The 144,179-nt window shown below is 37.1% G+C and overlaps 2 protein-coding genes across 4 annotated transcripts; both read left to right on the plus strand.

Moving 5' to 3' along the window:
* Positions 1–26,900: 26,900 nt before the first annotated feature.
* Positions 26,901–27,619, plus strand: LOC127813321 (uncharacterized). The gene has a single exon (XM_052354243.1). The coding sequence runs from the start codon at positions 26,951–26,953 to the stop codon at positions 27,416–27,418; it is 468 nt and encodes a 155-aa protein (XP_052210203.1). The 5' UTR covers positions 26,901–26,950; the 3' UTR covers positions 27,419–27,619.
* Positions 27,620–37,898: 10,279 nt separating this feature from the next.
* LOC127813463 (embryogenesis-associated protein EMB8) lies at positions 37,899–83,184 on the plus strand. Of its 3 annotated transcripts, none has more exons than XM_052354423.1 (9): positions 37,899–38,313; positions 38,457–38,585; positions 64,111–64,242; positions 79,482–79,624; positions 79,716–79,813; positions 79,896–79,990; positions 80,543–80,596; positions 81,604–81,798; positions 82,717–83,184. In XM_052354423.1, the coding sequence occupies exons 1-9, from the start codon at positions 37,963–37,965 to the stop codon at positions 82,768–82,770; spliced, it is 1,251 nt and encodes a 416-aa protein (XP_052210383.1). In that variant the 5' UTR covers positions 37,899–37,962; the 3' UTR covers positions 82,771–83,184. The 3 variants fall into 3 exon arrangements, with proteins under 3 accessions (XP_052210383.1, XP_052210384.1, XP_052210385.1); XM_052354424.1 differs by having other exon boundaries at positions 82,800–83,184; XM_052354425.1 differs by lacking the exon at positions 82,717–83,184 and adding an exon at positions 82,410–82,672.
* The last annotated feature ends 60,995 nt before the right edge of the window (positions 83,185–144,179 follow it).

The following is a 144,179-nucleotide window of genomic DNA, read 5'->3' on the forward strand; positions in this document are numbered from 1 at the left end:
TTCAGTTATTCTTTCCACTTTATTACTTGTTGAGCTTTGTAGCTCATCTTGTACTCTTCACCATCCTAGGTCCTAGCGGGGGAGTACTAGATGTAGGGCCTAGCAGCAATGGTCAGTAGTGTGTATACGTGGAGCCGCTCAAGACAAAAGATGTCTGGGAGATTATTAGTTTATAGTGTTTGTCAGTTTAGTATTATTTTATATTTCAGTTAAGGGATTGTCCCTTAAACAGAGTTTATGGTTTTCAGATTATGTTGACTCAGAGTTTTATTTTAATTGATTGAGATATTCATTTATGGTACCAGATTTCAGTTTATCAGTTAGTTTTATTTTTATTCCCCGTAGCACCTCTTCTCGGGCAGTTTTAGGAGAAGAGGGTGTTACAACCTCGGAGGAAGGACAGGTTGTAGACTAGCCTGTAGCCCCAACAGCTTAAGATATGCCATTACTTTCACTTATATTTTCCATTCTCGTTATTTTTTCTATGCAATTGTGTGAGTGTGAGTGTTTTTATGTATGCAAATGTAATGAATAAAAATAGTGCAAGGTAGGTATACCTGGCATTTGAGCATTTTACCTTCAATATATGTGAAGTCTGTTGTGATTTTTCCACGAGGTACGTCTGTGACTACCTACATCACAATTTTGCAATAAAATTTTAGCCTTCTTGTCTAAGAAAGGACCAGTCTCTCTAGGACATAAGATCATAGAGAATAGATAATCACTTATAATGTGAACCTTTAATCTAAGATCGGTGGTTTTACCAGGGCCTTTTATTATAATTTTGTGAACCACAAGTTGATAGAAGTGCAAAAGTGCTTGGGGCTATAAATTGATTAAGTGTTTTAAGGAACACAAAGCTAGCCACTTGCTGTAATACCCGGTATTAAATAATAAGAGAATTTTTGAAGATATGGGTCAAAAATGATATTTAGCAAAGTTTCGGGCCTAAGTGCGATATTCAAAACTTAAACGAAAGAGGAATGACTAAGTTAAGATGAGCCAATTGACGAGAAATGGCACAATTAGACGATATTTGATAAAAATCAGGGATTTTCAAAGGTTTGAAGTCAAAAGCACGCAATTAGGAGAGTTCGGGCAAAAGTGCAGATTTTGCAAAATATCAGAGGGAGGTCGAATCGATGAATTTTTTAGAAATTCCAAAAGGAAATGGAAAATATAGAACTTGAGGGCCGTTGTGGAAGTGTTAGAAAGTCCAGGGGTATCTAAGAAAGGGAGGAAATTCAATTAAAAGAAGGTTGGGGGCTAAAATGCAATTTTTGCAAAGTTCTTGGTGTGAAACCGACCGGCCGCCTATGGCCGTCGGCGGTCACTTCTGGGGCATCGGGCAGGTCGCCCGGAGGCTCTAGGCTAGCCTCCAGACGATGATGGTCTCGTTGGGAGCTTCCATTGGCCGGAAAATGGTGTGATTTGATCGAAAATCATGGCCAAAAGATTTCCGATTTGGCCGGATCTTTTGGGGGCTTAGGCTCGCGATTTGGTGCTTCTTAATTGGTTTAGAAGCTAGATCTAGGGTTAAGGGGATAAGGGCAACCGATCTATGGTGGAAAATCAGGTCGAGAGAGGGTATAAATAGACGTCGAGAGGCCAAGGGTTTTCTTCAAAATCGAGAGAAATTTAGGGCATTCGGGCTTGAATCGAGGCACAAGGATAAGGGGCTTTTGTTCTTAGTGTTCTAAGGATCGATTCTAAAAATTTTGGGGGCGTTTGGTGTAGAAATGGAGGGGTTTTAGAAGCTTGGCCGGAAAAACGAACCGCCGCCGCCGCGACCTGCAACTTGCTTTTAAACCTACCTCCGGCCACTTTTTTCGACGAACAAGGGCACCATTGAGGTCGCCTTGAAGAGATCTACAAGCCCCTATAAGAATTTAGGGCATTGGACGTCGTCGGAATCAGGGAAGACGACCGGAGAAGAAAATTGTGCGGCGGCGCGTGGCCCCCACTCGCGGGACCTCTGGGTGGTGCGTGAGGGCGCGTGAGGTATGTTTTTTATGTGTTTTTAATTTCATAATTTAGGTAAAATTATTCTAGGAATTATCATGGAAAAATGTTTTGTGAAAATTGATGTTAGGTATTTTTAATGAATTTTCGAAGGTAGAAATGTTTGAAAATTAAATAAAAATAGAGAAAATTGTGGAAAAATAGAAATGTTGATTCCAAAGGTCTTAAATGGTCAAATAGGAATCAATTGGGTCATTGGAAGAAGAATTACACAATTTTTGAGGTGTGGCACGTTTTTCGAGGTGAAATCCAGACTTTTTCGAATTGAGGTGAGTGGTTTGATTTTAGCCTTATCTTGACTCGAAAGTGTTTTTAAGTGCTTTTGGTGAGTGCTTATGAGTAATTATACCCTCCTAGACTTAGCTTATTTTACAAGGCTTTTACTTACATTCGTTGTGTCGATATTCACTACATTGCATTAATTGTTTATTTTTAAAATATTGGTGCATGGCGTGTAAATTTTCATATCTTGTGGGGTCAAGTCTAATTGCATCGTTGGGTCCGTATGGGGCGGTATGGGGTCTACTTGAGATTGGGACAATGTTAATCCAGGTGAACGGGTGTCACACTGGGGCACTCGAGGGAATAATGTTAAACCAGGTGAACGGGTGTCACGACGGTGCACCCGAGGGATTAACGTTGGACCAGGTGAACGTGTGCCACAGTAGGACATTCGAGGGATTAAGCATGTCAGGGTGATATCTCGAGTTAGACGTGTCCTGCATGTTGTCATATAGTATGCCATGCTCGTATGTCTTTCATGCATTGTATAATTGTTTCATACCTTCACTTAGATGGTTTATCATCTAACATGGGTTATACCCCTGGAACATTCAACGTTCCAGTCAGGGACAACAGCGAGGTCGAGGACACGACCGATGAGCCAGTGGTGTTTGTTTGATAGTTGTTGTTGTTGTATTATTTTGGAAGCATTGATGTTATATATCGCTTGACGATGTTGTAATAATTTTGATGTTGTATTCATATGACGGTATGGGAACATTTTGGTGTGTAACACATGATAGGCCACGTCATTTTGATTAATTAAGTATTCCGCTGTGTTTATATTGTCTCGTTCGGTTAAGATTTGTTATTGTTAACTAAACGAGTAAAACTGGAACTCTCGGGGTATATATCTGCATGTGGAGATTGTTCTTAAGATCACCGCGGGTGCCGGCTGTAGTTTTACGACGAGTGTTTCATCTGCATGTGAAGATTGTGCTCACAGGCGCCGCGAGTAACAGGCTTGAAAAAAAAAACAAGAAACCCCGGGAATTTCCTTATAGTGACACGCCTGTATAGGGCGGGGTGTTACACTTGGAGTCACAACAGTAACGACCCGCATCCTTAATTTTGTGTTGTTAATCTGGGATTTTTTTTTCAATAACCTCTATAATCCAAGATCAAAATCCCCATACATATATGCATACATTTAGCATTCCAAACAATAAAATAAGGAAGGGTAAATTCGATACTCACGAAAGCAGGAATTGTAACTTGATAGATAATAAAATTTTCAATAAACCCAAATCGTACCATATTGTCTTCCAATAACCATAAATTGCATAGTCTGACAGATACATTAACATGGAAATAATATAGCAAGCTACAATATGGCCAAAACTCCCACATCTTGGCCTAACATTTGTACAAAATCAAAAATTATGACTCAATAACTTCGTTTCCTTTTTCGCTGCTCGCCTTACCAAGAACGTTGAATATTTCAGGGATAATGTCCATATTAGAAGATAAATATTCTAAGTAAGGGTTTAAAAATATTCTTTTTTAATGAATGAATGATGCAAAGACATGTACGAACCGACACCTTAGAACAGTTTCCGTTAGCATTCTAGCCCCAACATGGAATCCTAGGCAGTCATCTTGGCACGCACACATGGCACGAGATACCCTTATGGTCATTTCGACAACCACACTCGGCGAAATGCAGGTCAAACTACTAAGGTAACATCCCACCCCATCATTGACGACACAATTATCGATGTGCCAATAATTTCATGCCCAATGCATAAACACGTTTATCGAGATAACATAATGTTGTTTTACTTTTGTATACTTAGTTTTGATGATGAAAAATAATATTTTATTAAATCCCTAAGTCATGAATCAAAGTGCTGGTTTTCAATAAAAATCAATTTCAAGTGCTTTGTTAAAATGAAAACCAAAAAGATTTATGATTTTCTATATTAGTTGGAGATTTGCAAAGTCAAGTATTTAGTCTTAAAAGAATCTCCTAAAATGATTTTCAAATTAGCTTTGAAGTCGCTGGTCAACATAGAGCTAAAATTGTTCTAAGGCAAAAGACCAACTTGAACATAAATGTGTTTGATGAAAATCCAATCTTAAGTATGAAAAATCATTTATGTTAATCTCATACTTCAGAATAAGCTTTCATATTTTGAAGCGTGCATGAAAGGTTTTGGCTTGAAACTTAAACGTATGAAAAATCCTTTAGTTCATGCATCATGTCTTGAAACTCATTTTGATAAACGTTTCAATATTTTTCTAAGTTTGGAAGACGAGCACCTTATAAGGAGACATGTATGAAAATGTTTCCTTTTTAGAAAACTAACTCCCGATAATTCAATAACTAATAGTCATTAGTGATAAAATGATTTTTAACGAATTTTTCAAGAAATAGAAAGTATATATCTTAGAGGTGGTAAACTCGCAAAATCCTAAGTTCCTACTAGAACCCAAATTCTACTTTTTTATTCTTATGGATTTTGATTTTTTTTGGATATTTTTATTGAATTCAAATGGGGGGTACTTTCTTATTTACATTTATGTATTAAAGTAAATGGAAGGTAAAATATAAATTAAACAAAATGAGGACATTTACTTAAACTAAAGAAATGTAAATATGTTGTAATGTTTTCAAGCTTCATTCTGTTGAAAATCTTCCTCATCTGTCGACTGTGTGCTTCAATCTGTCGACTATGCATAAGGATAGTTGACTATGCTTGTTCAGTCTGTCAACTATATCTTGTACCTATCGACTATTTTTTGATCTGTCGACTATCATGTAAGGATAGTCGACTATGGCTTTTCATCTGTCGACTATTTTTGTTCATGAATTTCAAAATCCTCTTCATATTTTTACATCTGTCGACTATGTTTATGTGTCTGTCGACTATGAAAAATTTGTGTTATAAGATAGTCGACTATGCCTTCTTGTCTGTCGACTATGTCTTGTTTTACTTGTAAAAATAGTCAACTATGCATTTTCTTCTGTCGATTATATCATTTGCAGAAAGCTTCTAACGGCTAGTTTTTCAATCTCTAACGGTCACAAACGACTAGTTTCCTCTTCAATCTTTATGGATGCCTATATATATAACTCATGGATGATCAAGAAGAGGCCAATGGATGGGAACAAGTTGATCTAAAGAGTTCAAATCATTTTTACTCGAGCTTATAATATTTGCGCTTTCACTGTTGTATTTTCTCTCCAAGGCTTCGTTGTTTTATCATTGTAAATTTATTATTAAGCCTTGTTTTCATTGTGAGAGAACTTGTAACTAAGAGTGTTAACTCTTAGCTTCTCTCTTTCATTTGTATCGTTGTTATTTTCCTAGCTTGTGTAGCTGGAGGGCCCATTTGAGTGGGAGGTTGTAATTCCTAGTCTTGGATTAGAGGACCTACTCGGGTTGAGTAGGGGGTTGATAGTGGATGGTTTGAAAAATCCTTAGTGAGGAGTTAAGGTAGTGGATTAGGCTTAAGTTAAGCCAAACCACTATAAATCTTTGTGTTCTCTCTTGCTAATGTTTTTTTATTTGTTTATCATTGCTAGCATTTCATTATCCTCACTTGCATTGAATTTTTATTTTCAATCAAAAGAATTTCAAAGTTTTAAATCAAGTTTTTAAAATAACCAATTCACCCCCCCTCTGCTAGAACGGGTAGGTGCAATGGCACACACCAAGAGGGGGGTGAATTGGTTATTTTAAATAAAAACTTTTTGATACAGATTAAGGTTTTAGAGTTTTAAAATGTAAACCATAAAAATGACAAATGAACAAAGATAAATATGAGAACCGAGTGAGGAATAAATAAATGTTTGGAATGATAAATATATCAAAGAACACAAGCATAAGAAAACACAAGGATTTATAATGGTTCGGCTTAACCAAGCCTAATCCACTACCTTAGCTCCTCACTAAGGATTTTTCAAACCATCCACTAAAACCCCCTACTTAAACCAAGTAGGTCCTCTAGTCCAAGATTAGGAATTACAACCTCTTGCTTATACAAGCAAGCCCTCTAACACCTAGCTAGGAATTACAGCCACTTGCTTTAACGAGCAAGTCTTCTAGCACAAAGCTAGGAAAATAAGAGTGATACAAATGTAAATAAGATGCTAAGAGTTGGCACTCTTAGTTACAAGTTCTCTCACAATAAAAACAAGGCTTGAATGAATTAATACAAGTTAAAATCAAAGCCTTGAAGAGAGAAAAAATTGAAGCATAATCACTGTAAATACAAACGAGAGTAACAGTAAGCTCAAATTAATTCATTCCCGTCCATTAGCCTTCTTTTGATCATACATGACATGTATATATAAGTGTCCCACAAAGTTGAAGAGAAATATAGCCGTTTGGAGCCGTTGGGATTTGAAAAAATAGCCGTTGGAAGCTTTCTGCGAAACACATAGTCGACAGAGAAAATAGGTTAGTCGACTATTTTATCAAATAAAACTAGCCATATCATAGTCGACTATCTTATAACATAAAAATCTCATAGTCGATAGATCCTTTTACATAGTCGACAGATCAAAAATTACAAAGAAAATTTTGAAATTCATGAACAAACATAGTCGACAGATGAAATAGCATAGTCGACTATTCTTTCACAATAGTCGACAGACGCAAAAATAGTCGACAGATGCAAGATATAGTCGACAGACTAAACAAGCATAGTCGACTATCCTTATGCATAGTTGACAGCACTAAACAACATAGTCGACTATCTTCTTGGAAAATCTGAAAACTTAACAGATAACATGTAGAAGCACACTTGATTAATACAAAACATCACCACATATTTACATTTCAATGTCCTCATTTTGTTTAATTTATATTTTACCTTCCATTTACTTTAATACATAAATGTAAATAAGAAAGTACCCCCCATTTGAATTCAATAAAAATATCTAAAAAATCAAAATCCTTAAGAATAAAAAAGTAGAATTTGGATTTTAGTAGGAACTTAGGATTTTGCGATTTTACCACCTCCAAGATATACACTTTCTATTTCTTGAAAAAATCGTTAAAAATCATTTTATCACTAATGAATGTTAGCTATTGAATTACCGGGAGTTAGTTTTCTAAAAAGGAAACATTTTCATATATGTCTCCTTATAAGGTGCTAGTCTTCCAGACTTAGAAAGATATTGAAGCGTTATCAAAACGAGTTTCAAGACATGATGCATGAACTAAAAGATTTTTTCATACGATTAAGTTTCAAACCAAAACCTTTCATGCATGCTTCAAAATATGAAAGCTTATTCTGAAGAATGAGATTAACATAAATGATTTTTCATACTTAAGATTGAATTTTCATCAAACACATTTATGTTCAAGTTGGTCTTTTGCCTTAGAACAATTTTACCTCTATGTTGACCAATGACTTCAAAGCTAATTTGAAAATCATTTTAGGAGATTCTTTTAAGACTAAAAACTTGACTTTGCAAATCTCTAACTAAAATAGAAAATCATAAATCTTTTTGGTTTTCATTTTAACAATGCACTTGAAATTGATTTTTGTTGAAAACCACCATCTTGATTCATGACTTAGGGATTTAATAAAATATGTTTTTCATCATCAAAACTAAGCACAAGGGTAGAACATCACCCTCTTGGTGTGTGCCATAGCACCTTCTCGTTCCAACACATAGTATGCACAAGTATGATAGGATGCTCATAAATCACACATAATTTGGCAAATCCTCATAAATTCCATGCTTAATTAGACAAATTATTTCACGTATAATTTTCTAAGAAACCACTTACCATGATTCTAGCTTCTAAAGCCTTCTCAATATGCGTGCCCTAGCCCTCGAGACACGTGCCTAGGTATTTTTCTAACCAATATTTCAAGGAAAATTGATAAAAATTAATTTCTTAATTTTCTTGAATTATTCCAAAATTTTTCCCATTTTCCCTCTATTTTTCCCTATTTTTCCTTACGTCACGCGCCCCCACATACCTGCGTCCACTTGCCTCGAGCATGCGCTTCACAAGCTCGATTTGTCGATCCTCTTCTCCGGCCTTCTCCTCGCTACTAGCTACTGGTTCGTCTCCATTTTCTTTGTTTTTTCCTCCTCTTGCCCTCTTCCTTGTGATCATGATAGACTAACTCTTAGCTCAAAAATTCGGCCAAAACATTCTTAAATCAGTGGATTACTCCTTGGCTCTAGCGACCCACGATTTTTCAGCGGGGCTTCAAAACATCTTCAAAACACCATCAAACTCCCTCAAATTCTCCAAAAATTCACCCCCCACTTTGGAGATAAAAAGCCTCCTGACAAAACCCTCAAATTTTTCCCTCAACACTTGAATTACTCGACTTTAGTTTTTAATGAAACCCTCGACCAAAAACCCCTATTTATAGCATTTCCTATTGACTTTCCGGCCAATTTGGTTATTCCTTGCCCTAGGTCCCCTAGGCCATGATGGTCCTAACCTCTACCTGAAATGGTGATTTAACGTTGATGGCCGGCGACCACAGTGCCACCGTTGACTTTGTTGCAGTGTTCACATTGCATTTTGTGTTTCAGTCCTCCTTCTTTCATTCTTTAGCACTTTGGCCTTTTGCCCTCAAGTCCTCAAATTTCCAAAATTTACACATTCTCACAACTTTGAAGAATTTCATTATTGCCCCATAATTTTGAAAAATTACTCTTATGCCCAAGCACGAGATTTTTTTTTTCTTTTTTTTTTGGGGGGGGGTGGTATTACAACAGCCTATGCGTTTAGCCCCTTGTCCGTTGTAAGGCCTAGACTACCTACCTTTTGGGATTAGTGTAGCCGCCATAAACTGGCTTATTTGTTTGGATGGTGCATCGGGGGCTCGTACATGAACCATTATGGGTAGAGTAAAGCCTAGTGAGAGCCTTGCAGAGCAGTAGGAGGGTGTATAGCCAAGGTGAGGCTAAGTGAGCTTTAAGCTAAGCAAAGGGGTCATTTCGCATGTTTGGCTCTCCATTGTGGCGCGTTATATTTAGTGCATTTTTTCAAGTCAAATAGGAGTTTTGGCAACTGCGTGCCACATTTTGAGTTATAAAGTAGTTAGGATTATCATCTTTGCTAGGAGGGATCATGGCCTGTGGCTTGGTTCCCTAGGTAGGTCTTGGACTCAGGTTTAACCATTCTTATGGGAATCAGTGCAATCACCACAAACTTGGATTACTTGTTTAAAGAGTGCACCGCTCGTATACAAACCCGTTGTGCGGTAGAACAAAGCATGGTGGGAGCCTCTCGAGATAAGGAATGTAAAAAGGTCCCTCTAGGATAAGACTAAACGAGAGTAATCCAAAAAAGGAAGCAATACCAGACCTTTCATTTTCGGTGTGATACGGGGATGTTTTGAAGGATGGGAATGACCTTTCGAGGCTTTCTACTCATTTTTTCTTGATATTTACCATATGCAAGGAAAAATAGAAGCAAGTAACCCAAAAATGTAAAAGATAAGTATACATGTCATTATAATTAAGGAGAGGACAAAAAGTATCATTTAAGATGCATTGTGTTCCACGTCTTACTAAACATCTCTCTTTGCAGTGTTTGAAGCACAACAGTGTTTAGGCCCAACATCTTCTAGATGCGATAGGGGCCCTCCCAATTTGCTCGTAACTTTTCTTTTTCCCAGAGTGCATTAGTGATGGCAGACTTTTGAGAACTATGTCCCTATATTCTAAAGGCCTGTCTTAGATCTGAGGTTGTAGTAGCTTGCTACTATTTTGTGGTAGGTTGCTAGTCAAATGGAAGGCCCTATCTCTTAGTTCATTAATCAAGTCTAGGCTATTACACAATTACTCCAAATTGGTTTGTTCATTAAAGGACATCACTTACGAGGATTGAATATCCACTTCCACCAAGATGAGAGCTTCAAAACCATACACTAAGTTAAATGGTTTTTTTTTTTTTTTTTGTTGAAACGCGACTTGTAGTCCGATAAGACCAAAGGATTGTAGGGAGTTCTTCCACCCAAGCCCCTTTTCTTTTTCAAGTTGAGTCTTCAAGACATGAATGATGGTTGCATTGTTGGCTTCAACTTGACTGTTGGCTTGGGCATAGGCTACCAAGGCCATGCGAAGGTAGATTCCCCATTGTTAACTGAAGGCACGAAAGGATTTGAAATCAAACTGTGTACCATGGTCAATGTTAAGGATCTGGGGGATACCAAAGAGATAAATTATGTCTTTATAAACCATGGTCTCTACTTTCTTTTCAACGATAGTGGCTAGAGGCTCGACTTTGATCCATTTAGGGAAGTAGTTAGTAGCCACGAGCAAGAACTTGTGCTCAACTTAGGCAATTGGGAAGGGTCTAAGTATGTCTAATCCCTATTGAGCAAAAAGGATCGACTGGTGGATTTTCCATATCTCAGTCAGAAGAGTAATGAATAATGAGGTGTGTTGTTGGCACTTGTCGCAAGACCATACTTTAGTGGTAGTGTCTTGTTGTAATATAGGCCAGAAGAAACCTGGCCGCAAGACTTTGGCCGTTAAAGCTCTTACCTTGATGTCCGCTCTACAGTCACCTTTGTGTACTTCGATTAATGCTCACTATGCCTCTTGTAGACCTAAGCATTTCAAGAGTGGCATGGAATAGGCCCATTTGTATAATAAGTTACTGATGATGGTGAAGTGAGAGGCTTGAATTTTTAACAACCTAGCCTCAGAAGGTGAGATGGGAAATTCCCCTATGAGTAAGTGCTTAAAGATTGGACTTCTCCAGTCATTTATCTGTTATATGAGATTGGTGGCGACATCTATCTTATCCTCTTCTATGCTTGGCTTATGGAGGGCTTCCATGTGGATTGAGTCACCTTGCAATGTCTCTTGATGAGGCCAATTTTGACAGAGCATCGACTTGCTGGTTAAGCATGTGATTGATTTACACGAGCTGAAAATCCTTAAAGGTGTGAGCCAGACTTCTTACCCTTCGAAGGTACTGCATCAATATATGGTTTCAAGTTTCGTACATTCTTCAAAACTGCTGAATTATAAGCTGGGAGTTACTATAAGCCACAATTTTCTAAACCTCAAATTTTTTAGCGATGTTGGAGAACAACAATGAGGGCTTTGTACTCTGCAGTGTTTTTGGAGCTTGAAAAGGTGAACCTTAGGGAATACTCAAATGCTTAGCCTTCAATGGATATCAAGATGAAGTTGGCTCCACCCCCTTAAGTATTAAAAGCTCCATCGACAAATAGCATATGTTTAGGATAAGGTTATGTCATGAGATCAGTAGCATCGATGCACTTTATGATGAAGTTTGCCAATGCCTACCCTTTTATGGCCTTTTGAGGCTCAAAATAGATGTCATACTCACCTAGCTCGATGGCCCATTTTGTCAACCTCCCAGAGCACTCTGGCAGCTGAAGGACTTGGCATGAGGGCTAGTTTATGAGCACAATGATAGTATGAGATTGAAAATATGGTCTCAACTTCTTGGCCACTATTACAAGCATGAGGGCTACCTTTTTAGCATATGGATAGCGAACTTTAAAGCCCTAAAGGATTTTACTAACATAATACATAGGTCGATCTACCTATTCAACTTTCTAAGAGTATCGCACTAACTGCAACATTACTAACTCCTAGATACAAGTAAAGAGGTTCCCCTATCTCTGGCCTTAGCAACGGAATTTCTTTTAAGTAAGTCTTCAAGCCTTGGAATACTGCAATTTTCTACTTCAACCTAGAAGTCCAAGGACATCTTATAATATGTCTATTTTGATTGATAGGGTTCTTCCCAGGTTCCCTACTCTCTATCTAATGCCCAATATTTCCTTTCCTTTGTTGATGATTTTTCTAGAAAGGTTTGGGTTTATTTCCATAAACATAAAAGTGAAGATTTTGAAAAATTTAAGGAATGGAAAACCTTAGTTGAATATCAAACAAGAAAGAGAATTAAAGTTCTAAGAACTGATAACGGCTTAGAATTCTACAGCAATGAGTTTTCAAACTATTGCAAGCAGATAGGGATAGAAAGACATAGGACCTATAGTAAGACTCCTCAACAAAATGGTGTTGTTGAGAGAATGACTATGATTATCCTACATAAAGTTAGGTGCATGTTAAAAGAGTTCGGATTGTCCAAAAGATTTTGAGCTGAAGCAGTGGCAACTACTTGTTACCTCATAAATAGATCTCCTAGTATGGACAGGAAAACCACCTAAGCTAGATCATCTAAAGCCTTTTGGTTGTACAAGGTATGTCCACAAAAGAGAAGGAAAATTAGACTTGAGAGCTAAGAAAGCTTTATTTCTAGGATACGCAAAAGGTGTTAAAGGATATAAGCTTTGGTTGCTTGAGGAAACTAAGGTAATCATTAGTAGAGATGTGGTCTTCATTGAATTAGAATTCAATGTTCCTAATATGATGAATCATCCATACCTAAGAAAAATGATAATTTTCAATTTAAGGTGGAAACAAACAATCCCAATCCTTCTCAAGATGGAAATTGGGAAGAAGATTCAAACTTACAAAATTATCCTAGTAATGTTAATTCTGATTCACCTGAGCCTAATGAGGCTAATGACCCTGTTTTTCGAACTAATGTTATTGATACCAATTTTGTTTCTAATATACCTTCCACTTCAGACTCTCAAATCCCATTTGATGAGCAGAACAAGGGATTATGTCTGTAATACCCCACATTTTCGTGAGATTGCCACGTAATTTAAACGAGTTTAAAATATCAAAAAATATGCTTGAAATGGCAACAAGTGAACGAATCAGTAGTAGGGAGTGCCCTAGAGCTTACATACCTAAGAACAAAGGTATATCTTTGACAAGCGTCTCAAGGCGAGATTTATGACGCTGAAAGAAATCAAATCAGAGACAGTTTTCGGTTCAACTAAGTAGTAGGCTAAAAGACCGAATGATGGTAAGGGGCTTTCGAGAAATCGAGGGAACCCTGAGGAGGTTCTAATTTTGAAAATAAAACAACCCTAAGATAGTTTCGAGATGAAACAAAGGTCATGTGAGAGCATTGGGATGAAATCGTACTTATCAAGTAATTTTGGATTTTAAGTATCTCGATGAGAATTAATTTGATGTTTGAGGGTGTAATTGTAATTAGAGAATTATCTAAACGAAATAAAGATGAAATTAGGAGTTCATGTGGTAAAATATCAAAGTTAGAAAACTTGAAATACAGGCCAAAATGTCATTTGAAAGAAGTTTGGGGTATTAGCTTGGATTTCAAAAATTAAATCCATTCTAGCTTTAGATTTGAAAACCCATTAAATTATAGCTTTGAGTCTTTGGAGTCCATGGCTTAACTTGAGATAAGTGGCACAATGTGATTAGTTCAAAGAATCTATAAATAGAGACCATGGGTTGTTGTCAAAATCATTCAAGGGAGTTTGAGGGTTGAAGTTAAGGAGCTTCCTCTTGAAAGAGGAGTGGAAATTCTGCAAAAAGGCAGGAGGAAATCGGAAGAGAAGCGGGGGAGAACGAGCCTCACCGAAGTTACAGGTCTTCGTTGGAATTTGCCAAAATCAGTCAGAAAAAAAGTGAGGTGAGTCCATTTTTTTTGATAATCCTGTAGAGGGGGAAGAGAGGGTCGTGTAGGTTCAAACAAGGGTTGAATAAGAGTTAAAATGAGGAAGTTATAGCCGAAAAACCAAACTGAGGCGAAGTTGTCTGAAACTAGTGGGCCGTGCATGAGATACACGCACCGGAAAGTGGCTGCGCGTGAAGGCACATGGGCCACCTTCCCAGGGTGCGTGAAGGGGCGTGAGGGGCCTATTTTTCTTAAAATTTTTCAATTTTGTCCCTAATTTAATGCCCTTCAACCTTATGTAAAATATTTAAGGTTAGGTTTACCGAAATGTGTGTTTTCTGCAGAAACATAGGCCGTTTGCTGTGAAATTATATCTTTCAAGAGATAAACCTTCAAGGTGAGACTCCTATACTCCAAATCCTATTTTTTGTTCTCATATGAGAAACTTCTATTGCATGAAACATGTTTTGTGAATTTCCAATACGTAAACTCTTGTTATTCTCTTACGTGAAATCATGTTGCATATATGAATTGTATTTTTTTGAAAATATGTGCTGTTAGCTTTTTAACTATTGCATTTATAAAATTCGTGTGGCCATACTGTTGCACCTATTTGTTGTTGGCCGAGGGCAAAAGTCAGATATCCCCCGAGAGGCGTTATGCGTGCACCATCGAGAAAGCTCTCGTGGGAAAGACAGTGAGTCTAAGGTACAATGGGTGTGGTGTTTGCATGAGTTCTATGAGGTCGGGCCAAGGTGACATGGTTAGGGACCTCCCGAGAGGCGCTATACATGCCCCATTGAGAAAGCTCTCATTGGAGGAGGCTGACATATTCACGAGGCACTTCGGAGTAGTCCTCGTTATTTTCCTCATACGTTTTATACTTGTTAATGCATTGATATAAACTATTTTGAGTTTCTCACTAGAAGATTCATCTTCTAATTGGACTATGTCCCTGGAATATTCAAACGTTCTAGGTTCGATAAGCGGCTCTAAGGGAAATGAGGTAGCTGAAGAATAAGCTTAATTTGTTACCTGTAGCATGTTTAGTATATCTATGTTTATGTGCGAATCTATGTATGTTTTGGATATGTTTAAGACGATCAATTATCACTTGCGAGAGATAATGTCCATGTAATACATTTTGTAGACGTCTTGAATGATTTTTTTTATGATAAATAAAGCATTATGGTTGTGAATCATATCAGGTTTGATCTAACTTCCGCATTTGAAATTTTAGCACCTATCTTAGCTATTCGATTATTGGATTTGTTAGACTGAGAAGGTGATAATTAGGGTTTTTGAGAATTTGTGTGATGTATGTCAACGATATTGTTATGGAAAAAATTTTATTCCCGAAATCCTAAGTTATAACACGCTCGGAAAATTTGGGGTGTTACAATGTCCTATCCTGAGATAGTGTAAAGAGAGACATCAAACCTCCACTTAGGTTATGCCTATGCCGATGTTATTGCTTATGCTTTAAACATAAGAGACTCCATTAAATTAGATGCACCATCTAGCTTTGATGAAGCTTGTAGCAATAAAGACAGTGTGCAGTGGATTAAGGCAATGAATGAGGAGATGGAATCACTCCATAAAATAGGATATGGATTCTAGTTAAAAGACCTATTGATCAAAAGTTTATTGGTTGCAAATAGATTTATAAGAGAAAGGCCGGTATCCCAGGTGTAGAACCTGTTAGATTTAAAGCAAGAGTTGTTGCTAAGGGCTATTCTCAAATAGAGGGTATGGACTACCATGAGGTGTTTTCCCCAGTTGTGAAACATACATCTATAAGACTTGTGATGGCCATGGTAACCCTCTATGACCTTGACTTAGAACAACTAGATGTCAAGACAACTTTTCTCCATGGCAATCTTGAAGAGAGAATCTATATGGAGCAACCCATGGGATTTGTTAAAAAAGGAAATAAGCATAAAGTCTACTTGTTACAAAGGTCATTATATGGCCTTAAACAATCCCATAGACAATGGTATAAAAGATTTGATGAATTCATGCTTAAGAATAGTTACAATAGATGTAAATTCAACCATTGTGTGTACTTCAAACATCTTCAAGAAAATATGTATATATACTTGCTGATCTATGTAGATGATATGCTTATATCATGTAAACACAAAGAAGAAATCAATAAGTTGACTAGAGCCTTACAGTCAAAATTTAAAATGAAGCATCTAGGTGCAGCCAAGAGAATCCTAGGGATTGATATCTATAGAGATAGAAAGAGTGGATCTTTAACCCTGTCTTAATTTGGGTATGTTAGAAAGCTTGTAGGGTTATTTGTTATGTTAGATTGTTTACAACCCCTATTTCCCCTCATTTTAAGCTAAATGTTGTAAAGGGAGATTTACCTAAAGATGAGTTAAAATACATGAAAAAGGTTCCCTACTCTAATGTTGTAGGTAGCCTTATGTATGCCATGATAGGAACCAGGCCAGACATTGCATATGGTGTGAGTTTGCTTAGTAGGTTCATGAATAAACCATTTAAGGAGCATTGGAGTGCTGTCAAATGGATTCTTAGGTATCTCCAAGGATCAGTGAACAAAGGTTTAGTATATAGTTCAAATCCTAGAGAGTCAAGTTGCATAAAAGGTTACTATGATTTAGATTGTGCAGTAGATCTCAATAAAAGGAGATCATTAACTAGATATGCTTTTACTTTAGGTGGAAACCTAGTAAGCTGGAAGTCGAACCTCCAGCATATTGTGGCATTGTCCACAACTGAATCAGAGTATACTGCTCTGACTGAAGCTATTAAAGAAGCAATTTAGAGGTAGGGAATTACTTAAGAATTGGGTATGGCTGGTTTAGTTCCAAAAGTATATTGTGATTCGCAAAGTGCGATTCACTTATCTAAGAATAGTGCATTCCATGAAATAACTAAACATATAGATGTTCATTTGCATTTTGTTAGAGATGTCATAGCTAGGGAACAAGTTAAAGTTGAGAAAATCTCAACTGATATTAACCCAATTGATATGCTAACTAAGCTAATACCAGTGGCTAAGTTTGAGCAAGCTTTGTCTATGCTTAATGTACTTCCAACCTAGCTGTAAGTAGTAATGCAAGGCCCCAGTTAGATCCAAAGGATCCAAATTTTTTAGTCAAGGTGGAATTTTGTTAATATGTGACTTCAAAATATTTAAGCTGTTGACTGTTGTTGTGCCATGAAAAATTGGAGAAACAAAATAAAAAAAATTAATGAAAATATGAAGGCTCACGACTAGAAGATAGCCGACAGAACTAGACTTGCGGCAAGGTGATGGCCGCGGGGGCCAGCCTCACCGCAGCTTGCCGTGAGGCAGGGGTTGGCCAAGAGGCACAGCTCGTGGTAGCCTTGCCGCAAGCTGCCTCGTGGCAGGGTCTAGCCTGGCCACAAGGCCCAGCCTCGTAGCAGGGGCTAGCCCACCTCACTACAGCCTCGTGGCAAGCGCCCCCCTCTCGATGAAACTTAAGCCCCACTCAGCAATCGCCAAGTGTTTGCACCAGCCATCCTTGAGAATCGTGCCCTATAAATACCCAACTACAGGACATTGAAAGGGACTTCTGATTTTGGTAAAATCTTGGACACTTTGATTGCATTTTTCACTGTTTTTGTGAATAGTTTTTTGGATCCGGTACTGACTTAGGCATCGGAGGGTCATCACGGACAAGGATTCCTACAAGCCTTCTAACCCATTTCTAAGTATCAACATGGCTAAAACCTTGTGGAAAGACCTAGCGGCCAGGCCAAATCCTTGCGGCGAGATCTAGTGGCAAAAGCAAAACCTTGCAGTGGAACCTTGTGGCGAAAGCAAAAGCTTACAGCGGGACCTTGTGGCGAAGACAAATCCTTGCGATGAAACCTAACGGCTAAGGCAAATCCTTGCAGCAAGACCTAGCGGCAAAAGCAAATCCTTACGGCGAGACCTAGCGGCTAAGGAAAAATCTTGCGGTGAGATCTAGCGACGATAGCAAAACCTTACGGCAAGACCTTGTGGCGAAGTTAAAGCCTTGCGGCGAGACCTTGTGGCAAAGCCTTGTTGCGAAGGAGCTTATGGCAAAGACCTTGTGGCGAAAGAGCTTGTAGCAAAAGAACTTATGGCAAAACCTTGTGGAAAAGGAAGATCTTTATGGTAAAGGAGCTTGTGGCGAAATCCTTGTAGCTGGCATCCTTGCGGTGAACTCCCTTAAGGCAGCTTTTCTTACTGCAACCTAACTTCACCTGACACCAAGCTCGAGTGGACCCCATATCATGAATTTTAATTATTTTATTTTTTACAACAATTTGGCGTTGTCTGTGAGAAATGCAACAAAAATCCAATCTTAACACAGGATATCGAGAAGTACAAGATCAGTCGGTTTGGCGAACCTGCCTAACCATACCCAAATGAGCGCTCATACCAGGATGTGAGCCACAAGAAGCTCAGTCAAGTGCACCCTACAATACTAAAATTTTCAGAAGATCACCCAGACAACGAAGTGTGTTTAGGGAACTTTCCTATGCTCGAAGGCGACCAGAATAGGGAGCATTCAGAATAGGGAAAAGTACACATAGTTGGATTAAGAAGACATGCGACAGGGCATGGGAAACAAGTCCCACATGCAGCGCCCTCTAGTCAGGAACAACACTTCTTTGGGCAGTCTTCAATTCCAAATAGAAGCCTCGTGGTGAGTTCAGGGATAGCTCCATCCACAGTCCTGCTCTCAGAATATGAACAATTGCAGAAGGATTTTGAGGAGCTGAAACACCAGAATGATGAACTCAAGATAAATAATGAGGAGAATATGAGAAGACTATAAGAAATTACTTCTTTACTACATGAACTAATGCCGGACATTCACATTCCTCATGTTGGACAAACTGGTACGGGGGGAGAACACCGAAAACCCCAAGACAACCTTCTAAGGACCACATGGTAGGAGATAAGAACTGGAACTCTAGGGCCGAATAACCAAGTCCCCAAAATGAAAGACTCAAGAAGGAAACACGAGAGGAGGGCAAGGAAAGCTCCCATGTATGAAAAGATAACAAAAAACACTTACTCAAGAGCTCCTTATGTCCCACCACTTTGCAAAAGTGAAGCAGAAAAGGAAACACTCAGGGTGTCTGACATCAAACACCTCATAGAAGAGGTGTTAGAGCGAAAATAGGTAATGATAGTGCCAAAGGAAATGCCCCCGAAGGGGTTTCCTCTATCTGAGGAACTCCAAAGGCAACCAGTGCAACCAGGGTTCGAACTACCGCAGCTTTCGGTATACTCGGGAAAGGAGGACCCAGAGAAACACCTACAACACTTTGTTGTAGTGGTCGTGTTACATGGATGGAATGAGGTCACTAGGTATAGGGCTTTCCCGCTCTCCCTGGAAGGATAGGCTCAACAGTGGTTCACTGAATTACCAGCAGGACATATACGATCATTCGAACTGTTGAAGAAAGAATTCCTGGATGCATTCTCTGTCTATCCCCCAAAGAAGAAGAGTGTTATATATCTGATAAGCTTATAGCAGAAGCCTAATGAATCCCTAAAGCAATATCTCAGGCAATTTAGAGCCTCGACACAAGAAATAAGGGATCTCTCAATCGGATTGGCGGCGTCAGCCCTGCTTAACGAAATTACATACACCCCACTTAGAAGATCCCTAGCCTTCTCCTAACCAAATTCTATGACTGAATTATTTGACCAAGTAGAACAGTTTATCGTCCAAATGAAAATTTTAGATGCAGGGGAAGGTAATAGAAGAGGAAGGAAAACCCAGCCCGAATTGCGAAAGACCCTACAAAATTCAGAAGATGTTGGGCCCCAACATATGCATACTAGAGACGCTATAAGGCGAGGCAATAGGAAAAACTTGGAACACCGTGCACCTCAAGAGATACTTCCCAACTTCACCAATCATTAACTCCAGGGAAGTGGACGAAGTGAGAGATGCAGAGTCGAGCCTATCACCAAAAGTGTTACTCGATCCAGCTGAGGGCCGGAATTGTCTTTAATTTTCCATTGTAATAATATCCCCTATAAATAAAAGAATATACCCCCTGTATTCCCATGGAGTAGGCAAAACTATAAGTCAAACCACATAAAATTTCCATGGGCCCAGATTATCTGTATGTGTCATAGAACGTGATGCAGGTGTGACGGCTCAAGCACAGCCCGCTCCCAAAGGTCAAGTTGCCTAGTGGTAATCTGGTGCCGATGACTACAAGTTTTCCCGGGATCACCAGAACATCCGATGCCTATGCCTGTAGAGTCACCCAGATCCCTTGTTTGAGTTTGGTGCTATATCTTTTTGGCTAAACCTAACTCCTTGGTTGATCTGGCACCTAGGTCTCTCAATAAACTTGGATGTCTGGTAGGAATCCCGTATCGGACCACTGGCCAAACCCTGATTTCTTAAGGTAGACTGGCCCTAGGAAGATGGGAAAGAGGTGAAACGATCACATGACATCTCTAACAAGAGCCTGCTCCCGAAGGTCAAGTCGTTTAGTGGCAATCTAGTGCCAATGACCACGAACTGGCCCGAGATCACCAGAACATCCAATGCCTATGCCCGCAGACTCACCCAGATCCCTCGTTTGAGTTCGATGCTATGCATTTTTGGCTAGACCAAACTCATTGGTTGATCTGACGCCTAGTCTCCCAGTAAACTTGGATGTCTAGTAGGAATCCCGCACCGGACCACTGGCCAAACCCAGATCCCTTGAGGTAAACTGGCCCAAATAAAGTGTGAAAAGAGATGGAATGACCATATGACGATTATGACATGATTCCGCTTATTGGAGTTAAGTCACCCAGTTGCAATTTGGTGTCAATGATCACGAGTTGGCTCGTGATCACCAAAACATCCGATGCCTATGCTCGCAGACTCACCCAGATCTCTCATTTGAGTTCGGTGCTATGCCTTTTTGGCTAAACCCAACTCCTTGGTTGATCTGGCACCTAGGTCTCCCAGCAAATTCGGATGTCTGGTAGGAATTCTGCCCTGAACCGCTGGCAAAAGCCAGATTTCCTGAGGTAAACAAACCCCAAAAGACAGACGTGGAGGAGACAACAGCCAGTGCATTATGATCCGTCCCGGGATCACCGGATGCACCGAAGCCTATGCTCGCAGGTTCACCGGGATCCCTTGATTGAGTCTGGTGCTATGCTCCCGAGCTAGACCGGACTCCTAAGCTGATCCGGCACCTAGGCCTCTCGATAAACTCAATTGCCTGGCAGGAATCCCGCAGCGGATAGGTATTCTGACACATATGCCCGTAGGCTCACTTGGATTCCCTTGATTGAGTTTGGCGCTAGACCCCACTCCTTGGCTGATATTTTACTCTTCGATTTTGTCTAAAGACAAAACAAAAGAATAGGGGGCAATTGTTGTGCCATGAAAAATCGGAGAAAAGAATGAAATTTTTTTAATGAAAATATGAAGGCTTATAGCGGAAAGATAGCCGCGAGAACCAGCCTCGCGGTAAGGTGTTGGCCGTGAGGGCTAGCCTCGCGACAGCTTATCACGAGGGCAACCCTCACAACTGGGACTGGCCGTGAGGCCCAACTCGTGGCAGGGCCTGGCCTGGCCGCAAGGCTTAGCCTTGCTTCGAGCAGCCTCGCGGCATGGGCTAGCCCACCTCACGGCAAGCACCCCCTCTTGATGAAACTTAAGCCCCACTCAAAAATCGCCACGTGTCAGCAGCAACCATCGATCCTTGAGAATCGTACCCTATAAATACCCAGCTACAGGACATTGAAAGGAATTTCCGATTTTGGTAAAATCTTGGACACTTTAATTACTTTTTTCATTGTTTTCGTGAATAGTTTTCTGGATCCGGTACTAACTTAGGCATCAGAGGGTCGTTGTGGGTGAGGATTCCCGCAAACCTTCTAACCCATTTCTGAGTATCAATAAGGCCAAAACTTTGTGGCAAAACCTAGCGGTGAGGTCAAATCCTTACAGCGAGACCTTGTGGCAAAAGTGAATCCTTACGGCAAGACCTTATGGCCAAGGAAAATCCTTGCGACAAGACCTAACAGCCGAGGCAAATCCTTGCGGCAAAGGAAAAATCTTACGGTGAGACCTAGCGGTGAAGGCAAAACCTTACGATGAGATCTTGTGGTGAAGTTAAAGCCTTGCGGTAAGACCTTGTGGTGAAGACCAAACCTTATGGCGAAGCCTTGTGGCGAAGGAGCTTGTGGCAAAGACTTTATGGTGAAAAAGCTTGTGGCGAAACCTTGTGGCGAAGACCTTGTGGCAAAGGAAGATCTTTGTGACAAATTTGCTTGTGGCGAAATCCTTGCGACAAGCATCCTTGGGGTGAACTCCCTTGAGGCAGCTTCTATTACGACAACCTAACTTCACTCGACACCAAGCTCGAGTTGACCCCATATCATAAATTTTAATTGTTGTATTTTTGGCAACAACCGCTAAGTTTTAGAAATAACAGTTCGACCTTTCAACTTAAGTTTCACTTAATTACACATTGGCATAACAATTATCACCACCTTGCATTATATTCCCATATATAATCATAACAGATTAGGGTTTCACATAACCTCTCCTTATGCGTGATCTAAAATCTCTCTCTCTCTCCACAAAGAACAAAACGGATAAAATGTAAGTCGTCTCCGATCTCGAATCACTATAAGCGTAAATCATTGGGTTTTCTGTGAGAGATTGTAATGTAAGAGTGTTAAGGTGCTCGGGTTTTTGAATGATCATTGTACTCTGTTGTGATTTTATCCCTTTTGGTTTATGATGTGCGAGTGGCTGTAAGGGTTTTGTGGTGTATTGTGTATATCTTTGATCCGACCTTTCTAGTGGACTGACTAGGGGAAACCCCCCTTCCATGAGTAGGATTCTTTCGAATCCAAACAAGTACATCACTGTGTTCTGTTGTGATTGTTCAAGTGCGTTCTTCCCATTTTTTCTTTCTTTGATCTTATATTATTCTTACCATTCAAACAATCTATCGCTTTCCATTTTTTGTATTTTCATCTTACAAGTAAGGTTAGTTTAACAACAAATGATACCTTTAATGAGTTCATAAAACTTTGTAAAAAGTTCCAAAATGAAAAAGATCTAAAAATCTCAAACATTTGGAGTGATCATGGAAAAGAATTTGAGAATATTTCTTTCAAGTCTTTCTGTGATGAGCATGGTATATCACACAATTTTTCAACCCCAAGAACTCCTCAGCAAAATGGAGTTGTGGAAAGAAAGATAGATTCTTAGTTAAGATGGCTAGGACTATGTTGTGTGAAAATGTCTTACCTAGGTATTTTTGGGAAAAAGTAATGAATATTGCCTATCACATCATGAATATAAGGAAGAAAATCAAATATTGCATATTTTAGGGCTTTTGGCTATAAATGTTTTGTGCTAAATAATGGAAAAGCTAATTTAGCAAAATTTGATCCAAAAAGTGATGAAGCAATATTCTCAGGATATTCCACATTTAGTAAAGCTTATAGAGTCTATAACAAACGAACTTTAGTGAAAGAATCAATCCATGTAAATTTTAATGAGAACAATGAAAATTTATCTCAAACTCAATCAAATGATGATGAAAATGAATGGGAAATCTTATACCAGTCCATTAAAGAAATGAGTAAAATATTCAAAAAGAAGTAGAAGAACAAACCTTAAAAGATCCATCTTGTCATAGAGAAAAGTCATATGTTGATGAATCAAGAATATTAAGAGATATAGATCAAGGTGTTAAGACTAGATCACATCTTAGAAACCAATATGAATATGTAGCATTCCTATCAAACTTAGAGCCCAAAAATATAAATGAAGCAATAGATGATCGAAGTTGGATTATGGTTATGCAAGAAGAACTAAATCAATTTGAAAGAAACAAAGTGTGGACCTTAGTTCCAAAACCTAAAGGTAAGCATGCTATAATAACAAAATGGGTGTTTAGAAATAAAATGGATGAACAAGGCACCCTAATAAAAAACAAGGCTAAACTCGTAGCTCAAGCTTATAGTCAATAAGAAGGTATAAACTTTAATGAAACATATGCACCCATAGCTAGACTTGAGGCTGTAAGGTTGTTTCTAGCCTATGCTTGTAATAAAGGATTTAAGTTATATCAAATGGATATCAAAAGTGCAGTCCTAAATGGATATTTAAAAGGAAGAGGTTTAAGTAGACACTCATTCTAGAAAAGGTACATTTCTAATACTAGTGTAAATACTGCTCCCAGGCTTTTAGTATCTACAGTGTTTGACTTAAATATCGGAGTATTTGTACAGGAAACTTCCCACACCTTCTAACTATTTTCTTCCTTGCAGACTCAATGACCAGACGACGACGTTTCTCATCAAATAAATTTATTGTTGTATATTGACAACAACACCTTTCTTATATCATGTTAAGCATATTGGGACATGCATCATCTTTATGTGATGATTTCATATCATATTTTCCATTTATGTTGTAATTTCAACCATTATTTATGGATAATTGCATTTGATAACAAATCCATGCAAGGTGACCATGTACTAATTAATGATTAACTATGGATTCATTTATTACTTGTGTGGTATCATGGGGTTCATTATGAATAACTTGTGTGGCGTAACCTATCTAGTGGATCCCTAAAAAAAAATTGCATGCATGGCTTAGCTTGTCTAGTGGAATCCTTAACAAATTGTTTATGTAACGAAACTTGTGTGGTGGAATCCCTATGTCACACGATAACATTAATAACATGAAAGCATGGCATATTATCTTTCATACTTGCATACAAATTTGTTTTAGCTCTCAATTAGTGTTCATATAAACATGTCAACTAGTTAAACTATAGCAATAAAAGGCACATACACTATAAGAAATCCGAGATTTAGCGACGAATTTTTAGCAACTATGTACCATGAGACATTTAAATAGTTATAAATTTGTTATAGCTTTTTAAGTTAAATTTCTTTCTTATGTTGTAAAATTTCTATCTTAAATTTTAGTACTCATTCAAGTTATTGGAAAATAATGAATTTTATGTAAGGTAACTATACCTTAAATTTAGGTTCAATTTACGTCATCTTCCATGTTAAAACTTTGATTATTTGTCTTAACTTTATTTTTGAAGTTTTTATGTTGAGAGGGTAAAAGGGAAATTTAAGAAAACTTTTGGCTAAAAATATAATTACTAAAAAGTTTCCAAATTCCCAAATTACAAATACTACCCCTCGTGTTAGACTTTTCAATTTGCAATGGTCTTAATATATAGGATGAGTTAATTAAAATTTACCATTCTCGCGTGCACACCACATGTAATGGTATTACCATTTATTAATGGTATATAGTCATATATATAATCCTCCATTAAATAATGCTCCATTAAAGTGTTTGGCGCCCCTCAAGTTAGGTTTTCATTCAATTTTTTGATAAGGATCTCTTAATTTTCCTTATTTTGTATTTTTTTATTATCATTCAATTGTTAATTATGAATTTTCATTAGAATTATTAATTTTAATCTTAAAATGATAAATAATATAAGGGTAAGTGGCAAAGAACACCTCTTAGGTTTGGTAAAATTACAAAAAAAAAAAAAAAATCTAACATTTTAAAAATAGCAATAACAACCCTTAATATTAAATAAATAAAGGATAAAATGATCAATTTATCTTTTTTTCTCTTTCTTCTCGTCCCTTGTTAAAAAATAAAAAATTAAATTAAAATTAAAAAAATTAACCGAGCAGATGAAACCTACCAAGTTCGTCGCTGGAATCTGTGGTAAACCTAGATGAGTTCATCTCATGTCGGGTTCATCATTAGTGTGTGGTAAATAAAGCAAGAGAAAAGAAAAAGAAGAAAAATAAAAGTTTAATAGGATTTTAGATTTGAGTTCTGTCATACTTAGATCATATAGGGAGAAGAAGAGTAAGAAAAGTTCCAACAAAATTCAAAAAGAAAAGATAATGATAAAGAAAATAAGAAGAGTAACTCAATTTGGTTTGAAGTTGGATTGGGTATTGTTGGAACTCAAGAGGAAAAAAATAATGAGAAAGAGAGAAAGATAGAGAAACTTACCCCTTTAAGTTGTTATTACTATTGTTATCGTTGTCTCACCAACCATTTAAAGATAGAAAGAGAAGTAGATGAGAGATTAGAGAATAGAGATAGACGTAAATAAAAGATAAAAAAATATTTAAATATAAAGGTGTTTAATCATTAATTTTTTAATATTTATGAAGAGATTACAATATTACATTAAATCTTAGGAATGCTTTTTGTATTTTTTCAAATATAAAAAATAGTACCCTAAATCTGAAAAATAACGCCCGAAGTTTTCCTTATGGTCAAAATTTCCTAAAGAAAAAGCCTGGCTTTAGGAGTGCCAAACCACCCTCCATAAAGCCCCCCGTAGTTTAGGTTTCCATTGCAATGAAAGTCTATTCCAACCTTCCACCTACCTCTTAATAACAGTAAAGCAAAGCAACTATTATATATGAATAGAAGGGCCAATATTATATTGTACCACATGATTGATGTTGTTAATTAAGATAAGAAATGAATTATGGAAGAAGAGTCCCTCTCCAGTTTGTTTATGCATGCAAGTAAAGCAAAGCGACCATTCTTTTCTTCCATCCAAATCCAATATGAACCCATCTTAGGCCTTTGTTTGTTTCCCATAAGAAACGACATAGGTAGAGTGACTGTATAAGTGGGTCCCACGTATGTAAAAAGATAATATTTATTAAAAAAATATTATTGATACATCATTATATACACATTGAGCTATGCATGATGTACTAATGTCTAAAATGCCCACCCAAGGTGATGAGACGCAATGAGGTGAGAGATATTTATGTCATTTATGTGTCTTGTGTAGTCCAAGCTATACATAAATGATATACAAATAGCATGACCCATATTTATTTAGTTACTTATTTAAAATCTATATCCAAATCTAAATCTAAATCTACCAATTATACACTATTTTTTAACTTTTTATTTTTTTTTTATTTTTGTCAACAGCAATCACAATATAAATGAGCACCGCCATGAACAAGCAGTTGGGTGAACAAACCATTGACCAACAAGGCCATTCAGCTCAACTTCGACTCAACAACCACCTCTCTCTCTCTCTCTCTCTCTCTCTCTCTCTCTCTCTCTCTGCATATATATATATATATAAGCAAATTAAACCACACAATCCTGCAAAGAGAAATGGCGAGCAACAAGTCCAGGGGAGACGAACGCGCTGGAGCGGAGATCGTGCACGGAGCCGAAGAATGCTACCGGCACTCGCTGGAGCTCCTTCGGGAACTGGAGTTTCCGACGGGCGTTCTGCCGCTCAAAGACCTGGAAGAGTGCGGCCGAGTTCGCGAGACTGGGTTCGTGTGGATGAAGCAGAAGGCTCCTTACGAGCACTTCTTCGAGGGGACGAACACGAAGGTGAGCTATGCCCTGGAGGTGACTGGCTATGTGGAGAAGAGGAGGATGAAGAAGATGACCGGCGTGAAGAGCAGGCAGCTGATGCTGTGGGTGCCCATCGTGGAGATGAGCATCGAGGAGCAGACTGCCGGTAAGATTCACTTCAAGACGCCGATGGGAATCGGGAAGTCGTTTCCGATCACCGCTTTCATGACCCAGGAGGAAAAGCACAGGTACTTGGATCAGATGGCTGATGAATGAAAGAGAATAGAGAGAGAAGGAAGAGATCCGGGTGTCCCTTGAAGTATCTTTCAAAATTGGCCTTATAATTAAGAAAAAAAGAATGAGAGGGATCTTAAATTGCAGTTTGTTTCTGTTGTTCAGCTACTTATAATTAAGCTTCAAAGATTGTTCTTCATCCTACTTATGGTTTCTTTTAATTAATCCTACCCATTTGGATCATCGATATATGTACCTTTTGCATATTTAGCTAATTTTCTAGACTATATCAACAGTGTTACAAAAGGATAACTCTCGACCAAACACTCAAAGCGAAAGACATATAATATTCAATACTGAAAGCATGCAGATAATCAAGAATAAATCAAACACACAAACACCAAAGATTTACCGTGGTTCACCCGTTAATGAGGGCTACATCCACGTTGAGCTCCGGCAAAGAAAGCTCACTCCACTATCGGATCAAAACGATTACAACCTCGGTTTACACAGATTAACTCTCAACCCTCACTGTACAAAAGCGATTCTCACCTTTTAAATCGGTCTCATAACCACAGAAACTAAAGGTCAGAGGCCAAACCCTAGAGAGAAAACATATATAAACTATATATAGAGAGAGAAGAAAATACAGAAAATAAACAGATCAAACCAAGCAAGAGGAAGGTAATCGGAGGCTGTGCGCGCTGCTGATCTCGAGGCCACTGTAGAAGATATATAAAAGGATGCAACGGTGGCGATCGGGATGAATAAAGGCACAGCAGAGCATCAACGATCGGGCACACAGCAGGCAATGCGACAATGAAGTACGTCAAGCAAAACGGCACAGCTGGTTGCCGTTTCAGCCATCCACTCAGAGGTCCAAAACGCTACCGTTTTGTGCGGCTTTGAGGGTTGCTGAAAAGACCCTCCAGCCCCTATGCCAAACGCAGTGATATTGAAGCTTCATCAAAGTACAACAAACAGATATAGTTACGATGTCCAGAAAAATAAGAAAATTCACGTAGTAGAAAGTGTCAGCTTAATTAGCAGAGTCACATTGGAGGTCAAATGTTTGGTCAACTTACAGTTTGACTTTGAATGTCAGCTTATCACAAAAAAACTGAAACTCAAATGAATTTGTGCTCTCAAATTACTTAGAGGTGAGCAAAGCGAGAGAATTTAATCCAAGTAGAAGATGGGTATGAAGTATCTTCTAAACTAAGATAGAGATAATATTCATAAAAAAATAGTTCAAGTAGAAAAAGGTTTCGAAAAGTAACTATTAAGCCTTCATCTAGAGGCAATTCTTATAGAATAAGCCCTCAACACAAGGCAATTCCTATCATCTAGAAAATAGCTAAATCTAAGCCTAGAATGGAGAAACACAGAATATGCATTCTAGGTCATTTTGACATCATATATTCTAATATCCATAAGCCTAAAATGAGATTCCACACTTATTCGGCAATTTTAATATCCAAATCACTCTTGAACTCGAGAAATCAAGATAAACCAATTAATCTTTCGCAACATGGACAGGACCAACTAATTCTTATCACAATCCTTACCATGAAACTCAACTTAAAAGATATAAAAAACCTCAAAGGGTGAGCTAAGAGTACAACATTCTTCACTACTCTTTCAAGTCTATAAGCTATCTCCACAATTCTATGCTAACTTAAGTATTATAGTGATATCTTCCCAGTTAAGCCCTGTGGCAGTTGCGCTTATTTCATGTGTAGGAATCTCAAGGCTAGGTCAGCTCAAGACATGACCTGAATCTCATGAGGCATGTTACAAATTCAATTGATGACTGATTCCTATGTCATCAATTTGGTGCCATCTATGGGATTGAAGGTTTTACCTTGACTCAGTGAGATGGCAGAACTCCCAATTGATCATCCCATTGTAGTCGATAATACGTCTAATCTAGAAGCTCAACATGAAGAAAGACAACCATATGATCATCTTGCAACTACAAATCCCTTAGCTTTTCTCATACAGTTAAATGAGCTGAGAAGCCAAGTCCAAATCCTTGTCAATGATCAAGGAGGAGGAAGCAACACTAAGAACAGTATTAGCCCTAGACTAATTAAAGCATCCGTAGGGATGGTAACCTAAGAATTATATATACTGATAAGAGACCAAGACAATAGCAAAGAAGAAAAAATAATCATCCATGGCAACATGCCACCCTATCAATCCCCACCGCGTGACCAAAAAGATTAGCAAATGAACAACTGAGATCGTGAAATTCAAATAATTAAGACATTCCCTAACCAAAGTGACGAGCACAAAAGATCCCAAGATCATTGCCACTAAAAAAGTTGGTCACGATCCCAAAGTTGAAGCCTAAATGAGTGAGAATTTCATGATGTTATCTACAAGCTCAAATGAAATCTACAGGAAATGCGAGGATGCCAAAGTTGTTTGGTTTGCAATGATCCCCTTGTCTCACTAGGTATTTAGTCAACCTATGTCTAATTGTTTTGAATTTCCTTATATTAATAAGTTTTCAAGAATAGAGGTCCTTGGTGAACAAGTGTGTCTTTATCATGATGACATAGAAGGCAAGAGAGCCTTTAATATCATGCTCTGCTGAGGCTTTGCTTGAACTTTGTATAAAAGGACATGAGATTGGTAAGATACCCATGCTGAAGGGAGTATATATTAAGGCGTTCTCTTAGTTAGAGTGCCAATTTTTTGAAAAAGTCCAAGAAAATTAGCGACCCTCAAAAACTAGTTTGGTGCTTTTTCAAGTCAAACATAAGCCAAAGGAGATACTAAAGCAATACATGGAGAAATTTCAAATTGTTGCCTTCGAGGTCAACAAAGTAAATGATATATTATATATGTATTGTAACCATAACTAATGAGCTAAAGGAGACAAGTTGAGGCTTCTGCTCACTGAAGAATCCCGCAAAAACATCAAACAAGCTATATGTTTGTTATCAATGATATATTAATGCCAAAGAACAATGCTCCATATAAGAGCCCATATAGACAACAAAAAATCAAAGAAAATAGATGATAAGTCTCTTACTCAAAATATCCAGGATAATAGGAGAGAAAACCCCTCAAATTGGAGATGAAGGTGTCAACCCTCAGCGAGCATCTTTTATTGATACAAATGTTAGCTTAAGGTGAAGGTGAATTAAGCCTTTTTCACCCTTTTAAAATTTGAACTTAAATAAAAGGAATTGAAATAAGAATGTTGTAAAGAAAATAACAAGTGCACAACACAAGCTATAAAGTGGTTCAACCTCAATTACTTAGTCCACTACCTTGGTTCACAACCAAAGATTTTGCAAACGCACTTAGAGTGTATTCTATTACCTTGTAGTTTTTATAGATTCAACTACAAACATTTACAGTTAATTTTTTACAAATAGGTTCAGCTACAACCATTGTCTTTCAAGGATCATGCATAACCTATCACACTTGGCTTAGCCAAAACCAATACATTGCCTTTCAAATGATTAAGCATAATCTATTACAAGTTTCACAAATAATGTGAAATGATTTCTCAAGAGAGAATATATGAAACAGTGATTACAAGTATTCTTTTGAGTAAATGAGAGTTACAGGATATGAATGTAAAAGCACTCTCTTTGAGAATCTCACAAAAGATAGTATGTGTAAGCTCGTGAGAAGCAAGAAGTATTTGAAAGAAGATTGCTTGAAGCTCTAGAAGATCGTTTATGTATACGTGTGTAGTTCTTTTAACATTCTTCAGGTAGCTTCATCTCCTATTTATAAATTTCCTGCATTGAATGTTAGCTGACATGGCAAAATACAATTGGAATGTTTCAATTGTCTCACAATTTGTCACTTTTTGTCTTTACAAGCATTTAACAACATATATTAATTCATACAAAGACGGTCATGTTGTCTGAAATACATTAAATGAACTGAAAAGTTGAAACTAGCTAGCATTTAATGCATCCAATGACTATATTTTTCAAAGTCTAACACAAGTTACTTAACTAATGTATGAGCTTACTCAACTAAGATAGCGTCTTAATCTATTAGACTTTTCAAGTAATCGATTATATAGAGGGCTCACTTAAGAATGATCAATCCATTACTTGACTAACATAGAAGCCACAAAGACTTTGCATTACTCATTCAATTACAAGGCTAAGATTACTCGAATACCGACATTGGTTACTCTATTACATTTAGGTCTAGAGACTTAGTCAAAGACTAATCTATCTTTACTCAACTAACATAAATATTTACTTGATTAAAAAAAATACTTTAGTTGATTGAGAATTAGGCTTCACTTGAGTAAAACAGATGCTTAGTTTCATATAACTTTTGAGATACTCAATTTTTCAGAAAGCTTACTCGAGTGATGAAAAATATAAGGTTCCCAAATTTTCCTCTATTTTTTTTTTTAAAAAAAACAAACTCAAGTGAAACCAATCACATCTTTTTATTAAACAGCTGAAGCCAATATAAACATTTACATCACCATTCATAGACATTCATTGTAGAGCCTAACCGCCTATACATCTCAACATAAAGAGCAACAAAAATTTAAATTCAAAAGTTAAACTATTTTCTTTTGCCCTCGAAACAAACCCTCGAGAACCTTTTGGTCAAGATTGCTCTATACACATCACTATCCATCAAGGATCTAGCTACACTGGCTCACCCTCCATCAAACATTCCCTTTACTTGGAATGATGCAAAACAAATATGAACCACAATTCCCAACAAGTATAATATGAAACAATTGTGAACCAGTAGGGACCATAGCCACAAACCAATAAGAATCAAGGTAGAATAGGAAACTTGTAACATTTCATAAACCCATTTTATGCTTCACCATATCATATAAAATATAAACACGCATACATGCTCACATAACCACATCATATAAAACGTAGAGATGTATATGTGCCCATATACCAATACTCACATCGTGAATATAGAAGAGAAGTGACCCACAAGTAGGTGCACACATACGACACTGGGGCCATTCCAAACTTAGCTCAACCTAAGGCCTTAGCATACATACATCTTGCAGTCATTGGGGCCCATTCAATAGCTCAACCCTAGACCTTAACATACATACATCTTGCGGTCCTTGGGGCCTACTCCATAGCTCAACCCAAGACCTATGCTAACACATAACATACGGTCCTTAGGTCCCATTCAATAGCTCAACCCAAAGCCTTAACTTACAGGCATCATACGACCATTGGGGCCTATTCAAAATCTAGCTCCACCCAAGGCCTATGAAATACATATACCATACATAACTTCAAATTTACCTTTACGTTATGCTCATACATGATTTAATTCTAATTCGTTGCCATGCACTCCTAGCCTCCTCAACATATATATATATATATATATATGAATTCATGCATGATTATGTGCAACTCACAACTTCAACTCATGAATATATTAATTAATTACAACTCCAGTCATAACCCATATCATGTCTAACCTGACTATATAACAATGAGTAATAAACTAACATTATCTACTTAAGGACCGACGTCTTCCCACGCACTGGTTTTCTACTAGGCGCTTCATGAGTATACTTTGTGAACTTAGCCTGCCGCATGCACTAATCACCATGCAACATTTAAGCATTTCACAACATAATTATGGATATACTCATACCTAGTTAGGCACTTATAATCTTTCTAAACAAAATGATTGGTCCTATCGACCGATTGTGCAAAGTGTTTGAAATTGTCAATGGATTGCCAAAGATTTCTCGATCGTTCAAACAAGGCTTAAATTAACATGTGATATATACTTGGGTAAACTATCAACTAGTTACCATCATACTATCGATCATTTGTATCATTTATGCTTGATTTGTCAACCAATCTTAGATAATAGTCAACCATTTCTATTGATCTTTAAATAGATCTGGCGATCGTCGAATTCATTTCATGCCCTAATTCTTCTCTCTCTCGGTCGATTTCATTTCTTTGTTTCCTCTATTTCAAATCGACAAATTTCACCTCAAATTGATCTTTTTATTCATCCTCCATACCTTTCCATGACTAGAACAAAGAATCTGGACAAGGGAAAAGAACATGCAAATGTGAGTCATCCTCCTCCAACGCAACCCCAACCACAACTCTTGGCCAATACTTGCCAAAATGAAAAGTACCTTCATAGCTTCGATTCTCGAGAAGTTCTACACGGTTAGTATCTAGATTTGGATTATTTATAGTCTATTGGATTTCCCTATATAGATACATTCAAGGATTTTAATTGGTGGAATTTTATAAGTATTCATAGGGATATACTCGAGGATGTGTTTAAGGCTTTCTATTCAAATGCTAGTAATTTGTTCAATGGAAGGAAGTTAGATCAAAGGTTTAGGACTAACATTGGACAAACCTATTTTGAAGTAAATGTAAGTATGATTCATAATCGGTTTGGGATGCCCCAATAAGGGAAAACTATACATCATGGACACAAGATTATGTTGCAGCATGTCAAGAAGTATTTGAAGATACCTCCATTTCCATGCACATCACAGATATTACGAGAATGAGCCTAAACACTAGGTTGTTGCATTTGATTTGTTGACAAATGTTGATTCCTAGACATGGCAACTTTTCCCAAGTTACAAGGCAAGATTTGTGGTTAATGCAGTGTATCATGTTGAAAAAAAGACCTAATCTATGCCTACTCATAGTAAACCATATGATTGAATCATTTAGTGGAAACAATAGATATTTACCATACGATATGGCATTAAGTAAGTTATTGGATAAAGAGGTTGGGGGTTTGGGTGGAGCAAGAAAAGTATAGCTCAACCCCGCTCAACATGTAAATGGAAATACATTCATTAGAATGGGTTTTAAAGCTCAACAGGATGGCACGTGGGTCCAAGGAGAAAAAAGAAAGAAGAGGAAGATCGCCTCTACTTCTACCACTGATGAGCCTACCACAGATAAACCCACTGATGCACCTTCTTCCTCCATTCCTCCTTCATCATTTTCTCTTCCTCATGAGTCATCTCATTATTCTAAGGATTTGCTTTTTGGGCTTGCTTAGCTCAAGTTTGAATTCTCGAGCTTTCGGGAGAAAGTTCAAGAGGAGATATGAGATTTTCATTGCCAGCATGACAAGCTACTTAAGGTGATTCTTTCTCGTCCACCACCAATATCGTCGGGATCTCATCTATCGGCTCCTTCATCATTATCGCCTTCTTCTCTAGATTCTTAAATAGTTTTATGTATCTGACGTAGCGGAAGCCTTCTAATAACCTGTTAATTCACTCACGAATACTGGATTACAGGACTCAATCAATAACTCGTTGATTCTAAATAATACCGAATAAATTGAAGAGAATTAAGGAAAAATTTCAATAAAAATTTTATTGAAAATTTATCAATCGATCCAAAACCTCCTATAAACATAGAATTTATAGGCTATAATTTGGAAAACATCCCAAACCCTAAATCTCGAATCTTACCAAAAAAGGCAAGATTGAGATTTCATTACAGAATTAAAAATCAGCATGGAATAAGGAAAATCTCTCAAAACGGCATGTTAAAATTCATTTCCTAGTGAAAGTTATTAACGAATCAATGATTTCCTAAAATAAAAAAATTGCTAATTTCGAAGCCTAAACGAAGGAATTTGCCCGAAAAAGTATAGGCCTCACCAACAAAGCTGGTGATTTGGAATCATTAGCCTGATTCCCTTGAAGTTAGCCTTTAAAATCGCCCAAATCACACTTTTCATAAAATGCTAAAGCCATTTCATCCACATCAGTATCACACATGTTGGTTTTCATATTTCGTCGTTATGCTTGGTTATATGTATTTGTGAAACGTGGATGTATGGTTTCTACTTTTGGTTGGAAAACTAGAACTTGGATATATGATTTATCTTTATTGTACAATATATTTTACTATTATGTTGATCATCTAACACCTATGTCTCTTTGTTTAAATGTATGAATTGTGTGTTTATTAGAAAACTTATTGATTCCTTAATGATGTTGCTTATGTCATCTTAAGGGGGAGCTTGTGCAAAAGGAAGCTTGATGTAAGTATCTCTAAAACTCAACTCTTTTTCTAGTTGGTTTAAGGGGGAGTATTAAGCTTCATTTTTTTTTCAAGAACCAAGCTTTTTGATTTATGACAAAAAGGGGGAGATATAATTTGAAATTGATTTTCAATTGGAAATGGATTTTCTCATTATCAAAAAGGGAGAGAATGATATTTTATTCTTGGATTTTATTCTTGGGTGAGTGGATATTTTATTCTAATTAAGTTAAAGTAAATAGGTTTAAACAAAATTCAATTTCAATTACATTGTTAAAAGTGTATCAAATATCCACTCGCACACATATGTAGACTTGCAAAAATATTGTGTTTTAAACAAATCTCCTAAATGATTTTCAAAAGTTAGTTTTGAACCATTGGTAAAAAGGAACAAAAATTTTCAAAAGCAAAAGGCCATCTGTTGACTGATTCTAGTAACTTGTCGACCATTTAAGCATTTTTTACCAAACTGTCGACAGACTATATGTGATTGTCGACTGTTGTGGATTTTATGGTTCTAACTGTCGATCGTGCGCTTTAGGGCTATTGACCGACATAATGCTTACTCTTGATGGTTTGGAATTTGCCTTGCATTTGTTGACCAATCACCTTTGGACTATTGACCGGTATTTGAATTTAAGCTAACATGTTGATCGATTCCTTGACTCTATTGATTGTTTCTTTTATAAAAACCTTCAACGACTAGTTTAACCACTCACCCAAGACGTTTCTCCCACTACCAATGACTATATTTTTGAAATATCTCGTCAAACACTATAAATAGAAGACGGATGGGTGATTTATGACAACTAAGTAATCATATTACAAGCTCTCAAGTGCTTATTTATTTTGTGCTTCATTGTTCCACTCAATTTTGTCTCCAAGGCTTTGCATTCAATTTGTAAAACTTATTTTCAAGCCTTACATTCCTTTTGAGATATTTGTGTATTTAAGAGATTCATCTCTTAAAATTAATTTTCTGTAAAATCTCTTACATTGCTTAGCTTGTTACTAGAGGGTTTGTTTGTTTAAATAAGATGTTGTAATACATAGCTTGTTGTTAGATGGCCTATCCAGAGTGATAGGATAATTATAGTGGATTAGTTGAAAAATTCTTAATGAGGAGTTAAGGGAGTGGATTAGGCTTAGTTTAACTCGAATCACTATAAATTGTTTGTGTTCTTTTATTATTTTTGTTCTCAAATTATTTATTATGCAAAGCAAATTCTCACTTGTATTAAAATCTTATTTTTCATCAAAAAGAATTTCAAAATTCAATTAAATTTTTAAATAACTTAATTCACCCCCTCTTGAGTATTGATGATATTGTTATATGATTATATCACTTAATACCAGATGTCCCCCAAGTTTTGATCGATATAGTCCATCATTTGAAATTGCTCAAACCTTGATGGTAGGATTTGGGGATGCATGAACACAAATCACCTTTTCCAATCATTAATGTCTTTCAAGCCCTAGGTCCCATGAGAATAAAATGAGCAACATTGGGCTTCTTTTAACTATATAAGGTCTTTTTTTCTCACTACCCTTGACACTAGGGAGATTCACTTGAAGTTTGATCCCAACAACATTAAAGTGACCAAATCCTAGAGCCATTCCCTAGTAAAGAAAGCAAGAAAGGGATGAAGATGGGTAAAAATGAGTAAGGAGAAAGAAGGTTGTAGAGGATTAAGAGCACAATAGGGAGAAAGAAAGTTGCAGAGGATTAAGAGCACAATAGGCATACGCAAGGGAAGAGAAGGCGGAGAAATCCTCAACGCAATGGAGAAGGAAGCATATATAGACACAAGGAGGAAGAAAATGATATAGTTTCCAAGAAGAAATCATTACCAAAAAAAGATGGAATGTCCAAAAAGTAGTAATGATTAAAGACATAGCCTAGGCAAACAATGTTACATAAAAAATCTGAAAAGCCATGACACGTGCTGACTATGGAGAACATGTCCAAAATAAATTAGAGTCATGTTAAAGGTTAAATATCCTATTAACTTATAATTTGATTTTATAATTTATGAAAAATTTAAATTTTAAATCAATTATACTCTCGAATTACCTAAAAATAAAAAAAAATAAAAAAACTTAATCTAAGTAAAATATAGACATTAAAGTATCTAGGTAAAAGATGGTGTTGTTAGGACATGATGGTGTGATGACCGCTATCAATAAACTTATTCAATAAACTTGAAGGGTTTACTAGTTTTAGAAAATATTTTTTAATTTTATAATTAGACATGATATTTTATATTTCAAAAATAATAATATTTGTTTTTAAAAAGTATACAAATAATTTTTTAATATTTTTCAGTTCTTAATTACTATCAAGTTAAAAAAATTAAAAAAAATAATTTTTCTATTTTTAATTAATAATTTAATCATTTAATAAAAGATTAAATTAAAAAATTAGAAACTATTTTCTACGACACACTCCAAGAATTTTAAAAGTACCTTCAATCTGTGTGACTGTCTTTCGCATGTAGGCCACTCGTGTCGTCTGGACACCATTGCACCGTACAAAAAGTGCCCTTCCAAATGGCGGGAGCCTTCTTGGGCTCCGCGGCCACTCCTTCCGCCTCCTTGCGCCATTTCCGACTTCTCTCCGCTGCAATGCTCCGGCCCCACCCTTCCCTTGAAGTCCTCGGCGGCGCCAAGGACTCCTTCCTACCGGCGTTGAGGTCCCTCGACCGTCCCTACCGTCCATATCCTATCATTGCCTGGAACTGCCACGTCGAGACTATCTTCGCCGCGTTGTTCCGCTCCCTTCCAGACGTCCGGCTCAGGCGCGAGTGTCTCCGGACGAAAGACGGCGGCGCCGTCGCTCTTGATTGGGTCTCCGGCGACGATCGGCGACTCCCGTCGGACTCTCCTCTCCTCATTTTACTGGTCAGTCCTCCAAATTCCCCCCACTCCCCCTCTCTTCTAGTCTTTTGCACAATCGCAACTTTCTAGAAGATCGGAATTTGACGTTTAAACTGGGGCAATGCAAATGCAAATGCTAGTATAGTACTGAGATCAAGCAATTGCAGCCAGGGCTTACGGGAGGGAGCGATGATACATATGTGAGGCATATGCTTGTAAGGGCCAGAAACAATGGATGGAGGGTGGTTGTTTTCAATAGCCGTGGTTGCGGAGATAGCCCTGTCACTACTTCTCAGGTGCTTAGTTGTTAACTTTGTTTGTGGAAATTTAGAGGCTATTTGGCTTACCTTTTTTTTAAGATGGCTTTTAATCCTTTATACTTAAAAGCTGTGTAAAGTTTTAAAGCTGGCTAGTATTTAAGTTGATAATGTGTTTAAATAAATATGTTTTAAGATGTCATTTATATAATTATGTGTTTGATTTGAAAAACTTGATAAACTATCAGAACTTAACAAAAAGACTAAAATGGACATGCTAGTAAATAATATAAATAAAATTCATAAAAATATTATTTTTTTAATAAAATAAATTATAAATTGATATCCAAATGATAAAATGTTTACTATTACATGTTGATAAATTATATAAAATTATTTAAAAATATATTAATACAATGCTTTATGTTTAAATTTAGGTTTAATTCATAAAAATGTTAAATATATATGTTGAGACATTAATATATATATGTGTTAAATATATATATATATACACACACGCACACACAAAAGGGTAGGGGATGGAGGCGACAACAATGACGGTGATTGCAATGGGCTAAGGGCGACGATGCTGTGATAGAAGCTGGAGGAGGTGATGGAGGTGACAAAGGAGGCGACGACGATGGGGTTGGAGGCGGCGACTGAGATGGAGGAGATGTAGGTAGTGAGGGGAAGGAGATAGGATGGAGGTGGCAATGGAGGCGAGAGAGTTTGTAAGGGCAGAGAGAGTTGGGAATATTAGAGTTTTTAGAGTGCAAAATTGTAAAACACTTGGTCAACTAAAAAAGCTAATAACAATGTTTTGAGAAAAGATGGGGGGAGCTTTTCTAAAATGCTGTTAAAATAGCGTTTAAGGTTTGTAGTGTTTAAGCTCTTTAATTTTTAACAAACGTGTAACTAAATAATCTATACAGCGTTTAAGCTTCGCTGACTGCTTAGCCAAACACCCCCTTACCTTCATACATATAGATTTAATGTGGTTTGGAAAATTGCCAAAGTCCATAACCAAAGGAGGTACAAAATTCACTTTGTGAATAACGAGTTTACAAAAGAGAAAACATCGCACTCAACCCCATGACCTCAATACATCCAAACTCACAATCTCACTTGCACTCTAATTAATGTACCCCGCCACCATCTAATAATTAGATATGTGATTCTACTCATAGAAAGAACAAAATAAGTCTAAATAATAAGCTTTGGTACAAATCCTCTCTCTATCATATCTCGGGGTTTGGTTTTCTTAATGTGAATTCAAGGAAACCTCAATATAGTTGTCTTTAATCTGCGGAGATAGACCTTGTAATTTCTCCTCAGAGGCTAACTCAAAAGCGATCGTCTTCTATCATTGAACTTTTAGGCAGCTCCTTGACATAGCTTTTAGTGTTTTTATTTTTAGTTCTAGTCTTTAAGCTCTATCTTAGTTTTTTATTTTTTATTTACGGATTACGATAAATTTGGTTTGTCTTAGATTTTTAATAGTTTTCTTTTTCTTTCCCTTTTTTGGGGGGGTTAATGTGTTAACCAAATTTTCAAAAATCTATGAAAGGGTATTTTTATGGAACTTTTAATATAGATACACGGGAAATTGAGAAATTAACCATATAACATGATTTGGGAGATTAAGTGTTGGGTATCTTAGTCAATTAGGAATTAAATAAGTTTAACAAAAAAAACACTTAAAAATCAAAAAGAGAGAGAGAGAGAGGAGTATTTGATTCTAGAATTTACCCTAAAAACTGAGAGGAAGAAGGAAAAGCAAAAAATGAGAAAGATGGTGCATCAGTGTTACCCTAAAAACTAGGGGTCTTTATTTCCCTGAAACTGCTTCGGTGATAGTGACAAAACCTATTGTGTGTTCTAGTGTTTTGACACCTCTTGAACTTCACTATTGGTTGTGACATCCCTCATTTTCTACTTTGAAGAAAAGTTGTTTCCTCATTTTTAGAATCTATCTCAACTAGATTGTAAGTCATGTTAGTTTGCGGAACATTATCGTGTGTCTTATTTGCCTAGGGTTAATAATGGGTTGTGTCCCCCTTCAAGTTAGTACATTTTGATGTTTGGGGTCCTTGTCCAGTGACCTCTAAATGTGGTTGTCTGTATTTTGCCACCTTTGTTGATGACTATTCTCTTGTTACTTGGTTTAGAGTTTAAAGTTTAATGAAGAGGTGGTCAGAGTTTTGCTCTATATTCTGTGCCTTTTGTGCTGAGATCAAAACACAATTTAATGTTTTAGCATGCATTAGAGTACTTTTCTGAGCCTTTTAATTCCTACATGCCACATAATGGGATTCTTCATTAGCCTTTTTGACACACCACCTCAAAATGGTGTTGCGGAATGGAAAAATGGGCACTTGCTAGAGGTTGCTCGGGCCCTCCTATTTCAAATGAGGGTCCCTAAGCATGCTGCTTCAACAACTTGTTTCTTAATTACTCGAATGCCCTCATCTGTTCTTGTTGGTGATACCCCTTATTCTGTTTTTTCCTTCTTATCCCTCATTCTTGGTCGAACCACGTATTTTTGGTTGTACATGATTTGTTCATGATGTTTTCTCTCAAGTGTCCAAATTGGACCCTATGTCCTTCAGCTTGTCTTTTTGGGGTATTCTTGTTTTCAAAAAGGGTATAGGTGCTATTCTCTTACTCCGGATCTAGTCTTACCCTTCCCATTGCTCTTTCTAAAGGTAAGTGACAATGTTTTCACCCTATGGCTTCATTTGCCTCTTATGAACATTTATCTCCTACTTTGCATTGCTTCATTGATTCTTTGGATTCTGTTTCTATCCCTATAATCCTACTCGAGACTTTATCTCATCCTGGTTTACAAGATGCTATGGAAGAATAGATGTTAGCATTAGATGAAAATGGTACTTGAGACTTAGTACACCTACCAGTGACTAAGCACGCTATTGGTTATAAATGTGTGTTCTATGTCAAAGTTAACCCTAATGGATATGTGGCTCATCTTAAAGCCTATTTTGTTGCAAAAGGATATGCTTGGACATATGGAATTGATTATTCAAAGAGTATCTCTCCCATGGCTAAACTTGCTTCTGTCTGATTTTTTATCCTTCTTGTTGCTACTAATGATTGGCCTTTACAATAGTTAGATGTCAAAAACTGTAATACCCCAAGAGCCTAGAGAAGGGTAGTATATATTGAGGATAAGTAAGGAAGGAAACAACACCAACTGGATACCTTTTGGGCTAAATGTCGGCAAAAAACTCTCGGTTTCAGCGTGCTTGAGCTGGGGAAGTTTAAGGATGGGTGACCTCTGGGAAGTTCGCATATGCTCATAGCTCACCAGGGTAAGTTGTTCTGATCATTTCTATTGCTCGATGCGAGATGTTACAGGTGGTATCAGAGCCAACCCTTGGAGAAGGCGGTCCGATGAGAGTGGGGAGTGGCGCCGGGGCTCGAGGGCCTGTACAAGGAGTAGCTTCTAGGATGGCAGCCCCCAAATGGGAGAAGATCTTGGACTAGTTGTAAGGTCGCGTGACGAGAATGTCATGTGCTCAAGGGGGAGGGGGGAGAATGTAACACCTTAAGAGCCCAGATAAGGGTAGTATATATCGAGGATAGGTAAGGAAGGAAATAACACTAGGTGGATACATTTTGGATTGACTGTAGGCAAAGAACTCTCGAGTTAAGCTTGCTTGAGCTGTGGAAGCTCAAGGATGGATGACCCCCTGGGAAGTTCGCGTAGATCCATCAGGGTAAGTTGTTCCGGTTCTTCCTATCACTTGATGCGGGATGTTACAGGTGGTATCAGAGCGACCCGGGCCATGTACTAGCCAAAGGTTGGGGGTACTGGACTGGGAACCGTGTACTAGCCCATGGCTGGGGGTATTGGACTGGGAACACTGGACGAGGGAGAGCTGGGACCAGTTTTGAGGTTGCATGACGAGGATGTCATGTGCTCAAGGGGGGAGAATGTAATACCCCAAGAGCTCAGAGAAGGGTAATATATATCGAGGATAGTAAAGAAGGAAACAACACTAGTTGGATACCTTTTGGGATGAATGTAGGCAAAGAACTCCCGGGTTAAGCATGCTTGAGCTGGGGAATCTTAAGGATGGATGACCCTTGGGAAGTTCGTGTAGGCTCATCAGGGTAAGTTGTTCTGGTCCTTCCTATCGCTCGATGCAGGATGTTAAAAAAACACTAAACACTTTTCTTCTTGGTGCTTTGCAAAAGGAAGGGTATATGGAGCAATCACTTGGGTTTGTTACTCAGGAGGAGTATGCTAAGGTTTGTAGACTTCAAAAGTCTTTATATGGGTTAAAACAGAGTCCTTGTGCTTGGTTTGGGCAATTTAGTGAGGTAGTTGAAACATTTGGTATGAAGAAGAGTAATAGTGATTGCTCTGTTTTATCAACACTCTGGAGCTGGTCTTATCTTGTTGGTTGTGTACGTTGATGACATTGTTATTAATAGAAGTAACAATGCAAGTATCTCAGTTCTAAAATCTTATCTTCAAACAAATTTCTAAACAAAAGACATGGGTGTGCTAAAGTATTTCTTGTGGCATTGAGGTTACAAGGTATAAGAAAGGTATCTTTCTATCCCAAATAAAGTATATCCTTGATCTTTTGATGGAAATTGCGAAGTTGGGTGCTAAACCTTGTAATGCATTGATGACTACCAAATGCAACTTACAATAAAAGATGGATAGTTGTTTGCAGATCCTGAGATATACTGGAGATTGGTTGGAAAGTTGAATTTTCTTATAGTGACTCATCCTGACATTGCAATCCTGTTCATGTTTTGAGCCAGTTTATGTATTCTCCATAAGTACTCATTGTGTTGCTTTAGAGCAAATTCTGTGTTATCTTAAGGGAGCTCTAGGGCATGGTATATTATATAGCAATGATGAACATTCTTGTGTTGAATGTTTGTCAGATGCAGATTGGGTAGGTTCTAAAATGGATAGGAGATCTACTAAGAGGTATTGTGTTTTGTTGGAGGTAACTTGGTATCATGGAAGAGTAATGAGCAAAATGTAGTATCTCAATCTAGTGCAAAATCTGAGTATAGAGCCATGGCACAATCCACTTGTGAGCTTATGCTGATATATCAATTGATGAATGAGATTGGCCTTGTTAGTTCACTGCATAAGTTGCGGTGTCACAATGAAGCTGCTTTTCATATTGCTTCAAATCTGGTTTTCCATGAGAAGACTAGACATATAGAATTTGATTGTCATTTCATCTGGGAAAAATTAACAAAAGTTGATCTCCTCCAGTCATGTCAAAACTAGAGAGCAGTTAAGTGATATCTTCACAAAAGCTTTGAATGGTCTAGGATTGATTATATTTGTAACAAGTTGGGCATGATTAATATCTATGCTCCAGCTTGAGGTGAAGTGTTGTATATGTAGTAAGGGGGTGTTTGTTAATTAAGATATGGGGTGGAAAAGTCAAGATATGGGATGCATCCCAGACTTCTATCCTTTCCAACTTATTTGTTAAGCTTATCTGATTATTTTTGAAAAAATCATTAATGACCTCTTATCTTGATTTTTCAAGATATGCTAATCTCTTCCCCTCCTCAAGATAAACATATCTTGCTCTTTATAAATAAGAAAAAAATGGCATTTGTATCCTCTAGTGCTTTTTAAAAAATTTAGCAAATAGCTTGATAAAAATCTTGGAATGCTTCCCAACTTTATCTTGACCATTCCATATCTTGATCTGAAAACCATTCCGGACTTATCTTGATACTCCTTTATCTTGCTTATTTTAACAAACGTTCTCTAAGTGAATATATTTACTTAATTGTAGAGCTTGATTGTAGCTTGATAATAGGATCTAGATTGATCCTAAACTTGTATAGATTAGCTTGATTTTAGGTTCTAAATTGATCTTAGAGTTGTATGTACATTGACCTCTTATACTTCTGAATATATGGAAAAAAAGAACATTTTCTTCCTCATAATAAAGGGTTAAACGAGGAAAATGGAGTTGAATCATGTTTTTAATTACTTAAACTTGTGAATAGAGGTTTTGGGGTATAAGATCTTTGAAATTTATACTGATAATTCTGCAAAACAGGAACACAACGTTATGGGTATTGAAAGTTGCTGGCATCGTTTCAAGTTTAAGAAAAATTGGATGATCAAACTATAAGAAACTGAGAGCTGGTCTTCATTCATAACTTCTTAATGAAAAAGAAGACATGGGTTGAGTAGGCCATAGAATTTTTGTATAATACTCAAAAATAGCAAATTTACTTCAAATGAGTTTTTTCTTTAGATTGGTCTTCAAATGAGTTGTTTGAAGTTGTGGCAAAGTTTTATGCCAAACAAAAATGTTTCGAGGGCCAATGTGGGTGGGAGGTTGTACCAAAAGGTCCAACTAACAAAATGACTCTTTTCTAGGGCCCAAATGATTTTTGAAGAATGACCAAAAAAGTACAAAACATGTCTCAAACACCCTGGGGTAAGTGTGCAATTTAGAGAAAACAAAAATCATTTAAACGCTGACAAATAGCAAATTGTGGCCCTAAACCAGAAAATCTGGTTTGTTGAAGCGGCTGTTTCTAGCTGTCAATTTCCAGGGGCTTCTAGTCCTTTTAGAATGTGAGGAAAAATATGAAAAAAATATGATTTTGACTACTGAAAATATGTAGAAGACGTGCTAAATCCAGGGAATTCTAAAATCTGGAACTGGATGTCAAAATGCTGCTAGGGTAAGTTCTTTGCTGAAACTAGAAGTGTCCAGCAGCCACTTCCAAAGGCAGTTTTGTCCTTTCAATGAGACAACAAAAATACAGAAAAATGGGAAACATGTTACTTAAAATTATATAATATAATATGCCAAATTTTAAGAATTAAAAATTGTTTGAGGCCTGAACCACAAGGTTTACCATCTCATTTTCCTGATATCAAAGTGAATAAAATCTGTTGTTTGTCATTGGCCTACCTTTCCAGGTGTTTGAGGGGCTTAGAGACCTTGAAAAATTAAAAAAAAACGAAAAAGAAATATTCTTGGATGTTTTTGTTTATTTGTGACACCCTGTATTTTGATTTGAGGAAAAAAGGAGAAAGTAGGCAAGAGAAGCAGCCGAGAGTCGACAAACAGGTCAACTGAAGGGGTCGGCTGAAGGTAGGAATGATCTAAAGGAGGCATCGTTCGAGATATAGAAAAACTTACAGTAGAAAATGCCACAGCCAACAGACAATTGACTATTAGTATCCACTATGCACCTGCAGATTTTTTGAAGAACGACGAAGATAATACCAACTATGAGGACTAATTTGAGGGGTCAAAAGGAGGGGGATTTGCACCATTTTGAATATGTTGGCCACACTAAGGAGGTTATAAAAGTTCCAATTTTGTAAATTTTGGGATTTGGATAGGGATTGAGGAATTAAATGAAATAAGAGGATGACCTGAAATAACTGGATCTTTGGGACTAAGGCAGATTAAGCATGATCTACCTTTCTTAACCTCATATGGAGAACCCCAAACAATGCTAGAATGAGTGGGAGGCTTCTAGAAGAGTGTAGAAGTGCCAACTCAGCTGAAGCAGCTGCAAAATGGCTCAAGCAAGGATGATGAGTCAAGCAGCTGCTAGGTGGCAACACAAGGAGCAACTACCCACCTGGCTACTTCAACAGTTTCACTTGCTTGTAGAGCACTATAAATAGGCCCTCTTGCATGTTCCTTTCCCCCATCCTAGAAATATGTATTCCTGTCATGTTAACAACATTTTTCATGCATCATGCAACTAATGGGAACACCATAACATGTTTCTTACCTGACAACTTAGAACCAGTTGAAATTTATGAGAGGAAACTGTGCGAGGGAAGAAGGAAGGGTTGGGAAAACTCTCCTGAAGAAGTGAAGGGGAAGGAGCTGAGGAAAGAAGCATATGAAATACTTGACGAATGTGTTATAGTGGTCTTATTAGTTGTGTGTGGGGCATGAAAAATGTTGTTAACATGACAACACGCCATTTCATTACAACACGAACCTTGTATGCATGAGCTGTGATATGCTGGCATGTTTTATATGCAAAGGGTTCAAGGTCTTTTTGAAACTCATGTTGGCATGAATGTGGTTGCCTTGTGGAGGGTACCTTTAGTTGGGCTATGGAAGGCCAAGGGTGGAGGTATGCGACTTCAACCAAGGAGGTGCACTTGGGGAAAATTAGGTTTCCTAAATCAACACCATGACATGTTGCCTTTGCATTATCATATGTTGCATGCCTTAACATGTTCTTATTGAGTATACATGTACTCTGGCATATATACATATCGAACATTTTAGAGCATGTGAAGGGGCAATGGGAGAAGTGAGGAGCCTTCAAGGAAGATAAAGAGTACTGTAAAATGCATTTTGAAATCATGTATAAATCTCATTTTGAAGTCACCATCGTACTTATCTCTTTGATGACAATCTTTCTATATAACTTAGAAGCTTAATGTACAATGATAGTTAAAACAGTGCATCTATGTAACTCACGTATTGGCAGACCTGGATGATTTGTGCTATGGGAGTAAATTAGTCTAAGGTAGAGAATGAGTTGGAGAGAAGCTACTGTAGACTGAACAAGAGGAATAAGCTACAGCTGAATAAACAGTTGACTAGTGAGTTGCCTGTGAAGGGCTACATGTTGTTAGGGAGTCATCTGCTGAGAGGGGTAGTCAATTGTGAGACTGACTGAGACCTTGGTGCTGCTCAACAACTTTCTTGATCATTAGTTGTGGATATCTTACAGTCAACTATGGGGTTGACTGTCGTGCCTCATCCCCTTCCCGTCAGTTGCCATTCCCATGCCTTACCTGGCATGTACTAGTGTGGGACTTGGCATGGACCCTTGGATCAACTTGTGACACGAGGTCTGAGAAACACTTCCTCAGCTTGTGTTAGGTGTATTCTGTCTTTTTTTGAGGTGTAAAATTTACCTGACATTTAGTGTTCAGAACATCATTCCAAGTGAGTGTTTTCTCTCATTTCAGCCCCATGGAGTCTTCAACCAATGCCCACAGTTGACTTCTCTCTCAGTTGATCACTAATCCTCATTAATCCAAGTCTGACTTGGTTCCTTTGACTCATTCTTATTTAAATGCTCCAAATTAGTGGTCAAATTAAGTGTAAAATCAGTCAACATTTCATTAAAATGTTGACCACTTCAACAAACATTTCTGGCCACTGTTCTGCTTCAACTTCTCAATTTCTAACAAATTAACTGTCAAAAATGTCTGAAAAGATATTCAATCTTATTCCCCTTGAAGGGTTCCAATGAAAATATATACAAGATAGTCTATCACAATAGGCAGCTTCGAAATCTAGATTAGGCAGTTTCCTAATCTAGATTTGGAAATATATACAATTTAGGATACAACTAAAACAAAAAACATAATCATCTAGAAGATGTATGACACAACTATGGAAAATAGGATTAATCAAGCATAGCAAATATCAAATCATAGATATCTCGTGTAATTTCTAATGATTGTGAGTGAATGTCATGCATTCCAATCTTGCTTAGTAGTCTTTGACACAAAGCTCCCGGTAGACCTTTTGTCAAAACATCTGCCAATTGATCACGTGAAAATACAAATGGGGTGCAAATTAGTCCATTGTCCAATTTCTCTTTAATAAAATGCTTATTCACTTTAACATGCTTTGTTTGGTCATGTTGAATTGGATTGTGTGCAATGCTTATAGCTAATTTATTGTCATAGTAGAATCTCATAGGGGCTGCCCAATTGATCTTGAGATCATCCAATAGTATCTTAAGGCACAATAATTCACAGATCCCTAGGGCCATGATCTAAATTTTGCTTCAGCACTTGACCAAGCCCCTAGAAATGTGCAATATTCAGATGTAGACCTTCTATCCACCATAAACCTTGCATAATCAGCATCCGCATATGCTTCAAGAGACATGGTGTCTCCCTTTTTGAATAGGATACCTTTTTTGAGAGTCCCCTTTAAGTAGTGCAAGATCCTATATACTGCTTTTAGGTGAGTCTCCTTTGGATTGTGCTTGAATTGACTAACCACACTCATTGCATAAGCAATGTTTGGCTGAGTGTGTGCTAGGTAAATGAGTCTTCCTACTAATCTTTGGTAAGATCCTTTGTCTAGCACCTCATCTTCGGGGACCTCTTCTAACTGGTGATTAGGCTCAATTGGGGTGTCAATAGCCTTGCTTCCTAACATTCTTGTTTCAGTTAGTAAATCAAGTATGTATTTCTATTGTGAGATAAAAATCCCCTCAGAATGAGCCACTTTTATTCTCAAGAAATATTGTAATCTGACTAGCTCTTTGATTTCAAATTCTTTAACCAGACATTCTCTCAATGTTTCCATGCCCTTTATATCATCACTGGTGACAATAATGTCATCCACATATACCAATAATGCTGTCACTCCCTCTGTAGCTAATTGATGCACAAACAAAATATGATCTCCTTGACTTTGTTTGTGTCCCATACCAAGCATAACTTATGTAGAGCGGCCAAACCAAGCTCTTGGTGACTATTTCAGTCCATACAAAGCCTTCTTTGAGCTGCACACCACCCTTTCCTTAGTCTTTGGCCCAAACCGTGGTGGCAACTCCATGTAAATCTCTTCCTCTAGGTTACCATGCAAGAAAGCATTTTTACATCAAATTGTTGCAGTGGCTAGCCTAAATTAATAGCTAAGGACAATAACACCCTTACTATATTTAGTTTTGCAACTAGAACAAAAGTATCCAAATAGTCTACCCCATAAATCTGTGTATATCCTTTAGCTACCAACTATACTTTGAGGCTTCTCTTGTATCATACTTGAGGAGTCCTTAAAGGTGATAGAAGGGAGAGAGGAAGAGGGTAGATCAGGGAGGAACAAATCCCTATCCCTATCCCTATCCCTATCCCTATCCTTTGGTACTATAGTCTCCCCCTAAGGATATGTCTGAGCAAAGTAAGGTTTATCCTCAAGAAAGGTAACATCAGCTAAAATAAAACACTTCTTGGTAAGAGGATGATAGCACTTATAACCTTTTTGAGTAGAGGAATATCCAATAAACACACACTTGAGGGTAGGTGGATTAAGTTTGCCTCTATTAGGAGTATGGACATGAACAAAAGTGAGACAATTGAGCACTTTGGGTGTTAGATAGCTAGAGGCATGAAGTTCAGGGAAGGTCTTTGTGAGAAGTTGAATAGGACTTTGGGAATCAAGACTTATAGAGGGTAGCCTGTTAATAAGGAATGTGGTTGTTAAGGCTGTCTCTCCCCAATATTGTTTGGAAGCGTTATTGTGGAAGAGAAGAGCCCTAGTAACAACCAAGAGATGGCCATTTTTTCTCTCACCCACTTCATTTTGCTGAGGGGTATGAATGCAAGAAGATTTGAGGATTATGCTTCTCTGTTGAAAGAAAACAGATAAGGACTGATTGAAGTAATCTTTAGTATTATTAGCCTTGAACCTTTTTATTTCAACCCCAAATTGTGTTTCAATCATGTTGTAAAATATGGACAAAAATAGTGCCTACTTCAGATTTAGTTTTTAGTAAGTACAACTAGACCACCCAAGTGTAATCATCAACAAAAGAAATGAACCAACGTACCCCGGAGATGGTAGGAACAGTAGAAGGACCCCATATATCACTGTGAATTAGTATAAATGGAAGACGACTTCTTTTATTAGAAAGAGAAAATGATATTCTCTTGTGTTTTCCAAATTCACACACATCATAGTAGAATTCCCTAACATCTAGACCTTTGAATAAGGAAGGAAACAACACTTTAAGGACCATAAAAGAGGGATGACCAAGATGGAAGTGTTGAAGCCACAACTTATTTTATTGGACTGAGCAAGGAATGATATAGGGGATACTTTCTTCTTATTAGTCTGCTCGCTTGGTTCTTCAAGTTAGTAGAGTCCAACCCTTTCCCTAGCACGCCCAATCATCTTCTTCGTGTCCTGTTCCTGAAATTCACAGAAAGTTGGATAGAAAATGACACAACAATTAGCATCTGAGGTGAGTTTTTGAATAGAGACAAGGTTAGTAAATAGTTTAGGGACATGAAGAATATTCTTGAGGGTGAGATGTCTGTTTATTAGAACACCCCCTTGACCAACCACAGTGGTTGATGATCCATTAGCCATTGTTATTTTCCTAGAACTTGAACATGGTGTATAAGAAATGAATTGATGTGAGGAACATGCCATGTGGTTTGTGGCTCTAGAGTTGAAAATCTAGGTATTAGGATGAGATTTATCTAAAGCATGAAAGGTAAGAGAAGGAGAGATACCTGTGAGGGCTAGAGAGCAGGTACCTGTCTCAGCTTTCTTTTCTAGTGACCCCAACAAACTCTTGAGCTTTTCAATCTCTTCCTTGTTAACTTCCATTGTATCTATCTGATTTGGAACTTTCTGGTCAGTTTGTTGATGACCATTGGCCACAAAAACTTGTCCTTGGCCCTTTGGTTGTCCTTCATTGGGTGGCTTTCCATGGAGTTTCCAGCACATCTCTATGGTGTGCCTGGGCTTCTTGTAGTAGGAGCACCACAATGAGTCTTTGTCATCCTTTATGAATCTATCACTTTCTTTTCCTCTCTAGATCCCTTACCTTGATAAGAATCTTTCAAGGTTACAAGGGTAGAACTATTTGTAGGAGAACCATCAAGCATTACTCCTCTTCTTCCTTCCTTTGCATGCCTCATTTAGAGAAGGTAGATCCTCCTTGCCAAGGATTTACACTCTCACTGCATTAAACTCCATGTTTAGGCTTGCAAGAAAGTCATAAGTTCTTTCTTTTTGAACAAATGTCTTTTGTATAGCTGCATCTTCATTGCACTTCATTTGAATGCATTGGTAGTGGTCTAACTCCTGCCATAGGGTCTGCAATAGATTTTCATACTCAGTGATAGATCGAGAGCCTTGTTTGGTGGTTGCTACTTTGATCCTGATATCATAGATCTGAGTAGCATCATGCACTTTGGAGTAGGTGAGCTTCATGGCATCCCAAATCTCTTTGGTAGTCTTTAGGAATATGATTGTGTCACTAATCTTTGGCATCATGGAATTTCAAAGGCAGGACATGACTAAAGAATCCTTTTCATCTTAGGCCACATACATAGGATTACTCTCCTTTGGCTTGGTTTCAAGTAGGTGACTTAGCTTTCCTTACCCTTCAAAAATGTCCGGATCAATTGAGACCACTTCAAATAATTCTTTCCATTCAACTTGTAGGCCGCTTGAATGTTTTGTAGCTCTCCTCCTGAGATTACACCATTACTTCCAGCAAACAGGACCTCTGTTATATTATTGGAATCAGCTGAATCTGTCATGGTGTTGTGGGATTTTGACATCTATGTAAGAAGATTGAATATTGATGAAGGCCATGACAATCAGAACTCACAAAGACTGGTGATCGACGTCCTAAAGCTTTGATACTATGTCAAAAATGGCTGAAAAGATATTCAATCTTATTCCCCTTGAGGGGTTCAAATGAAAATATATAAAAGATGTCACAATGGGCAGCTTTCAAATCTAGATTAGGCAGTTTTCTAATCTTACATTTGGAAATATATACAATTTAGGATACAACTAAAACAAGAAGCATAATCTTCTAGAAGATGTATCACACAACTATGGAAAACAGGATTAATCAAGCATACCAAATATCAAATCCAAGATATCTCGTATAATTTCTAACATTAACCATTGGATTTGATCCATAAACCTTTGTACAACTGTAATGTTCTGACTTTCCAACTCAAAATCTCAGTTTTATGTGGTCTGAAACCTCATTTCTGTCACATGACAGACTTTGTAAACTATTAGGCTCATTGCCTTAGCCACTTTTGGCAAATTTGAACAAGATGCACGCAATCAATTTCCTAGAGTGCCTAAAGATTGCAATAATACATGCCACATGCGCCCTTACACATCATGCATCCTATCTTTGCGTAGACTGTAGGACTTGGGATCAGATTATCCTTAAGTTGCCTCTTAAATTAGCACATCTGGAAACAGTTAAATGCAAAACCTGAATGGTAGAGAACTGCCATCCTCTTCAAGATAATATACTTTCTTTTAAACTATGATAAATCAGTATGACCAGGAATATTTTGTGTTGACTAGCCATGAGATGTAACACATGTTAGACTGAGCACACTCTGGTATACTCCAAGGTTCCATTGGCTCAAAAATTGTGTTGAAGAATGGTTCATATTAGTTTTATAGTTGTGGAAAATAGTTGAGCATTGAGTGCATATTGTTGGTAATATGAGTATCCATTGCTCATAATTAGTAGATGGGAAATGCCCATGATTGTTACGAAATGGTTGGGAATTAAATGCTTGTGGGTAGATGTGCATTGGAACTTGGAAGACATAAGAAACCACTTTCGATTGCGTTGGTAAGTGAACATTTATGAAGATCTACATCAGGCTATTGCACCTTTGTGGTTTGCATAATTGGTTGTCGTTTAGATCTTGTACCATGTTCTTTCTTTCTTCTACCATATTTGCTCCATATGTGTTCGTATTTCTAATGTGCAACTATATGCAAAGGGAGATGGAGAAAATGATTTTCTCTATTTTCTATCTCAAATTGATACATGGATTCCCCTTTGGTTTTATAGAGGAAGAGGACAACATGAAATAAAAGGATAAGAAAGGAAAGAAGAATATGCCTAATATATACTCTATCAATAAAATATTTCTAACTCCCCCTCAAGATGGCTTGAAGATATCTTCCATGGCAAGGTTGCTCACTAATTTTTCAAACTGATTTTTGTGTAACCCCTTTGTAAGATCATCGGCGACTTGATCAACTGTTGGAATGTAAGGCATACAAATTACCCCTTTATCAATTTTCTCCGTAATAAAGTGCTTATCCACCTCTACATGCTTAGTCTTGTCATGGAGTATTAGATTATGGGCAATGGAAATCGCAGCTTTATAATTATAGTAGACCTTAGCCGGTAAGAGAGCGGAGACTCTTAAGTCCTCGAGTAGTCTTTTTATCCACATGACCTCACAAATTCCGTGGGTAACTGAATGGAATTTAGCTTCAGCACTACTTCTGGCCACAATGTTTTTTTTTTTCTCCTCTAAGTGACAAGATTACCTCCCACAAAGGTGCAGTAAGCCAATGTATATCTTTTATCAGTAACATTGCCTGTCCAGTCTACTTGCCCAGTTTGCGTCTCTATGCGAAGATGTCTACGTTTTCTGAAGAGCAAACCTTTTCCAAGAGTTCCTTTTAGGTACCTTAGAATTTTGTAGGTAGCTTCAAAATGCTGTGAACTTGGTGAGTGCATAAATTGGCTTACTACACTTACTGCAAATGCTATATCAGCTCAAGTGTGGGACAGATAGATGAGTCTACCCACAAACCTTTGATATTTCTCCCTTTCTACCACATCTTTGGTCTTGACAGGTTGTAGCTTCAAATTAGGTTCGATGGGAGTTTCATCTATCTTACTCTCGAGCATTCCTGTTTCATTGAATAAATCCAAGACATACTTACGTTGGTTGACAAAGATTCCCTCTTTAGATTTTGCAAACTCCATCCCAAGGAAATACTTTAGGGGTCCCAAGTCCTTGGTCTCAAACTCATGTGTTAGTTTCCTCTTTAATTCTTCAATCTCTCCCCTATCATCACCAGTCATTATTATATCATCCACAGAGACAATTAAAATAGCCCTCTTACCGTCACTAGAGTGTTTGAAGAACATTGTGTGGTTCGCTTGGCTCTAAGTATAACCATAGCTTTTTACCGCCTTTCCAAACCTCTTGGAGACTATTTCAGATCATACAATGATTTTTTAGACTGCATACCTTGTTGGTATTGAGGCTTTTCTCAAATCCAGGTGGGAGATCCATATACACTTCTTTCTCCAAATCGCCCTTTAGGAAGACATTCTTTACATCAAGTTGGTGTAGAGGCCAATCAAAATTCACCGCGAGAGAGAGGAGGACTCGAATAGAGTTTATCTTTGTCACAGGAGCAAAGGTCTCTTGATGGTTGATGCCATATGTTTGGGTGAACTCCTTGGCAACCAGTCTTGCCTTGTACCTCTCTATGTTTCCATCTGCCTTACATTTTATAGTGAAGGCCCATTTACAACCTTTAGTTGTCTTACCTCTTGGAAGCTCCACAATCTCCCGAGTCATGTTCTTTCCAAGAGCATTATCTCCTCCTTTACTGCTACACTATTACTCTAGGCTGCAGACTCTACTGGATTAATAGAACTAAAACCAAGTATGCAACTAAGTAGTCTCTTCAGAACTGGTAAGATGAGCCATTTTATTCTTTTACTTTAAGAGTCTTGAGGTTCTTTTCAAGGCCTGAACTCTTGCCTTTCATGATAGGAGTGTTAATGTGTTTATAATTCTGCCTTCAAGACAATGGGTTTTGAAAAGAAGCTTACATTGCCCAATTTCATCATATCTAAGTAGAGAATTGCCAACTATATGATGGGAACATATAGCTCCTAATTGTTTCCAGCTTACAAATTGTCATCCCTACCAAAAATATAATGAGGATGGTTTCCTTGGACTATTTAAAACATGCCTCTTTGTGTTTATAGATCATCATTATGCTATTAGGAATGTGGAGCAATAGAATCTTCCACTCCGTGTGTGTGCGTGCCATGTATGTGACATTTAATTCTCAAATGATAAGTGCAGTCCTAATATCTAAACAATGAAGTTTCAAATTCTAATGCAGGATAATAGTTAAGGTAAGGTTAATGGAGGCACATATTTATATGACTATTAAAACAAGTTTTCATCATAGGTTACACATTTCTCAAGGATTCATCCCTTTCACACAATATGAAGGGCTAGTCTTCGTGAGTTATTCACTTATGCACAGGGCTTATAGTACCCAAGTAGTCTTGTAATCTTGTGAATAATGAACTAAGCACTAGACAAGTTATATATTTATATTCTCAACTTCAACATGCATTATGTCAATCCACTAATCATTGTCTAGGGTTGACATACCCAAGTACTATGACATGCTTAATGCCATCTATTAGAGTAATCATGGATTTTCACTCAATCTTTTTTTTATTTTGGGCATGCTTCCACACAAATGAGAGAGTAGATCATCTATATCTAATGTAATCAAATTTGTTTATAGGCCTGTTGTTCTCATCTTCCCAGGAGGTCCAGAAATTTCTTCCACATTTTTAGCTGAGCTACAAGAGGAAACAACCTTGCATACAATTCCAAATCCCTTTGAGCTTTAAAAACTTGGATTACCTCATATCCACTGGTGATATCTTGAATAAAACCCATACCATGGGACTTAAATTCAGTTTTGCTTCCATCAAATAGCTTTTTAAAGTAGATACATCGCAAAGGTGGGGAGGAGCATATTACACATGATTTCGTCCTTCTAAGGTTTAACTTCCAACTATATGAGAAGTAATGTGTCCATAAGCTATAAATAAACAACCACAAATCACAGAAGTTCTTTGTCAACCAATAATCAACATGAAAGGCAGGAGCTCATATAGAGAGCATATGTTTAACAATAGGGAACAACCAAGAGTGCGCCTCTCTTAAAAGATATGTGGAGATTGTTAAGCGCCTTCATCTATCCATACAGAGTTGACAACAATTGATTTGTAATTTCTGCATGACCAATTTGGTATATGAATTATAAGAAATTATTAATGGTCTTACTATTATTTATTTTTTCTATTAGAGAAATTTTAGGATATTAAATATGTAACTTACCTTCTGCATCTTCAATCAGATGTGTCCCCTTTAATTAGGACTTAAGTTAGGTAATTAGACAGTTTTGTAGAGTTTGATTTTTGGCCAACTTTTGGCTTAATCTATGGCCATCTTTGTATATAAAGAGCATTATATTGTAAACAAGGATTCAATATGAAATCATCATTTTACATCATAACAGATCAGTAGTTGTTTGAGATCCAAATTCTTCTTTTGTTCTCTTGCTTTCTTCAACTACCTGTATTTTTTTTTTTTAACTCTCCAAAACATGGTTGAATCTACATCCTTGGCTAAGTGTGCATCTAGTGGAGTCAAAATTGATGACAACCAAATCTTACCTGATCCAACATCACAATTTTATCTCAACCCCTTTGATAACCTTTGAACTATTTTTGTTTCATGTTTGCTTACACAGGAAAATTATCCAACTTGGACAAGAGACATGACTAATGCTCTTCAAGCCAAGAATAAATATTGTATTGTGGATGGATCATTATCCAAGCCAATTGATTCTTCACCTAACCAGCATACATGGAGAAGTGTAATTCCATGTATATTCAATTCTCTGGTAGAATATTTACGTGATGTCCTGGTCTTGCCACGGGTGAATCTGTGAATGTCAACTCGATCATCCACACCTTGCGATTTGATCATGAAGGAAAAGCTATAATCTCCGAGGAGATTGCCCTAGGGCAGAAATAGGCTTTACCTTTTCCTTTGTTCTCCTCAAGGAAGCGGTTCCAAGTTAACTGAAGACACTGTAGCAGGGAGGGACCTAAAACCTCGAGTGAGGCTCACCTTCCTCTAGCCCATTTGGTAAGCGAGCCAAAGATGAGCTAGGCATGTTAGGAATAGTTGAGTGTTAGGGATTCTTGGGAAGTTTTAGAAAATTATTTTTGGGCAACATGAATCCGGTTTACCCCAAAACCCATAAGGTTGAGAAAAAAAATCAAGTTCAATGATCTCTTGTAAAATTTACGCTTTTTGCCCCTAAACTTCTTGAAAATTTTATTTTACCCCAAAGTTTAGGGAACTTGTTCTTATCACCCTGAAGGATTAGAAATATGTCCTCACTGTAGATTTTGGTGAATTGCCCTTTTTTCCCCTTAGTTTTTGTGAATTACCCTTTTTCCCCTTAGTTTTCCACAATGGCAATTTGGTAAATAGAGATTTACCTTTCATTTATTAAAATTAACTCTAGGCTAATTTTTCCTAATCATCTTGTGGTAATTTCTTATCCTCTTATCTGGCCTACCTCTTGGCATTAACCAAATGCCTTGCAACTAGTGTTAGATTTTAATTAATGTTAGTTACCATGCTCTAGCATGTTTACCTCATTTGGTTCCAATTTTTACCATCTCACTTATGGTAAAGATTCAATCCCTACTCTCCGAATCATTTTGTGGTCTTTGATTGTCTCAGGGTTACTTCTAACCTCAAATTATGTCACCCTGGACCAATCGGGCTTTCATTATGTCATTCCTTGGCATATTCCGAAAATTTTCTTTTAATTACCACTACCGTAATTAATTCTTGAACCAATCCCAAATCCCATCTAGGAGTGGTCAAATAACCTCTAATCAATACTGTTGGAAAGATTAAAAAATCTTGATTATCTTTATCTGAGAGACAGGTGATAAAGCTATTGGGAGTGTTTCAAATTAAAGTGATGGAAGATAAGATTATAAGGTAAGGTTGTTGAGAGTCTTTCAAATTAAGAGATAAGAAAAGGTTACGAGATAAGATGATAAAGTTCAGAAAAAAGGGGGATTAAACAGTTTGTTGAAGATAATTTCAGATTTAAGTTCAAATTTTATTATCTTTATTCAAATGTATTCATGTAGTTTAGGAGATATTTTTGAGGTCTTTGTGTATATATATACCACACTTGAGTTCAATAAAATTACGAGAAATCATTTCTGTTTAATTGAGTATTCTTTCTTCCTACTCAAGTACAACTTTCCATCACTAAGCTTGTTTTAATTTTGTTCATGGTATCGAGCCATCAATGGCTGGGACCAATCCTTTTACCAATTCCTCGTTGCCCTCCTCCCTAGAATGTACACCCTCTTCTATTCAAAACCCTGTCCAGCCATCATCTCTCGAAAACCATTCCTTCTAGATCACTCAACACAAATAAAATGGAACCAATTTCAGAGAATGGTTCTAGTTTGTCTTGCTTGTTCTTAAAGGTAAAGGAAAAGCAGGGTATGTCACTGGTGCAATTTCAATGCCAGATTCAGAAGCCCCAACTTATGGTGCTTGGAATCCAGAAAATTCCATTGTGATGGCATGGCTAATCAATTCCATAGAACATAAGATCGGGAGAACCTACCTGTTTTACAAGACAACCAAAGAAATATGGGAGGTTATGCAAGAGATATACTTAGATTTGGAAAATACATCGCAGTGTTTTGAAGTGCGGTAAAAAATCCGAGACACGCGACAAGGCCATATAATAGTCAGTGAATACTATAATTCATTGATTGGATTATGGTATGAGATGGATTTATTTTATGATATGGATTGGAACTATTAAAAAGATGGTGTAAAATTCACTCAAATGCTTGAGGAGTAGATCTTTGATTTCCTATTGGGATTAAATAAAGATCTGGATGAGGTAGGTGGCAGGTTACTAAGTTTTCTAGTATTTGTGAAGTTTTTGCAGAAATAAGAAGAGAAGAGAGTAGGAGAAGGGTAATGCCTACCAGTTTATCCACCACTAAGTCAGACACTTCCCTATCTACCTTAACTACTCATCAGAACAAAACACATGCTCCACACCAATGGAATCAGACGACTGGCAAGGAGCAACTATGGTGCAGTCACTGTAACAAGCTTAACCATACAAAGTAGATGTGCTGGAAACTACTTGAAAAACTAGCTAATTGGAAACCACGCAACCAGAGGGAGACAAATCGCAAACCTAACCCAGCCCTTGCCACTGAAACATCCAATGACAGAGAAAAATCTGGTAACTTGAGTCTATTTGCTGAACATATAAAATTTTTACAGACCTTATTGAGCAATCAGAATCTACTTAAGGAAACAAAAGCTGCATCTTCTTCATCCATGGCCATTGTTGCTCATAAAGGTAACACTAATATTTCATGTTTTATAGATATCTATATAGATGGAGGGTGGATTATTGATGCTACAACATCCGATCATATGACTGGATACCGAACTAATTTATTAACCTACAGAGTGTGATGATGATATTAAAATTGCAATGGTAGATGGCTCGGTATCAAAAGCAGCGGGTTGTGGTCTATTGATGTGGCAGGACTAAGATTAAACTTGGTTCTTCATGTTCCAAAATTAAACTGCAATCTTGTTTATGTTAGCAAGCTTTCAAGGGACTAGAAATGTGTAGTAACTTTTTTCCCTTCGCTTTTGTGTGTTTCAAGACCTATCTTCAGGACGGATGATTGGTTGTGCTAAGGAGAAAAACGATCTTTATAGTCTCAATAGTGCTGGTTCTACCTCTAATATTCAATTACCTGAAAATATTTCCTTTTCAGTTTCTTTACATTTAGAAATAATGCTTTGGCATAAATGCCTTGGTCATTCTAGTTTTGTTTATCTCAAATCGTTGTATCTAAAATTGTTTAGCAATAACAATCCTTCTCTATTTCAGTGTGAACACTGTATTTATGCTAAACAAACCAATAACAATTATCCTTCTCATTCATATCAAATGTCAAAATCTTTTCATCTTATACATAGTAACATTTGGGGTCTTTCTCGTTCTACCTCTCTAATAGGTTCTAAGTAGTTCATTGCTTTTATTGATGACCACACTCGTGTATGTTGGGTGTACGTTATGAAAGATAAATTTGAGGCAAACTCCATTGTCAAATAGTCATAAACATGTTGCCAATGTCTTTCAAGCCAACATCCAAATTTTGTGAATTGACAATGGGATAGAATACTTTACAAATGACCTAAAAAAATACCTTATTGATCAAGGTATATTTCATCAAAGTTCTTGCACCTACACACCCCAACAAAATAGAGTGGCAAAACAGAAAAATACACCTATTAGAAGTAGCCCGATCCCTTATGTTTGCTAGCCATGTTCTTAACTCATTTTGGGGGGAAGCTATTCTAAGAGCAACCTATCTCATCAACCGATCACCCTTAAAAACCGTTAACCTTCGTACTTCTCCCAGCTACTTACTTGATACTAGTGTTATTAAAGGCCCAAGGCGCACTAAGGCGCAAAGGGTCTTGGAGCTTGAGGCACAAGGCGCAAGGCGAGAGGCAGGCCTGGCAGGTGCAAGGCGCATGCTGACTAAGAAGAAAGAAAAATATACTTCTTAATTGAATAATAAGTCATAAAATAGATCCTAATCACATATCAACATTTATGTTATCAAAAAATTCAAGAATTCAACATATATTAAATAAATCACAACATAAACATACTTCATGATATAAACATACTTCAAGAAGAAGCAGCAGTAGGCATCAACAAATAAAAATTAAAAAAAAAAAAGAACTAAAGAAGAAGAAGAAGAAGAAGAAGAAGAGAAGATGTAGCAGCAGCGTAAGAAAGAAGAAGAAGAAGCAGAGGAAAAGAAGAAGAAGAAAAAGAAAAAGAAGCAGGCTAGCAGTAGCAGTAGCAGTAGCAACAGCGTAGTAAGAAGAAGAAGAAGAAGTTTAGTAGCAACGGAAGAAGAAGAAGAAGAAGTTTAGCAGCAGCGGAAGAAGAAGAAGAAGACGAAGTTTAGCAGCAGCGGAAGAAGAAGAAGAAGAAGAAGAAGAAGAAGAAGAAGAAGACGAAGTTTAGCAGCAGCGGAAGAAGAAGAAGAAGAAGAAGAAGAAGAAGAAGAAGAAGAATGTTTAAAAAATAAAACATGCTGAAAAATCAGTTGGGCCTAGGCGGCCTGGCTGGATCTCGCCTCGCCTGGGCATGGCAAGGCGAGATGGTTGCGCCTTGAGGGGACTTGTGCCTAGGCGCGCCTTTAACAACACTGCTTGATACATTCCCTCAAGTCTAGTTACTCAACTCTCTATCTCCAAGACTTTCCGATTGCACTGTATATGTCCACGATCAATAGCCTCGCCTGGGCATGGCAAGGCGAGATGGTTGCGCTTTGAGGGGACTTGCGCCTAGGCGCGCCTTTAACAACACTGCTTGATACATTCCCTCAAGTCTAGTTACTCAACTCTCTATCTCCAAGACTTTCCGATTGCACTGTATATGTCCACGATCAACAGCCTTAGAAGGGAAAATTTGATTCAAGGGCCATTAAATGTGTTTGTGGGATATTCTCCAACCACAAAAGGGTACCAATGCTTGTGGGATATCCTCCCTTAAACAAATTTTATATTTCATATGATGTTACCTTTTTTGAGGACCAAACCTTTTTTTCCCATAGTTCTCTTTAGGGGGAGAAAATGAGTGAAGATAACCATTGGGATACTTCCATCTCCCTTCCCATATCACTTCCATCTCACTCGCCCTACCTGAAGTCTCCTTCTCAAAGCCCAAGTTCAAAAGTTTCAGCACAAGAACAGGTATTGACTAAAGGGGGAGAACCTAGTATCATTAAACCAACCTTGGTTTATTCAAGGAGACCAAAAGATTCCCAAGCTATACAATTGTTTGAACTGAGGGCAAGTCTAGAACCCACAAATGAAGGTATGATAAGCGATGACGAAAACCTCCCAATTGTTCTCACGAAAGGAGTACAATCATGCACTCAATACCCTATATCAAATCACTTATCCTACACTAATTATCTAATCAATACACGACATTTGTTGCAAGTGTAGACAGTGTGGAGATTCCAAAGGATATTTAGAAATCCCTACAAGATCCTAAGTGAAAAGCTGTTGTAGATGAAGAAATGAGAGCACTGTTGGAAAATAAAAATTGGGAAGTAGTTGAATCGCCCCAAGAAAAGACAATTGTGGGCTGCAAATGTATATTTTCAATAAAATTCAAGCCTGATGGGGAGATTAAAAGATACAAAGCAAGATTAGTGGCTCAAGGATATGCCCAAACATATGGGATTGATTATGAAGAAACTTTCGAACTAGTGGCCAAGATGAATTCTATCAAGGTTCTTTTATCTCTTGCAGTCAACTTGGACTGGGAACTTTATCAAATGGACATAAAAAATGCATCTTAAATGGAATTTTGGAGGAATAAGTATTTATGAGGATGCCTCCTGGATTTGAAGAAGGAAACAACAAGGTATGCAAGCTCAAGAAATCACTCTATGGATTAAAACAACTCTTAGAGCATGGTTTATTAGATTCATCACTGCTTTAAAGGGCTTTGGATATATTTAGGGACAAGCTGAGCACACATTGTTCACAAAGCAGTTAGCAAGCGGAAAAAAGGCTATCCTAATTGTATATGTGGATAATACTGTGACATTTTGCAGTCAGCCTCATTGCAAAATGTCTACAACAACCTAGTGCTCTTGACATAATGGGGATCTAATTGGCACAGGCACTTCATAAAGATCCAAAAGTCTTTTTACATGGTCATTTATATTCTTCACATCTCATTGGCATGCAGTTTGCATTGCATGGTAAGGCCAATCAATATGGAAATTTTGAAAAAAGATTGTGCTTATAAGGGTTACTACATGAATTTCTGGCCAAATGGACTTCAAATGGTGGAAATACCATTGGGGACCATATTAAGTTTTCCGTGCAAAAACAGTGTGTTTAAAGCATGCATTTTGTGCAAAAACCATTCTAATGCTTTGGTACCAATGTTAGGAAATCATGTAAACTGGAGAACTTAAATCATGCCCATGATATTTTTACCCAAAGTATTTGAGAAGGCTTTATGTGTGTTTTTCCATATAACATGAATCACATCAAGTTCATGGTGGAGTATGATTACAAAAACCATATTGCTATCTGCAACTCAGGCATAATTTCATTACTTATAATATTTAAGAGAGAAAAATAAAGATTCCAAATTAATTTTGTGTCTATGATCATTATTTCTATGTGGAGTCTCCTTTTATATTTCATAAGTCTTTTTGTCATAGACAAACTAGGATGTTGTGATAGCCATCTGATTTAACCCTCATAACATAGACTTCATCCCTAGGTCATCTGATTGAGTCGGACCATAGGTGACCCACCACAATATCTTACATTTACCCTGAAATTCTAGTCTTGGAAGGAAAGCTCATTTTGAGTATTTTATATAGCACGGACAGTGTTTTTGGTGCAAAAACAGTGTGTTTTAAGCATGCATTTTATGCAAAAACCATCCTAATGCTTTGGTACCAATGTTAGGAAATCATGCAAAATGGAGAACTTAAATCATGCCTATGATATTTTTACCCAAGGTATTTGAGAATGCTTTATGTGTGTTTTTCCATGTGGCATGAATCGCATCAAGTTCTTGGTGGAATATGATTACAAGAACCATATTGCTATCTGCAACTCAGGCATAATTTCAATACTTATAATATGTTAGAGAGAAAAATAAAGATTCCACATTAATTTTGTGCCTATGATCATTATTTCTATGTGGAGTTTCCTTGTCATAGACCAACCAGGATGTTGTGATAGTCATCTGATTTAACCCTCATAACGTAGACTTCATCCCTAGGTCATCTGATTGAGTCGGACCATGGGTGACCCACCTCAATAACTTACATTTAGCCTAAAATTCTAGTCTTGGAAGGAAAGCTCATTTCGAGTACTTTATATAGCCTGAAGACCCCCTATACCTTGTTCCTAGTGGTTCTCATGGATTTCGTTTGTGTATAAATAACTATAACGCAATTTGAATTTTAGCAATCCATTTTTGCTAATGTTGTGTTTTATTTGATGACATTGGCTGATTTGCAGTTCTATTCCGCTTCATTTATAGAAGACCTGTGTGAAGTAGTGGCACATGTTGCCACTAGGTACCCAGATGCGAATTTATATGCTGTTGGTTGGTCTCTTGGAGCAAACATTCTTGTTAGATACTTGGGTGAGGTAGGATAACTAAATTCTGTAATCTCTCTGTGTGTGTGTGTGTGTGTGTGTATATATATATTCACTATCTTTCTGTTATACTTGGACTATTTGTTTCTTCTGTTTCCTTTTCTGAATTCCTGCATAATTCATATACTGTCAGTTAAACTAGTCAAATTGATCATCTTTGGAGTATATTGTGGAAATTGTCACATGCACAAAACCTCTAACTGTAGCATAGTAGAAGGAACAACATTTAGAAGATGTCCAGAATCTTTGAAATTATGTTGCTTTCTTACTTGAAGTCCACAACCAGTCATTTTTGGTTTTTTATTTTTCCTCCAAATTCTGAGCTTGTTGCACATCTTCAAGTTAGTCAAGCCTCTGAAAACAATTGGTATATTTCAGTAGCCTCCCAAAGCTTACTTTCATTTATCGTTTCTCAATATTTTCAGTGCTATGATTGATTCATTGCCTTGGTAGGTGGGTAAGTAGTTATGGGATGACATTAGAGACTGACTGTTGATCTTTTTGACTTAAGCTCTATTATGAAATATACTTATGACTATTTCAGTGAATGAATTAGATCTCACCGAGTACCAATAACTGTGAAGTTTTTAGTAAAACCAAAAAGAAAAATTTTCATCAAATTTGTTAGAATTGGATCACACACACAAAATCAAGAGAAATAGGACACAAATATTTAATGTGGTTCAACTTGAACATACCTGAGTCCTTGATCCCACAATAATGGGAGCTCCACTCATTATAGCTTTTGCATACAAAAAAAAAAAAAAAAAATACAAATTTTCCCAATCCTTACTACTCCAAATAACTAGTCAATCACTCTTAGTTGACTCTGGTTATCAAATTGTGGCATACACACCTTATCTATCTAACTTTGTTGTTGGAGCCTACCAACTCAAGCCTATCTCTTTCTGGTTTGAATTTGAGGTGTTATCATACAAAATTAACATTGCACTCAGCTTATTCTAACTCTAATCAATTTTTTTTTTTGGCTTAGTATAGAATAACACTAATCAATTTGTGCCCTATGGTTTACTATATACTATATTGGTGTCAGATGCTGAAATTATCTGATTCTCATGCATAAGGATAGAGGAGAACTATTTTTCTGTTTAGAGAAAATAAAGATTTTGTATTTATTTAATTAAATGCGATGTTTAAGTTAATTTTCTATAAAACAAGTGTTTTATACATTGTTTGATTGAAAGCTATTTGACCTTTGTTGGATGTATGCCTAGTTAGATGAGTCAAACAAAAAATCCCTATATGGTATGTGGTGCAAACACTAGGTTCATGCCACCATTAGCAGTTATACTATTGCCGGCATGGTTGGGTAATTGACCATTAAAGTTATTCTTATTATCTGGTCATATGTTATAATTTGGAATTATGGGTATTATTTAATTCTGGCTATTTATGATTTAAATTTAATAGGTTTTAGCCCATGGGCTGATAGAGTTCTGGTAGTAGACTGATGTTTTAATTTTAGTCTTCCCCATGGCGAATACTATGGCAGTTTTGGTGTTGAATATTGATGATGGGTGGTTTTGACACACATTCCCCTTTTCCCCCCTCCCTTGGCTCCAATTTCTTCCTCTCTTCCCTACCCAAGTCTCTTCAATTTCCTATGCATTAAATTTGGTATTTACCAAAGGCTCCTTCAGTTTTCACCAACAACAATGGTTGATAAGGTTAAACTTTCTATTAAAGAGCATCCAAAATCCTTACAAGCTTACTGGGCTACAAAAAGGTAATGATGTGAAGGTTATGAAGCAATGCCTAGTAGAATTTTCTATTGACAAAAAGTATCATGATGACACGACCCTTGGGGTATTATAGGGGTAAAGCTATAATTAGTTACATTGTTGGTTAGAAAATGTTGTTAGTTCTTATTAGAATTATTAGTATAATTAGATATATTGCATATTGTTGTATGTGTTTTTATTTATTTATTTATTGTAACTATGTGTAATTAGGTTAAGCTCATAGGTTAAGCCCGTAGGTTTTTCTCTCATAATTGTTTTCTCACATGGTATCAGAGCCACCGGTGAGAAAAACTCTAGCCATCGCTTCATATCTTTTTCCAACGACCTTCAAACCCTAGTTTTCTTTCTTCACTGTCACTGTTCACGCCAGAACATCACTGTCCAGCTATCGTTTGTTGGAACCGACCCCACCTTAGGGTTCGTCACCTTTAGGTCGAGTTGTCGCCGGAGCTCCCACATGCCCCCACGCCCAGCCGTCCGCCCCCACGCGCCGGCACGTGAAGGCGAGTCCGTCGGCCTTCTCCTGGCTTCTCTAGATCAGCTTGCCTTCCTTCCCTAGGCTTATTCCCGGTGTCAAATCCTTGCAATGTCTGACTTTAGTGATGCAATTTTTGTTGGTGCTGCTCTCGCAACCATCTGTTGCCTCTGCTACCTCTTAGTCCTTTACTGTCTCCAATCTCGAAAGAGTCAATATCACCACTGTCAAGTTGATAGGGTCTGTCAATTATCTCTCATCGGTAGCCTCTGTCAAAATGTGGTTCAAAGGGCAAGGCCAAGCCGATCATCTTACCACAAAGGCTGAAAGTGTGTCGGAAACCAATCGAGCTAGATGGGAACAAGTTGATGCCCAGTTATGAAGTCGTCTATGGCAGTCTATTGATCCATCCATCATGCAGCTCTTTCGTCCATTTGAAACTTGTGTTGACGTGTGGAAGGAAGCTGAAGAATGTTATTCGAATAACATTCAAAGTTTGTACACTGTGGTCTTTAATATCAAGAATCTGAAGCAAGAGTCATCCATGGAATCTTATTTTTGACAGGTTCGGGCTCTCATGCAAGAATTTGATGCTCTTCTTTCCATTACTACGACCAAGACCGAACAAGTTGCTCAAAGAGAGAAGTTTTTTATTGTTATTTATCTTTCCGGTCTAAAACCAGAATTTGATGCCATCAAGCATCAAATTTTGACCAACTCCATTACTCTTTTAAAAGGTTGCTGAACATGACCGGTACACATGGTATGTCCTCTTCTTCTCATGTTGTTGCTCCAGCCGAATTTTCAGCTCGTGTCTCAAGCTTCTCACTCAGGAGGAAATAGAGGTCGTAATAATAATCGGCCACGTCCACAGTGCACCTTTTGTAAGAAACTGGGTCATCTTGAGGACAAGTGTTGGAAGAAACATGGTCGGCCAGTTGCTCTGCTTGCATCATCTACCAGTGTAGCTCATGCATTCCAGAGTGATCCTAGTTCTGCGTAATCTGCACCGGGTTCACAATTAATACCTATGTCTGCAGTTGAGTATGATGTCTTTTTGAAGTTTCAGGCCACCCAGTAGTCTCATCCTAGTAATCCCGTTGCTTGCGTTGCTAAAAGCCCATCTCTTGGTCCTTAGATTATAGATTCTAGCGCCACTGATCATATGTGTGGTAATGAACTTCTTTTCTCTTCACTTATTCTGATACCTTGCCTACAGTTACCCTGGCTGATGGCATCAAAACTGCAGTTAAAGGGATAGGCCAAACCACACCCACTTCGTCTTTATCTTTAAATTCGGTTTTATATGTCCAGGCAGTCCTTTCAATTTGATTTCAGTTAGCTAGCTTACTAAAACTCTTAACTGTTCAGTCACTTTCGCTCCTACCTCTGTTTGTGTACAGGACCAAGGTACGGGGAAGACGACTGGCGTCGGGCATGAGTCACAGGGTCACTATCATCTTGCTGTGCCGATGGCTTGCACCGGTGCTGTTTCCCCAGATTTTCTCCACTCTCATTGTGGTCATCCCAGCCTCTCCAAATTGAAGAAATTAGTTCCTAGTTTGTTATCGTTGTCTATTTTTTATTGTGAGTCATGTCAGTGTGGTAAACACGTACGTAGTTCTTTTTCCAGTCGTGTCAATAACAGGGTTGAGACTCCCTTTTCTCTTGTGCACTTTGATGTATGGGGCCTAGTCGTGTCAATTCTACTCTTGATTTCTCATATTTTGTTACTTTCATTGATGATTTTTCTCACTGCACTTGGTTGTTTTTCATGAAGAGTGGGTCTGAGTTGTTTTCTATCTTTCAGACATTCACTACTGAAATAAAAACACAGTTTGGAGTTTCTATATGTGCTTTACGTAGTGATAATGCCCCTGAGTACTTTTCTCCTCAATTTACTACTTTCATGACTACTTGTGGCATTCTGCATCAATCTCCTTGTTCTTATACACCTCAACAAAATGGTGTTGTTGAGCATAAAAACCGCAATCTCATTGAAACTGCACGAACACTACTTTTACATTCCAATCTTCCCATCAAATTCTAGGAGATGTTGTTCTTACTGTGTGTTATCTGATTAATCCCATGCCATCTTCAATGTTAAAGGACAACATTCCTCACTCTCTTTTGTTCCCCTCCTAGCCCCTTTATTCTGTTCCCCCTCATGTATTTGGATGTATCTGTTTTGTGCATTCCTTTTCACCGGGACAGGATAAACTTGTTGCCAAATCCCTCAAGTGTATTTTTCTCGGTTACTCCCAGTTGCAGAAAGGCTACAAGTATTACTCTCCTAAGTTGAACCGCTATCTTATGTCAGCTGATGTCACATTCTTTGAACAATAGTCTTTCTTCTCAGTTGTTTAACCTAATTCACAACATCTTGACCAGGTATTGCCTATTCTTTTTCTTTCGTTGCCTTTATTAGATCCGTCTATCTTTTCCTCGGTGGACCCTCCACTTCCATCTTCTGGTCTGCACTCCCCGGATCCTCCACTTCTTACTTATCACCATTATCCTCATCCTGCTCCTGGCAGCCTTTCTTCTATTTCTATTCCTAAAACCACAAGTGAAGCCATATCCCATCCTGGTTGGCGCCAAGCTATGTTAGATGAGATGGCTGCTTTGCATTCTACTGGCACTTGGGATTTGGTGCCTTTGCCATCAGGAAAGACTCCCGTTGGTTGTCGGTGGGTGTTCACCCCTAAAGTGGGCCTCGACGGATAGGTGAAACATCTTAAAGCCCGCTTGATTGCTAAAGACTTTACACAGATTTATGGGCTGGATTATAGTGATACCTTCTCTCCAGTTGCTAAAATGGCCTCTGTTTGCCTATTTCTCTCTATGGCTGCCACGCGTCATGTCATGGCCGAAGATGACAATAGAGAAACTTCCTTAATACGAGTATTAAGGAGAATTGCTAGCATTGAGAATAGAGAATTTGGAGGGGGGAGTTAGAGCAATAGAGAGAGAGAAAGAGAGAGAAGGGCTAGAAGATAGATGGAAAACAGAATGTGATTTTCTTCATTGATGCCTTCTTACGGTAGCCTCACTACTGATATAGTGACAAGGCCGCAGACGTCGGGAATCCTTTTCCCAACGGCTGTAACCATAAGTTTTGTCCTATTCGACCTCTCCCACGTGGAGAATCTTTGGCTAACAAACTTAGCACTAGAAATTACAATAAACCCACAAGTAGAAAGTAAAACAAAGGAATTACATTGCAATGAAAAGAAATTAAAATATGTTGCTGCTCTGCTGCTGAGGGACGGTCGTGACAACTTCCCTCCCCTTCAACCGATTTCTTGTCCTCAAGAAATGCTAAGGAGATTGGCCGATCGGGGAAATTGCCTTAGGAGATCGGGTAAATATTCCTAGGTGCTGCAATCTGAAGTACTGCCACGCCACTTGACTAGCACCTGGATGAGCGGAGCCCCTTGTTTGTACACTACCCTTCTCTCGATTATAGCCTCTGGTTCCACCATCCCAACAGCTTCTTTAGGGAATGTAGGGATGGCCCTGCTTACCAGCTGGCTTCCCACGGATTTCTTGAGGAGAGAGACATGAAAGACTGGATGGATTTGAATTCCTTCCGGTAACTTCAGACGGTATGCCATTTGTCCTATCTTGGCTTCTATGGTAAACGGATCGAAATATTTGGAGCTAAGCTTAGTCACCTTTCCCTTAGTGATGGCCTTGAGATGGGGGTACCGCAGCCTCAAATACACCTTATCCCCCACCGCAAACTCCCTTACACTTCTCTTGCGATTGGCTACTTGCTTCATCCTGTTCCTAGCTGAGGCCAACTTCTGCTTAAGTTGTTGGGTGACCTGTCTTCGTTGCTGAAGGTATTCTTCTACCGTAGTTACATTGGATCCCCCCTCTACAGCTGGTAAAGTTGGTGGTAGGTACCCGAATAGAGCTTCAAATGGTGACATTTTGATAGAAGAATGATAGTTGGTGTTATACCACCATTGGGCTAGGGATAACCACCGATGCCATTCCTTGGGTTGTAAGAGGCAAACACACCTCAAGTAGGTTTCTAAACTTTGATTTACCCTCTCGGTTTGCCCGTCTGATTAGGGGTGGTAGGCTGTAGACATGCTCAGCTTAGTTCCCAATGCCTTCATGAGTTCTTGCCACATTAGACTGGTGAAGATCTGATCCCAATCTGAGACAATGTATTTGGGGGTCCCATGCAGCTTTACCACCTGATTAAGGAAGGCCCTAGCTATATCTTGGGCAGTATACGGGTGAGTTACCCCTATGAAGTGAGCAAACTTGGTCAACCGGTCCACTACGACCATTATGCTGTCTCTTCCCTCCAACCTCGGTAGGCCTTCCACGAAATCCATTGACACGTTAGTCCAGGCTTGGTCCGGTACAGATAACGGTTGCAGTAACCCCGAGTAGGCGGTATTCTCCATCTTACACCTCTTGCAGGTATCGCAAGATAGCACACATCTGCGAATCTCAGCCTTCATCCCTAGCCAATGGAATACCCTCTTAACCCGTACATAAGTGTTTTGCGTGCCCGAATGCCCTCCTAGTGGTGACTCATGCAAGGACTGCATGATTTTGTTCTTGAGCCCGATATTATTTCCAATCACCAACCTTCCGTGACGCCTCAACATTCCTCCACTTAACGTATATTCCTCCCCCTCCTGCGTTCCCACAATTAGCTTTTCTATTATCCCCTTTAATTTTTCATCCCCTTCGTAGCTATCAATTACCTCATTGTACCACTCCGGCACCACCTGGGAGATCGCTGCCACACTTCCCTCTTCGTGGCATCTTGACAGAGCATCCACCGTGATATTTTCCTTCCCTTTCCGATACTGTATGGTGTAGTCTAACCCCATTAGTTTAGACATTCCTTTCTTTTGCAGCTGGGTGTGAAGTTTCTGTTGTAGTAGAAACTTGAGGCTTTCATGGTCGGTTTTTATGATGAATCTGCCCGCTTCTAGATAATGCCTCCATTTGTCAACCGCCATCAGAATAGCTATAAACTCTTTCTCATATATGCTGAGCCCCGAATGTTTGGGGCTTAGGGCCTTACTCAAGAAAGCTAGCGGTCTCCCTTCCTGAGCCAACACTGCTCCAACACCAGTGCTGCTTGCATCCGTTTCTAAAATGAATGGTTTGTTAAAGTTCGGTAGCCCCAAGGCTGGCACCCTACTCATGGCTCCTTTCAGTTTAATGAATGCTTCTTCTGCCAATGGTCCCCATTCAAAACTTCCCTTCTTTAGAAATTGCGTCAGGGGCTTGCTGATGGCCCCATATCCCTCCACAAATCGTCGGTAGTACCCCGTAAGGCCCAGAAATCCCCTTAGGGCCTTTACTGACTTGGGCCTCGGCTAAGACTCCATAGCCTCTAGTTTCCTTGGATCTGTGCTGACCTCTCCCTTGGATATGATGTGGCCTAAATATTCAACTTGCTTTTGACCAAAAGCACACTTAGACTCCTTAATAAAAAGCTGGTTAGATCTAAGGATATCAAAAGTGGTCTTTAGGTGAGATAGGTGCTGATCAAAGGTAGGACTATAGATGAGGATGTCGTCAAAGAATACAAGTATGAACTTGCGTAGGTGAGGCTCGAATATACGGTTCATGAGGGATTGAAAGGTGGCAGGGGCATTAGTGAGCCCAAAGGGCATCACTAAGAATTCAAAATGCCCATGGTGGGTTCTAAAGGCTGTTTTGGGGGTGTTTTCCGATTTCATTCGGATTTGGTGATAGCCCGAACGAAGGTCCAGTTTAGAAAAGTATTGAGCATTGTGTAATTTGTCTAAAAGATCCTCAACAAGTGAAATGGGAAACTTATCTTTGACCATTAGGGCTTTTAGTTAGCGGTAATCCACACAAAACCACTATGTTCCATCCTTTTTTTTCACTAATAAAATCGGAGAAGCAAAAGGGCTTTGGTTGGGACGGATTATGGCTTGCTGGAGCATTGCCTTGACCATCCTTTCTATTTCATTCTTTTGGGCAGGAGGGTAACGATAAGACCTAATATTAACGGGTTCGGTGTTAGGTTTTAGGTTGATGGTATGGTCTTGAGCTCGAGCAGGGGGAAGGGTAGAAGGTTCTAAGAATAGATCCCCATATTCTAATAGCAAGGTATTAAGAAGGTCTGAGTATGATATATGATACCTGGTCAGTTTGTTGGCGAGGGGAGCTAACTGTCAATAACACCTTCCCGTACATCTCCCGCTCTCCTCTGTCTTCTTCGATGGCCACTATGGAGAATAGGTGTGCCAGGTGGTTCCACCTTCTTGTGAACAATTTCCACAGCCTTCTCCCACTGATCATTTTATAGCTACCCGTTTCCTTCCCTCCTATTAGCGTCATCCTCCTCCCTTCTTTCTCAAATGAGACCTCCATTTTGTTAAAATCAAAACTTATGGGACTCACCCCTTTCATCCAGTCCACATCGAGTACAACGTCACAGCCCTCGAGTTATAAGAGTCTTAGATCAGCCTCAAACATTTCACCTTGCATTTCCCAGCTGAAGCCATTACAAGCCGACTTGCTCAACACCCGATCCCCATTTGCCACTGTCACACTCAAGGGTGGCGTCCCCGTGAGTGAGCATTCAAGTCTCTTGGCTGTGCTCTCATCGAGGAAGCTGTGGGTACTCCCACTGTCGATAAGAATCATCAAGCTACACCCATTTGATCGGCCTTCCACCTTCATAATCTTATTATTAGCTACCCCCTTCAAAGCATGAATGGAAATCTCTCCATTGTCCTCCTTGTCGTCCTCCTCGGGGTCTAAGTCCCCGGCCCCTCCTTGATCCTCTCCTTCGCCTCCCTCTAGTAGGAGGATTTGCCTTCTACATTGGTGTCCTGGGTGATATTTGTCTCCACAACGGAAACAGAGTCCTGCTAGTCTCCTTTGTTCTCTCAGTTGTTCCCCATATGGAGCCGAGTTTGATCCTCCCACGTGTTTTCCCTTCGCCAACTCCTTATTGTAGCTCTTTCCTCCGATATTGGATGTGCCCGGACCCACCCCTCTCTGTTGTTGCCTTTGCTTCTTCATCATCACCTCCACCAGGGTCTCTTGCAAGCGGGCACTCTCCGAAGCCTGTTCCACTATTCTTGGCCTCATCATTTTCACCATTGGCCGCAACTCCTCGCTAAGACCGCTCATGAAGCTGGATACGAAATAAGCTTCCGAGAGGTGGGGGTTGTGGCGAATCATGAATGACCTTAACTCTTCAAACCTTTGCAGATAGGATTCAACACTTCCCACCTACTTGAGTTTGTTGAATTCCTCTATAGTATCCATCATGCTTCTTTCTCCAAACCTCTCGCACAACTTCTCCGAGAACTCCTCCCATGTATACTCCCTCCTTACACTCAAGCACCCTTGGAACCATGCGTCCACGACTTCATTGAAATAAGCAGTGGCCAGTGGTACCCTTTGTGCCTGCGGTATATTGTACCAGTCAAACAGCCTCTCACATTTTCTTACACACCAACGTGGGTTAACCCCCTCAAACATCGGAATCTCCATCCGAGGCATTGGGTACCCTGGTTGATGATGATTGGGAGGCTCCACCTTGTCTCTCCCCAGCATCCTCTCCAGCTCCTCTTCCAGGTTTATCTCCAGTTCGGATGTTCCAATTCCTCGTTCCATTCTATGGTTTTGTAGAATAGGCTCATTTCTCTCCCTAGGGGGAAGTCCGGTGCCATCCTAATCGAATTCTGATGGGTAAACATCACCATGAACTGTTGCATCTGAGCTCCCAGTTCGTCTCGTACTCTCATGATTGAAGAATCCAACCTTCGCTCCAATCCTTCCATGGAACTCTCTAGCTTGCGGTCCATAGCTACGATTGCCTCATGATTTCGGGTAGCTCCTAGCTCTAGTTGATCGGTTCGGTTCTGAAACTCCGCCATCGTCGATTGCACTTGCTGAAGCCGTGTCTCCAGACCCTTCATGCGAGTACCATCCGCCATTGTTACCGATACTACAAGTGTTGGCCGAGAATCGGTTGCTCTGATACCAATTAATGTCACGGCCGAAGATGACAATAGAGAAACTTCCTTAATACGAGTATTAAGGAGAATTGCTAGCGTTGAGAACAGAGAATTTGGAGGGGGGAGTTAGAGCAATAGAGAGAGAGAAAGAGCGAGAAGGGCTAGAAGATAGATGGAAAACAGAATGTGATTTTCTTCATTGATGCCTTCTTACGGTAGCCTCACTACTGATATAGTGGCAAGGCTGCGGACGTCGGGAATCCTTTTCCCAACGGCTGTAACCATAAGTTTTGTCCTATTCAACCTCTCCCACGTGGAGAATCTTTGGCTAACAAACTTAGCACTAGAAATTACAATAAACCCACAAGTAGAAAGTAAAACAAAGGAATTACATTGCAATGAAAAGAAATTAAAATATGTTGCTGCTCTGCTGCTGAGGGACGGTCGTGACACGTCATTGGTCGCTCTATCAATTGGACATTAAGAATGCCTTTCTTCATGGTGATTTGCAAGAGGAGATTTATATGGAGCAACCACCAAGTTTTGTTGCTCAGGGAGAGTCCAATGTAGTCTGCAAACTCAAGAAGTCTCTCTATGGCTTGAAACAATCTCCACGAGTGTGGTTCGGCAGGTTAAACACTGTGGTTTAAGCCTTTGGTCTCACTCGAAGTGAGGCTGATCATTCAGTTTTCTATCGATATTCTTCTTTATGTATCTACCTCGTTGTTTATGTAGATGACATTGTTATCACAGGGAGCGATCAGGTTGGTATACAAAATTTGAAGGAATATCTCCATCAGCACTTTCAGACTAAAGACCTAGGCAAACTCCGGTATTTCTTGGGTATTGAAGTTGCTCAATCAAGAGATGGGATCTCAATCTGTCCGAGGAAGTATGCACTTGATATCTTAGAAGAAACTGGTGTGGTGAACTGCAAATCGATTGACACCCCAATGGACCCAAATGTCAAACTCTTACCAGGACAGGGGGAGTCTTACTCAGATCCTGGAAGGTATAGAAGATTGGTAGGCAAACTGAACTATCTCACACTCACTTGTCCCGACATTGCTTTTGCTATGAGTGTAGTGAGTCAGTTTCTCAGTTTTCTAAGTGATTCTCACTGGGATGCTGTTATCCGAATTCTGAAATATATCAAACGAGCATCAGGTAAATGGTTACTCTATGAGGATAAGGGGCACACAAATTTTTGTTGATATGCAGATGCAGATTGGGCCTGCTCTCCTTCTGATCATCATTTGACCTTTGGATATTAATTATGTTCTTGTGGAAGGAAATATGATTTCTTGGAAAAGTAAGAAACATAATGTAGTAGCTAGATCCAGTGCAGAGACAGAGTATTGGGCTATGGTTAATGCAACTTGTGAGCTTATTTGGCTTAAGTGACTCCTAGAGGAACTCAAGTTTTGTGAAGTGTCCCCTATGAAGCTTGTTTCTGATAATTAGACTACCTTGCACATTGCTTCCAATCCAGTGTTCTATGAGTGGACTAAGCTTATTGAAATTGACTGTCACTTTATTAGAGAAAATCTAGTTGAAGGTGTTATTGTTACAGATTTTGTTAACTCTAGTGATCAACTTGTCGATGTCTTCACCAAGTCTCTAAACGGTCATTGGATAGAATATATCTATAACAAACTTGGTGCATATGATATCTATGTTCTAGCTTGAGGGGGAGTATTAGAAATATTAGTATAATTAGATATATTGCATATTGTTGTATGTATTTTTATTTATTTATTTGTTGTAACTATGTGTAATTAAGTTAAGCCCATAGGTTAAGCCTATAGGTTTTTCTCTCATAATTGTTTTCTATCAGTTTTGTTGTAGTGCACATGGGTGTTGTTCCCTAACTCTACTTCCAGTTGAACATCCTATAAATAGGCCCTAGTATATAGAGAAATGTATGTTGGAATGATATAGTGAATTCATATTTTCCTCCTTACTTTCTCTCTCTCGTTCTCCCTTGTTTTCCCTCATTTCTTTTGATTTCTGCTCTGTCTCTCCTTCCAATTCTTTCCGTTTCTCTCTCGAATTCTTCCATTTCCTTCTTAGACTCTAGCTAAACCCTAGGGTCGTGACACATGATAAGGTGTGGTGTGATGTTTTTCCTATGGACACTTGTCATATGGTATTGGGTCGACCTTGACAATATGATCGTTGAGCCATTCATGATGGATACAAGAATACTTACTCATTCGAGAAGGATGGTGCAAAGATAGTATTGATGCCCTTTAAGAAGAATTCTTCATCAAGTTTAGTTGATTAGACATGCGATGTTATATGAAAATCAATGTTTGTAAGAGCATTTGAAGAAGCTAAAGTTGCATGTGCTTGGTTGTGATAGAAGAAAATGAGAAAGGTCAAAACTTCTAAAAGTGGTTAAGTCCTTAACGAAGATGTTGTTCTAGAAGAGATTCTAGTTGGATTACCTTCGATGCGAGAAATTCAACACTGCATATAGAATGAGTCCCAAGGAGAATGAAGAGTTGCAATGACAAGTCATTGAACTTATAGCTATAGGATTAGTGAAAGAAAGCGTGAGTCCTTGTGCAGTACTGGCACTTCTAGTACCAAAGAAGGATGGATCATGGCATATGTGCATTGACAATCGTGTCGTTAGCAAGATCACTATCAAATACCGTCTTCCTATTCCTCTTCTTAATGATCTGCTAGATTAATTACATAGTGCATCAGTCATTTCAAAGATCGAGTTGCGCAGTGGATAACGTCAAATTTGAATGCGACCAGGGGATGAAGGGAAGACTACTTTCAAGATGAGAGATGGGTTGTGTGAATGACTGGTGATGCCTTTCGGTCTCTCCAATGCCCCAAGCACTTTTATGTGACTTATAAACCAGGTATTTAGACTTTTAATTGGCAAATTTGTTGTTTATTTTGATAATATTTTGGTGTATAGCCAAAATCAAAGAGAACATGTGGCCCATCTTCATTAAGTCTTTGACATCTTAAGGGAGCAAAAGCTATAAGTGAATCTCAAGAAATGTCATTCTCACGAACATGTGGGCAAAGTATCAGAATAGGTAAGTGAGGAGAAAAGAAGTTTATTATCACACATATGGTTAGTGGTGCCATAATCTATATTCGAGGACCAAGAGATGAACCTTTTGCAATGCAAGTAACGGGGTTACTAGGGTGAGACTACTGTGCGGCTTGCGAAAGGTGCACTATGGACATGCATGACTATTATTACGTCCCTTGTTTCCTCCTAAGTTGGAGGCTTGAGATACAAGAGTTGAAGATTCAGATGGAGGAACAATAGGAGATGGAGAGGACACATTGTGTGCACCTATCATGTATAGCAACCTTTAGAAAGAATCCTTCATGGTAGGATTAGTGGAGCTGGTTAGGATTTGATGTCTGGTGACGTCAAATTTAGGTATCAGTCCAGAGAGAGCAATAACCATAAAAAACTTCTCTCTTTGTGCAATCTATTCAGTACGGGTCGTAGTAAGAGGGAGAAGAACATCAAATTCCTACAAGAGTGCTCGAACCTGGCCCAGATAAGATTCCGTGGATGTCTCTTTTTGAGATTCTTGATATTGGAGACCACGATATATAAGCATTGGATATCATTAGTATAGAACTCTTCAACTTCTTTCCATACGTCAGGACAAGTTTCAAAGGGGCGAAAGAATTGCAAGATTGATGGATCAATGGATTGCCATAGAATACTGCATTACTGGGTATCAACTTGTTCCCATCTAGCCTAATTGGCTGCTGGCACACTTTTAGCCCTTGTGGTAAGATGATCGGCTTGGCCTTGTTTTTTGAACCATATTTTGACAGAGGCTACCCATGAGAGATAGTTGGCAGATGCTATCAACTTGATAGTGGTGATGTTGGGTGTCCCAAGATTGGAGAGGACAAAGGTTTGAGAGGCAACAAAGGCATTTGATGTTGAAATTGGAGCACTAGAGACAGAGATGGTGTCACTGAGGTTAGACATGGCAGAGGCAGCGGAGGCATTTGATGTTGAAATTGGAGCACTAGACACAGAGATGGTGTCACTGAAGTTAGACATGGCAAGGGTTTTGACAAATGATATAGGCTTAAGGGGTGCCATAGGTTCGATCTAGAGTGGTCGGAGGCAAGATGACGACGAATGCACCTACATGCGCTGGCGTGTGGAGGTGGAAGCAAATTACGTGCGGTGGCGCAAGGGGGCGTGACCGATGGTGGCGCGGCACTCGGGGTAGGCCAATCGAAAGTTTCTGAGGATGATGGTGCAGTCGGTTTTTTGGAAGAAGCACAGAAAAAATGCCAATAGGCTCGGCCAATTGCGGGTAGAGAGAAAGAATAGGGTTTGAGTGCCATTGGAAATAGAGACACCGCGGGCGAACTTAGGGTTTTTTCAAAGTAGGCTCTGATACCATGTGAGAGTGATTGGGAGAGAACGTGAGAGATTAGTCTCTCGTGTAGGCTAATTACAATAAATGAGTCCTGAATTATGGAGCTAATCATGGAGATAATTACAGCCTAAATCATGGAGACTAATGACCCTAATTATCAGCTAATTACCAATTGACTATATACACATTCTATAGATGTCTATACACAGAAGGAAATAAATCTCACAGTGACATTGTAGTGAAAAGTGATAAGACGGTTTTTGGAGTTGGCAAGAATTTTCTCTTACTAACGCATATGACTGGTTTAATCTGCAATAACTTTTGAAAACAAAGTTTATAAACTGCTGAAAAATTAAAATATTAAGTTAAGAACATGAATTTATTTTAGATTTTGTTCTGGAAACACCAGGCCTCTTGGCGATGCAGTTACTGTTTTGAGCTTTTGGTTGCATTAATTTTTTTTGTAAGTACACCCAGTTCTATTGATGCTAGATATTCTGTTGAGCTGATTCCTACTCCTAGGAGCTATTCTTTACAGCTGGCTTTTACTTTTTTTATTTGTCTCTTTATTTCATTTCTTGCATTCATATTCATGACATCCTAAATTTTCTTGCAGGAATCCCATAATTGCCCCCTTTCTGGTGCTGTGTCCTTGTGTAATCCTTTCAATTTAGTCATTGCAGATGAGGACTTCCGTAAGGGCTTTAATATTGTTTATGACAAAGCTCTTGCTAATGCTCTGTGTAAAATTTTCAAGAGGTACGTGATAAGTAGATTGTCATTTTACTTTCTGAATATGTTCAAATCTCTAACTGCAGCTTGTTTTACTGGGATTTCATGTTTTTTCTAGGCATTCTCTTCTATTTGAGGACATGGGAGGTGAATATAATATCCACATGGTTGCCAATGCCAAATCAGTGAGGGAGTTTGATGAGGGGCTAACTCGAGGTACATTTTTCAGAATATTTAAAAAACCATTGCTGGAAGCATCATCCTGCCGCTTAAAGATTTCCATGTAACACTTTTGCAGTTTCATTTGGTTTCAAGTCGGTGGATGAGTACTACTCTAATTCAAGCAGTTCAGATTCCATTAAACACGTGTACACGCCTTTACTTTGCATACAGGCAATATTTCTTTTCCATTGTCTCGTATCATACACAGGAAACCTCTGAACCTCAAATCATAGAATGCGTACATCCAACGCAAATTGCTGCGAAATTTGACCTTTTGGCCCTCTGTTTGGATGTGTGGGAATCTGGTACTAATCCATTCCATCGAGGGAATAAGAGATTTTTCTTTTTCTTAATGTTTGAGAAGTAGCTTGTGCATTGTGCAGTCCTTATTAGGAAAACTTATGTCTATATAATTACTGTGCGTAGAAGATCAGGCTCAAATAGGTAATTTAGCTATATCCTGCAATTGTTGTAGTAATCTCATTGAGCTTTAACAGCTTTCTTTGATATACACTTTTGTAAAATACTTGCAACCACATTAGATAAAGGAAGAATGCACACGGTCAGCATTTGGCATGCATTTTTATGAGTTTAGAAGACTAGTGACATGACTCTCAAATTATTTCTAGTCCAATTTCAAATGATGCCAGTCGCCAAGCTGCCTTAAAAGATATGAAATACATTTTACTTGCTCTATGATGTGATGCATTCACTGCTTTGCAGGCTGAAAATGATCCAATTGCTCCATCTAGGGGAATTCCTCGCAAAGATATTGTGGTATGCAAAATTCTCTCCCTCTCTCTCTCTCCCCTAACCACTATGTTACATGCATTATTCTCACTTAAAATCAAATGCTACCTTGTTACAGTGCGTGTACGCATCTTATAGTTGGATGACATAAATTGTCTTTGCAATTGTAATGTTAGTTTCTACTGTGACTTCTATTTCCAAATTTTTTCTTGGTTCCTATGCTACCAAAGATTAGATGGGGGATTAATGATTTCCTGTTTAAATTTATGTTTTCCTGATTTCTGATTTGGTTCTATCAGAGAGAAAGGATCAATTTTTAAACGTGAGCAGATATTTTCTGTTGTACTCGTCTTATTTCGAGTAGAATAATGGATACTATTGTTTGTCTATATCATCATTCTTTCCTTACAGAACAGAGAAACCCCAAGAAGGAAATAGATTCAGTTTCTTTCAAGTTTCCTCTTCTTGGTTTTGACCAAAATGACGATTTTAGATCTAATAGTAGAGTAATACATCGATCCCTAGTACCTATGGCTGGCTGTCTGACTTGCCCTGGCTGTATGAGGTTACCTCTAGACTAGATCTTTTTTGGGCATAGGGCCTGTTTGGCCCAACAGGGCAGCCCACAAGCTTTTACCACTGGATGAATCTTTCATCTAAAGTAACCCTTTGGGATAGCTTAATTGGTTAACCGTGCATGTAGGGAAACTTAGTTACCGAAAGATCATGGGTTCAATTCTGCTCTACGCAAAGGTGTCAATTGTATTATACCAAAGGGCTACCCCCCCGTCTTTGGATGGCGATTGACCTTGTCCGTGGTCGCAAGGCAGGCAGACCATGGTTTATAAGGTGGGTGAGACGCTCGGGCCAAAGGCGACTGAGAAGGCGGGGATCCTTCCATTTCCACGTATATAACAAAAAAAAAAATGAATACACGGATAGAACCAGAGTTGGGCATATGTTTTGCTCCTAAATTAGCATCATGCTCGGTTCAATTCGTGCCTAATACACTCTACGATTTGCTGTTGTTTCAGGAAAATCCAAATTGTTTGTTGATTGTTACGCCGAAAGGCGGCCATTTGGGGTGGGTTGCAGGTCCCCAAGCTCCCCGAGGAGCCCCGTGGACCGATTCTGTGGTGATGGATTTCCTGGAACATCTACAAAGCAGAAAATCTCAGACCATTCACACGGGTGCAAAGCAAAATGAAGAGGGCTTGCACTGCCTAGAGGTATAACGACTACCCGATTCTTCTATTTATATTGTTGTATCTGTTTGGAATTCAATGCAATAAGCTATTGTTATATCAAATTGGATATTGCATCCTTAAAATCTTTAGTTACTCTCTACTCCATCAAACTTGTGTATGGATGAGCACATTCTTTATATTACAAATAAAGGCAGGCTTCTGTGAGTTACTGTATTTTGGTACAGAGAATTATTTATCAGATAAGACCAGTGAGTGCATCTGATTACGACAACCATTAATCATGTACAGCTGATCGTGATTTGATTAACAGCCTTGTCATAATCCTGCATGGAATATTCGATATAGATAATGATGTGAAAATAATCATTTTATAAAAAATGCCTCCTGAATAATTACTATCTTTCCTTAATCCCCACAAAACGAAGAGTGTTGTGCACTAAACATGCTTTTAGTATCTGAAATATTAGACTACGATGATGATGAGGATAAGGATCTATAAACAATATCCGTTTGGGTGTTGGCATATCGCTTACTTTTCTTTAAAGGGAATGGGGTATATAACTCAAATATTAGATTATAATAATTCTTAAAAAAATGTACATAGTGTTTCAGCTTTCAATGTCATTTTCCAGCTTTAATTGTCTTGGAGCATCTGAAGTTTCAAAATATAATTCGAACTGGCTTCATGGAGATGTGACCTGTCGGTCCTTTCGCTCTCTCATCTCAACTTATATCCACTGCACCTTAGTTTGATGCATGACATATAAGGTGAAGGCTGTAAGCCCTGGAGGCTGTCAACTTTTCAAAATTCTCTAATCCTTCCTAGACTTACTTTTGCACGGTTCTAGTGGTTGGTTCTTTCCACGCTTCAAGGTGAATTCTAGAGTATTCTTTCACTACATTGGTCATTGGATAGTGATGTAGTGGGTTATATATAAGGTGGACCCCAGGCCCAAATCAACAGAATCCACGGACGGCCCACAAATCTGTTGATCCGCTACGGACCTAACCTGATTTGGCAGGTTTTGAGGTGACTGTCAAAAGTGGTGGGCCCTACATATTTGGTTACAATTGCGACAGGGCCAACCCACTACTGAAGAAACAAACAAAACAGGTGGACCGGGCTGTACGGCGCGTGGTGGGGATGGATGGCAGGGAAAATGAATTTTGTATGTATTACAAAGCTTGAAAGCCACAGCGAGAGAGTGAGAGAAGCAAATGGCTCGAATCACTTTCAAGCTTTGTGCCAAAAGCCTTTATAAATGTATCCGTTTGATTGTATGTTAACTGTCAAGTGTCATATAATGAGCTGTTTGGTTTGTGAGATTGAGCTAATTCGACGTGGGAATATTTATGTAGTTTTGTTTCTAATTTAATAATTTGAGATTAATTAATTTTTGGATTGTATTTAATTCTGAAGTATAGGATAAATGAAATCTGTTATCTTTCCAGAGATTAATTTATCCCAGGTGTTTTAAGTGTACGTTTGGACGAAAATACCCCCCTAAGAAGGCGAGAGAAAAGCACTCGTCACTTTAGCTATGGGTTATCTAATGTAACAAAGAATGATGGGTAGAATATTAAAAGGAAGTGCAACCCACTTACATAAATGCATATATGAGGATGATTTCACCAATAATAGGATATTCTATTCTATTCCACCTTTCATAGATATATTAAAAAACGTAAAAAAAAAAAAAAAAAACTCTCTTTACTCTAACTTAAGTATTTGAGGGCAATTCTAGAATTGGCAAATTTCTCTAACTACCTGTGTTTGCAAAGTAATTCAAAGAAAAAAAGAAAAGGAGGAGAACAAAGATAACTGTTGGTGCAAATTCTCTAAAAGCATCGATTGGACTTTATCATGGGTTTTTTTTTTTTTCTTTGAGTAACGTCCTATCACGAGCGTTATCATGAACTGGTCTCAGAGTACGATGAAAGAGATAAATTAGGGCCCAAGGGCCGCAAGATTAGAACCCGGAGTAGCACTCAAACGTGAGAGAGCTCCAAACAGGTCTGCCCACAACCACTCGGGATAGTCCCTGGGACTTACCATGGGGCATTTTTGAGTCTTGATGTAAATGGTAATCAATCAATTGCGTTATAGGGAAGAATGAGCCCCTTACTTGTAGTTGATTGTCTTAATAAGCTTCAATGACAGAGTTGAGCGATGCGAACTAAGTTTTTCCTACCACAAATATTGACGAAATGCAAGAAAGAAGATGAAAGTTTAAACAAAGTCCAATTATAAGATCAAAATGATCAGCATAATAAGGGATATGACAATCATCACAGAAAGAAATGTTCACATAGTCAAGAATGATGTCGTTAAACAAAAGACGCAAAGTTACAACATCTTATAAAAATGATGGCAAATAAGCTTCGCGAAGATGAAGGAAGTTTCAGTTCAATTTATTCGTTATCTGATCCATTCATGGATGAGATCTGGAAAGCTCAATTGCCATCTCGTTATAATTTTTTGTAGCTAGAATAATAATATGATGGAATCGATGATCTCGTAGCTCATATTACAAGGCATAATGCCTGCCAAAGCTTTGTTGTGTCCAGGTTTCCCTCAAACTCTGAGGGGAAAGCAACAAAGGACTAGTTTAACTCGCTGGAGCCTTGAAGATGTAGGAGCTGGCAAACAGATTATCACTAGATTCAATTGTTACCAATGAGTCAAGAAGTCTTGCACCAGTTTACTACCATTAAACAGGAGAAAGGTGAAACTTTGCAGCAGTTCGTTACCCAATTTTAGGAGGCCATTTCAAAGGTAGATCAATTGGATGAAAAGGTTGCTATAGCTGCCCTTATGGAAGGAGTGTGGGATATCAAGTTTTCTACAAATCTTTTGCAAATAGTATCAAAAAGTTTAGCTGAATTTTACTCTCGTGAACAAATTTTCATCAATATGGAAGAACGTATATTAGAAAAGAAAGAAAAGAAGACTATGGAGAAAATGGAAAAGAAAGAAAAATTAAACTAAGGGATCTCTTTCGAGGAGAATTTGTGGAATCTCAAAGGTCCAAATCTTATCGAAACTTGGGATTGCACTATGGATAGCCACAAATATCTTTTTAAAATGAGTAATGTTATTTATCTAAACTAGAGATGGATTTCCAGTCTAGTTGACACATTTTTATTGGAAAGCTGTACATCTATACTTTCTCATTTTTTAATAAAAATATGTCAACTAAATTGAAAATTCATAATATTTTCAAAGAAATTGTGAATGTTGTCTTATACCTATCCCTTTTTGCTATCTGAATTTGTCAAAAACCTAATTTCATATCAAATTTAGAGAAGATTTTTGCCACATGAAGTCTTTTTAATAAATTTGATTTATTTGGAATGGGATATCTGATCCATTTTAAAGCTTGATTGAGGGACTTGTAAAGTATTACTCTTTCAAAAGAATATGCTAGCAACAGTGGGAGGCAAGTTTTCTTCAAATATTTGTACATTTTTCCGTCCTACTAATCAAAAGCTTTATTACGAATTCCATAAGAAATTTGAGCACGATACTTCGGAGTAGACAATTGAAAAAAAAAAAAAAAGAAGAAGGGATTTGCTTATGAAAAGAGGCTGTAGCTCGAAAAGACTTGGTAATGAGAAGCACAATCTTGGTACCCACAAATGCCTTATAAAAGGCCAAGTCATGACCAAATTTCTCCACAGAACTTTCAAGAAAATGAATTTCCTAGAACTTTCTAGTGAAAAGGCCAGAATCAGAAGCAGCAAAGTCACCCACGTCAAATTGCTAGACACTATTTTAGGGGTACCCACAAATGCCTTATAAACACTTATATTTCTTCAAAGGGAGTTTATTCTCTGATCACGATTTGGAGGGCATTAGATTTCTGCATGTTGATGTAGTGGTTGGTAACTTGGTAGAGTTATAATTACCAATTACAATGCTAAAAGGTCATTAATTGATACAGGAAACTCTGCCAATATTATTTACTCTCATGCTTTCAATCAAATCAAATGAGGATTGATAAGGAAATGCTAGAGATGATAAATCCCTTAGTGGGTTTTAACAGTCAAACTATAATCCCTGAAGGGATGATTTCTCTTCCTATTACTTTTGGTACATACCCAAGGCTGTGGACTGTATGGCGGATTTTGTGGTAGTCTCAGCACCCACCCAGTTCCCATTAATGCAATAATTGAAAAACCTCTCTTAAATAACGTAAGGGTGGTAGTTTCTACCCTGCATTTGAAGATAAGATTTCCCACAGATAATAGGATACGAACAATGTTAAGATTTCCCACATATAATAGGATATGAACAATATTAGGGGATCAACAAGTGGGATAATAGGATACGAACAATGTTAGGGGATCAACAAGTGGCAAGGAGAAGTTATACCGATGGGACCAAGTAAAAGGATGTGTCCACGATGATGGAAATTATAGAGGGATTCTCAACAGGACCGGGTCAAGGGATTGGGGGTACTAGGCTATTAATAATTTAGAGGCCTCCAATCCCTTAATAAAAAATAAAAAACAAAAAATTTATTAATTTTATTTTAATAATAAAATTAAAATAATTATTTTATTTTAATAGCTTTCATTATTTTGAATCTCCCTATTTTAGGGACCTCATACCTCACCAATCCACCCCCTTGAGTTGGTCCTGTTCTCAAATGTCCCCACCCCCCTTGAGAAACTGATGACTTGAGAAAATAGTAAAAATTGGATCCTCTTTAGAAGGTATTGTAAAAGAAGATGCCATTCAATTGTTGAAAGAATATTCAAACATTTTTGCATGGGACCCTCTAATATGCCAGGAATGGCTTTGGAGATCATTATACATCAATTAAGGGTGAATAGAAGAATTCGCCCTACGCTCCAACAACTTGTTAAGTTATTAGAACTTTGATATAATCGAGTATTTGAATTTGTAATTAAGTAAAAAATATATCACAATAGACTAAATTCATTATTTCAATTGAGTAAGTTTTATAAATTTTTGTTGCAAAATTTTAATCGAGTACAATCACTTTGTAATCGAGTAAATCTGAATAACATTTGAATACAAATTATATACACTCAAGTATTTATAAAACTTAGTCGAGTAAACTACGTTTTGTAATCGAGTAAAATTTTGTAGTTTTTGAATTTAAAGGCATTACAGAGCATTTAATGTGCGCAATTTCTACTTTTCAAAGTACTATCAAATCGTTAAATGTTGATGGATAATTTTCAAACAATTTGTATATTAAAAATTTTGTTCTAACTGTTTAGTGAGATTGCTTAGAAACAAAATATGGCAGTTACACATAAAACATTCTTCATTTAAGTATATTCCAATAGATGCATTAAAGAGATGAACACTATATAAGGAAATAGAATCTGAAGAAGCAAATGACTAATACATTTTTTGATGCACTAAAGATAACTTGAGAATTTAAAAAGATTTCAAGTATGCTTCATTGCTTTACATCCATCAAAAGAGAAGAGAGACTGTACTTACCATTCTTATCCTTCTATCTCTTTGTAAACCTAAGAGAAGTGAATGTATTCTAGTATCACATTATACCTTCTTTTGTATTTTTTATTCAAACTTTCTTGTGAAAATTGTAAAGGTTAAGCTTGATCTTTGTAAAAGGCATTAGTTGTCGTTGATCCTGTTTAAAAGCCATTTATTATAAAAGGTTTATAGCTGAGCATGTTGTAAAAGCTATCCAAGTAAGTTTGATTAACTAAATTCTTGGTAAAGAGCCAATGTAGCGGAGTAGGCAAGTAGTTGAATACAGAAACCACCAAATTTTTGAGTTCATAAATTTGATTAATTAAATATTGTGTTTTACAGTAACCACCAGATTTACGAGTTCATAAATTTTCATAACTTCTTTATTAGTCTTTTGTAAGGTAGTTACCTCTTAATAATTGTGCGTAGTTGTCAACGTTCAGATTTAGTCAACCGTAATTCGTAGGCCCGCAGTGAATGAATAAGCCCAAAGTGCAAAGAGGAAGAACAAAATAGAAAGAACACAAGGAATTTTTACATGGTTTGGGCAGAACGATGCCTACTTCACGATAGTACTCTAGATATTTTGGCAAAGTGACAGTATGCGATTATTCTTGTTGTCCCCTTTAATGATATTTCTGGCCCTTATTTATAATGAGGGGTGCTTACAATTGCATAAGATATTAAAATATAAAGATGATATAATAAAGGACAAACAGTCCTTATCATCTGCATAAAATCGGGAGTAAGATCCTCATTACGAGGGATATGGCTAGCTTTAGATAAAGTGAGTGAGTCTCTGCCTCCGGCTATTCAGCAGCTTTGTTGTCTATGCTAGGTGAAGGATTTTTAGACCAGCGAACTAGAAGCATCATTAGGAGCTCGTTGGATATACCACTGAGATCTCGCTGGAAGCCTTGCTTCTTTTGGTTCCACAATCTAAGCTTGAATTTCAACGATGTATGAGCTCGTCCTGACAAGCTTGCTTAGGTTTTCTAGGCTTTAGGAGATTGGGCTGGTCTATTGGATTGGGTCTAGCCCATAAGAAGTGGTTCGGGAAACATGTATAACAATAGTTTTTTCTTTTTCCAAAGTTAGCTCTACAAACAAGTCCTCAATTTTTTCTTTAATCTCTATTTGACTCAATACAAGGATTCATTACCTTGTAAGACATGACTTATTTCTTAATCCTTCTCTTATAACTGCTCATTAAGCAGACAAATGTGGTCATTAAGTAGTTTGATGTTTACCTTTGTTTTGGTGGTTAGAGATGCTTTCAAGAGTTTGAGCTCTTCAGTTCAGTTACACTTTTCTTCTCTTGCTCCAGTTCCATAAATCGAACTCAAAGCTCTTTGAGTTTTTTTATTTTTATTTTTTTGTCTTGATGGAAATCTAGAATAGCTTGGCAAAATTGTGATTTCAAGGAATTTAATTTTTGTTGAAGGTCTTCTTTTTCTCTTTGGTAATAGTAATTAAATTCTTTTAATGTCAATTCCGACTAAAAAAGGCCAAGGAGAATAGAAAAGTAATGAGGATAAACAAGGGGAAAATTATAGGCAAATTCAAAGAAAACATGCCTTGAAGGGTAATAACATGATACCTTGTTTATTTTTGTGTCTTTTTTAGAAGACGAGAAACAAAAGCTCTTGTAGGAAACGATCTTTGTTGGCAAGGTCCATGGTTGGTTTTTCTTCATTCTTCTTTATTTGCCTAATTTTAATTCTAAATTCCTTTAAAGTATATTCTTTCTCTTGGATCTATTGAAAACTGTGATCAAAATGTTTGCAACTATAGATGGCTGTTATTTGCTTCTTGAAGGAGTATGGAAAGCTCTTCATTTTTCTTTTTATAAGTTTCGAGGTTGTGTGAGGTTTGTTATGTGTGCTTGTGTAAAGACCACAAATTCCCCTTAATTCATTTTATACAATGGAAGCATGACATAATATATCCCTAATTCTTTTACATAACATTAAGGCTCTTTCGCCCATAAATACAAAACAAAATAATTTAACAAAATATGATAGTGCCCTCCTTGGACACAAAACCACCCAGGATCTTTTGATCAGGAGATCTCTACACACACCATTTACCCATGAAGAATCAGACACAACTCGACCCATCCTCGACATATTCTTCGCCCTTACCTAGAATGATGTAAAGTAATAATGAGTTACAAAACTCAGTAAGCATATAATGAAACAAAAGGAAAACAGTCTAAATATAGTATTCCCCAAACACCCCACACAAGCCATGCCATGAATCACAACTCAACCCACTAATCATAAATACATCAATGCACACATATAATGAACCGAGGGGCTCACATAGGATACACACTAGCACCCAGGATTTGGCATACAAACCTAACTGCAACCATGAACTGGCTAACATATATATCACATGAGCCATAGCTCTCATACCACATCCATCAACACCACATCCATTTCATACCACTTCCATCAACACCACATCCACCATAAGCCAAAGCTCTCAACATAATCTAGCGCCAATGCTCATATAACAACATCTTAAGCCAACGCTCATATAACATCATCATAGCGAGCCAAGCTCGTGGGTATCCCGCGGATAAATTCATCGCGCACATTAGTAATCATGCAATGCAACATATAGAAAATGCATGACGGTGTAAACATAAATGTGATACAAAGCCCCCATAAAACTAGGCATCAAGCCATTCTTTGCCTACATAAAAGATCACATCCAATTCAATGCTAATGCTCCTAATCACCCTACGATGCTTGTGCCCAAGCACACATAACAAATGATCCACCCCGAAATGTAATCCCAAAGCCCAATGCTAGATAACCATTTTTGGCAAAATCGATTGACAATTGTCAACCATTGGTCGATAGTTTGTGACTGTGGAGAAATCAGGTCTTATCATTAATTTTATCCCATCGCTAATTTATCCCCGAACCCAAATGGCCTGATAGTTTGTGACTGTGAGGAAATCAGTCTTATCATTAATTTTATCCCATCGCTAATTTATCCCCGAACCCAAATGGCCCGTTAATATAAAACACCTTTAAACACTAACTTCCTATAGTATAATAGAATTTCATCATTTAAAATAATCCTTCTTTAATTTCTCTCTAACAATGTATTGCTCAGGTCAAACCAACTTTGTGATGAAGTTATTGATGATAAAGTCGAAATGGTTGTCTTTGATAGTAAAGTACATAAAACATGATTAAAATGATAATGTTACATAAAAAATAAAAATAATGATATCAAGTCAAATAGGGTGAAAAACCCATTTGTGCTAAATAACATCGAACCAAATGTAGAAGTCCACCAAGGAAATTAATATAAAGTTGGTAAAGAGTGGGGTGGAGAAACAATAAGAAGATTTTCATAACAAACTCATATATTGCATAATTTATAATTTGATGCATCTACTTGTTACAAAACTTTATCCATGTGGATGTTATCTATAAAGGATATGTACATATATATATATATATATATATAGGAGGAGGGTGCGGATAAGACAAAGTTTGATTCCTCATCAATGGAGAAAATATCTCACTAACATGAATGACGTTTGACAAAAATAGCTACCTAAATTGAGCACCAAGATCTCATTAGATCAACCCACAGTTTGAAGCAATTCTGTGCTTCTTCCTTTAGGTCTTATCAGAGGATCATTGTAACTCACCGTCCAACTCAACAGTGATTGTACTCTCCCATTAGTCATGCACTCCAAGGTGCATAATTCTGCATAATCCATAATGAGTTTACAAAATATACGATCATATATAAATTTAATTAATGAGTTAAAATTCTTTTATATATATAATCACATTCAATCAATATAAATCGAGTTTTAAATATTAACCATTTAAGCCACCATTTGACCTTATAATATTAACCATTTAAGCCACGATTTGACCTTATGATAATCTTTCTCCATTCAAGCTAAATCAAATCGAAACGCTCTTTTTTGGTATAAAAATTTATTTGAAACACTCTCTTTGAATATAACAAATCTCCCGTCAATGTTTTATTCACCCAAGTAAAAGCAAGAACAAAACAAGTAAAAGGAGAAGGAGAAGGAGAAGTATGCTTCAATGAACCATTTAGGTCAAATTTTAACTTCAAAGGGTTGCAATAAAAGCATATTAAGCAAAGCATTCAACACGAGCCTTCTTTCTTTGTTGTTATTATATTGAAATGATATTCCGATAGCAAAAGATTAAGATTTGATCAGGCCATTCATAATCTAAAAAACTAATAACATTTTGAGAAATAATTTAAATTATTGAGTCATATGGCTAAATTTTATTTTTCTTAATATATAAATTTAATTATACACATGGCCCACTAAGTATTTTCCGGAGGAAAGTCCAAATCCATGTCATTGTTTTACAAATCAACTTTGGGAGGCTATTACCCAAATTTTCTTGGATTTGAAAAATATATCGACAGTGACATTTGTGATCGATTTAAATAAATATTATATTTTAAATGTTAAGGACATTTATCCTATCATATCAAGTCCGAGCATTGGATATTAGTGATTGCTAGGATTTAATTATTGATGTGTGATAGATAAAAGTTCATCAAAAGGTTAAAAAAGTTTAAAATGTCTTTTTAGATTAAAAGACATAAATTTCTCATATGTGGGGGTCCTGCATAAAGCGCACAAATATGATAAGTCCGACATTTAAAAATTCTTTCGAATATTTTAAGAAAAGAATAAGTAATTATCTATAGCGAATTCGAATTCTAAAATGATTATGAAATATTTGGATAAGCATTATCCCTAAAAAATTATATCCCTAAAAGGAGTAAGATAAATATTATCTATAAAAGATACAAATTATCTGTATCTTAATTTTAATAGGTTTTAAAATACTAAGATAGATATTATCTACAACTATCCTAGTTCCAATCAAATTGGGATCAATCAAGATAAGCGTTATAAGAATCCTAATTCTGTTATATTTTAAATCATTCAATATTTCTCTATAAATAAAAAGGCATTCATTCTTAAAAGGGGGACGTATTTGATATTAATTTTTTTTTTATTTACATCTCATGTTTTACTGCTTTCGTATTTGATATTAATTTTAATACGGTTTCTTTTATCATACTCAGTGTCTAACTTAAGTATCAGAGTGTTTGCACGGAACCTCCCCATGCCATTTGACTGTTTTCTTATTTTTGCAAGCTCAAGTGACTTGAAGATGACGTTTTCATTCTACAAATTTATTGTTATAACCGTGTAACAACAAGTATAAAAAAAAAATATATAATATGAAATGAAAAATGAAAAATGACTAATATTTTGTTTATATTCGATCATTTACTTTTAAATCATGACAACTAATTAGTCTTTTTCAATTATAGATGGATATATTTGTCAATATAAAATATATTTAACTTGCTAATAAAACACACCATATTTTTATTAATATTATTTTTAGTTTCAAAATTTCAAAGAATGACAATATTAAACACAGTATATAGTTTTTATTTTAATACAAAATAAATAAAAATAAACACGAAAAAATCAATCGCTTGACTTAGCCATCTACAATATAGAAAATCTAATCTTTAATCACTCGTGATTTTTTAAAAAAATTTAAACTCAAGACTAACGTAATTATAAACTAAAATCAAATTAACCCAACTCAATTAAACATGAGGGGGTGATTGATTACAAAGGCTTCAACCCTACAACATGTAAAAATATTAAGATTTGTAAAACTTACTTTTAAGATATATATATTTATTAAACAAAGCAATCACGTAAACAAACACACAGACTAAAGTTAGAAAGAAAAATAATTTTAGGGGAAAAAAATAAATTTCATTTCAATCGGGTTTGATCGGATTCATAAACTCGAATCTAACTTAGTCTGAATATAATGTTAATTAAATTTAAAAAAATAAAATAAGAATGGAGTGAAGTTTAAAAAGAACAAACAAAAAAAAACAAACCAATAAAATCATATTAGTTTGGTTGAGATGTGGAATTCACACGGATCGTAATCAATAAAATTAAGAAAAAAAATAAAAACAAAATTGTTGGAAGAGGGAGGCATCGTTCATTCATTCATTCCAGTCATCAGCTTAATTAAATGCATCAACAATGACGTGAGTGTGAGGGTAACAAAAAGCACAATTCAAGTTGAAGGGACATTATATATATAGGAACTTGAAATTATTATTAAGATAAGGTGAGAAAGCACAATTGAAGTTGACATGTAAGTTAATTAGTTGGTCCAGCCTTATCTGAAATGAAAGGGCCACATTCACATTAATTTCCCTCCCAATGTGTGAGGGACTTTAAGTTTCATCAAATTTGGAGAAACGTGTGTATATAAATATCTATAAGTTTGTTTTGTTTGCCTTTGTTGACTCCTTTGAAAATGAAACTAGGATGACAAAGGGTCGCCTTCAAAACTTTAGAAACTACTTAAGTGTTAAACTCGTGCCATGTAGGATGGATATAATCACAATAGATGATTTTGATATTTTTTATATATTAAAAAATAAAATAGTTTGAAAAAAAAAATTCCCCAAAAATTACATTAATAATTTGTATTTAGTATTTATTGTATTAATAATTTGTATTTAGTAATTTAAAATTTTCAATTACTTTGAAATAATAAATTCTAATTATTGTAAAATTAATAATAGACTTTAAATACATGAATTTTTCAATACATTATTACGTGAATATTAAATATTTAATTAATCCGTCAATTAAATAAAAATAAATATTATTTATGAAGAATATGAATAGACACTAAAAGTATTAATTAAGTCATGAAAAATTATTCATTAAATAAAATTTTATCTTTATATAATATAATAATATATGATATATAATATATTATATTAAAGTAGAATATATATATAAAAATAAGATAGTCTCGAAAAAAAATTTACTCGCAAAACTTGCATTCATAATTTTCATTTATTATTTATTGTATTAATAATTTACATTTAGTAATTTACATCAATAATTTAAAATTTTCAATTACTTTGAAATAATAAGTAGTAATTATTTTAAAATTAATAATGAATTTTAAATACAGTTTTTCAATGCTAATCATGAGTTTTCCAATAAATTATCATGTGAATATTAAACGTTTAATTAATTCGTCAATCAATCAATCAAAAATAAATATTATTTATGATAAATATGAATAGACACTTAAAGTATTAATTAAGTCAAAGAAAATTGTCCATTAAATAAAATCTTATTTTTATATAATATAATAATATATAATATATTATATTAAAGTAAAATAGTTTGCAAATTTTTTTCCTTCCAAAAAATCTGTCAAACTATTTTTTGTCTCTAAAATTTGTATTAAATTTACAAGGGTTTTCTAAGAAATATTAATAGACAATTTGAACTATTAATTAAGTCATAGAAAATTGTCCATTTATTTAAAATCTTATCTTTATATCTTTATTCTATATATATATATATGTATATATATAATATTAACACAGGATAGTCACACAAAGTATTTTGCCAAGTGTTAATCAATGGTGAATTTTTTCTCTCAAAAATTTACATTAAATCAAAGGTAGTGATTAATTAATTATTAATTTCACTTTAATAATTATATTATATTATAGTCTTGAAAATGTGATATATTAACAAATTCATAAAAAATTATTTAAGGTTGTCAAATGCTTGGATTTTTCAATACTAATTAATATTTAAGATATCACATTTTTAAAACTATGGAAAAAATCAAAATTCATATTTTTAAAGTTTTGTTTATTATTGAAAAACTTATTCTTACTCACATTTAAAAGTTTTAATTTATATTTATAATATAATAAATAAAAAATAATGAACGTTTTTGAGTGGATATATTATAAATTTTATAATATTTACTTATAAATAAATATAATATAATAAATAAATAAATTTATAAGTATTTTGCCAAGTGACCTACTTAATGTGTTAATTATTCTTTAATACATTAAATGACGATATATTGAATTAAGAGTGTTCTCCATTATTATATTGGATAGCAAATAATTAATTAAATTTAAATTTTGATAAAAAAATTGAATATTAAAAGAAAAAAACTATAACTATCAATAATGTTAGAATTATTTAAAATAATGAGTTTAATCTTTTATTTTTAAATTAAACTCTCTCGTTAATTGAACGGTTTACCACTAGTTATTTATAAAAGTTAATTAATTATAATTAAATTAAATATTAAAGTATTATATAAATAATAATTTATTAGAGATTGTTATTGAAATTTTCAAAAACAACATACCTAATTTAAATTTTGAAAAATTTCTTTGAAGACCACATTTGTGGTTGAGTTGGTTTGTTCTCTATCGTTATCTTATTGAAATTTTCAAAAACAACATACCTAATTTAAATTTTGAAAAATTTCTTTGAAGACCACATTTGTGGTTGAGTTGGTTTGTTCTCTATCGTTATCTGAAATTAATATTTTCAATCCTTTCCGATTTGTAACTTTAAAAACTATAACATAAAATTATCCATGACTAAAAATTAATTTTTTTTAGATAAAGTCAGACGTGTGAAAGAGATTGATTTTGACTTTTATTAATAGACATAGCATATAATACAACCAAAGGGTATTGTCTTCGTTTAAATTTGAAAGGTAATTTTGAATCTGAAAGAGTTAAAATCATGGTTGGAATGAAAACTTTATGCCTTGCATTACTTCCCAAAACAACCTTGGCTAATAGAACATGATTTTCAAACCTTTTAATAACTAATATAGTCTTATTACACAACCCAATAGAATGAACAATATATTTCTTAATAACATAATAGGAATACCCACTTTCAATTTCAACTCATGATTAGGCATCCGACAGCATTTGATACCATTTAAAAATTATGGAGTATGAAGATCTTCTAGTAAATTAATATTGAAATCTAAACAAGTTGCATCAGAACTTAAAAATATATTTCCCTCAGTTGGATTAAGGGAAACTATGTATTCATTTACTGGTTTAACAACTTCAAGAGTTAGAGCAAATATGGATTTTTCTTGCAAATATGAATGGCCATTAACATTATTTGAGAAAGAAGGATATGTGTTATTTACAATTAAAGTAATAAGGTGTTATGGAAAATGAAAAATTTTAACATGAACTTTCTATTTATACACAAAAACTATTGCATTAGAACAACAAATCATTAAATATATTACATATTGAAATATATTTTACCACTACATTTCATATATTAATTAACTCTATTGGAACTTGACAAGAATTATAGAACTTTGAAAGGTTTTGTTTCAATTTATGATGCATCATATATTATGAAGAAAGTTTTGTATGCGTCATTTAGTATTGGAAAAACAAATCATTAAATATATTAAATATTTTTATCAAACCAAAGCATCAAGTATATTAATATTGTCACTATCTTTCATTTGATATAAGCTTTAGAGGAAAAATAGTTCACCATTAATTGTCACTTGACAAAACGCTTTAACAAACTATCATACTTTAATATATTAATTAATAAGATAATAAAATTTAATATAATAGTAATATTACGTTATTGTGTTAATATCGCATCGAAATCTAATGTTAACTTGTCAATGTCTACTTGTATTTTAAATACATGAGGGTTGATAGATGTAAATTATATTTAAAAGTTTAAAATATAAATTTTGATGTATTTAAGATCTTATTAGTTGAAGAATTATTAGTGTGATGATAAATTTGAAATTCGGTCTAATAAGCATATTGTTGAACTCGTAGAAGCACATTGTGTCTTCTAGTGATGGAGAAGAACATTAGGCATGAAATGGGGTAAACTTTTTAATCATAAAGAGGAGTTCATCAATAAATGAATTACAAATTAAAATGTTTAAAAATAATAAAATATTAAAATTTGATGAATTTCTTTTAAATTTTTCATTAAACTTTAAAGATGATTAAAAACAAAAATTGGGGTCATGAAAACATTAAATAATTAAAACATTAAGAACACACACATAGAAACAGCTCCTCCATTGGTGATTCTCTTTCATGAAAAACTTAAAAGGTCTTGTATACATCAGGCATGATATTGACATCTCTGGAGGATTTCCTTGTTTTAACACTAATCATATTCAAAATTTCAAAGCAAACTAGGGAATTGTCTTAAACCTACAACTTCTTTGAATATTAAGAGGTTATTCTCTTTGTATTTTAATTTTTAATTTTGAGTTTTGAATTTATTTTTAATTTTGTATTTTGAGTATCTATTTTGAAATTGCTGAAAACGCGTTCTTTTTACTTGTAGTGTTTTTGCATTTTAAAAATTTTGAGTATGATCATGATGAAAATGATCAAAACGATTTTTTGTTATTTTGAGTTTTATTTATATTTTTTTATTTTCAAAAATATGTTTTTAAAAATATAAAAATAAATACATTTTCATTATTTAAAAAAATTAAAAATTAAAAATGATCTGAAAATAAATCTAAGCTTCTGTTGGCAAAGCTGTGGTACATTTCTTACAGAGTATAAATGCCCACAAAAGCCCACCTTCACTATTCCATGCAATTAATGCCTCCTCCATACATCCTACCTTCTTTTTAAAGTGTTATAAGATATGGATTAGATTTAATTAGATTAAGATCATTTTGGATTTAATATCTTGGTATCTTAACAACCAACGTACACGCCAGCTATCAGTGACAAACAAAACGTTGATTGTGTTTTGTATTCTCTACTTCCTTTATTTTCCATGATTAGAAGTAATATTCTTCTTAACAGTATCTATCTTGTGCAGTATATAAAAACTCGTATACTATTTAGTTTAGGATCCAATAATTCAATGTAGTCTTTTATTCTTTTGTTTTTCCCTATTTCTTCTAACATTGTATCTTACCCTTTTTTATTTTCTAGCATGGTATACTAGACCCTCCTTAATTCATGTTTTAAGTCTCATGAGACTAATTATGTGCAAATTTCTTGTCCCTATTGCTGATCGCGTACACCTCCACCATTTTTGTGAAGGGAAATGCTAACACATGGTCGTTCATACAAGAGTTTTATCGATTTTCAATTTTTTTTTCAAAAACTCATGATAATCACAGCGAAAATAAAACAAGATCACCTTGCAAAACCTAGTATCTAACAACCATAAGCAACCGAAAACGAAACCATCCATAGGGCATTAAGAAGTATACCTTATTGGAGAGGTTAGCAGCCGATGTAGAGGTTGAATATCCACTCGAGGTAGCACTCATCCTCACTGAATGGCTCCCAAATAATACCTCCAAATAGTCTCACTATTCTGAACAGAATTTTGGATGACCAATCTGACCCTCGAAATGTAACGACCCGTTGGTGGGTCTAGAGTTTTACTCGAATTATGATTTTCTATGTGTGATAGATTAGCCTCAAGAATTAGATGCTATAAATATTGTGAAGTGCTTAATTTAAGGGATTGGGCTTTTAAAAAAAACTTAAATTGAAACCATTTGTTTTGGGTTGTGTTTTATTTAAGAATGAGGTTGAGAAGTCCTTGGGCCTAAGAATATATATTGGGCCCATTGTGTTGGGCTAATGAAATGGGCATTGGGCCCATGAGCATAAAGATTTGTGTATTCTAATTAATCAAAATAAATGAATTATGAAAAGTCTAATGAGGGCTTAATGTTGTTCATTGTGTGTGTGAAAAGTAAGGGGTGAAATGGCCATTTCATAAATGGGTATTATTATAAATGAATTTATGAGTATTATGGAGTAAAAAAGAAAATGAAAAAGAAAAGAAAAATAAGTAAAAGACCAAAATGAGTTTAATGAGTTGTAGTGTGTGTGTAAGAAAGAGGGTCAAAGTAGTAATTTGGCTAAGGGAGTGGTTGGAAAGTTGATGGGCAAGCATTCCTTTCCCATACTTCTTTCTTCTCCATGTTTCTTTTCTCTTTCCTTCCCTCCTCTCTCGATCGGCCATCATCTTCATCTTCATCTTCATTTTCTTCTTCTTCTTCTTCTTCTTCTTCTTCCATTTTCAATCTCCATTGAAGCTTCAAAGGTGGGAGTTGCAGCTGGTTGTTCTTCTTGTTGAACCAAGCATCATCCATTTTCAATCTCCATTGAAGCTTCAAAGGTAGGAGTTGCAGCTGGTTGATCTTCTCGTTGAACCAAGCATCATTAAGGCAAGTTCTTCTTGCATTTCTTTTTTTGTTATGCAAGTTTCTACTCTATCTCTTTTACATTACAAGTTCGCGTTGATTCTCCTTGATAATGCAAACTTTGGTTCTTTTTCTCTTGGGTCAAGTTGGTTTCCTTCTTGGTTCCTTTGTCTTCGAATCTTCTATTTTATTAGAAGATCTAATCATGAGTTTATATTGATTAGTGGATTATTTTCTCATTTCCTTAACTTAGTGTTTTATCATTGGTGAGTCTTTTTGAGAGTTTTCATTAGGGTCTAGTTCACCCTAAATTCTCAAAGGAATGACACTTGACTGATTAGGAATGTTAGAGAAGCAAGGTTTGGTATATCTTGCTTGGGCTGTTGAGTTTTGTAGGTTGTCGTTGTTATTTTTAAGTTTCAGGCCTCTATTGGTCGACCAAGTATTTCTATAGGTCGACCAAGTATGTGTTTTGTTCTCAGTTGGTCGACCAAGCATTTCTATCGGTCGACCAAGTTTGTGTTTTGTTCTTCAGTTGGTCGACCAAGTATTTCTATCGGTCGACCAAGTAAGTGTTTTGTTCTCTGATTGGTCGACCAAGTATTTCTATCGGTCGACCAAGTACATGTTTTGCTTTCTGTTAGTCTACTAAATATTTCAATTGGTCGACCAAGTGTTTTAGTTGGTCGACCAAGTAATAATTTAAGCTTTTGTGAGTCGACCAAGTGGTTTCAGTTGGTCGACCAAGTGTTTTAGTCGGTTGACCAAGTGGACTGTTAGTCGACCAAGTGGTTTCAGTTGGTCGACCAAGTGATAATATAAGCCTCTGTTAGTCGACCAAGTGTTTCAGTTGGTCGACTAAGTGATTTCAATCGGTCGACCAAGTGATAATTTAAGTTTCTATTAGTCGACCAAGTGTTTTTACCCGGTCAACCAAGTCCCTATTTAGTCGACTAACTCTTCTTCATCGGTTGACTAAGTCCTCAGTCAGTTGACTAATTCTTTCATTCGGTCAACCAACAGAATGCATCAATTCTTTCTTTTTGGTCTGATTCTTTTCTAATGCTTGTAATTCTTCCCCAAAGCTCTTGTGATGTTTTAGTTGGCTTCAAAATCATCTCGCGGATATATATGTGTTCCAAAAATGGGGAAGTTAATTAATGATGAAAATTAAAAATGAAAATCATGAGTTTTTAATGGTTAATTCATGTAATCAACTTGTTTGACCTTGAGAAATGGTATGGAAATGAATTTTAATGAATGATGTTAAATTATGTGATGAAAATACCATTGGCTCATGTGAGGATATAATCTTGAAATGTCTAAGTATGCATGATGATCATGATGAGAACATTTCTAATAATGAAGCATGTTTGATATGTTTACTTGAAACCTACATGAGCATTGCATGGTATTATTATTTGCGCACTTATTATTTTGTGCGGCGGCTATGTACCGCGGGGTGAGAAAAAGATATCCTAAGGAGCGCCTGACACAGGTAAGGTGGCCATAAACTCGGTAGGCGATGCTCAAGCCAATTGAATGGCTAAATGATTTTTCTATATGTATGTATGCATGCATGTGAATGAGAGGCCTTGAGGGTCGATATGTTGCATAGAAAATATATATTCATGAGAAATGAAATGATGCATGAAATGCATAATGAAAAAGGCATGGAAATGATAATAATGATGGGATCTAATGGGAAATGCCACTCGTACTTGGGAAGTCAGGTCTATTCCACTTTGGTTTATCCATGCTTTGACCTATTGCTTCATTGTTGTAATACATACTTGCTAAGCCTTGTGGCTCACCTTGTTTATTCTTATCATTCCAGGTGAGGGAAAAGCAATTGTTGAGGGCGAGTCCAGTAAGGCTAGAGCCCGGGTCTAGTTGTGTACAAAGATATCCCAGCCGAAAAGGTTCATGGGAGTGAATTGTTTTGAGGGCATGTAGAGTGAGATCTATTTTGTAAATGATATTGCCCTTATATTTTGATTGTATGGCCTTGAGCCTAAAGAATTGTGTAAGTTAAATCGCCATTAGAAATGCTGTCTTTTGGCTCCTAGTGATCAGTGACCAAGTTAAAAAAATATATATATATATATTTGATGTTTAATTTGAGTTATTATTTCTGTATCCATTTATGTGACGACCTCCTTTCGGATTTTCTTATGCTAGCGGGATTATCCGAGAGAGGGCCGCTACACGAAAATACAGGGGCCCTAGTCAGTCCATGCTCCGAATAGAGGATGAAATCTACAAGAGAACCTATGTGCCAGCTAACCCTCTTGTAGGTGATAAAGCTGTAATGGGTTTAAGAACAAATGGTTCCAAATCCAAATAGTCACAATATTGGATTGGAATTGCTACTGTAGCAATAAGAAAACAAGAAGCAATGGGATCAAGGGAGAAAAGTGTTCAAGGGCTCTAGAACAAGAAGAAAAATGTAACAGCCGAGAGAGAAATTGAGGCAACAATTGCAGCAAGCCACTTAGCATTCTTATTTTTCATACCCTTTTATATGAAACCCTAAACCCTCAAATACCTCCAAATCAGACACATAACTAGGAGAGAGAGATAAGGGAAACAAGGATAAGGGAGAGAGAGGTGTGTTAGATGCATGTTGTCCTTTCTGTCATCCTTCTCTTCCTTGCGTCCCTTGAAACGATTATAGAAATGACAAAAGATCATGCTGAACGGGATCCTCACTATAAGAAAATGGTCGACTAGTTTGCACCAGTCAGCAAGGACCAGTCAACCGATTTCAACCATGGTCTAATTGATTGCCTCCAAGATCGATCGATCAATTATGCTCCCTCGTTCCAATTTTTCACAAATAGGATCTAGGCTCGTAATTAATTCTTAATAGCCCTTTCATATCTCATAATGAAACCAAGGCCTCCATTAACTCTTAATGGGATGCCTCTTAACTCTTAACAATTGTCCCGATTATTTAAACCATTCTATTAACTCTTAACGGTGTCATCATTAACTCTTAATAACAATTAACATTTAATTACAGTTTTACATCACTAATCAACCACTACACTCGAATATGCATGTGACCTTATAGGTTCACCACTAAGTAGCAATCAAGATGCGTCGAATACTTTGAAGCTAGTCAACCTCTTTGATCTACAAGGAGGATTTCTCAATCGCTTTGATATACCCTAAAATGTCCTAAGTGACAACTAGTATTATGTCAGGACGATCCTACCAGTAATAAACTCATACTTCAAGAGAATCTATTTAGGCTTTTGATCCTCGTTTACTATAATCCCTCCACTGACTAACATCTTGATCAAGTGAGAGTGATGGATTGATCAAACTTACAAACTCGATAGCTATGCAAAATCTGGCATGGTGTGATTGAGATGACACTCTGAAACTCCTTCTGACATTGAAAAATCATTTCCAATCATGTGCACCATAGCCAAGGGTTTACATAATCTAGACATGGGTCTTGTTAACTAAGAGTTCATGAGAAAAATTGCCCAAACCCATAATCTGGAACTAGTTATAGTGATTTATGCTTTGAAATTATGGTGTCGATACTTGTATGGTGAAAGATTTGAGATTTACATGGATCACAAAAGTCTAAAGTATGTATTCTCATAAAAAAAGCTAAACGTGTGAGAAGGATGATGGATAGAGTTTCTTAAGGACTATGATTGCATGATTTAGTATCACTCAGGGCTAGTGAATGTGCTAGAAAATACCTTGAGTAAAAGAAACTCTATAGTGTTGGTCGAGTTGATGGCCAATAAGTTCTAGTAATTGAGGGCTTTAGAAGGATAATGGTGGGAGTAGTACTAGAAGAATGATCATCTATGTTGCTAATCTGACAGTTCAACTAGATCTAATAGATCAAATTAGGCATACTCTTAGGGAGGATTCATGGTTACACCAATGGGTTGATGAGCCTGCTTAGGTGAATAAACTAAATTTTGAGTTCAAATATGGAATAGTTAGGTTCAAAAGAAAGGTGTATGTTCCAAGTCAAAGAGAGTTACTTCAAACTATAATTGATGAAGTTCATTGAATGAGGTATGTAGTGCACCCTAGGGCTACTAAAATGTATTGCAACCTTCAAGAACTCAATTGGAGGCTACTAATGAAGAAAAGTGTGGTTTAACATTTAAAGAAGTGTGACACTCATTAAAGGATCAAGATTAAGCACTAGCGAGAAAGTTACAATCATTGGAGATACTTGAATGGAAGTGGGAGCATATAACCATGGACCTAGTAATAGGATTGTTTGGGAGCCTCACAAGGAATGTTGTAATTTGGGTTGTGGGTGACTAACTAACAAAGTCTACTCACTTTTTTTCCACAAGGGTCAAACAACTAGTTAGTAAGATGGTTTAGTTGTACATGAAAGAGATTATGAGACTACATAGAACTTTAGTCAGCATAGTCTCCAATAGAGACCCGAGGTTTACTCCAAGATTTTGGGAGAGCCTGCAAGATTTATTAGGTGCTTAGTTAAAGTTTAGTATTGCTTATCATCCATAGACATATGGGTAATAAAAAAGGACAAAAAAAACCCTTAAGGACATGTTGCGAGTGTGTGACGAACATTCCATGTAATTGGGAAGAAAACCTATTCTTAGTAGATTTTGCCTATAACAATAGCTGTCGAGGTAGCATAGATGATGACTTCTTAAGAGGCACTGTATGGTAGAAAATGTAGGTCTCTCATCTATTGGATGGAGGTTGGGGAGAAAAGGTTATTGAGACCCAAGCTTGTGTAGGTGACTACCAAAAATATCTAATTGATCCAGACAAAGATGAAACTAGCTCAAGATCAATGAGGTCCTATGCTAATAACAAAAGATGAGATTTGGAGTTTTGGGTAGGTGACAAGGTTTACTTAAAGGTTTCTTCCTTTTGGATGGTGGCAAAGGATAAGAATAAGTAGAAGTTGAGTCCAAGATACATTAGGTCTTATGAGATTTTGAAATGAATTGGGCAAGTTGTGTATCTTTTAGTGTTGCTAGAAAGCCTATTCAATTTGCATGACTTCTTTCATGTGTCCCAATTAAAGGAGATTGATGGGCTTCTGATGATAGTTTAGCTTGTATTACTGAGAAGGGAAAGGAATTACAACACTGGGAATTAACATAATCAAAGAAAAATAAACATTTGAGAGGTCCAAGCTCTCCCATAATATTTACCAAAAAAAATATTCCCCCATCTATTCTATTTGCTTCCCTATTTATAGGTTGTTAGCTCCCACTCCTCCTCGATGGAATCTGTTTTCCCACACATGCCCTCCATGATTGCTCTTCCCATTCTACCCCTTAATCGAATTTGTGGCTTGCACATGCACCCAGTGGCCTTTTTAATTCCTATTTTTCATTTGATTCTTACATCTTTGGTAGCAGAATTTTATGGGTTACCTATTAATACTCCCTCCCCCCTCCCCTACGGAACTCGCCTTATCCTTAAGGTGAAAAGTAGGGAACTGTTGTTGAAGCATGTTGTAGGGTTCCCAAGTGGCTTCCAAGCATGGAAGCCCCTTCCACTGTATGAGTACATCCAAGCCTCGTAGGTTATTACCAGTCTCTGGTCTCACTCAAAGTACTGCCTCTGGTTCTACTAGCATCTCTAGTTCCTTACTGAGCTAGCTAGGTATATCAGTGAGTGCTTGCAGTGCCCCATTAACCTTGCGCAATTGGGACACATGGAAGATTGGGTGAATGTTGCAAGTCGCGGGCAGGGCAAGAATTAGTTGGTCCAGCCTTATCTGAAATGAAAGGGCCACATTCACATTAATTTCCCTCCCAATGTGTGAGGGACTTTTAAGTTTCATCAAATTTGGAGAAACGTGTGTATATAAATATCGATACGTTTGTTTGCCTTTGTTGACTCCTTTGAAAATGAAACTAGGATGACAAAGGATCGCCTTCAAAACTTTAGAAACTACTTAGTGTTAAACTCGTGCCATGTAGGATGGATATAATCACAATAGATGATTTTGATCATTTTTATATATATAAAAATAGAATAGTTTGAAAAAAAAATTCCCCAAAAATTACATTAATAATTTGTATTTAGTACTTATTGAATTAATAATTTATATTAATAATTTAAAATTTTTAATTACTTTAAAATAATAAGTACTAATTACTGTAAAATTAATAATAGACTTTAAATACATGAATTTTTCAATGCTAATTATGAGTTTTTCAATACATTATTATGTGAATATTAAATATTTAATTAATTCTTCAATTAAATAAAAATAAATACTATTTATGAGGAATATGAATAGACACTTAAAGTATTAATTAAGTCACAGAAAATTGTCCATTAAATAAAATTTTATCTTTATATAATATAATAATATATAATATATTATATTAATTTAGAATATATATATATATATAAGTAGGATAGTCTGGAAAAAAAAAATTTACCCCCAAAACTTGCATTAATAATTTTTATTTAGTACTTATTGCATTAATAATTTGCATTTAGTAATTTACATTAATAATTTAAAATTTTCAATTGCTTTGAAATAATAAGTACTAATTATTGTAAAATTAATAATGAATTTTAAATACATGAGTTTTCAATACTGTTATATGTATTTCCCGCATCACCCTGCATGGGCCAGACTCGGTCCGATAGACCGGCCTAATCACCCAAGGCTAAGAAGGCCCGGACGACCTCGTTAAGGAAAGTCCAGCCTCCACCAAAAATCCGGAACTCGTAAAGCGAGCATATGGCGAGCTCTCGATAATCCCCCAACGAGCTCCAAGCAATCGACTAACGAGCTCCTGAAATATCCTCCAGATCGCTGGCCTAAAACCTCCAGCTCGCATGAGTGGCAAAGCTGCTGAGAAGTCAGAGGTAGGGTCCAATCACTTTATCTGTAACAGCCCATGCCCCTCGTAATGAGGATCCCACTCCCGGTCTTGTGAAGGCGATAAGAACTGTTTGTCCCCCATTATACAATCACTGTATTTTTATATGTTATCTGAATTGTAAAAGCCCCTCAGTATAAATGAGAGTCAAAGAGACCATGAGGGACAGGAGGAATAATCAGATACCGCCACTCTGAGAGAATAATCAGACTGCGGTCGTGGACTAGGCATCGTTCTGGCCGAACCACGTAAAGATTCTGGTGTACATGCTTGGAATTTTGGGGAGTTTTTTCCTTTCTTCTCGATATTTTTGGATTGACTCACCGCGGCCCAAAACGAATCACGGTCGGCCGAAATTGAACGTCGACAAATACTAATCATGAGTTTTCTAATACATTATTATGTGAATATTAAATGTTTAATTAATCTATCAATCAATCAAAAATAAATATTATTTATAAGGAATATGAATAGACATTTAAATATTAATTAAGTCAAAGAAAATTGTCCATTAAATAAAATCTTATCTTTATATAATATAATATAATAATATATAATATATTATATTAAAGTAAAATAGTTTGCAAATTTTTTTCTCTCCAAAAAATCTGTCAAACTATTTTGTGCCTCTAAAATTTGTATTAGATTTACATAGGTTTTCTAAGAAATGTTAATAGACAATTTAAACTCTTAATTAAGTCATAGAAAATTGTCTATTTATTTAAAATCTTATCTTTATATCTTTATTCTATATATATATATATAATATTAAAACAGGATAGTCACACAAAGTATTTTGTCAAGTGTCAATCAATGGTGAATTTTTCTCTCAAAAATTTACATTAAATCAAAGGTAGTGATTAATTTTACTTTAATAATTATATTATAGTCTTGAAAATGTGATATCTTAACAAATTCATAAAAAAATATTTAAGGTTGTCAAATGCTTGGGTTTTTCAATGCTAATTAATATTTAAGATATCACATTTTTAAAATTATGGAAGAAATCAAAATTCATATTTTTAAAGTTTTGTTATTATTGAAAAACTTATTCTTATTCACATTTAAGAATTTTAATTTATATTTATAATACAATAAATAAAATCTTTGAGTGGATATATTATAAATTTTATAATATTTACTTATAAATAAATATAATATAATAAATAAATAAATTTATAAGTATTTTGTCAAGTGACCTACTTAATGTGTTAATTATTCTTTATCACATTAAATGGAGGTACATTGAATTAAGAGTGTTCTCCATTAATATATTGAATAGCGAATAATTAATTAAACTTAAATTTTGATAAAAAAACTGAATATTAAAAAAAAAACTATAATTATCAATACTGTTAGAATGATTTAAAATAACGAGTTTAATTTTTTATTTTTAAATTAAACTCTCCCGTTAATCGAACAAGTTTACCACTAGTTATTTATAAAAGTTAATTAATTATAATTAAATTAAATATTAAAGTATTATATAAATAACAATTTATTAGAGATTGTTATTGAAATTTTCAAAAACAACATACCTAATTTAAATTTTGAAAAATTTATTTGAAGACCACATTTGTGGTTGAATTGGTTTGTTCTCTATCTTTATCTCAAATTAATATTTTCAATCCTTTCCAATTTGTAACTTTAAAAACTGTAACCTTAAATTGTCCATGACTAAAAATTAATTTTTTTCAGATAAAGTCCGACATGTGAAAGAGATTGACTTTGACTTTTATTAATAGACATAGCATATAATACAACCAAAGGGTATTGTGTATGTTGAAACTTGAAAGGTAATTTTGAATCTGAAAGAGTTAAAGTCATGCTTGGAATGAAAACTTTATGCCTTGTATTACTTCCCAAAACAACCTTGACTAATAGAACATGATTTCCAAACCTTTTAATGACTAATATAGTCTTATTACACAACCCAAGAGAATGAACAATATATTTCTTAATAACATAACTGTAATACTCACTTTCATTTTCAACTCATGATTAGGCATCTGAGAGCATTTGATACGATTTAAAAATTATGGAGTATGAAGATCTTCTAGTAAATTAATATTGAAATCTAAACTGCAAGTTGCATCAAAACTTAAATATGTCTTTCGCTCAGTTAGATTAAGGGAAACCATGTATTCATTTACTAATTTAACAAATTCAAGAGTTAAGAGCAAATACGAATTTTTCTTGCAAATATGAATGGCCATTAACATTATTTGAGAAAGAAAGATATGTGTTATTTACAATTAAAGTAGTAAGGTGTTATGGAAATATATTTTACCACTACATTTCATATATTAATTAACTCTATTGGAACTTGACAAAAATTATAGAACTTTGAAAGGTTTTGTTTCAATTTATGATGCATAATATTTTGTATGTTTCATTTAGTATTGGAACAAAAAATCATTAAATATATTAAATATTTTTATCAAACCAAAGCATCAAGTATATTAATATTGTCACTATCTTTCATTTGATATAAGCTTTAGAGGAAAAATAGTTCATCATTAATCGTCACTTGGTAAAACGTTTTGGCAAACTATCATACTTTAATATATTAATTAATAAGATAATATAATAGTAATATTACGTTATTATGTTCATGTCACATCGAAATCTAATGTTAACTTGTCAATGTCTATTTATATTTTAAATACATGACGGTTGATAGATGTAAATTATATTTAAAAGTTTAAAATATAAATTTTGATGTATTTAAGATCTTAATAGTTGAAGAATTATTAGTGTGATGGTAAATTTGAAATTCGGTCTAATAAGCATATTGTTGAACTCGTAGAAGCACATTGTGTCTTCTAGTGATGGAGAAGAATATTAGGCATGAAATGCGGTAAACTTTTTAAACACAAACAGGAGTTTATAAATAAATGAATTACAAATTAAAATGTTTAAAAATAATAAAATATTAAAATTTCATGAATTTCTTTTAAATTTTGCATTAAACTTTAAAGCTGATTAAAAACAAAAATTGGGGTCATGAAAACATTAAATAATTAAAACCAGTCATAGTGATTAAGAACACACACACACATAGAAACAGCTCCTCCATTGGTGATTCTCTTTCATGAAAAACTTAAAAGGTCTTGTATACATCATGCATGATATTGACATCTCTTGAGGATTTCCTTGTTTTTACACGAATCATATTCAAAGCAAACTAGGGAATTGTCTTAAAACTACAACTTCTTTGAATATTAAGGAGGTTGTTCTCTTCGTGTTTTAATTTTTAATTTTAACTTCTAAATTCATTTTTAATTTTATATTTTGAGTATTTGTCTTGAAATTGTTGAAAACGCGTTCTTTTTATTTATAGTGTTTTTCGTATTTTGAAAATATTGAATATGTTCATGATGAAAATGACCAAAACAACTTTTTATTATTTTGAGTTTTATTTATAAATTTTTTTTCTTATTTTAAAAAATATGTTTTTAAAATATCAAAATAAATACGTTTTTACTATTTAAAAAAATAAAAATAATCTAAAAATAACAAAGAGAATAAGATATAAGCTTCTGTTGGCAAAGCTGTGGAACATTTCTTACAGAGTATAAATGCCCACAAAACCCCACCTTCACTATTCCATGCAATTAATGCCTCTTCCATACATCCTACCTTCTTTTTAAAGTGTTATAAGATATGGATTAGATTTAATTAGATTAAGATCATTTTGGATTTAATATCTTGGTATCTTAACAACTAACATACATGCCAGCTATTAGTGACAAACAAAATGTTGATTGTGTTTTGTATTCTCTACTTCCTTTATTTTCCATGATTAGAAGTAATATTCTTCTTAACACTATCTTGTGCAGTATATAAAAACTCGTATATTAATTAGTTTAGGATCCAATAATTCAATGTAGTCTTTTATTCTTTTGTTTTCCCTATTTCTTCTAACATTGTATCTTACCCTTTTTTATTTTCTAGCATGGTATACTGGACCCTCCTTAATTCGTGTTTTAAGTCTCATGAGACTAATTATGTGCAAATTTCTTGTCCCTATTGCTGATCGCCTACACCTCCACCAATTTTGTGAAAGGGAACGCTAACACTTGGTTGTTCATGCAAGGGTTTTATCGATTTTTAAAACTTTTCAAAAACTCATGATAATCACAGCGAAAATAAAACAAGATCACCTTGCAAGACCCAGTATCTAACAATCATATGCAACCGAAAATGAAACCATCCATAGGGCATTAAGAAGTATACCTCATTGGAGAGTTTAGTAGCCGATGTAGAGGTTGAATATCCACTCGAGGAAGCACTCATCCTCATTGAATGGCTCCCAAATAGCACCTCCAAATAGTCTCACTGTTCTGAACAGAATTTTGGATGACCAATCTGACCCTCGAAAATACAAGGGCCCTAGTCAGTCCATGCTACAAATAGAGGATGAAATCTACAAGAGAACCTATGTGCCAGCCAACCCTCTTGCAGGTGATAAAGCTGTAATGGGTTTAAGAACAAATGGTTCCAAATCCAAATAGTCACAATATTGGATTGGAATTGCTACTGTAGCAATAAGAAAACAAGAAGTAGTGGGATCAAGGGAGAAAAGTGTTCAAGTGCTCTAGAACAAAAGGAAAAATGCAACAGCTGAGAGAGAAATTGAGGCAACAATTGCAGCAAGCCACTTAGCATTCTTCTTTTTCATACCCTTTTATATGAAACCCTAAACCCTCAAATACCTCCAAATCAAACACATAATTAGGAGAGAGAGAAGGGAAACAAGGATAAGGGAGAGAGAGGTGTGTTAGATGCATGTCGTCCTTTCCGTTGTCCTCCTCTTCCTTGCGTCCCTTGAAACGATTATAGAAAATGACAAAAGATCGTGTTAAACGGGATCCTCACTGTAAGAAAGCAGTTGACCAGTTTGCACCAGTCAGCAAGGACCAGACGACTAGTTTCAACCACGGTCTAATCGATTGCCTCCAAGACCGGTCGATCGATTATGCTCCCTCATTCCAATTTTTCACAAATAGGATCTAGGCCCATAATTAACTCTTAATAGCCCTTTCATATCTCATAATGAAACCGTGGCCCCCATTAACTCTTAATGGGATGCCTATTAACTCTTAACAATTGTCCCGATTAATTAAACCATTATGTTAACTCTTAATAGTGTCATCATTAACTCTTAATAACAATTAACATTTAATTACAGTTTTACATCACTAATCAACCACTACACTCGGATATGCATGTGACTTTCTGGGTTCATCACTAAGTAGCAATCAGGATGCGTCGAATACTTTGAAGCTAGTCAACCTCTTTGATCTACGAGGAGGATCTCTCCATCGCTTTGATATACCCTTAAATGTCCTAAGTGACAACTAGTATTATGTCAAGACGATTCTACTAGTAATAAACTCATACTTCAAGAGAATCTATTTAGGCTTTCGATTCTCGTGTACTATAATCCCTCCACTGACTAACATCTTGATCGAGTGAGAGTGATGGATTGATCAAACTTACAGACTCGATAGCTATGCAAAGATCTGGCATGGTGTGATTGAGATGACACTCTGGAACTCCCTTCGACATTGAAAACTCATTTCCAATCATATGCACCCTAGCCAAGGGTTTACATAATCTAGCCATGGGTCTTGTTAACTAAGAGTTCATGAGAAAAATTGCCCAAACCCATAATCTAGAACTAGTTGTAGTGATTTATGCTTTGAAATTATGGTGTTAATAATTGTATGGTGAAAGATTTGAGATTTACATGGATCACAAAAATCTAAAGTATGTATTCTCATAAAAAAAACTAGATGTGTGAGAAGGATGATGGATGGAGTTTCTTAAGGACTACGATTGTATGATTTAGTATCACTCAGGGCTAGTGAATGTGCTAGAAAATACATTGAGTAGAAGAAACTCTATAGTGTTGGTCGAGTTGATGGCCCATAAGTTCTAGTAATTGAGGCCTTTAGAATGATAATGGTGGGAGTAGTACTAGAAGAATGATCGTCTACGTTACTAATCTAACAATTCAACTAGATCTAACAGATCAAATTAGGCATACTCTTAGGGAGGATTCATGGTTACACCAATGGGTTGATGAGCCTATTTAGGTGAATAAACCAAATTTTGAGTTCAAATATGGAATAGTTAGGTTCAAAAGAAGGGTGTATGTTCCAAGTCAAAGAGAGTTACTTCAAACTATAATTGATGAAGTTCATTGAATGAGGTATGTAGTGCACCCTAGGGCTACTAAAATGTATTGCAACCTTCAATAACTCAATTGGAGGCTATTAATGAAGAAAAGTGTGGTTCAACATTTAAAGAAGTGTGACACTTATTAAAGGATCAAGATTAAGCACCAACGAGAAAGTTAAAATCATTGGAGATACTTGAATGGAAGTGAGAGCATATAACCATGGACCTAGTAATAGGATCGTTTGGGAGCCTCACAAGGAATGTTGTAATTTGGGTTGTGAGTGACTAACTAACAAAGTCTACTCACTTTTTTGCCACAAGGGTTAAACAACTAGTAAGTAAGATGGTTTAGTTGTACATGAAAGAGATTATGAGACTACATAGAGCTTTAGTCAGCATAGTCTCCAATAAAGACCCGAGGTTTACTCCAAGATTTTGGAAGAGACTGCAAGATTAGGTGCTTAGTTAAAGTTTAGTATTGTTTATCATCCATAGGCAGATGGGTAATCAAAAAGGACAAAAAAAACCCTTAAGAAAACCTATTCTTAGTAGATTTTGCGAGTGTGTGACAAACATTCCATGTAGTTGCGAAGAAAACCTATTCTTAGTAGATTTTGCCTATAACAATAGCTGTCGAGGTAGCATAGATGATGACTCCTTAAGAGGCATTGCATGGTAGAAAATGTAGGTCTCTCATCTATTGGATGGAGGTTGGGGAGAAAAGATTATTGAGACCCAAGCTTGTGTAGGTGACTACCAAAAAGATCTAATTGATCCAGACAAAGATAAAGCTAGCTCAAGATCAATGAGGTCCTATGCTAATAACAAAAGATGAGATTTGGAGTTTTGGGTAGGTGACAAGGTTTACTTAAAGGTTTCTTCCTTTTGGATGGTGGCAAAAAATAAGAATAAGTGGAAGTCGAGTCTAAGATACATTAGATCTTATGAGATTTTGAAATGAATTGGGCAAGTTATGTATCTTTTAGTGTTGCTAGAAAGCCTATTCAATTTGCATGACTTCTTTCATGTGTCCTAATTAAGGAGACTGATGGGCTTCTGATGATAGTCTAGCTTGTATTACTGAGAAGGTAAAGGAATTACAACACTGGGAATTAACAAAATCAAAGAAAAATAGACATTCGAGAGGTCCAAGCTCTCCCATAATATTCACCAAAAAAAAATATCCCCCCATCTTTTCTATCTGTTTACCTGCACATGCCCTCCATGATCGCTTTTCCCATTCTACCCCTTAATTGAATTTGTGGCTTGCATATGCACCTAGTGGCCTTTTTAATCCCTATTCTGCCCTTGATTCTTACATCTTTGGTAGCGGAATTTTATGGGTTGCCTATCAATACTCTCTCCCCCCCTCCCCTATGGAACTCACCTTGTACTTAAGGTGAAAAGTAGGGAACTATTGCTGAAGCATGTTGTAGGGTTCCCAGGTGGCTTCCAAGGGTGGAAGACTCTTCCACTGTATGAGTACATCCAAGCATCATAGGTTATTACCAGTCTCCGCTCTCACTCAAAGTACTGCCTCTGGTTCTACTAGCATCTCTAGTTCCTCACTGGGTGAATGTTTCAAGTTGCGGGCAAGCCAAGCTTGTAAATGACTTCTCCAATCTTCTTCTCAACAGCAAATGAACTATAAAACCATGGTGCCAACTTTTCATTAGGATGAGAAACCAGTGACCTGAGGTGATAAGGCCGAATTTTCAAGTAGACTAGGTCACCAATGTCAAATTGAACATCCCTTCGTTTTAAATCAACCCCCTTCTTCATCTGAGCCTGTGCCGCAACAATTGAGCCTTTAGTTCTTCTAGGACCTAGTCTCTTCCACTAGCTACTGCTCCACCGTTGATATCGGGGTAAAAGCCTTTTCAAATCTTAATAACACTAGGGGTTCGCTCCCATAAACCAACTGAAATGGAGTGATCTTGGACACAGTATGGTAAGACATATTATACCATAACTTTGCCCACAACAACCAACTAAACCAAGACTTCGGTTTTATAAACGTAAAACATTATAGGTATGTTTCTAGCGTTCAATTAAGTACCTCCGATTGCTCGTCTGATTAGGGGTGGTAAGCTATACTTCAACAAAGCTTAATGCCTTGGAGGAGGAATAACTCTCTCCAAAAGTGGCTCATGAAGACCTTGTCCCTATCGGACACAATGGATCGGAGCACCCCATGTAGGTGTATCACTTCCTTCACAAAAAGTGCAGCCACACTACTGGCATTAAAGGGATGTCTGAGTCCTATGAAGTGGCCATACTTTCTCAATCTGTCCACCATAACCATTATCATATCCATATTATCAGACCTAGGCAAACCTTCAATAAAATCCATAACCACATCTTCCCACACTCGATCTAGAATTAAAAGTGGCTGTAAAAAGCCCCCCCAGTGACAAGGCTTGATATTTATACTGTTGTCAAATGGCACATTGACTAATGTAACGGTGAATATCTCTCTTCATTCCAACCCAATACACATTGGCTACCATTATTATGTATATCTTTAGCCCCCGAATGTCCACCCGAGTTCCCGTCGTGTCCCTCTTGGAGCAATATAGGGATCAAAGTGGATCCCTGAGGTAAATATAATCTGCCCTTGAATAGGAGTTGGTTGCTGACCCATTGATAGACGGGTTTGGTTGAGGGATCACGTCAGATTTCTTATATTATTTTTTGCAATCCTAAGTTCGCCTCAACTTCCTTAGCCAACTCTTCTAGCTGAATCACTCTAGGAACTGTCATAGCTAAGAAAGCAATCGAGTGGGTGACCCTGAAAAGGGCATCTGTTGCCTTGTTCTCCAACCCTGGTCAATATTGGATTTTGAATTGGTAGCCCATCAACTTCAGCAACCATTTCTGATGTTCTGGACTCACCAACCTTTGCTCCATAAAAAATTTTAAGCTCTTTTGATATGTGCGTATTATAAACTTTTGGCTTAACAAATAGTACCTCCATTTCTGGACAGTGAATGCTATTGCCATCAGTTCGCGTACATACACAGACTTGTTGTGGCCACTAGGGTTGAAGGGGTGACTATATAAGGAAATGGGACAATGCTCTTGCATTAATACAGCCCCAAACCTGATCCGGAAGCATACGCTTCCATCAGAAAGGGTTTAGTGAAATCAGGTAATGCAAGCACCAATAAAGATACCATAGCCTCCTTCAATTTCTCGAAAGCCTTCTCGATTGATTCATCCCAATTGAAGCTCTTTTTACATAGTTTTTCTATAAGAGGTGAAGCCAACTTCCCATAATCTTTCACAAATCTTCTATAATACCCCTTAAGCCCAAAAAAACTCCTGTAAATCCTTTATCAATATAAGACCTGGCCAATTGAGCATTGCCTTATCCTTGGACTGGTTGACAACCACCCCCTTGTGTGATATGACATTGCCAAGATACTCCACCTCTTGCTGTCCAAATTGGCATTTCTTTCTATTTACATATAGTCATTTTTTAGCCAAACTCTTAAAACCCATCACAAATGCTACTCATGTTCCTTCATGTCACCACTAAACACCAAAATATCATAAGAAAAAACCAACACACACTGCCTCAACTGACCTTTAAAGATCTCATTCATTAGGGACTAAAAGGTCGATAGGGCATTGGTCAGCTCAAAGGGCATGGCCAAGAACTTGTAGTGCCCCTCGTCGGTATGAAATGCAGTCTTTGACACATCATCCTTCTTAGCTCAAATCTAGTGGTATCCAGCCTTCAAGTTTAACTTTAAAAACACAGTGGCCCATGAAGCTCATCTAACAATTCATCAATCACTAGGATGAGAAATTTGTTGAGTACCATTACCTTATTCAAGGCTCGATAGTTTACACAAAATATCCATCACCTATCCTTTTTCTTGACCAACAAAACAAGGCTAGAAAAAGGGCTCGTACTAGATTTGATAATTCTGACAACAAGTATTTTTGGAGCTGAACCTGGCTATAAGTTGATGGTCTCGTTCTCTTTTTCGGAGGTAACCTGCCTGGTTCATAAAAAAGCCACTAAATTTGAATAGCACCTGTTGAATACCTCCCGATATTGTAGCTGTTAACTCCCCAAATTTTTCCAACAAACTCCTAATTTTAAGAAGCACACCCTCTCCACTACCCTTGAACGCTTTCATCATTGCTTTTAGGGTGATAAGGGTTTTTGCTTAAACTCAGATACCCTTGCAATGTAACCATCATCCCTCTTACATGGAATTTCATATTTAAGGACTTCCAACCGAATTGCACCTTACCCAATGTTGCTAACCATTTCATCCCTAAGATGACATCCAAGCTACCGAACTCTAAAGGAAGAAAATCCTCAATTACATCTAGGTTCTGAAGAGAAAGAAGCGCACCTTTACATACTCTGGCGCCATACACAACCAACCCCATTCCCATAATCACCTCGTAGCCAGTAGTCTTTGACCTGGACATCCCCAATTTTTGTACCAACTTAGTAGCCATGAAATTATGGGTTACCCTTCTATCTATGAGAACCACTACCTCTTAGCCAATAATTCACCCCCATACCTTTATAGTTTGGGGGTGGGGTAAGTCCCACTATCGAATTCATTTACAGCTCGATCATCTCTTCATTAGCCTTTGGAGCTTCCCATTCATGACTTCTTTCGGCCTCTTCGTTTTCCCCCACCTCTTCGTTCTCTTCGCCATAAATCACCATAACCTCTAGCTCCTTATTTTTGCATCGGTGCTTAATGGAATACTTCTCATCACACCTAAAGCATGACTTTTTTCTCTCTTGGCTTTCAAGTCATCCTTTTGAAGGGTGGAACAACTACTACTACGGTGGCCGAAGGCCTTGGTCCGTAAGGAATGGCTAACTTGGTGATGGGGTTCATGTTTGGAATGAAGGGTATGCAGGTTGATGAGTGGGTCAAATTAAGGACATTTTTAGCTTTGCTTGGTCCAGTACCAACTTTGGCTTGGAGTATGTGATTTTTTCTTCAATTCACTGAGCTATCTCCATGATTTGCATTAGACCCAATGATTGTAACGCCCTAACTTCTACCTTGATTTTCAGCTTCAACCCCTTAACAAAGAGGCCCTTTAGTACGGCCATTGAAACTTCTCCCCTACTAGGGTTGCCAAAGTTTTAAAAAGGAGGGGTTATATTCCTGCACGAAGTCGCCCTGCCTGAGGGCCAAGTGCCTACCCTCTATTGATCCCTTCTACGAAGATTGGAATTGGTGTCGTAGGTGGATCTTCATCTCTTCCCAACTCTGAAATCCTCTTCTTTGTCGCTCTCATTGGTACTAAGCTAGGGATCTTCCTTTGAAACATAACGTTGCGGTTTTGATTTTCTCTGACTCTGTCAACTGATTCACTTCAAAATACCTTTGTGCCAAAAATAGCCATTCATCCGGGTTATCTCCATTGAAGATCGACATCTCCAATCTTCTATTACAGACTTCCCACCTCCAATTTTCGTCTTCTGCTTCCCCTTTTTCTCTGCTACCACTCTCAACACCATGGGAAATCACATAAATCAAAGTGGATTCTGGTGTGGGTTGCTCCAGCGTTCCCTTGCACTTCCTTTCCCTTTCTCATTCCTCCCATTTCGATCTCATGAGGCTGAATTTCTCATCATGATCGTCATATTCTTCACCAAGCTCAACGAGTCCATCCCACTGTGCAATCTGTCCAACTACCCTTCTAATTATCCTACTCACTTAATGAGGTTTACCATAGGGATTGATTTTATACTCTGATATTAAATGATGGGCTTAGATGATAGTCTAGCTTTTATTACTAAGAAGATAAGGGAATTATAACTTTGGGAATTAACAAAATCAAAGAAAAATAGACATTCAAGAGGTCAAAACTCTCCCATAATATTCACAAAAAAAAATATTCCCCCCTCTATTCTATTTGCTTCCCTATTTATAGGTTGTTAGCTCCTTCACTCATCCTCAACGAAATCTATTTACCAACACATACTCCCCATGATTGCTCTTCTCATTCTACCTCTTAACCAAAATTTTGGCTTGCATATGCACCCAATGGCCATTTAAATCCCTATTCTGCCCTTGATTCTTACATCTTTGGTAGCGAAATTTTATGGGCTACCTATCAGAGACACTAGTCAAATTCTGCCATTTTTGTCTCGGATAAAACCATCGAACTATGAGAAGACTAGACCTATTAAGAACTTGTGAAGATCTTGGATCAATGCGATCAAGTGCTAAAGAACTAGGTCATACCTTTTGTTAAGGTTTTATGGAGGAATCACTTGGAAGAAGAAGCAACTTGGGAATGCGAGGACAAGATGAGAACAAACTATCCTAATCTATTTCATGTAATGGATGAATAATGTAATCTTATGAGCTGTTAGAAAAAATCAAATTTTGAGGATGAAATTCCATTGAAGGGGGTTGAGTGTAACACCCCAAATTTTTCTAAAATTTTGGGAGGAATTAATTATTAAAGAAAATAATTACTCAAAATTTAAGAGTGTCAAATTTGTGATAAATGACCTCAATAAGGGTTGATGATATATAACTCGATAAGGCTTGGAAGTAGCGATTGGGACACAAAATTTAAGGTAAGCACCCCAAAGTACATGAAATGAGAAATCTATAATGAATTTTTTTTTTTATTGCTAAATGTTAAGATAAGGTAAAAGGAAGTAAAGTATACATATAAATTTATGAGTGTCAGTAATTGTTTGAGAGGAAATCCATACACACATATATGTATATATATGTATATGCACACATGCACTACCAAAAAAATGGATTTTAGCAACGAAAAAAATCCATCGCTAAATCTATATAATTCTGTTGCTAATTAATTAGCAACGGATTCTCATCCGTCCATTTAAAAGGCATTGCTAATATGTTAGTGACAGATTTCTAGTTTCATCCCTAATTAACAAAGGAATTTTATCTGTCGCAAAAGCGAAAAATTTCGTTGCCTACATTAATCACAAAACTGGTTGCATTTTGGTTTTAGAGGTGGAAAAATTTTTGTCACTATATATAACGACAGATTGTACTTCTGTTGATGTATTTAGCAACATAAATAATTCCATCGTTGAGTTCATCTTAGTGACAGAACATTTACATCACTAATCCTCTAGAGACGAAAATAAATTTGTCTCTAAACTCCTAGCGAAATTTAGATATAGATTCCATTTTCGTCTCTGATTCTTAGATTTTTCAAAAGGGCCCAAAAATGACCAAAAAATGTTTAATTCAAAACCTCTTAACAAGTTAAATAAAATATCCACAATACCAAACTTCAATCACACCAATAATTACACAAATTACTATAAAAACACAAAGTTACCAATTAAATAAAATATTATCACAAGTATTCAAATTACACAACAAATATTTAATCATCAATAGTCATCATCGAACTCGTCATCATACATTTCGTCTGTTGGGTCATGATGAGCTAAATTGCTTGGGTCGAATGGAGCAATTGGCTAACTTGGAACCACTAAAGGGGTGGAAGTTGGTGAAGATGACTTAGGGGCATCTGGTTGATCCCCAAGTGCTAGAAGAAGGATTGTATCATCTCTTGCTAAGATTGTTTCATCTTTTGTTAGGCGCGCATCATCTCTTATTGTAATTGCATTTCTGTCAAAAAGTTAGAGACCATTTGGCACATAACATCAATCTAATTCGGAGTCACTACTGTAATGGATGAAGGCAACTTACAATACTCTGGAAATGCCTCATATTTTGTGTTAGCTTATTAAGATCTTACCACGAGGATTGAGAAAGACCAAAGCATACCATGTCATAGAGGAGCCCTCTTGTGGTGATGATATCTTAAAATAAAGAGGTGGAACAAATTTTAGACAACAATGCGGTGAAAAGGAGTGGAGCATCATGTTACATGGAATACATGATTTGGTGAAATGGATTGCCAAAGAATGATGATAATTGGGAGGCAGATAAAGACTTGTGGTAATTCAAAGGATTAATTTAACAGTATCAATAGGCAATAGGGATATTACTAGATTAGGTGGGGAAGAGTCCTTTGCGCTGCCAAATCAAAGAATTTTCCAATTAACATAAGACTATAGGCTATGCCACATAGGATACACTTAGAAAGTTGGTAATGTTGCCTGGAAAAATACCCAAGAGGGGGGTGAATTAGGTTTTTCAAAAATTAATAATTTTAGTTCATTTGAAAACTCTTAAATTTGTGATATTAATATGTGATGATTGTAATAGGATTGATAACAATAAAATCACACAACCATAAAAAACAAGAGAAATTTATAGAGATTCGGCTCTAAAAAGCCTAATCATTTCTCTCAACACTTAGCTTAAGGCTCTCAAGACTTAGCTTGAGCTTCCACTAAGGAGAATCAACACTAGCTTTTAATTGGAGTTAGAACCAACATACAATCTTTGTCTAAGTAAGAACCACTAACACACTACTAGCAAATACAATCCCCTCACACAACAAGTGAGTAAAAATAACAAACTTACAACCAGAGACTATTACAAACAAGTAACCAACGGTTGAGAATTTTACCGGCCAGCACACTTCTAGCACTTTAAACTTTCTCACTTTTGTTTGAATGCTCTATCAAGTTTGTTCTTAACCTTGAGCCTCCATACTTACCCTATATATATACATCTTCCAAACAAACTAGCCATTAAAAAAAAGGTTAATATGAAGTTTGAAATTCAAAAATTGTTTAGGTTTTCTCAAACAACAAGGAACAACACAAGGAAACATGTCTAAAGATAACTCACCTTTAATTCAAAATAAATTTAATTTTGCATGAGAAATCAAGATTTAAAAATTCAAATATAAGCTTTTGAGACATAAATGATTAAAACAAGGAAACATATCTAAAAGCAATTCTCCTTTAATTCAAAATAAATTTACTTTTTACATGAGAAAGAAATACATTTATCAAAATATAAAAATTCAAATTAAACTGTTGAGACATAAATGATTAAAACAAGGAAACATGTCTAAAAGTAATTCATCTTTAATTCAAAATAAATTAACTTTTTGTATGAGAAAAAAATACATTTATCAAGATGTGAAAATTCAAATATAAGCTTTTGAGACATAGATGATTAAAATAAGGAAACGTGTCTAAAAATAATTCATCTTTAATTGAAAATAAATTTACTTTTTGCATGAGTAAGAAATGCATTTATCAAGATATGAAAATTCAAATATAAATTTTTGAGACATAAATTATCAAAACAAGGAAACGTGTCTAAAGATAACCCACCTTTAGTTCAAACTAAATTTACTTTTTGTACCCACTTTTAATTCAAAATAAATTTACTTTTTGCATGATTATAAAAATATTTTTGTTATCATTAAAATCGTATTTACTTACCCTTGAGCTTAACAGGTAAGCTACACGGTTTATTACATGGCAGGAAGACCTAGAGTCATCTATGCAGTTCTAGAAGATTATAAGAGGTTCTAAGGTAGTATAGATTATTCTCCTACTTATTCTAGTTTCCATTTGTGTGTATAAAATAATCCTAGATATACCATTTTCCATGTAAAGATCTTGTAGAGTCTATAAATGTTGTAAACCCTCATTGGTAATCATCCCATTCATAGTAGAGTTCTCTAAGTTTCTCGCTTTAAAGCTCTTTTTCTCTCTCTAAGTTCTTTCCTTGGAATTCTATTATTTTTTTGGTGCAGAAGATCTAGGGTTCATCCAAAAGCAATGCTCTGATGACCCATAAAAAAAATTTATATACAAACTCAAATAAAGCCCGTCACATATAACTCATTAGTAGCAGAAATCCATATTACATACTGACAATACAATTTCTTTAAACATTCTTCTTTGGGCTTAACTACCCATACATCTCAAAATAAGGGGCACAAAATAAAATACAAAATTAAGCACATTTCTATTGCCCTCAACACAAACCGCTATGGATCTTTTAGTCGGGATTGCTCTATACACATAACTAACCCACTTGAGTCAAACTCAAACGGACAGACCCTTATCCAAAAGTTTTCCCTTACCTGGAATGATACGAAGCAAATATGAGGTACAAGCCCCAGCAAGTATAATATGAAATGAAAGAGCATATGAATAAGAATTGCAACAATAGATAAACTCAAGAAATACCTAACCATAGTCACAGGAAATGCACCCGTGCCATGCGCCATCCTCGTATGCTCAATGAATAATGTATGCAAATCTTTGAAACCACATAAACTCGTATATACGTACATATCAATCGCATACGGTTCTTGGGGCCCTTTAGCTTAACCCAAGGCTTATGCCCATAAATAGGATACGGTCCTTGAGGCTTATAAGCTCAACCCAAGATCTTACCATATCATACACCACGAGATATTTGGGACCCATTAGCTCAACTTAAAGCCTTGGCACACAAATATCATACATAACATATTACATATAAAACATGCTCATGAAGTACTCTCCAATCACAACCTTCCATATGGCCCAACATTAACTCGTTTTTATACCTATGAATGCACATTTATTCCCCAAAAGCATTTACCCAAGATATGGATTCATGAGGAGAACGCCCAAAAAGAATTGATTAGCAAAGGTTCCAGAAAATTTCAGATTTTAGGCAGATTTTTAAGGATCTAATTTGAGCTCAATTCTTGGTCAAATACCACAAAAAATATATCAAAATTAAATCTCATAAACTCTAGTTTTTGGAACAAAAAATGGATTTGCAACCAGAAATAACCACAAAAGTTATTCTACAAAAATCGAAGCAAGGCAGAACTTGAAACAATAACATTTTCAAATTTTAGGGAAAGATTACCGAGGCCGCTACCGACTCAATATGAAGCCAATTAATGCAAGGAATATATCAAAATAAAGATTAGGAAGTCTAGTTAACGGAACAAAAATAGAATTTTAAATTAGATATAATCACAAAAAGTTATACCCTAAAGAATACAGCAAGCACAAACTGCCCGAAATTTAAAAGTTTCAAATGCCAACAGATTTCAAGCTGATTTTCAAGGACATGTTTTAGGCTAGATATTTGGTCACATACCACAAAAAATATGTCGAAATTGAAGTTCAAGAACTCTATTTTCTGGAACACAAACGGATTTGAAATAAAAAATAACCATAAAAAGTTATTCCACAAAAGTCGAAGCAAGGCGGAACTCATAATAGTAAAATTTCCAGAATTTTTGACAAAGATTAACAGGGTCATTTCGAGCTCAAAACGAAGCCAAAAAAGGAAAATAATATATCAAAACAAAGATTAAGAAGTCTACTTTACAATAGAACAAATGGATCTCAATTAACATATAAACACAAGAAGTTATAGGCTAAAGAATACAATAAGATCAATGAATCCAAAAATAAGAATTCAAGAACAAAAACTAGGAAATGAAAGGAATAGGCCTTGAAAGATGGAAAGAATGTTGAAGAACTTGCCTTGCATGATTTCCCATTTGGTTCTTGTTAGAGAAGCTGCTACCCCTTCCCAATTTCAACCATCCCAATTTTTCTGCCAACATGCTTTCTCTTTTTCTCTTTTCCCATCAAGCCCTCACTTATACACATACATATATATATATATATATATTCCCATTTAATCCTATCAATCAACATATAAAATATGTCAATATATGTACACACACATGACAACCTCTTCCAATCCAAACCCAATCCATTGCTAATCTTGACTTTTCCACTCTCCTTCCACTTGACTTTTCAAACCTCTTAATTTTTCATTGCTTTGACTATTCCACACCATTACACTTCATTCATTTTTACTTCCTAATATACATCAATTTTATTTAATTTGACTATTCAAGATACACAAATAATTGCTCATTGTTTTATATAGTGAGCGGCTTAAGAAGACAGACCCAACAAAAAATAATCAACAGACTGAAGGAAAACAAGTAACCTTTCACGACCGGTCGACAATTCCCTTGCCAAAGGTTAGCAGCCTGTTGTGTCTCCCCCTCTTTTATTTTCTTTTCTTTTCCTATTTTACCCCCCACTTTATTTACTTATTTATATTATATTAATTGTAATTATATAAATGGAGATGGATATATATACACACACACATATATATATATATGAATGTGTAATTATATCCATCTCCATAGCCTAATTCTATTTTCTCAATTTTGACTTTTTCACCTGTTGTTACACGGTTACAACAATAAATTTGTAAAAAGGGAAACTGCCAATGGATGATCCACGTGTGACTGATCCGAGCAATGGATGACCCACTCGGGGAATGGATGACTCCTTCGAGAAATGGGGGACCTGTGGATTGTCCAAACGATGAGCAATTATCGGGAGAGATGGGTGAGCATGAGCCTCCCGGGGTGAGCAACAGCGATGGATGAGTCTCCCAAGGGTAGAAGCAACGATGGATGAGTCTCCCAAGGGTAGCAGCAGTAATGGATGAGCCCCTCGGCTAGGTTAGGAGTGATGGATGACCTTCGAGAAAGAAGATCGGTTAAGGGCATGGTAAAAATTCCCCGCGCGGACCCTCCAATGCTTAAGTCAGACCCTTGTAGAAGCAAAATGCTTGATGGAAAAAATGTCAGTACGAGAGTGAGAGATTGCATACCCAATGAGGGAAGAGACCTCCTATTTGTAGCGATGGGAGGGGCATTAATGTGTCGTGTGTCCTGACCTTCACGGCAAGAATCTCAGAGAGGCTTTGACCGAGTCTCGTGGGGGTAGTATAGGCCGATTCTATCGGAGGTGTTGGCATAAGAACGTGGGCACATGGATGAGGACGTCATACCCTGGATGACCCTCACTCGGAGGTGTGTACGAGTGCGGGCGAGGATGCGGGTGCGGGAAATGAGTAGCATATGAGAAACCATACGAGCGAGCGCGAGGGGACTACATGCCCTAGGGTGCACGGAGCTGGGCGCGCGAGGCCCTGCTATGGCGGCATGCGCGCAGCACACTGAGTGGGGTCACTCGGGGGTGCCTTACCCCGAGTACCCTCACTCGAGGGTGGGGCTGCCCGCAGGGGTGCCGCCCTGCATGCTTGCCGTGTGGCATGCTGCCAGGCACGCATGCAGAGGGGGCGCTTGTATGCCCCCCGAGTGACACTCGGGGGTGGCAGCCTCACTCGAGTGGCCTCCCAAGCCACCCATGGTTACCCTACCATGTGGCGCTTCCTAAGGCTGCCACATGGCATTTCTTCCTCTTCACCATTTTATGTTTTCGCCAATATTTTTGTCAGTCATAACAATTACTCCCTACTCTTTCTATCGGGAGTCCCGGGAGGAAGAGTATTTTGCTTATGTTGCAGCTTTATTTTCAAGAGGCCATTTTTATTTTGAGAGAATTTTTCTGTATCTATCTCTTCCATCTTCAAGTCTCTCATAGTTATCTTTTCCACAATGTCTCCCAAGGACCACTATAAAAGGAAGGATCGGCCTTTCATTTTTCCATTACTCTAACTACTCTTCCGTAAGAATTCTCTTAGCATTCCAGATTTCTACACGGTATACTTCCTCATCCATGGTCTTGTGTCCCCCCCAAGATACCCTCATCTATAGGGGTTTCTAGATACTTTCTCCCCCAAGTGACCCTCATCCATGGATCCATTTGTTGGTTGTTACCTCCTGCGACCCTCATCCATGGATCCCTTAGTCGGTCTTATTGCTGCGTGACCCTCATCCATAGGTCTCCACCTTACCGCTGTGTGACCCTCATCCATAGGAGTCCTAGTCCACCTCAAGCACACGTGCTTGTCTCTTTACTTTAGGACTTAAGCGCTCAACATGGGCCGTTTTAAGAATGCTTTACCGCCTCCACCTCCTGCTCCCAATGTATATATATCTCTTGGACGATGGTCCTCGGTGAATGGGAGAGAATTAGCCGGGATCTAGTCTCGTTTCCAAATTCCCATCAACCGCCATATTAGGCTCCTTACACCTGAAGAGACAAGTATCTCTATGGTAGGAGGACGTGGTTTCAGGGTATACTTGGCTTTCTTAAGCGCGTGTCTTTGTTTTCCTTTGTCTAGCTTTGGTATGGAGTGGCTTGATTGCCATTGCATTATCCCAGCGCAGCTTCATCCTAACAGTTGGGTTCAGTTAGTTGGTTTTACTATTCTTTGCCATATGATCCAAGTACCTCCTTCTCTCGAGTTGTTTGGTTGCTTCTATAGGTTGAGAAGGGTCGAACAAATGGGTGTTTTTTTCACACTTCAAAGGATTGTGATCGAGCCTCCTCCCAGTTGGAAAGCGTCGCTTCGTTGGTGTTGGGATAATGAGCGAGACATCCGGTCGGAGAAGCTTGACGACATCGAGATATCTCGAGCTGTCTATCGTCGAGTAATTGAGAGATTATGTCCTCTTAGTACTTGTAATCTACTCGACCTGCTTACCCCATCGGCTATACCCGATGACGCCTTACAACTTGAGGAGGAAGAGGACGAGGGCCCCGAGGAAGGGGGAAACTCTTTAGGGAGTATGGTCTTTCTTGGTTGTTCTTCCTTTGAGGGTAGAACCCCAGAATCGCAGAGATTGCCTTTTAATTACCAGTATTAGTGGTTGACTTTTGCTTTCATCTCTTGTTTTGCAGACATGAATCTATTCAGGGAATAAACGCTCAAACGATGCGGTAGGAGTTCATGCCAACCTAGCGAGCAAGACCCACAGCCTCCTCCACAAACACCCCCTGGCTCGTTACAGGGGCCTTTGTTTAACACGCGAGATCTTAGCCTCCTCCACCAGCTCCTGACTTGTCTCGAAGGTGCCTTAAAATGAAAAGGTCTGAAGCGAGTACTTTATCCAGTCTTCCTTGGCCCGAATCCTTGGTTCCCACATCGGATGTACCTATGTTAAACCCTCCTACCCTTATAGGCATTCCTGATACATCTAACTCGCAAAGAAGGGGAGTTGGAAGCTCTCGTTCCTCTTTTGGTAGTGAACTCGACCAAATCAGGGAAGAGAGTCATCAACCTTTTGTTCTTTTTCGCAGGGATCGACGAAAGTTAAAAGTTGAGCTCCCAAATTCTCGGCCAATTCTTCCTCCCATTGCTGAACCCAGATGTAATCCGGTGCCAATCCCCAATAGCACTCTAGTGAGGGGAGACCACTTCCATGTGCATCCTAGGCTAATTGACACAAACTCTGTAAAAGACCCAGGGATTGGTGTTAGGATGATATATGCTACTGTGCTCCCTCAGGATGAGCAGGATTTCTTTGGCATCTAGCCCAGTGTTGCCAACACTCCTAAACAAAAGATTTTTAAGGTAAGTTACCCCTATTGTGGCTGTATGTCGTATTTGCTTTCTGACTTGGTTATTGGTCTTCTAATGCACCGTTTGTGCCCAAGGGGTCCAAGGATTGGTGATATCCAATGTTATCGGAAGAGCTTACCATCACCAAGTAGAGAAAGAAAAGGTGGAGGCGAGAGAAAATATGATAAAGTGGAGGCATCATGAGTGTTCTTACCAGGCAAACCTCAGGAAGATGAATCGTGAGATAGAGGACATGCGTTCTAAGTTGACGGAAGCTCATGGTGAGTCTTCAAACATAAAAAGGGAAATAGAGGAGCTCCAAAGGACTAAGAAATCATTGACGAGAGAGCTTGTAACAGTCTAGGAAACTCATGAGAATGTCTCGCAAGAACATTCCTTGAGGGTGGATAACCTCGCTCGCAAAAAAAAAAACAGTATAGGTTGCTCAAGGACTAAAGAAATGAGGAGATTTTAGCAGCACGGGAAGAGGATGTGAAGGACTATCGCCTCTCGACGGACTGCCAAGAGAGGAAGATTTGCTATAGGGGTTATTTTACTAAGTACAGATTCTACATTGCATGCTTGTACCTAGAATCCAAGAGCCTAGGAGAACAGTTTCATGAGTTGGTCTACACGGATGTGGCAGAGGAATCTGAGGTTCCAGATTGGCGAAGGTATAACAATCCTGATCCCACGACTCCCAAGACTTACTTGACTGCCAACTTAGCTGATAATCTGGAAAACTTGTAGGGTTAATGGGAGTCGTATGCCTTTGCCTCAGAGGAAGTGGAGATGACTAACACCCTTTCTGTGGCTAATGACACAACTTTTGCATCTTCGGGTCAGGAAGAAGGTGAGGCCCCATCTGCCCCAAGTAGCAGTGCTCCCAGCTCTGGCAGGAGGAAGCGGACGCAAAGAATATTTCCTTTTTCTTTTTCTTCGTTGAGTGTAGTAGCTTTTCTCCTCTCTTTTTTTTTTTTTTTTTTTTTGCATAAATAAGATGTGTCTCTTTTCCTTAACAATAGTTGCATTTTGCTAGTTTTCTTTACCGTCGTTGCCCATCAAAAGTCTTGTTCTAACCTTAGGATTTAAGCTCTTTATGCCATAAAGCGGACTATGGGTGTTCAGGCCCTTAGTGGTCCCTTCGCAATTCCTTGACCTTTTGTTATTAGGCCCGACAATTTAATAGGTTGGTGGGATAGCTCTTGGTCTCAATATTGGTGAGTTATGCTAAATATATTTGTTATTTCACTAGACCGAGCCACTTGGCTTTGAGGCAGGATGATTACCATATTTGTCGGGCCTATTGAGCCGTGCTTTTCACATATCATGTTGCATGGCAGGGCCTTTTGTATTACTATCGGGCTTAGTAGAATATCCTCCTAGCGGGACATTAATTCACTTGTCATTAGGCTAAAGGTATTGTTCAGGGAACATTGACATTTAATTTTTTCACTTTCGGGCAAGACTTGCCACATTGTTTTGCGAGGAAGCAAAAGTTTTTATTATTTTTTTTTTTTATGAGAGGACCCATAGTGAGTTGCTCTCTTTATCCTTTGCCTGAAATAAAATGAACAAAAAGCAAAACACAAGTATTTTTACGTGGTTTGGCCAAATGTGCCTACATCCTCGGTCCCTCCTTGGGCTCATATTATTATTGCATTACATGTCAGGAGGAGAGTACAGTTTCAGATGATTTGTGCTATAAGTCTTGCCCATGGTTTCACCCTGGAGCGTTTGGAGGATACATGTATTAGGACCTATCATTTTCTGGATGCGATATAGCCCTTCCCAATTAACTCAAAATTTTCCATCATCTCCAAGTGCATTGGTGATGACTGACTTTCTGAGGACTAAATCTCCTTCATTGAGAGGCCTGTTCTTTACTCGAGAGTTGTAGTAGTTGGCAATCCTTTTATGATAGGCACCGATTCGTACAGTCGCCCTGTCCTTTTGTTCCTCAATAAGATCAAGACTTTCTCTCAATGAATCAGAGTTGTCTGAGTTGTCACCTTTCTCAAAAGCATTCAATCAAGGTGATCTGCACGAGATTTCTACAAGAATCAAGGCCTCTGTTCCATACACTAGGTTAAAGGGCGTTTCACCTATTGAAACCCGGCTAGTTGTTTGGTAGGCCCCACAAGAAGGTAGGTAATTCATCCACCCATGCTCCCTTTGCACCTTCTAGCCGAGTTTTCAAACCATGTAAGATTGTTATGTTGCTCATTTTGGCTTGTCCGTTAGCCTGGGGATACGCTACAGAAGAAATCCATAATTGAATATCCAGGCCTCTGTAGAAACTTCAAAAAGAATCACAGTCAAACTGCCTTCCATGATCAGTGTTAATGATTCCTGGTATTCCAAATCGACATATAATGTCTTTCCACACCATGACCTCTACTTTCTTCATAGTGATAGTGGCTAGAGCTTCAGCTTCAATCCACTTGGTGAAATAATCCATTGCCACTAAAAGAAATTTCCTTTAACCCACAGCTTGTGGAAATGGGTCTAGAATATCCAAGTCTCATTGAGCGAAGGGGATAGGCTAGAATGTGGGTTGTAATTTTGATATCGGAGTAGAGTAAAAGCATGCCTCTGATATTTATCACACTCCCTGACTTTCGTTTGGGCATCCTGTTGTAATGTCAGCCAAAAGAAACTAGCCCTTAGGATTTTGGTTGCAAGGGCCCTTCCTCCTAGATGCTCACCGCATACTCCACTGCGAACTTCAGTCAAGGCATACTCGGTCTCTTGAGGACCCAAGCATTTGAGGAACGGCATAGTGAAAGCTCGCTTGTAAAGCATTCCATCAATCACTGTGAAATGAGCCCCTTTAATTTTAATTTTTCTGGCCTCCTTTGGGTTCGCCGGTAGCTCTCCCATATTCAAGTACTAATAAAAAGAGATTCTCCAGTCATTATTATTCTCAACGCATGCTACCTCAAGTTCCTCTATACTTGGTCATTGAAGAACTTCCATGTACACTGTTCTTCCAGTGGTTTCTTCAATGGACGCCAATTTGGATAAGGCATCTGCATGACCATTAAGGGATTTGTTGATCTGCACTAGCTGGAAACTTTCAAACAATTGTGTGTTGTTCCTGACTTTTTACAAATACTGTCCCATGAACGGCTCTCTAGTTTCGTACTGCCCATGGTATTGCTGAACAATCAACTGATAATAACTATGGGCTATCAATTGCGCTACTTCAAGTTTCTGGGTTAACCTCAGACCGGTAATTAGCGCCTCATATTTAGCTACATTATTCAAGCTAGGAAAGTTGAATCTCAAAGAGTATTCAAGGGGTTCTCCCTCTGGGGGGACAAGCACTATTCCAGCCCCACTCCCTTGGGAACTGGTAGCCCCATCAACAAATAGTAACCATTATGTTCCGCTCTTTTCTTCGGCTTCCTTAGAAGGAGTACATTCAACAATAAAATCTATCAATGCTTGTCCTTTTATGGCCTGTTTAGAATGAAATTGCACGTCATACTCGCTCAACTCAATGGACCATTTGGTGAGACGGCCGGAACATTCAGGCTTTTGCACGATGCTTCGCAGTGGCTGGTCTGTAAGTACACTGATGGAATAGGGTTGGAAGTATGGCCTCAATTTTTTGGAGGCGTTTAACAGGGCCAGTGCCACCTTTTCAATGAAGGGATAACGTGTCTTTGGACCTTGTAAAACCTTACTGACATAGTATACCGGTCAGTCCACATTTCCTTCCTTTTTAATCAACACTGCACTTACTGCTTTGTCACTTACGCCTAAGTATAAATATAATGTCTCCCTAGTTTCGGGTCGGGTTAATAGGAGAACTTCTTTCAAGTACTCCTTTAATGCCTCAAATGACTTCTGGCATTCCTCTGTCCACTCAAAACTTTTCCCAGCCCTTAGCGTCTGAAGAAACGGGAATTCTCTCTCAGCTAACTTGGAGAGGAAACGTCTAAGAGCTGCCTTTCGACCCATCAGTCGCTGCACATCCTTAACTGATATTAGGGGTTTCGTATCTAGTATCGCTTGAATTTTTTCAGGATTCATCTCGATGCCCCTTTATGTGATCATATATCCCAAGAATTTTTCGGACTGTACTCCAAATGCACATTTTGCTGGGTTTAGGCCCATTTTGTATTGTCTAAAAACTTCGAGAACTTGTGCCAGCTTTTTTACGTGTGATTCCTTTTCCCAACTTTTCACAATCATGTCATCAACATATGCTTCCATTGTATCACCCAATAACTCTCTAAAAACTTTATTCACCATGCGTTGATAAGTGGCCCCAACGTTCTTGAGCCCAAAAGGCATAACTTTGTAACAATATGTCCATTTCTCTGTAATGAACAACGTTTTCTCCTAATCTGGAGGATACATCATTATTTGATGATACCTTGAGAAGGCGTCTCAAAATCTCAACAGTTGATACCCAGATGTTTCATCCACCAGACGGTCAATTCGAGGTAACAAGTAGGAATCTTTAAGACATGCCTTGTTGGGGTTGGTGAAGTCTATACACACGCTCCATTTTTCATTGGGTTTTTTAACCATGACGACATTTTCCAGCCATTCTGGATACAACACTTCTCGAATGAAAATTGTCTTTAGTAATTTATAGACTTCTTTTTCTAATCCTGGTAGTCTATCGGAGGCAATATTCCTCTTCTTCTGTCGAACAGGCTTGAACTGGGGATCTACATTCAGATGGTGACATATCATATCAGGACTAATCCCCGACATATCCTTTGGTGTCCAAGCAAAGACATCCATACTTTCTCTAAGACACTTCACGATCTCTTCTTTTACTAGTTCCAGAAGTTGTGTGCCAACATACGCCAATTTGTTGAGATCAGTATCGCTTAAGTATACTGCTTCTAACTTTTCAACTTGTTGGGGTTTGCGGACAATCTCTTCTACCAAGGATTTGTGTATGGCTTTCTCAGCAATAAACAAAGTCTCTTTTATCATTTTTCCCTTTGTAGATGACACATAACAGGACCTTGCCTTCCTCTAATCTCCACGAACCTATCCCACTCTTGAGAGCGTGGGAAATTTCATTAATAAGTAGCAAAAGGACACTACAACCCTCATATCATTGAGGAGTGGTCAACCCAAAATCATGTTGTACGCTGTAGAAGGGGCCTTAACCATCATAAAATTTACCTATCGAGTCACACTTTGAGGGTCTATGCCCAACGCGACTGGTAACTGAACAGACCTTGCCACTGGGACAGCCTCCCCAGTGAAGCTGTATAATGGAGATGACACTTTTCTCAATCGATCCTAAGATATATGCATTTGCTGAAAATAGTTCCAATAGATCAGGTTAACAGAGCTGCCGCTATCCACCAAGATTCTACTGATGGCATGTTTGGCGACAATTGTAGAAATTACCATTGGATCATCATGTGGGAGTATTATATCACCCCTATCAGCATGAGTAAATGTGATTGGCTCCTCATCTTCTCTTACCTCCATCACTGAATTGACCTAGTAGGCCTGACGGGCATAAGATTTTCGAGAAGAAGTATTTTCCAACTCAAGTCTCGCCCCCGAAGATAACATGAATGGCTTGATGTGTCAGCTCATTATTAGGGGGAGCCACTATTCTGTCATCCCTTACCCCTTCGTTTTGCTACAAATTTCGTCTGTCTTGACCCTCAGGCCTTTCTTTTCTCCTTTGACGTTCCCGATCATTTCTTCCTTTAGTCCTTACATACCTTTGCAAGTGTCATTCATGAATGAGTGCTTCAATCTAGTTTTTCAACTCCCTACACTAATAAGTAGAGTGACCCCGAGTTCGGTGATACCTGCAGTATTCTTCTTGATTTTTTCCCATGGGCCGGTCTGCCTTCTTCGGAAGATGGAGAAGGCCCGATCCCTCTACTGCCGCCAGAATAGCTTATCGGGGTTGATTGAGCCTAGTGTAATGATGGAATTGTAATCCAACTATATCTGATCTCCTGATCCCTTCTTTTCATTGATTTGATCCTTCTTCATTATCTCGCTCTTTTCTCTTTCTCTCTCCATTTTCATTTCCCCTTACAGTTCTCATTATTTCGGTATGGAGTATGTACTTATTAGCCCTGACAATCAAGTCTGCCAGAGATTTCGAAGGGTCTAAAGATAATGATTCTTGCAAGGGAGTTAGTCGTGTCCTTTGGAACATAGCGGACACTGCCATTTCAATCGGTAGATTACAGATCTCTAGTGTGGCATTCTAAAATCTATCCATGTAGTGGCGTAGAGTTTCTTTATTCCTTTGTCGAATGCTAAGGATGTATGTTGCATCCTTTTTCCTTTGATTGTTAATAATGAATGGCTTAATAAACTCCATTTTTAATTGCCCGAATGAAGAAATAGATGCTTCGGGTAAACCGTTAAACCAAGCCCGAGCGTGCCCAATTAAGGTTAATGGAAATGCCCTACACATTATCTCGTCGTCCCATCCATGAAGCATCATTAAAGATTCATAATTTTGCACGTGATCATAAAGGTCATCCTTGCCTGAATAAGGTTTTATTTGGGGCATCTTAAACTTTCTTGGCAAGGGTTTCTCCATTACTTCTACCACAAATGGTAGTTTTCCTTAGGATTATTCCTCGGAAGCGGGTAATAACTTATTCTATTGCAACACTAGCTCAATCATTTTTTTCATGCTGGCTGCTTCCTGTGCACTAAATGCAGCAGGGTTTTCATCAGGCCCATCATTCTGTTTGGTTGCGGCTCTGGAATCCCGACCTCTTTTCATGGGAGTGCTGGCTACCGTTTCAGAATATCTTCCTTTTTTTGGACTTTGGCTTTCTGCCTTTCGACGATCAGTTCCTCCATGATTTCCTCGATGGGGAGAGGTTTGGCTATGTACCCCTCTTAAAGGACATCTTGGTTGATTGTTTCGAGTAGGGACAGGTTGAGCATGAGTTTCAGGGCTCGCTTCCTGATAGGAGTCATTCCCTAGTACCTCCTGACAAGCCCTATGGGACGAAGTTGCTTTCGATATAAACTTTCTCAATGCAGCCGGGATTGACTCGTGAGGAACCAAACTTTGCAAAATACCATCCATTTCACGAAGAGCTTGCATTCCTTTAGCATGTTGTTATCGTAGGGCCTCGTACTCAACTCAAGGAACTACAGATGGGATCTGTATACCTGGGTAGGGTCCTGAGAGGACATGTGAGATAATAAAGGCGGCATCTGAATTTAAACCCCCAATGGGTGAGGAGGCTCTGGAAGAGGCGGCTGCTGTTGAGGGATGGGTGACCCTCACGAGAGGACTGATGGGTGAGGGACAGCTGACTCCCAGTAGTGAGGGGGGGATGTTCCTCATGGATGATGGACAGATGGCCACCATGGATGAGGGGTAGCTGGCCCTCATGAGTGGATTGATGCTGATCTTTCACCCGAGGGAGGGTCTCTCGTCAAGGTAATTGGGCACCACGGGAGAGAGTCTGACGATTACTTCGTGTTTGTGCCATAACGAGGGAGTCGTTCTATAGCTTTTTGTTTGCGTTTCCCGCAAACAGCGCCAATTATTGTTACACAGTTACAATAATAAATTTGTAAAAGCAAAAACTGCTGATGGATGGCCCACGTGTGATTGATCTGAGCAATGGATGACCTACTTGGGGAATGGATGACTCCTTCGGGTGATAGGGGATGTGTGGATTATCCAAACGATGAGCAATTATCAGGAGAGATGGGTGAGCATGAGCCTCCCGAGGTGGAGCAATAGCGATGGATAAGTCTCTTGGGGGTAGGAGTAGCGATGGATGAGCCCCTCGGCTAGGTTGGGAGTGATGGATGACCTACGGGAAAGAAGATCGGTTAGGGGCGCGGGCAAAAGTCCCCGCACGGACCCTCCGATGCTTAAGTCAGACCCTCGTAGAAGTAAAATGCTTAAAGGCAAAAATGTGAGTACGAGAGTGAGAGATTGCATACCCAATGAGGGAAAGAGACCTCCCATTTATAGCAATGGGAGGGGCATCCATGTGTCGCACGTCCCGATCTTCGCAGTAAGAATCTCGGAGAGGCTTTGACCAAGTCTTGCGAGGGTAGTATAGGTCGATTCTATCGGAGGTATTGGCGCAAGAACGTGGGGGCACATAGATGCGGACTTAGTACCCCGAATGACCCTCACTCAGGGGGGTGTGCAAGTGCGGGAGAGGACGTGGATGCGGGCAAGGAGTAGGGCTGCGCTCGGGGTGCCCCCTACCGCGTGGCGCTCGGCTGGGCGTAGAGGTGCCCCCTTGCCAGCCTGTCGCGCAGTGCGCGACCAGGCGCGCGCGCGCGCGAGGGGCACCTTGTGTGCCCCCCGAGTGGCACTGGGGGGTGCTTTCTCTGCCACCCCCGAGTGACCCCCACTCGGGGGTGGCAGCCTCACCCAGGTGGCCTTCCAAGCCACCCATGGTTACCCTACCACGTGGCGCTTCCTAAGGCCGCCACGTGACATTTCTTCCTCTTCACCATTTTATGTTTTCGCCAATATTTTTGTCAGGCATAACACCACTATTTTTGACAACCCCATTCTTTGACTTTTCAACCCATTCACACACACAACCACCATACTTTCACTGTTTAACATAATACTTCTCAATTATTTTGATTTTTTTAACTTTATTTTACTTAACTTACACACGTAATTTTATCTTCATACTTTTGACTTCCTTTTTCATCACATAAAATATTTTTAACACGTTGCTCAATTAATGACATAATATAATACACATGAAAATAACGACAAAATAATCAAGACCCAAGTCGTTACAAATGCTAACTTAACCATCATTATAAAGGTGATTCGAAGCTAAGTATCGACGACTTATCTAACATGGAATCATGGCTTCTTTTTTTGCCTTCTAATATTATTACATCACCATACCAAGTCCAATACCGAGTGTTGCATGCCCTTGACATATTGAGAGGTGTCTTATTAAGGTTACAACCACTATGATTTTTCTAGGCTTACATGAAAGAGCATAATAGTTTATATTTGTTACAAAAATTAAAGCATTGGTGAGGTTTTAACAAATTTTCAAGTTTTTTTTTTTATAATTTATGAAGTGATTTCACAACCAAATGGAACATCTAATACTCATCATTTTGTCCTTTCAAATTTAAATCCTTTATTTCTTATCCTTAATTTGAATTTTGGGTTCAAACTCTCTTACTTACATTTTTATATGATGGTTGAGGAGATTTGCATAAATTTTCCATAATTTGGTTGATGTGGTAAAAGAGAATATTGATATGTCAGCCTGAAGGAACATATCAACATACCACCTAGCCATGAAATTAGGTTCTCTATTGAGTTTTTGTTGCGGTAAAAAGCAAGAAGTTGCATTATTTTAGGAGAACAATTTGATAAAACGATTTTTTAGACGGCAAAAAATTCATCTTGAGAATCTACACTAATCTGGGCATTAAAGAGAAAGAAAAAGTAAATCAATAACTTTTTAATTTGCATAACCTACCTATGAACTTTTCACATTTTTTGCTTATTCAACTCTCACATTTCCAGATGTTTTTCTATTGTCTATATTGTCAATTGAAAAATATTTGCTTTCTAAAATTGAGTATAAAAATTTAATTAGCGATTTTGCATCTCAAAAAGTAAAGAAAGTAAATTTTAAATAATTTTTAATATTTATTTATATTATTAATGGGCCACCAAAATAATTTTTGCTTAGACCCACAAATATTCTTAAGCCAGTCCTATATTGCTCTACCAATTGCACTAGAAATTAACATATATATATATATATATATAAAAGCTAACTTAGTAGAAAATGTATTTTGAAAGCATGACATGGCAATTTTACAAATTTATCCACAAGCATATTGTAACCCTCGAGATTTTTAGACTGAAATATGATGTAATACTTTAGATTTTTAGATTTGGATACTTGAAGAAATATGACATTTCAAGAGATTGTGAAAGTCTTGAGACAAAAATTCAGTTTCTAAGCTAAGGACAAAATCATAAATATTGAAGTTTGGGTAAAAGTGTAATTTATATAAAATCTTGGAGTATTAGTGTAATTTATCCTTTCTTCGGGGGCTAAAATGCAATTAAAAAATGACCCAGAGACCAAGTTGCAAGGGCCTAAGTGCAAATTATCCAAAAAGTTTGGGCCAATGTGTAGTTCTTGAAACCTTAAAATATCTCATCAAAATATCTCAAACTAAATAGTTAAGGTAACCAAATATAGCTAACTAGTTAAAGGTGTAATGATGGGAAATGTAGAAAATCAATTAACTATGTTGGAGTAATGATGGGAAATATAGAAAAATGAATTAAACCATGTGAGATGTAATGATGGAAGTATTGAAAATTTAATTAAGCATGTGTGGCTCAAAATATCAAGGACACATGGCAAGCTTCCATTGGTCATTTGGAAGATAAGATAAGATCACATGATGGCTCATAATGACCCCCCTGAGGTGGCATCACGTGATTGACTAGGGAAAAGCTTACTTAGCCTCCAAGTTTGCAAAAGTCTCCAAACCTTACCCTTAAGGACATGTGGCAAGCATTTATTTGCCACACATGGAAGGTAATAATGAGGCCTCATGATGATGTGACATGTGGCAAAACATGTTTGGCCGAAAATGCCTATAAATAGATCTTAAGGTAGTTCACAAGTTTTAAGTAGAATTTGGGCAAGGTTGAGAGAATCAGAAGAAAGGATTTTGAGATAGAGAGTAAGGGGAAAATTCTACAAAAGGAATGAGCAAATTTGGTGTAGAAACAGGAGCAAAATAGTCTCGCTAGAAAATTTGGGTCATTTCCAACCAAGTTGAGGTAAGTAAACTATGAACTGTCTACGATATTTAAGCACGCTCATGAATCATGTTTATGTGGTCCCTCATGTTATGTTTCAAGCAAGTTTCATGTTCTCAAGCAAGTTACGGGACCTGGGTTTAGTAGTGCTACGCACAGAGGTTCTTACCCCTGTAAGTTGGTAGAACCTATCATGTCCCCTTATGTTATATGTTCATGTTGCAAGTTCATGTCATGTTTAAATACGTTTGATAGTTCTCTTGTACTTACTGAGATTTGCGTAATCTCACCCCTTATGTTTTCCCCCCTAGGTGATCATGAATGAGGAGATCGGGACATGTATGTGGAGCGTGGTGGCTCGTTGAAAAAGAATTTTCAAGAATTTAAGTTTTAGTTTCCTTTTTAAACAAAGTTTTCTAGGGTTGAACTCTGATCTTTTCCTATATGTATGCCATAAAGCATGTCTTGGATTTGTATTTAATTTAAAGGAAGTATAAGTTTGGTTTTAAGCTCTGGATATTTTTATATATGCTATTGCTATAAAGCATCTTTGCAAAGTCTTTCTCTCTTCTGTTGAAACCATGTTTTCCATATCAAACTTTATATTTACACAAAACATGCTTTGAATTTTATTATGTTCGAAACTTTACTTAAGTTTATAAAAGTCTAGTTTCTCTAGTTTTTCTACGCTAAACCTTAAAGTTCATTCGAATATTATTATTATTGTTAAGCATGTAAGTAAATTACGGGTGTCACACATATTCTGGTCTCTTATAGCAACCAAACATTAATTTGGTCATCTCATTATTAGAGAGAGGATAACACTGGGCAAAATGTTAGGAGTTTGACTAAATCATATGGCTAAACTTGATTATGAGGTTAATCAATTTAAAATTGATACCAAATTAATTGCCATGCATTAAACCCTCCAAACCATTTGTCTTCTACTATAAAGTCTTCACTTCGCTTATCTTGCATTAATTGATAAAATAAGTAAATAAAGCCATATTGACCTGTTTTATTTAGTGTTTTTTCTTACCCACCTAATAGCATTTGTAACAAAATTATTGAGTTGTAATGCTAAAGCTGACAGTGCTTGGAAGAGTTACAAACTTACAATCAATTGATTTATATGACGACCCCAACCTTGGACACCCCAGCCAAGGCACCAAGGGGGAGGTGTCAAAAAGGAAAGGTATCTGCTGGGGTTATGGGGGAACACATACACACAAGATCGGATCGGATAACAAGACTTTATAAATAGCTAGGCAACATGCTGCTATGTACAATGGGTCTTACATCTGTAATATCACAACAAAAGACAAAATATGGCCCACAAAACTATATATCTACAATCCAAGCACGTGCTAAAACACTCGGAGATCTTTCAGTCATGGATGGCTCTGTACACACCTAGACACTAGACCCTGCCTGGCTAGGCACCCCATCCACCACAATCTTGCCCCTATCTAGAATGATGCAAGCAAAATGAGCTACAAAGCTCAACAAGTACACAGAATAAAAGGCAAGAAGAGTGAGGAAAACCATACAGAGATGACCATAAATATCCCACCTATGCACGAAATGAGGAAGGGAATCATGTACATGCAAGTTTCAGGCCATCACAATGTATACATAGGCAAGATACATGCTTCTACATTACCATCACAACAAATATAACAAATATAGCAAGGAAATCTGGGTCCCACACGAGTCTGGCCTTACCGCCCACCCGAGCTTACACGAGTCCGGCTCTAAAGCCACCTGAGCTTGACGGTGTAGCACCGTAGGGGACATTCTAGTGGACCTGGCTCGTCTCACCCACACACAACATGCTTTATGCTCACCCATGCTTAACAAGATAAAACAACATACACATGCTGCATGCATAGAATCTCTTCACTTTAAATGTATAGGGCTAGTTCACTCATTTAATCATGGGTGATATGCATGGGACGCATTTATGAACAAGGAAACTCGAGCCAAGAGGAAGAAAAAGGGAATCGAAGCTTACAGGAGGCTTTTAAGCCTAAACAAGAGACTGTCAGCCAACAGAACCCACAAACACCCGACTCTCCTACTTTTCCCACACGAATCCTAGGCAAAATGGTTCAAACTCTTGCCTAATGTCTAACCCAACAAAAACACATCATTCTCAAGAAAGATTAGGGAGAACAAATCCCCTTGGAAGAGTTAAGGAAGAGATTAAATGAAGAAAAGCAAGTACTTTACAAACACGTAGGAGTTTACTTTAAATACAAAAGGTTTGGCAAAAATCCCTTTCAACAACCAAACTCCAGGTTTTGAACCATGAATAGGGTTTATAACTTGCCTTAGATTCCTTGTTTAACACTTTCTAGCTTCTCTTGATTCTCAACACCCCTTGTAAGCTCCCCTACATGAAGATTTCCAACTCGCTTCAACCATAAAATAGGGGAAGAATAAAGTTCTAAGCTAAGGAAGGGCTAATAGATAGATTTCCTACCTTGAAACACCCTCTTAAACTCCTTAGCTGCTTCGAGAAGAAGAGAAGAGTGGAGAAGAAAGAACCCTAGTTGCTGAAAAATGCTCTCTCAAAGCTCTCCATTGCCTCACCACTCTCTTCCTTTTTAACTTCTCTCCTATTTATACTTTCCAAGATTTTGTTTTAATTTAATTACTAAATTTCTAGCCCACTTTAATTCTTCATTTTCATTTCATTTCCATATGAATTAGAGACTACTTACCCTTTATTTCCACCTTGGCCCTTGGTTTGACTTGCCTGCTCTCATTAATTGGATTTTGAATATCCAACCTCCCTTCACTTGTCAACACTTCCACTTTAACCTCTTGCTCTTCCTTACACTTTCAACCTTCTTACACCTACCAAATTAAATCCCAAGTTAGTGTTATTTCACATAAAATGAAATTTCAAAAAAATGATTAATTGGATTCGCAATTCTACACCTACATGGTATAGATATGACATACGAACTAGCAATTTTTTTGAATAGTTTGGTTTGGCTATTATTTGGGTAATCTTTTTTTATTAAGTGTGTACATTGAAAGAACGTATTTTAGATATTGTTGGTTGAGAGTGAATCTTACAATAGTGAGGTTTTATTTATTGAAGCTTTTTCTCTTTTCTTAAGCTATGTAATCAAGTTATTGTTTCATAGTATAATTCAATCATCAATCCATTACACATCGATTTAAATATAATCAATATAGATAGAAATCAAATAAATCCAACAAGAAGATGAATAAAATCTTCTAAACCTAAACTTAAGGATTAAGGGTTTCTACCTTGTCAATGAGCAAAGATATCATTAAATGTAAAGTAGTTGTTTGATATTGTTTGCAAGAGTATTTCAACATAGAAATAGTGTTTTTTTCTTCCTTTAAAATTACAAAATTAAAAAAATAAGATTATAAAAATAGTGTCACATAAGAAGGAATATTATAAAATTAGAAATAGTATTTTGTTAAATAAAATTATACCATTTGAAATTTAGTAAAGAAATAATTAAAGTTCACAACACCAACATAGCATGTGAGAAAGATAATGGAAATATTTGTGTGTATAGATAGTGAAGGTATTTTAGACATTTTAAAAATTTATCATAGTTATCCATAAGAACGAAATTGTTCCAATTTCATAATCCCAGGAGAGCTTATTGTAATTGTTTTTAATAAAGAGAAGGTCTCTTGAGTTTAGCTTTATCTCAAGGAGACAGGTGTATTTATAATATTTATAATAATGAAACTATTATATACTAAAAGTGGGGTTAATTATATCAATAATTACTAAATTTTGCATTTTGTTAATACTTGATTATTGAACTTTAAAATGTTACCCATTATTAATTCATCTTTCAAAATCATATTTCATCCATCACTTGTTAGCTAACCGTTAGTTAGAGTTAATGATGTCAAACGAAAAACACACATGACATTGATGTGGACTGATAGTGGCATTAACTGTTAATCATAATCTGCCATGTGTCCAGCCCCCCACCCCCCCAACCCACCTCATTCTCCCTGCTTCCCCCCTCTCTATCTCTCATCTTTGGTTTCGCCAGCAATAGCAGACCCGTCATTCGCCACAGTTGCACCCGCCGTCGCAACCTCTATCCGTCACAGCCACCATCATCGGGGGCAAATGGCAGCCGCTATAAACCAGAATAGCTGATGGCGCAACTTCAACGGTGTGTCGAATGGAGGCTGTAGTGGCTAACGTCGATGGAAGTTTGCAGCGACTTCTGTTTGCCTCCATCAATGGAGGCTCCTGCAACTATGTCGGAAGAAGGTTGCGGTGATGACTACAATGGTGGAGGTTGCGACGACGATCGTCGATGGAGGCTGCAACAGCAAACGTTAATGGAGGTTGCAACGATGGGTGCAATGATGACGAACGACAAGTCTGCTACCGCTAGCAAAACCAGAGGTGATAAATAGAGAGGGGGGAGGCAGGGAGAAGGAAGTGGGTTAGGGGGGTAGGGGTGGACACATGGCATATTATGATTGGAAGTTAATGCCATTATCAGTCCACATCAGCGCCACGTGTGTTTTTCATTCGATATCGTTAATTCTAACTAACGGTTAGCTAACAAGTGACGGATGGGAAACAATTTTGAAAGATGAGTGAGTAATGGGTAACATTTTAAAATTCAATTACCAAGTGATAACATAATGCAAAGTTCAGTGATTATTGGTGTTATTAACCCCCTATAGAAGTGTGACCGTGTCATATTCATGCAAGTAAAAAAGTGTAATTGGCAATTAAGATTTTAGCATTTTAGGTCAAATTTAAATTAAAATTGGTCTTAAATTTATTCTACATCCAAAATCATGAATTCAAAGTTTGCTTTTATGACTAAATTTTGTTTTTTTACGTAAAATATGTAATGAGTATTTTAAAAATTTATTTTCAATAGAATTTCACAACAACAAATGGGATGTTTAATTATATAATAATAGAATTTTACAAATCTTACAAAAATTTAGTGGATGAGAGAAAAAAGAAAAAAGAAATTGGTGAAAGTAGTATATAGTTTCCATTTGAGGTTGCCCTGCAAAATGGATTCATTGTATTAATTCCATTCTTGTAAACCAAGCTAGGTAATTCATTAATACATAGGTATACTTAAGACTCTAATCAAATTGTGTGTTTCGACTTGTACCTTTTTATAGGTCGTTCGATCTTCTAATTAGCGTCATTAACTCTCCATCTTGATTAATTATTAAGCAAATCACTAGCACGTTCTCCTCTATTTACAATTGTATCAATATGTTGTTGTATGCTAGGTTTATTTATAATCTGCTTAGGCCCATTATTTTCCTAGTACTTCACTAGGGATTTCCTTGCCTAGTACCTATTCCATAAGGTAACACTTATGTTCCTAGTACTAGCTCTCTAGGGGTTGACTATACCTTGGTCTCGACCTTCCAAGGTTAACTCTTCACTCTCATTTTTGTCCTAACAGGCCAGTTCAATTTTTTTACCTACTAGGGCTAGTAACCCTCAACTATTGACAATGCCTAGTTGTTGTATCAGGGTTGATATCTTGGGTTTTCGTGTATATGCCATGTTGTCACCAACCTTGGCTATGTATATATATGTACCATTAACCTAAGTGGACCATACTAGGGTAAGATCTTCTTGCCTTGAGGTTGGCTTTTTCAATTGATAAGTGTCATTTATACACTTATCTAAGCCTATAAACTTAGCATATATTCATTTAATGGGCAAATTTC

The sequence above is a fragment of the Diospyros lotus genome, chromosome 11 (genome assembly GCF_014633365.1).
Source record: "Diospyros lotus cultivar Yz01 chromosome 11, ASM1463336v1, whole genome shotgun sequence".
NCBI classification, from domain to species: Eukaryota; Viridiplantae; Streptophyta; class Magnoliopsida; order Ericales; family Ebenaceae; genus Diospyros; species Diospyros lotus.

Coding starts and splice junctions, on each gene's coding strand:
- LOC127813463 (XM_052354423.1), top strand. CDS start 37,963: ATGGCGGGAGCCTTCTTGGGCTCCGCGGCCACTCCTTCCGCCTCCTTG. Junction 64,243..79,481: donor TTGTTAGATACTTGGGTGAG/GTAGGATAACTA, acceptor ATTTTCTTGCAG/GAATCCCATAATTGCCCCCT. Junction 80,597..81,603: donor TTCCTCGCAAAGATATTGTG/GTATGCAAAATT, acceptor CTGTTGTTTCAG/GAAAATCCAAATTGTTTGTT.
- LOC127813321 (XM_052354243.1), top strand. CDS start 26,951: ATGGCGAGCAACAAGTCCAGGGGAGACGAACGCGCTGGAGCGGAGATC.